Below are 143,635 nucleotides of genomic sequence, written 5' to 3'. Positions count from 1 at the left end.
GGGCTCCTCGACGGACGGAGATCGCGGAGAAATCGCGGTCTGCTGAACGAGATCGGCGGGAGCAGCGAGCTCGCCAGCCAGGTGGAGAAGCTGCTCTATCGGCGCTCAGCGGACTTCTCAACGGTGACCGAGGGAATCTCTGCGGCCTGCTGAGCGGCGGAGAAGCAACTTGACCAGCGGTAAGTGGAGGCATCAGCAGACCACTGAACGAGGAGCGGCAGGAGCAGCGAGCTGTCGGCAGGCGACAAGTCAGCGGGCGATTGTTTGGTGGACGCCCCGGCGGAAGGAGCCGCGCATAAATGGATACGTATCGCCACCTCGACGGATCCAGCCCCTCACCACAAGCACCGAACTATGCAGGTCAGTGCCTCCCTTGATCCTGGATGCGTGGTTCACCATGACATGTAGGGGGTGCTACATGAGTAGCCCTGAGATAATGGGGGGCGGTTGGCTAGGTATGGTGAGATGGAGCTGACTGTGAGGGCTGACGAGGCAGCGAGCGTCAGAATTAGGTCAGCCATGTCTTTCGCTGACGAGATGGCCCTACTGCAGGCGAAATTAAAGGTCGCTGAGGCGGAGTTAGCAGCGGAACGCCTAAGGAGTGAGCGTTTGAGAAGCGCTAACAATGCCACCGCCTCACCGATCGGGCAGCAAGCACGAGGGTGCGGCGAGATGGATGGGAGATTGGATTGCATGAGCATGCTGGAAGGGGTGCTCGTAGTTATGCCCTCCCAGGAAGCGCTTGTGCTTGATTGGTTCGCGGATGCCGAGGCCAGGCTAGACTCCTACTGTGTGCCGCCAAAATGGCGAGCAGGGGTAATTCTTCCCTACTTGAGCGTGAGGGCTAGACGGTGCCTAGCTGGACTCTCAGGGGAGCAGCGGAAGAGCTACGCAGTTCTTAAAGCAGCAGTACTGAAGGGGCTGAGGCTGGCTTCAGTTGCGCGTGAGCCTGTCGTCGCATCGTGCGGAGGCGCAGAACATTCCGGGAGCATGGCCGAGCGGCCAAGAGCTTTGCAGGATGCAGCAGCCCGGGAATCACGGGAGGAATCGGATGCAGTTGATGTCGCGCACACTGCATCTTTTGTTTCTGGAGATCCCCAAATGTCATGTTGCGAAAATGTGATCGCCATGGGGAGCTCCTACGAATTGGAGGAGGAAAGTGTAACTCAGTGTACGGCTGCTTATGTAATGCAGCCCCAGGCAGTTACAGGTAGGACTGCAGGCGTAGCTGAACCGACAGTCAGTGTCAGGGGTAATGTGACCGCTAAGCTGCCTTCTCCTGATTACGCTGACCAGCAGTGCGTAGTGGAGCACGGCGCTCCGAGCGCAGAAGCGGCCGAACCAGAGGGTTCGCCTAGAAAGGGGAGGAAGCGTCAGCCAGCTTCACCGCAGTGCAGCGTGGCTGCAACGCAGGCCGACGAGCCAGCAGCGGTCCCATCTCGAGCGAGAAGACGAGGAGGAGAGGGGTTCCCGATACTGTTGCGTCACTCAGCTTCACCTGAGTGCAGCTTGGCTGCGGCGTATGCTGACGAGCCGGCAGTGGTCCCTTCCCGAGCGAGGAAGCGAGGAGGAGAGGGGCCCCTAATACTGTTGGGCGACGAGGTGCGCCGCATGGCAAGGGGGTTTTCAGACGACGACGGCCGGTGCGTACCAACTGCTAAAGGCCGCTCGCTCTGATTGAGCTAGATGAGGATTGTGCCTATTTTGTCATGGTGACCTGCAGCCAGGGTCAAGGGGCACTGGCCGTGCTGATTGTTGTGTCGTCAAACTGAAGGAACGATGGTGCACGTGCCAAAAGTGTGTGTGGTGTGTGTTTCGTGTGTGAAACATTCCTGAAGTTATGTTTCACAGTGGTGGTGGAGGTGTCGGGCGCTTCGACGCACGAACTGGCGGGGGCCCTGGGGCGAGCAGCGCACAAATGAAATGCACGTGTCGCGCGGCGCCTTGAGACGCCGCGCATTTCGAACGCCTGCGCGCACCGGATCTCTTAACCACCACCACATGCGATGGCCACCGACGGAGACAACTGGCTTTTCCTTCTTCCCCGGCCGTCAGCGTCAGGAGGAAGGGAAGATGAAGACAGGGAGACGCGGTCCGGGCGCGGGAGAGCTCGGTCCGTCGTCTTCGAGCTCCGCGCGAGTCCTGTTTTTTTAGTCGCCCGCCGGGCTGTAAATAAATGTACAGTTTTGTATCGGAGGCTGAGTCTGTCGGTTGAGGATACCCGGGGTCAGATCCTCAGCGCTGCTGCGGCTTGGAGGAGAAGCCCCGGAGAAAAGAACATCACGAAGATAACTCCATTCTTTTATGAAAGCGGAATCTTCCGCAAGGGGTACAGGAAGGGCTCATCAAGCTTGCCCATGTGCACTACTCCGCCACTACGATCCACCTCAGCTCCTATTTCCCTGGCTTGCTGCTACCTTTCCAAAGTTCCCAACAGAGGCCTTAGAATTTATTCGCTAGTCCGTGCAGCACCCGTTTTGTCCTTGTTTTTGTTTGTTTATCGCGTGCCCTCGGTTGAAACATGTTCATTTTTTTTTCTTTTTTACACGCTCCCTTCGCATGTTATCCTTAGCTTGAAGTGGCTACCAACCTCAGAGCTTCAACAATAAAGGTTCATTTTCCTTTAACTCCATAAAGATTCAGCAGCTTAATTACGTGTTATACTTGCCCGGTAATGAATATAGTAAATGTCAACGATTAGCTAGAAGGGATTGGAATGCTTTATAAGAGCCTACCGAATGTTCCTCGGGAAACATCTCAGTGTGGCTGACGAGGTATATGTCGGCGCTCGGGTGGCGTGCACGACTCAATCCGGCACGGTGGCACAGATGGAGAGCACGTCCATGGACCTCTAGTTCTGGTCTCCCACACGGCCGTGCATCCAGAGCGGCAGGAACGGGCTGTTCGTCATCAAGGACACCACCAGCGGGTACGGGAGGCGCACACTCCACTGGATGTTCCCCGGCAGGACTGCGGGAAGCCGTGCGTTCGGTGAGGGGTGTCTATCATAAGTGCTAGGTTGTCATTCAGATAACTGGTACATACGACGGCGTAATACTAAATCACTTAGGGTTTCTTTGTGGCGAGGGTGAATGTGATGCGTCCCTAAATAGCATTGTGCGTGTGCACCTACTATGCAAGGGCGGTAGCTTCAACGGTCATTTAAGGTGTCCATGTTACAAGGGCATACATTCATTTAGCTATGTGTGGAAGTCAGCATATTTTAAGTTGAGTCGTCATCACCGTCAGCGGCGCCGTGAACACGATGGGTACCAAACTGGCGCCGCTGTAATGAAAACATAAATAAAACCACTTAAAGGCAAACTCCACTCAAATTTTTATTTGTCCAAATTTCATCCAAATAACCTGTCTATGCTCTTAAAATCACCATGGCGACATCCTTAGCTTCGTAATCATAGCGCACGCCAGGTACCGTCGTTCAAAGTACCTCCGAGCAGACGACGTTTGCACATGGCGGAGAGTCGCCGAAACAAGTTCCGAGCGGCCTGTGACGGGGGTTGGAGAACCTGTCTCGTGAAGCTCGCGCTTCTTTGGCGACTTGCAGGGCGCTCCGCCGGGCGCAGGGACCCGTTCGCCCGGCGTACCAGCGCGCTGTACCGCCGTAGTCATCACATGTTTAAAACTAACCGCATAGGTAGCAATATCCGCCTTTTTTTTTCAATGCAATAGAGATCAGAAGCGTACAAACTATTCAAGCGCTTGCGAACGTTTTGGAGTTAGCAAAACTCTTTTTACATGAAAATAATTTTACCCAAAGAAAAAAATAGAGCGAAACGAGCACTTGCCTTACATTTGTCGTTCCTATTGCATCTACCAAACAAAAAAGAAGATATTTTATAAATTCGTCACCACTTACACTTCCGCTTCCAATATTGGCCATATTCGGGCTGGCCCAACGCCACCTCCATCCTTATACCTTTCCAAAAGTTATCTACCAAACAAAAAAGAAGATATTTTATAAATTCGTCACCACTTACACTTCCTCTTCCAATATTGGCCATATTCGGGCTGGCCCAACGCCAAGTCCATCCTTATACCTTTCCAAAAGTTTGACGACCTAACTAGAGTTGTTGTACAGGCAGGTATAAACATCTGTGCGACTTTTGCCTCACTCGCCAAGTGAACCAAAATCAGCCTTTCTGGTAGTAACAAACACATCCGCACAAATATCCGCCGTCGTCTTCGCGAAGTGCGAAGGCTAACGAAATTGCTCCCCTCCTGAATAATAAACGAGATTTTTGTTGAATTCTCAAGTGAAGTACTTACTTTGGTAGAGCGTTAGATTTAGTTTACTCAAAAGCAAAATGTTTTCACCAGCACAGGTCTCCGGTGAAAGTAGAAAACAGCGTTAGATAGGAAACGTTTTCGTGTTATAGTGCATCATTTAGCTGTGGAAGCTGGCTTATAGTTTCAGACCGCTTTTATAATTCGATTCTCGATGAGCAGCAAGGCGAAAAATGCTGGGCTGATATTCACGAAGCTGTTTGTACGTAATGTATAGTAGAAATAGTGATTGCTCTCCGCCCGAGGGCTGTTCGTTCACTTCAAACTGAGCGATATGATAGCCGAGGCGCCGGCTAACGAAAGTTACTTTTCGATATCGTACGAGCAAGTAGCTTTTAAATCAGGGTCCGCTTTTTTACTCGCAATGCCAAGAATTGCTACTCCGCCAGTTATTCTGATGGAAAAAAAATACTGTCGGGCGGTCTACTTCATCCCGATTGATAGGAACGCGGTGCCGGAATTGGGCATAACTCCGTTATTACGGGCAAACATTAGTGGAAGTTCTTCTGCTGAAATAACAGTGCGAAACGCGACGCTACCACGCGCATTTGAAGGCGGCTCTGAGCGGCCGCTGCTGCTAGCGCGGCCGCTTCCGTTCCACCACGTACGTCACGTCCAGCCGCCGGCAATGGCCGCCTTTTCTATTCAGTTTCGGTTCCGAAAACGCCAATTTCGCAAGCCGTTTGCGTCGCGCGCGTTGATGTTTGAAACGCAGTATTTCGCATTTCGCACCCTTTTTACGTGTACTATTAGGTGACATTTTTACGTTGTCGAAAATTTGAGTGCAGCTGGCCTTCAAGGATCTTGTGGGATTGGAGCCCGGGTCTCCTTGTTCAATCCTCAACATCCCAATCATCATCATCTTGTAGATAGCACTGTTATTAAAGCTGAGAACCCCGTTTCGGTGAGCCATGACACCGAACCCTGCTGCCTGTCTTCTCTTGCCTTAACACCCCTGATCAGGAAGCAGGTGTGTTACCACTGTCCTAACTCGACACCCTGCCCGAAAAGAAACAAGGATTAGCCTGCAGGTGCGTGCCGCGTGACAGGTGAACGTCACGTCGCTGCAGTGAACAGGTGAACGCGGGGAGATCTAACTGCTACGGGAATTGCGACGAGTCTGCTTTTCGAAGCAATTCGTGTCAAAACATCAAGTGAAAGTGCAGAAAGAGGCGTGAACACGATATAGCAGTACAGAGGTCGGACAATCGCCAAGCTTTTGCCTTCAGAGCAGTTGACCAGACTTCAGTGCTCGAGGAATTTTAACAAGAAAGCTGGTTAAGCTTGAGCTTGGTCCGTCGACGTTAGCAAAAAAATACAAAAAAAACCTTCCCGGCTGGAGGAGGAGGAGTGAAATTTTGATAAGAATAAAAGAGAGTTAGGGCCTGCGGCCCTCCGCACAGATGCAGTCCCTATCCCTATTAATTAAGGACTACACGGAGAGGGGCTGTAGACACTTTCGAGTTCAAGACAGGGGCTCGGGTTTTGTTAACGGGTGCTCAAAGACCTCCCATAAAACTCACTTAAGGTTTCCTCCTGCACAAGAAAGCCGCCAGCCATGGCAGCCTGAGCCAATAACATTATGCGTAGATGCATAGGCCCCTGGAAACGACAAACTGGTGTTTCGACGTGCATAGTTTCTAATTAAGGCAAGCAGATACGAATGCTCCGTGCACACTCACATCTGATGGCGAGAAATCCGAATAGCGCCGGGTGATGGATGGTCGGCTTGTCCCTCTTGGGAGTACCGTCTGGTAGAGAACCGTTCGTGCCGGGGGAGCGGCATGCTCGCTCTGGGCATTGGCTGGCGTGGCTACGAAAAAAGAAGACAAAACAGCATGAGCCAGTTCATCCTGTGCAAGTGGGCGATAAGCAAAGCTAAGTGGACATATAACTTCGAAGAAACATAAGCTCTTGTCGGAAGTCCCGATGTAACAAGCCGGTCCTCAACGTCATTCAATCTCAGAAGATGGCCCAGTAACAAGAGGTAGACGTTTCGTGGCGGGCAATCGGGAAGCACCACTTTTAAGTAGAGCTTCTGTTCGCACACCACATTTGAAAGGTTTGATATTCACGGCGTGCGGGAGTACGAACTGTTTATGCGCCATCCTCGTTACGATTCCGGAAGAGAAGTGAAATTCAAAATGGACAACGAGAACTTGCCGACTTAAACCGTATTCGAAGCCAAATAAAAGCAAACACAGTACTGACGAACCAACTAGAAAACAAACGCCCGGACACGAACCCCTTGCGCTATCGAACGCGTCACGCTACGAAGACAAACGTACACAACCGAACGCCTCGCACTATGGAACTCATAAGACTTATTCTTGAAATTCGGGCGCTGACGTTTTGCACACCTAGGTTTCATAACGGACACAAGAACTCCACGGGCACTAGCAGCACCCTCGCAAAGATTGCTGCATTTTTATGCGCTTCGTCACAATGGACGGAATGACCAGAAAGGTATGTTCGCATACCCCTCGCAACTCCAAAGAATTCGCGATGGCTGTCCTCCTTTCCTTCCGTCCCCCTAAGGGTCCAAATGACGAGAAGTTGGAGGAAGCGTTCGTAGTAGGGCCCTTCGCAGTGAAAAGAACCGAGCGAGTGCACGCGCCGGTGCAAGGCTGCAGGAGAATTATTTCTCTGCCGGGGATGCGGGGCTGCATACGTACCGCGAGGGCCACTGGCGCGTAAATGAGTTGCTGCGCTGCAGTGGTTCCCAGGGCACCGCTAGACAAGGTTCCAAGGCGTCTTCCTGAGGCAGGTCCGAATGTGGGACTGAAGGCGGGGCACCGGGTTCGCCACATCTGCCAGTGGAACGCGCGTGTGGCGGGTGGGCACGCGGTTTTCTGCCTCTACTTCTTCGGCCGACCATTCCTATAGAGCCTTTGATGAACAGCAAAAGGATGATGATGAAGATGAAGACGAAGATGAAGGTGGCGATAGCGATAGTGATTATACAGATCTCTAATAATGGCAAATACCCGTGCAGAGCTTTCAACCCTTGAACTGACCTGCCCTTATAACTATGCAGTGTTTAGGGCGTCATCCCACGGCGCTCCAGCCCAGTGCTGGATTCACGGTGGTAAAGTCTTAAAATGCAAAAGCCATTCTGCGATAAAAGGTTGTTGTTTTGTCAATAAAATGGCCGCCGCTGTAAACAGTGAGTAAAAATTCAGAGCCCTTTCACTACTGTGAAGATGGAAGACGAGCGAATCTGTATTGGTTGCCAACTGTACTGTGTTGTGTGTGGTGGCTTACTATATTGACTGAATACAGACACCTCCAAATAAATTCTGAAGAATTGCTTTTGAATTATTTCTCATTTAATTTGTCTCTGAATACGTTGAATTAAACATGAGTTACAGCCGTTTTCTGTAACCATATACTACCCCCGTTGACGGTCATGTATTGACAGCACACGGGAATCCTGTCACGTTTACAACTTCCGTGTGAACAAGAAAACGAAACTCGGGGTAATTATATAGAGTGGTCTAAGCTGCCCATTTGAGGACGATTTTTTTATAAGACACGTGCATTATATTGACGGCTAAAAATAACTTTACATTCGCTGGGGAGCGAGCCCATGGCCCTGGAGAGTGCCCGTGTAAATGTTTGTCAACGCGGCCACATCGACGCACGCAGCTTTGGTCAGAACGTAGCGCACGACAGCTTCTCTGTATTGATTGATTGTGGGGTTTAACGCGCCGACGCAAAGCAGGCGATGAGGCGCGCCGTAGTGGAGGGCTCCGGATTAATTTTGACCACCTGGGGATCTTTATCGTGCGCCGAAATCTCGTACACACGGGCGTTTTTGCTTTCCGCCTCCATCAGAAAAGCGGCCGCCGCGGCCGGGAATCGAACCCGCGACCTCGTGCTCAGTAGCGCAACGCCTTAGCCACTGAGCCACCGCGGCGGGTACAGCTTCTCTGTAAAACCACATGCGTGATCCGACGGCGTTTGCACCAGGGTCTCCACAGAAGCAGCCCATTACGCTACGACTTCACTATCACCGCACGTTGCCAGCGTGAAAAAAAGTTGCTGTGGTTGTTGTTCTTTTCTTCGTAGCACATACCCACTTGGGAGATTGCTTAGGAATCAGGAACTTTGCTGGGCTTATGTGCACCCTTCATAAACTTGACAAAACTATGTATTCGCAACATAAATAATTTCGAATCATCCGTACCAAGTGGCACCTGAACGTGATGGCTCGTGAGTAGAAAAGGTGCACACCAGCAGCGCAGAAACCTGCTTCTCGGGAACCTGTGGCGTGTGCCAGTCTTTTTTTTTTTTTTTCATTACTGGCTTAGTACAGCGAACAAAAAAGACAGTCGCACATGCTTCAACACAACACAATGATAAAAAAAAACCTCCCGCTACTACAGGTGGTGCGTGTTGAAAAAATGGCACTCTGTGGATGATGGCGAGGGTGCGGAGTGCGGGACTCGAAATGACATCCAAGTTGCGCCCCGAGGGACATCCGATTTGCGCCCCGACCGTCATTTGGTTTGAGCCGTGAGTTGCACCTTGATTATTCCCTAAATGAAACTGCAACTCACGGCTCAAATAGAATATCGCTTTATTTTTACTTGACGGTGGTGTGCGCACGGACGGACGCGGACGGACATTGGGAGGTCCTGAGGTACTCCGCACCGTTACAGGCGAGGGAGTAAGCCGTTTAATGCTCGGGTACTAACTCACCGTCGTAGCCCAGTGGGTAAGACGACTGACACTGACTCTGTCTGGTCTGCCAGGCACAGGCTCTAATCCTGCCGGTGCCTGTGTGATTTTTTTGCGATTACAAATGCTATGCGCACTGACGCAGATGGACATTGTGTTGTCCTAAGGTACTCCGCACCTAAAACTTTTCAGGTTAACTAATTCATCCAAGATGTTAGCCCAGTCAGGTTGCTTGTCTTGCAATTTCTTTACCTCTCTGATATAAGCAATGCTTTCAATAAAGTATTCCCTTGCCGGTCATGCATCCGGTTCTACTTGTGGCATGGTCATACGAGGTTTCCAGAGGCTGCGCAGGCTCAAGGCCATAAACATGTCATGTGGCATGCCTCCATCATTGCGTGTTGGAAGGAAACATATTCCGTACGAAGTGTTTGCTGACGAAACTCGTGCCGTAAGACGAAGAAAAGAAAGCGAAGAAAGATACGCAAACGCGTTGAAGCAGAAAAGAAACCGTTCAAAATAATCAGCGCCAAAAGACAACGAGACGAAAGCGAAGACAGAGAATAGAGAGTTTTAGCGGTCCATCTGTTCCGTCGTGCACGTAGTTAGCGTGTTGACCGGGACCCGTATGGGCACTTGTGCATTCGTCGCGGTAGGGGGATTAGTTCCGCGGGCCGGCCTTCGCCATGTCCCCGCATTCTTCACGGAGGGGTGAAGAATGCGGGGCTTCCGCCCTTCCGCGCCCTTCCGCGCGCGCAGGCCGACTAAGTACACGACGGAACAGACGGACTGCTAAAACTCTCTAATTGTGCAAAAGTAAGAATAATTTTATTAAGTAGCGCCCAGCTCCCGCCTTGCTAGCACGTAAAGGGGTATTCACACGACGGAGCGTTTCAGCGGAGAAATCCGAGGGAGGTCGTGACGTCACCGCAGGCGGACCTCCGCTCGGCTAGCTCCTTCGCTCACACGGAGGATGCGACTTTCGGACGGACATCACTGTTTGCAGCCGCCTATCTCGAAAGCATAGCTGCCGTAGCACCGCCGATTCCGCGACGGCGGCAATTTCTGTTAAGCGCATACGTGCTGATCTTGTCAACCGACCAAAAATTGGTCGTCGACGCGATGCAGGTGCTGCCGCGCGGAGAACGGCGCGCGACGTAGTAGCAGCCGACCGGCCCACCTACAGGCCCGCATACTGATGTTAGGCTTAACACTGCGGCGAATATTCGATCGCCGCTCTGGCAAGCGGCTCAGGTGACGATTTTTAAAGCAACTTTCCATCACATCATTACCCCATTTCTCGTATACGCAGCTTTGTTTGCGCCTTGGGGAGCAATAACAAGCTGTCGCTCGAGCTACCGGCGCCGGCCTGCGCCACTTCGCAGCCGCGGCCGCCGCTCGCCAAGCGCCCGTGCTGGTGGTATACGCGGCTCCATCAGTGCGCCTGTCATGTGCGCCACGCATTTTCGCGTCCAATGTATTAAGAAGCGATAAAAATAAAGTGCCTGCAACCGCTCTAGAACTTCAGTCGCGGCCAGCTGCCCGACGAGCAGACGAAATCCCTCCGCCTCCGCCGCGGAGCGTCGGAGGGTTTGTAGCTCGCGAGCAGAAGCTCCGATCTCCCATCGGAGGCGGTGCGCCGGAGAGAAACCGTGACGTAGGGGTCACGTGGTGCGCACTCCTAGGAGCGAAACGGCGGATTTCTCTCTCGTGTGAATACCCCTTAAAGGGGCACTGACACAAAAACTTTGCATCTTGTTTTTTTTGTTGCGATAAGTAGCTAGTGACCTACTTATAACCTGTAGAAACTTCATTTGCTTCAGCGTGCGACGGTTGTTTAATTAGAGGCATTTTCAATGCGGCCAGTCGCAGTTTCGGTTTCAGCGAGTGCCGGGAAACGATGGATTTTGTGGATTTTGTGTGAACAAAGCTGACCACGTGACCGTCGGAGGGATATCAGAGAGCAGAGCCACCGTAGCACTGTCGAATCCGCATCGACGTATCCGCATCGACGAATCCCCACGTACTGATCTCGTGAGGCGCTTAATTAAAAAGCGACAGTGAATGTGACGCAGGCGCTGCGAGTGCCAATGCTACCGCGGCTAAAGAACGACGCGCGACGCTCGAGACGGTGGGTTGCAAGACGCGCGCTGGGAGCAGCCGGCCGGTCTACCTACAGGTCTGCCTACAGATGTGTTCGGCTCAGCACTGCGGCGGATGTTCGAGTGCCGCTCTCCTAAGCGGTGCAGATGACAATTTTTAATGCAACCCGCCATCGCATCATTAACTCCTTTCTCATGTGCGCCACCATGGTCGGGACTTGGGGACAATTTCGTGCAGCGGTAACAAGCTATCACTCGAGCTACCTGCGCCGGCCTAGGCCACTTCGCGGCCGTGGCCGCCGCCTGCACAGCGACCGTGCGGCTAGCTCAGTGAGCTTTTCGTGCCTCCGGCGCGTTTTCGCATCCAATGGTAATAAACAGTAGTAGAAACAGAGTGCCTGGAATCGCTGTAGAACTTTTGTCGCGGCCAGCTGCCCGATTAGCTGACGAAATCACGGCGCCTCCGCCGCCAACGATCGGGTCGTTCGTTCTCGAGAGCAGAAGCTCCGCCCTCCGGCCCTCCGATTGGAACGGCGAGCCGGCGTAAAACGCCGGTAGTGGGGAAGCGGCAAACACAAACTCGTGACGTGTTTGGATGTTGTTTATTTACAATTGCGCGTGGTCCTCTGCTGGCTGCTCGGTTGTGTTTCGCACACTTCAAAATTGATTTTAAATATGTTCTAGGCTGTATTCGCCGCTGATATTTTGCAGATGATGTATATGTGTTCCCACCAATCTATATCGGAAGTTATCTCGCCTTCAAAATTTTATGTCAGTGCCCCTTTAAGCAGACCTATATACCCCCAATGAATACTTTTCAGACTGAGCTGGCACGGTGTGGCATATATGTGACATAATGGTGCAGCGGTTACCTAGTGGCTTCGTGACACAAAGAGCGAAAGTTCGAGCTCAGTACTTCTGTGTTTTTTTGTTTTTTTTTGTTTTTAGAGATTTTGTTGTTGTGATCACGATTTGCTTGAGTTATGTTGATACTGAGCTTTAAAATATTTACAAACTGGTTCTGTTTCTTACGTTAGGTCATATCGAATCAGGTTATTTAAGACTAGGTAACGTTAAAAAAACGAACTTTTTTTTTAGGATACCCAACATAAAAACGTTTGCGAGAGCGAAGTAGTGCGAGACGAGGTGTTACGCAAGATAACGCAAACGGACGTCACTTTCGTGGAGCACCTAAATTTACATAAGACGTACTCTACCCAGAATGTAAAACTGTGCCCGTGTTGGCTTAGCGTCTAAAGGCACTGTGGTAATGATCCCAAGGACACAGCTTCGACCACGGCGCGCAGATATTCATTGCCTGCATGATTGATTACGCGATTGCGCTAAAGCCTGCCTTTGCGCTGTTTGGGGCTTCTTACCACATTTCTTAAATCCCGGTTTCAGTTTTTTTTTTCGTAAGTTCCAGAAGGAGTTGGAGGCAAGTTGGAGGCAAGAAAACATAATACATGTAGAAGCGTCAGCCTATATTGGTCTGAACTGAAAAAAACGCGGAAGAAAGTAATGTGTACGCGTTATTTTAATTGTTATTACAATACATGCGTTTTAAGAGAGTGTGCACTGTGATTAAAGGCAGTAATACACACCATGGTGTCATGTAGAGAACGTAACTTCATATGGCTTCCCGCCTTCAATGCGGACTTAGCCGCTTGGCTTTCAGCAGGCCAATTTTTCGACCATGCACCCGTTCCTTTCCGCGCGACGTACATTGTGCCGGCAAGTATTTTCTAAGGGTGTTCTTATTTGCGCGTCTATGGGCGTAGGTTATACATATCGTTCTCAGTAAGAATTTTCCCCTGATTAGAGAGCTATTCGTTCCGCCATTTCCCTCCGCGCTGCTGCGGTGGTCAGTATTACAGAAGGCCAACAGGAGGCCAACAGGAGAGCTGCTTGCGGGGCTTGGAGGAGAATCCCCGGGGAAAAGAACACCGCGAAGATAACTGGCGCAGTCGGCACGATCTTCAACAGCGACGACTGAGCCAGCCGGCGGGCGAGCCCCTCGACGGGCGGAGCAGGCGGAGAAATCGCGGTCTGCTGAACGAGATCGGCAGGAACAGCCAGCTCGCCACCCAGGTGGAGAAGCGGCTCGACCGGCGCTCAACGGACTTCCCAACGGAGAACGAGGCAATCTCTACGGCCTGCTGAGCGGCGGAGAAGCAGCTTGACCAGCGGTCAGTGGTGGCATCAGCAGCCCACTGAACGTCAAGCGGGAAGAGCAGCGAGCTGTCGGCAGGCGAGAAGTCAGCTGGTCATTGTTTGGCGGACACCTCGGCGGAAGGAACCGCGCATAAATGAATACGCCATCTGCACCGGTGCGGCATCTCTAAGGCACAGGGCTATATGCAGGTCAATGTCTCGTTTGATGCTGGGTCTGCGGTTCACCATGACATCTAGCGGGTATCTAGGCGTAGCCGCGAGATAATAATGAAGATTAGGAAGCGTTCGATATGAACGTTGCAGGGACAGCAAGCATTGCAATGTCGTTCGCTGAGCAGATGGCGCTATTGTAGGCGAAATTGAGAATCGCTGAGGCAGAGTTAGCAGCGGAACGTTCGAAGAGTGAACGTTTCAAGAGAGCTAACAATGTTCCTGCCTCACCGATTTCTCAAACAGTAATTTCAGCACTGAGGAAGAGAGTGGACTGGGGTGCGCCGGTACGCCAAAATATGTGGAGGGTGGAGCCCATCCATTGGGCGTGCGTGAGCGTCCCGTTTCGCTGGATTCGGCACGATCAGAGTCACGCGGGAAAGGCGAAGAAAGGATAGTGGCGCACGTTCTTTCGTGGGCGTTCATACTTCATGCAACCGTGGAGCCGGGTAGTGAAGCATCCCGCGTAGAAAACTTCACCGAAATGAAGATGGAGGTGAAGTAAGGTGTTAAGCTCGAGGCTGCATTGGGAAATGAGAGGCAGTCAAAGGGGAATGAGAGTGTGCGCATACCCGTGAAGAAGCTGATAGGAAGAGAGACAGGCTCCGCTGCGTCGCATGTTCGAGTTCATGTAGCCGATGAGCCCCTCGATACTCCTCGCGTCCCAAAAGTGTGGTAGAGTAAGGCGCTTCGTGCGCGAACGGTGGATCAGGAGCGACCGAACGCGAAGGTTCGCACAGAAAGGAGCGGAAGAACTACGCAGTTGTTAAATCAACCGTTCTGAAATTAGGTAGAACTTACAAACGAGACGAACGAGCAATTTGCGCTTAAATTTAGGGCACATTCTTTACAAAGCAATAAGAATGATGGGACAAACAGTGTAAGTTACGAAAGCACATGTCAACATAGAAGTACTGATGCGTTCTGCTGTTCGTACTGCGCACAGCATGCTTGGTGTTTTGCTGCACAGCACTACGGGGCTTGGGGTTGTCTCAGACGACACTGGAAGATTGACGCAAGCAACGGTGTCTTACATGACCCCATTTGTCGAGCGAGCACTGTTTCAAGGAACGAATATTTTGTCCCAGAACAAAAACAAGCCAGGTTTAAATGCGGGCAAAAACAAACCAAACGCTTGCCACGGTATGGTGGCGCCATCTAGGTTACAGGAGCCATGAAGAGAAAATGCAAGTTGGCTTTATTCGAAAGATTTCGTGTTTTATAGTGCCCCCAGCGCTTGTCCGGATACAAACGGTGCTTTATTCACTGAGAAATTAAACAATTTAGGTTAAAATTTTGATTTTCCCGCTCAATCGTGCGTTTTCGTGGTCCCAAGTGACATCACGGGAACCGACCGCTCTGCAGCCTAGAGTACCTTCATTCACGCATCCGCCGTACAGGGTAGAGACACGTAACGCTGGCGCCGCCATGTTCGGTTGCTCGCTCGCCGCCGAAGCAAGTCATTGTGTCAAAACCGCGCTAAAATTATCGCCGCAACGCGGTTTACTGAAGAAGTTTGAATCATATTGTCTGTTTCGCGTTGCTAGGTCTTGTGGGAAACGAAAAGAATAACGCGTTGAACCCGTTGGCCCAATTGCGGCGGCACGGGACCGTTCAAAGGTTGTCTCCACCCTGTAGCGGTGTTGGTTTGTTCCCGCGTTTCTTTACGTTCCGTAACCTAGATGGCGCCACCATACCGTGGCAAGCGTTTGGTTTGTTTTTGCCCGCATTTAAACCTGGCTTGTTTTTGTTCTGGGAGAAAATATTCGTTCCCTGAAACAGTGCTCGCTCGACAAATGGGGTCACGTAAGACACAGTTGCTTGCGTCAATCGGCCAGTGTCGTCTGAGACAACCCCAAGCCCCATAGTGCTGTGCAGCTAAACCAAAGCATGCTGTGCGCAGTACGAACAGCAGAACGCATCAGTACTTCTATGTTTACATGTGCTTTCGTAACTTCCACTGTTTGTCCCATCATTCCTATTGCTTTGTAAAGAATGTGCCCTAAAATTAAGCGCAAATCGCTCGTTCGTCTAGTTTGTAAGCTCTACCTAATTTGCGTCTGCTTCTGCCAGCCTCCGCCAATCGCAGAGCTTAACCCATGTGACATCACAGGTTCTGTTGCGGGAAATGAACTGGTGGGTCGCATGACCATTCCCGTTTTTCCTAATTATGTAGCTTATTTGAGCGAAGTTTACGTTAAAAGTGGTGTCAGTATGATTCTAACGAGACAATCTTTTGAATGAACCAAACTTGTGTTTTCTCTTCATGGCTCCTTTACGGAACGTAAAGAAACGCGGGAACAAACCAACACCGCTGTACAGCGTGGAGACCACCGTTGAACGGTCCCGTGCCGCCGCAATTGGGCCAACGGGCTCAACGCGTTATTCTTTTCGTTTCCCATGAGACCTAGCAACGCGAAACAGACAATAGAGAGTTTTAGCTGACCGTTTCTGACGGTCCGCTCCGCTCCGATAGCAAGCGGGAGCGCCATTGCGCATGCGTGGCACGCTAGCGCGCTACCGGCGATACCGGAGCGGCGCCCCGCTCCGCTAACCGGGGCCTCTTAGCGGACCGTCGCGGCAGCTTACGCTACCGTGCGGAACAACAACATGGCTGCCCCCGCGATCCGAGCGCGCTAGGGCGAACTTCGTTTCTTCAGTTGGAACACGACCAACGAAGCCGCGAAAGCGCTTCCGAATAGGCAAAAGTGCCACACACCTCAAAGATCTTTAGAACGGAAGCGAAAAACATCGACCGAAGCGCGGGGCTGCTTCTACGCAGCGCCGAGAAAGACAGCCTTGGCTTGGCTATTCTAAGGTTTATCGGCTTGTTTATTGATATTTAGAAAAATTATACCGTGTCAGCGACTACATAATACAAAAAAAGGTTAAATGAGGCCAAGAAACACAGTATTTTGGTGTGCTTGAACGACCAAATACAAATTCTTATGTTTCCTGTAGGATGAAGTTTCGGTTTACACGCGCGCGCGAAACGACCAGTCACGCGAATCATTCCCCATCGAGGGAGATACGGTTATCGCTTAGCTAAAAGCCTTTCGGCTGCTGACGCTCCGTTTGCGCTGAGCGGTACGTCGGGAGCATAGCGGAGCGTCAAAAACGGTCAGCTAAAACTCCCTAATATGATTCAAACTTCTTCAGTAAACCGCGTTGCGGCGATAATTTTAGCGCGGTTTTGACACAATGACTTGCTTCGGCGGCGAGCGAGCAACCGAAAATGGCGGCGCCAGCGTATACGTGTCTCTACCCTGTACGGCGGATGCGTAAATGAAGGTATTCTAGGCTGCAGAGCGGTCGGTTCCAGGACCATAGTTCCCGTGATGTCACTTGGGACCACGAAAACGCACGATTGAGCGGGAAAATTAAAATTTTAACCTAAATTGTTTAATTTCTCAGTGAATAAAGCACCGTTTGTATCCGGACAAGCGCTGGGGGCACTATAAAACACGAAATCTTTCGAATAAAACCAACTTGCATTTTCTCTTCATGGCTCCTTTAAGCGTGAGTCCGTTGTCGCCGCGTTCGGAGACGGACAACATTCAGGGAGCGTGGGCGAGCGGCCAGTTGCTTTGCAGGATGCAGCAGCACGTGAATCGCGCGAGGAATCGGATGCAGTTGGTGTCGCGCACACTGCATCGTGTGTTTCTGGAGATCCCCAAATGTCGAGTCACGAAAATGTGATTGCCATGGGGAGCTCCAGAGAACTGAGAGAGGAAAGTGTAAATCAGGGTATACGGCCACGCATGTAATGCCGCCCAAGGCAGTTTCGGGTAGGTCTGTAGGAGTGGCTGAAGAGATAGCCTCTCCAGGATGGCATGTCAGCGTTAATGTGCCCGCTAAGCAGCCCTCTGCTGCTTACGCTGACCAACGCTTCGTCGTGGAGAACGGCGTTCCGAGCGCAGACACGGCCGAACCCGGGGGTTCGCCTAGAAAGAGGCGCAAGCGTCATTGGCGGCAACGCATGCTTACAAGCATGGAGGAAACAAGCCAGCAGCGGTCCATTCTCGAGCGAGAAAGCGAGGAGGAGAGGGGCCCCGGATACTGTTGTGCGACGAGGTGCGCCGCGTGGCAAGGCTGTCTTGGGACGACGACGGCCATTGTGTACCGCCTTCTAAAGGCCGCTCGCTCTGATTGAGTGAGCTAGATGGGGAGTGTGCCTATTTTTGTCATGAGCCCCGTTTACATTGACCCGACGAGGGCGCGTTGAGTCGAAATAAACAGGTTTTTTGGACTCGACCCCTCCATGTATAACCGGACGGGGTGGGTCAGAGAGCCGTCGCGGCGAGTCCAGTCAACTCGGAGGCAGGGGGTGGGTTAGCTCTCTCGTCGGGCTGAGTCGGCAGGCCGCGGGGAGCAGAATACCGTATCTGCGCGGTTCTAACGCACCCCCAATCGTAACGCGTGGGTAACTTCGCGCAGGAAAATTCGAAAAAAAATGTGACACTGACGGTACTGCGCAGATGGAAAAGACATGACACCACGTACCTGGAAGAGGAAGATTTTATTTGGCGTATGCAGCTCTGGAAGTCAATAATGAATTGTGCTTCACAGGGTTGCTTATCCAGCTGCTGCCGGAAATAAAGTTATAGCTGGGAACACTGAAGCTGCCTGCTATTTCAAGTTCCTTGATCTTCATAATTCTAAACGTTAGGGGCTAAGCAGAAGCACAAAAAAATGTGCAACAGCTGACCAGGGTATGCGGCATGCCATTGAGGTATCAGTGCGCCGAAATTCACTCACGCGGTGTTGACGGATTGTTTTTATTGGATTGAGTTGGATTTTGCGGATACTTAGTGTCCGTTGCGAATGAGCTTTAAAGCCTATTTTTGTTTTGAGCCCGATTGTAACGCGCACACAAATATTAAGCTAGTTTTTAGCAAGAGAGGGTGCGGGTTAGAATCGTGAAAATACGGTAGCCCCTCCTCCGGGAACCCCGCCGCTCCCCTCACCTCGATTCTTTGGACGGGGTTCATATAAACTCGGACGCGTCGAGGTAAGCTGAACCCGCCACTCAACTCACCCCGCCCCCGTCGTGTCCATGTACACGGGGCTATGGTGACCTGCAGCCAGTGTCAAGAGGCTCTGGCCATGCTGATTGTTGTGTCGTCAAGTGAAGGAACGATGGTGCACGTGCTAAAAGTGTATGTGGTGTGTCTGTGTGGTGTGTGAAACATTCCTGAAGTTATGTTTCACAGTGGCGGTGGAGGTGTCGGGCGCTTCGACGCACTAACTGGCGCGGGCCCTGGGAAGCAACGTTGCTGGGAAGAGCAGCGCGGAAATGGAAAGAACGTGTTGCGCGGCGCTTTCAAGGCGCCGCGGATTCCGAGAAAGGCCACGCCTGCTTGCACCGGATGTCCTAACGGCCACCACGTGCGGATGGACCCCGACGAAGCTACTCGCTTTCCCCCCTTCTCCTGGTCCTCGGTGGCAAGAGGAGGGGAAGATGAACAGAGAGACGCGGTCCGGGTGCCGGAGAGCTCGGCCCGTCGTCTTGGGGCTCCGCCCGAGCCCTGTTTCTTAGCCGCCCGCCGGGCTGTAAGTAAATGTACAGTTTTTGTATCGGAAGCTGAGTCTGTCGGTTGAGGATACCCGGGGTCAGATCCTCAGCGCTACTGCGGCTTGGAGGAGAAGCCCTGGGGAAAAGAACACCGCGAAGATAACTCTTTCTTTCTTTATTTATTTATTTTTCTTTCTTTCTTTTCTTCCGTTCTTTCTTTCTTCCGCGATTTTGCTTTCGTTCTTTCTTTCTCCCTCCCCTTCTTTTCTTTCTTTCTTTCCTTCCTTTCGTTCTTTCTTCATTTCTTCCCTTCTTTTTTTCTTTCTTTGTTTCCTGCTTTCTTTTATTATTTTTTTTCGTTGCCTGCTTGTCTGTCTGCCCACCCGCCCGTCTGCCTGTTTGCCTCTCGAGTTCGAATTTAACCTCTCTGTTATCGTAATGGGGAGGCCGCGTATACTCCGGAGACGTCGAAAATTTCCAATCGTGTGCAACGCGCAGACTGTATACGTGCGAGTGCGGGTTTCGCTACCCTACCCAAACGCAGACGTCTACCTCCCGATTTCACTAAATCGACCCAAATGCAATAACACCACGGAACGGCTGCGCGCTGTCTGACTTCCACGAAGGGTTCGTATCTTTATTCGAAATTCTGTGTCAGCTCATCTTCACTCGTCATGCACCTTCACAGTGGGGAATGGATCAGGATTTGTTTGCGTCGTACCGGTTGCGAAAGTTGCGTCGTACCGTCGATCACGGACGGATCTCTTCGCGCAAGACTAGGCTTGGCTCCTAAGCCTATCACTGCAGCTTGCAGAACATTTACTAGGACACATAAGCACAAAATAATTTGAATTGTTTGCGGAAGCACAATTATGTGTACAATTGCCAAGCATGGTTACTCATTATTGTCATCTTTTTTTTTTTTTTTCCTTTGCGTCAGTTTCTTGTTCCCGCCGTTACTAAATGACTTGTTCCCCAGAACCTCGTGGCCGCATTCCAAGTCCAACTTTGAACGCGGGAAAACTGAATTGACTTTACGAAACCCTCCCGCGCCTATCGTGGGAGGAGCTAGACGGGACCAGGAGAACGTCAAATGTGGGTGGTGGAAAGAAGAGAGGCATATACGTGGCAAGAGCGGAAGAAGGCTAGCGTCTTTCGACGATATTTGCAGCGGAGTGAGCAGATGTATGGCCCCCATTTATCTTTTAGCGTGGCAGTTCTCACCTATAAGCCTAATAGTTTTTTCCAAAGGAGCTGTTATACCTTAACTCCCCCGGGTTTTTTTTTTTTTTTTTGCCTGTGCAGAGCGAGAAAAGCCGCTCGCCTCTATCTGACTTCGGCCCGCCCTGTCCGTTGTTCCACCTGTGCACCTCCCACGCTTCATATTTTGATGCACATAAGAAGGTGTATATTGGCCCTGGAAAAATTTCTTCACAGCAATGCACCCCTATTTAGAAGTGAAGCCGACTTTAGGTGGATCGATGTCGACTGTAACTTGTCAGCTGCCTTTCCGAGATTGTATGCTTCACAGTGAAGCCAGCTCTCACAAGAAAAATGCGGCAATGGGCGCGAACGCCGCAGAAAAAGACCGCCGACGACGATGGAGCCGCGGACGCCAAGAGTAATACGCGCGATGCCCGTCGGGACCCTGAATCTAGCGAGGCGGAAACGCAAGATGTCGGCGTGGCTATAATCCCGCTGTCAGAAGACAAGCGCTTGTGCTATGTGCTTCTGTCGTTTCGTTCTGTCGTGTGCTTACACCTTATATACCCCAATCTTAACCACAAACTAGCCTACATTGACACTTTTGTCCTGTGGACCTCGGGACGCGAGTCTGCGAACGATATTCCGCAGCCCGATGCCACTCTCGTGAGGCATTTGAATTTCTGAATTGATTGAATTGAATTTTACTTCCATGAAACGTGAATGGGTACAAAAGCACTCGGAGGTACCAAGGCAAAAAAAAAAAAAAAAAACCACAGGGCGGACATTCTATGATGATACTTGAAGAATGAATAAATAGCAAGCAACATTATAACACAAATGTTAAAAACAGCAAATGAATAATCAGCGTGAAAAGAGAAACATGGATACAAAAATTTTAAAAATATAAAAAATATAACACTGAGAAATAAGTTGCCCTATGAACAAACACATCGCTGCCTCGTTATGCCCAAAAACCAGCTTATAGTTAAAAAGTTTGGGACTGCAGCCGAAGGTTTATTTTATAAAGGTCCTTTAGCTTCCGTAAACTCTCTTTTCCGATAAACTTTGGTCGTGCCCCCTGAGTCATTTTTTCATTAGGGACCGTTTACCTGACCAGACGAGATTTCGGCAAACCTGGAATTTTAAAAGCCAGCCCGTTCCCCAACAAAGCTTCAGGAAAGCTAATATAACACCATGAAACAGAACAATTTTTCCACGTAACGCCCTTCGCTTGCTCTCGAAGCTTGCTGACTTTTGTGAGCCTTTACTGTTACGTTAGTTTCGATTCATTGTGATATCCCAATTCCGCGTTGAGGGTCACTTTCGTTTTAAAAAGTGTTATATCTTTCATTCGAAGCGTTTGATGCTGGATTCTTATGGGTTTCTGTAACGTTCGTCTCACCTCATTGCGCCGATGTGTCTGCTACGACTTTAAATTCGTAGTGATATGTTTACGTTAATTACTACCCACCTAAAGCCACGGATGTCTTGGACGTTTGGAGGATCGAAGGTATCATCATCAGCACGTCCTCGCCTCGCGTAATCTGTGGCTACTTCAACGCACAAAATGAAATTTGGTGCAGCGCTTATACAAATTCTAGCGGACCAAGACTCGCCTAACTCATGGTGAAATGTGCTGCCTAACCACTTAGTGATGACAGTGTTATAATACTTCAAAAATTCAATGCTGGTCTACCATGTGAAGGTGGATGGCCTGCGGAGATATATGCGCAGTCGAAGGAATGCCTAAAACAAACACTTTGTAATTTCAGATCTGGTATACTTCCTAGTTAATCCGCTGAATGAAACTTGGAAGGACTAGAGTTTCAGTTTAGCGGAAAAATATTGGGTTGTCCGTTTCCCTCACACTAAAAGCTTATATTGCTGCCACTGCTACTAATACTGCAACTATACCTCGAAAGAAAACAAAACCTGACGCCATTACAACACACGAGGCAACACTCGATCAGCATTGGGACTACGGACATACGCTGGCTAAGGTAAAACCACGTTGACCTGAAGCGCCAAAGAGAAATTATTGTTCGTCCCAGCTCGAAAGCCACCAACATGCTTTACATCCTTATAATGAGGCATGACATAAGCTGCGTTCAACCGCAAAACGTGCAAACCATGTCGGAGAAACTACTGCCACACCAATCGGAAGCATAGCAGACGACAACCTCAGCAGCCTCCCGCCCGCGGAACGCTGGTCTAGAGCCTCGACCCTCGCGCAACTTCGAATGGGCGCCTTCTTCATCTTCCTTTTTTGATGTTCCCGACGGGGTCCCGATCTAAATCAGAAAAGACCATGAAGTCTTTTACGCCGATTGTGTGATTTTAAACACTTTTATTCAGTTTCCTAGCATAAGCAACATTTTCGCGAAACGCACAGCAGGGGCACACAGGCATACTTTATAACGTCAATAGCGCCTGTCGCGCGGTTGCCACCCCACGTGACAGCTGACGACATGCCACGCTGTGCGAGTAGATTGGAAGCCTGAGGAGGGGTAGGCAGAGGCAGCAGCGGAGAAGACGGAGCAGCAGTCGCGAGAACAACGACTGGCCCCCGGGTGCCCACCGCACCACTTCTCGGGGGAGGGATGCACCGGCCCAACGCTGAGTGATTGCCGAGACTCCGCCCTGCTGCAGCGGAAAAAGCCCCACAGTAAGCGTTCACCGCACGGCAAGGCTATTCCAAAACGCCGTCAGCGGGACCCGTGCTCTAATGGGGACCCCACCGGGCTTCGCTGGAGTCGCCTGCTACTGGTCGGAAAGACGGGATCGAACGGGGAGCGGGCTTGAGTGACCCTGCACCCAGAGCGACAACCTGGGCGCTGCGCTTCCCGCCCTGCGTCAACACAAGGACCCAGTATCAGCAGCGATGCCGAATACCATGGCTGAGCCTCGCGGTCACTCCTGGTTCCTCCTGGTGCTGCACACCACGCACCAGATTGCTGGGGATGTACCGATGGTAACTTCCAACAACAGCGCGACAACGGTGCACGAGATCGTGCTTGATGATGGACGCACTGAACTATGCCAACATCTAGTTCTTCAAACTACCGGGGCCAACAATGCGCTATAAGACGAACGCTCACGGCCAGTCTTGTCATCGGAGTCGTGTACATCGTTTTGGGTTTTTTTTATTTGTACATCCTCCCTGTTTTTATTGTTTTCCATTAGCTCAATAAGCTGCAGTTGATACAACTCGATACAGCAGTTAGTAGTGATATATATACTATATATCACACATTAGTCGTTACTAGCTCATACGATGTGTGTACTGCAGTATTTTTTGTAATTAAAATGCCTTGCCTCCATTGTTTGGCTTTACTGCGCCCATTTCAACTGATTTGCTTCAGAACGATGTGACTATATATTCAGTTGTAGACTTTACTTATTTGGGTACTTCGTGCTAGGGAATGACCACAAAGTACTGACACGAAAATTTCGTGTTAACGTTTTATTGTGCTGCGATGGGTGACTACCACCCCAGTAATCATAGAATGGCATATTAAATGGTCGACGGCAGCGTAAATAATTAGTTACAGCCTTGCCTATACGTGTCAGCTTCGGTTTCAGAAACTCTATGCCAACCACCAACGAGACGGCCGCCATGACAGGACAATAAACTTGACGTCACTATTCTGGTCGCCGGCACCCAGGGCACATGACGTCAGTACAAAAACTGCGACGTGTTTTGTTTCGCAGTGCGCGCTGGCGGCGCTCATTCGCCGGCATGTCGTCTTCCGCCACGGACGACCTGTGGTCGTTGGACGATGTGGACATTGAAGGTGCACGCGCAGCCGACCGTTTTAACACGGCCGGGCTAGAGCTGCGGCGGGCGCTGTGTTGATACCACTGGCCTCCACCAGTAGAGGTCAGTGGTTGATACGGCCAGAGTCCTTCAATGTTTCTCTGGTCATGAAACTCCCGGCCAAGTTTCGTACGGGGACAAAGGCTACCGCGAGTGGCGTCACCGCAGATCGGAGGGCATCGGGCGGCCGCCGCTGTTCTGTAGCCAGACCAGCAGGCAGGAACGCAGTAGCAGCATGCCCGTTCGCAGCAAATTTTTTCGCCACTCACAAAATGACAAGTCCATTTAAGCGGCCCACGACACGTAAAGCGAGAGCGCACTGCTGATAAGGCGGCGAGCGTCTGTTTTATCTTACTCCACGCACGGCCGGGCTGGAGGAGCGGCGGGCGCGCAGTTTCATACGGCCTGCGCTTCGGGTATAGTTCCCACCTTTCACCGCCGCTAGTTTGTGGCGCTTCGGACCAATCCTCGCCAGTTGAACTTGACCCACAGCACGGGCGGGGTAGAGGAGCGGTGCGCGCGGATTTGCCGCTGCCCTAGCCCTGCCGTGGCTACAGGTGATACCTGCCAGTGTTAATTTACATGGGCGTTCTTAAAATAGTTGATTCCTTACCCCCTTCTGAATTTTCGGTCTATTAGGGTCAAACAGCCTAACATTATCATTCGGAAGCGCCGAATCAAACATTTGAAAGAAACATTTCAACGCGGGGCGCATGACGAAAAATATGCGAGGTCTTCATATCTTATCAGCGACTGTATTATATGAAAATGGTGAGACAGCCAAATAAACACGGCACTTTCCGTGACTGAAATATCATTTCTTATTTTTTTATTTTTCCTTTCGGATGATGTAATGGTTTGCACACGCACAGGGCACGACCAGTGACGCGAATGATTTCCCGTCGAGGGAGATAGGGTTATCGCTTAGCTAAACGTGATTCTGCTATTCACGCTCCGGTCGGGCTGAGCGGCCCGCCGGCAGCGAAGCGCGCTGTCAAAAACACACAGCTGCTCGGCCAGAAGCGATGCGTCGACTAACAGAAAGGCGGGTTGGAAGGGCAGAGGGTTGGTTCGAAGCGCCCCCACTGTAAAGAATCTGCTGTATTGGTTCCTTCTTGGGTGCGCAGGCCGTATGAAAGTGCGCGCTCGCCGCTGCTCCAGTCCGGCCGTGCTCCACGGTCCGTTCCCTGCCAAACGCGCTCTGACCACGCCCCCGGCTGCCCTCCTATCAACACCAGCGCTGCGGCGCGGCAGCGTACGAAGCTCTCCCATAGCGTGACGGCGAAGTTTCATGACCAGAAAGGCATTGAAGGACTCTGATACGGCCTTCGCAGAGGCGGTGCGAACAGTGCAGACCAGTCTTGGCGTAAAGTTCCGCCGCTCTCCGCGTAGGGGCTGCGGGAGCCTACCCTTGCCTGGTCCAATTGCGCGCTTGCATTTGAAGGCTGTTTTACGCCCGCGCGGGCTGTTTTCGCAGTGTTCGTGCTTATGTGATTTATCAGAGATCATATCGGAGCAGAATTTCGTAGCTCCGTTATATTATTGCGCGGAACCAGCTGACGCCGGACTTCGACGAAATTTTTGTCAGGGCCAGACAACGCCGGGCAGGGGTGGATTTGTGGGTGCGCCCTGAAAGGTGGGAGGTTTTTGTAGGGATTACGATGATATTCCGCTAGACAGCTGATATAAATACTGATATAAATATTAATAACAATATTGTATTACTCAATCGTGTTTTCATATATGCTCCCTGGTTCGAAAGGCCAATGGGCCTTGCCGCCGCCGAAAGATGGTTAATACATAATTATCACTATTATGCACATTATTGTATTATTATAATGTAATAAATAGGGCTGGGCGTCGATTAGAAATTTTAATTCGATTGGTTCAACACCCTATTAATTAACAAATATAGTCGGACGTGTTCATTTAAAAAATGGCTTAGAAATGGGGCCATTTTTAATGGTTGTTTCATTGGATTGTCAATGCTACTGAATAATGCGATCAATGGTAACAAGTCCATGCAGTTGCGGAGGCCGAGAAATTCGTTGACAATTCAATCCTACAGCACGGAGTTTCTTTTCTTGTTGACAATCATCCCGGCTATGCTGGTCAGCACAGCACGCGAGCGTGTGTTCAACCAACACACACTCGCATTGAGGACAGGAAGTAAATGGGATTAAAAATGGCATTGAGGTCAGCGGGGCGCACAGCAGCCTTTTTTACAACGGGTGCTAGTTAGTTCCAGAAAGGAGGGATTTCTGCGCATGGCACCCTTCCAAGGGATCCAGATCGTCGTTGGCACTTGGCTCACCTGGACTTGGACTTCAACCAATAAACTGATTTCAAAAAATAATAGCGACTAGCACATTAATCGATTAATCGGAAGGTTAATCGACCAATCGCCTACCTCTAGCAATAAAAAAAGCCTTTAGTACTACTTATAATGTACAAAAGTACGCAGTAGCAACATTCGGGGACATGTAACGAAAACAAAGAGTGAATGCGCGTAGCCACTGCTTGTTTGTCGAACGAGCAGTGCAAAATTATATAAATATATGCGCAATTCACGGTAGCACGTATACAACAAATTAGACACATGAATAATCAAACGGCTCTCATACCAAACGATCATAGTTTGAGACAACCTATCAAATTGATGTAATTTTCATGTGTTGCTGCCACTGGACCTGAATTGGTGGTCAGAATTAATACACTTGACGGAGCATAGCTTCAAGCAGTCGGCGCCGCGTGGTACCAGAATGCCTCCACGCCAGAGGATGACAATGCACCCGCCTCTTTGTGCATCCCCAAGGCTATGCCTATATGGCTTTTACATAGTTCCTATCACGGAACCCTTTGTTTTGTGGCTTTCGTTTGGGATCCTGAACTCGCGCAAGGACATTTTCTCACTTCAGAGAGCGAGGGAAATTATCAAGTCGCCTAGAAAAAGCGCCCCCCCCCCCCCCCCCCCTTCTAATCAGCTAGGTACATTTAGAGAAGACGAAAGAATGTTCTGCCGCTACAGTGCTGCTCATACTTGACTTAAAGTCAGGGTTAAATCGCGAAGCCAGTAGCTGGCTTAGGTTGTGAATCTTACGCCCCAAATAAACCGTCCAAATAAACTCAATCGTTTCCAGTCTGCCTCGTGCCCTTCAGTTCGCAGGTTGTAATCCACCGATGTTTTTTCTCCAGCATGGCATCTTAACAGCAGCTGTGCTACTTTTAATAAGTAACCTATGACAATTACAGTATTCTTAAAGCAATGTACTCCAAACCTGCATACGAACCCGAAACATTGAAACTAGCAAACAAGAATCAGTTAAGAGTTGAGAGCAAGATTAGTAAAATTTTGCTGCGATTAACCTGTTGCACTCAGTGGCGGGTGCCCACAACAGCTGAGTATTCAGGATATCAGTTTGGGGGGAGGGGGGGACCTGAAGGACCACAAAAGTAAACAAAACAAAACAAGAGAAGGAAAATTTGATTGCTGCATTGAGGTGAATGTCAAATTTTCCTTCCCAGAAACTTACTCCGCCTTGGGGTTTTCCCCTAAATCTGGCTAAAATAAAACAAGACAACAGGACAAACCAAACCTAGTAATATATAGGGATGATTCCGTGCTCTGTCTTATTTTCCAATTATTTCTTTAATGTCTTTAGAGAAATTGCAAACATACATCGAAGCCACGTATGGCTGGTGCGTAGCGTGACACAAAAATAACTATTGGAAGTCATTATTCGTTGATGAGCATAGAGTTGTCTTCGCTGGTTGCTTCCTACCCCGCCCCCCTTCCCATTCTTTTGCGTAGGCCCGTAGCCAGGATTGTAGCGAAAAAGAAAAAGAAAACAAGAGCAACAGCGCCTGCGGAGTGGGAGACGTGCGCATCAGCAGAGTGGGTTCGCAGTGCTGGCGGCTGCAGGCAGGAACTAGGCCCCTTGCGAAGGCCGTACCTAGAGCGAGCTATATAAAGGAACTCTGGCCGTACGAACGCGCGCACGCCACCGTTCTAGCCCGGCCGTGGTTTTAAGTTCGACCCGCTGGCACGCGATAAATCAGACTGCAACGAAGCCGCCAAGCACGATGACCCCCCGGAGCGTGGCGGCTCAGGAGCATTGACTGATAAGATTACGTTATGCACTGGCAGTACGCAAATGCGAAGCGTGCGCAAGTTTTGCAGGAATTTTGTGCTGAACGAAAAAAATAACGCTTAGCGCAGACAATTACGTGATGCCGTCGAACAAGCTGTGACGCGGTGTGCAGAGCCCTTGTTTACATGCCTGCATGCTGATCCACGACTCTGCTGCTCGCGGCTATACCAAACCTGTAGCCCGATTTATTTCATGCAATAAGCACAGCCGGCAACAATAATAAAAAAAAAAAAGCAAAACACCGCTTTCCTGTAGGCCATATAACTTTTATGTGAATTTCAGGGGTTACCAACTAGTCGCGCAAAAGATTCTAGGTGTCTTTAGCATTCACTGAACCATTCGCTACCTTTGTAGGTGTTCGTTGAGGCGTTTTTGCCTTCTGGTAGCGTCCCACGGCTTCCTTTTGATGCACAGCAACTTTGTTAACATTCTTAGAAACGATCACGAGGCCTAATTTTTTCAAGCAGGAATCTCTGTGTCATAACTTTATGAAATGGGATATGCAATGGAAGGGCGCGCGTGCCGCATGCAAAACGAGTGCGCTTTGCTTTTGTTTATTTCGCGATTTGCCACGGAGGTCTAGACATCGTATACGATGCGAACAAGCTGACGGAAAAAAAAAAATAATCGCACGTTGACATATTGGTACAGCTGTAGCACGTGTATGCCGTGTTCATTCGCGCCATGGAGGGTTCGCGCGCTTGCATTGAACTTCATTCGATCCAATCATATACGGCAAGTTACAAATGCCATCTGATGCCGTGAAATCCCGCGCGTGGATGACCGGGTGCCGGAGAATGAGAGGTGCATTACTTCCCTCCTAACTTTCCGGCACGGCTGCCTCAATATCAACACGCTGGAAATCGCATACTATGCGTTGATGCATAGGCATCCACAGGTAATATTACGCTGTTGCAACTTTTGTTTTTTGCTTTAGTTTCGCCTATTCACTTCCATGTGGGCACGAAGCTCTTTACAGTGTTATTTCCTGTTATTTGGACGCCCAATTTATTTGTGCGCATAATTTTAATCAGGCGAAAGGTTGTGTTTCATGGTTGGGTTAATTTGCAAAGTCCTTGATGTCCGCACATATCGTCTATCATTTAAAAAAACCATTCATTGGCTTCCTGGGGGAGCACTTGGTTCTGCTTGGGAGTGGCCTGCATTGGAAAAAAACAAAACGCAACAGAACTTTGCACATGTAATTGTGCCTTTTCTTCAAGTATGTGTGCCTCGTAGTTGTAATAAATAATAAAAAATAAAAAAATCAAATGACATCTAGGATCAATGCGTGAAAAATAATAAACATTTGGGAAGACCATGCATTGAGCATGCAGCTTCGCCAGCTGTTCATCAAAGTACAGAGCAGAATTGCTATACCGGCCCAGAAAAAGTGCATTTCTACAGAAGCTACAGCTCGTGGCTAACTAACTGACAGACTGTCGCCTTAGAGACTTATTAGGGGTAAAATAAAAAGACTAATTTTCGCTAGCCTTCGCAAATGAAAACTTGCAATTTTTACGTGGAAATGCAGCCTATGTGTAGGATCCATTCAAAAGAGCTTTTCAAAAAGCAAAGAAAATACATGACATACACTTGGTGTGTGGGGAACAGAACCAATGTGCTTTTTCTGGCCTTTGGGGAACATTTTCCTGGCCTTGCTTAACCAATGTGCTTTTCCTGGCCTTGCTGCAACTGCTGCAACACGTGTTGTTCAATTTCAACCGCTACAGGTACACTGCGTACCACCAGTTTGCAGTGAATCTGGCTCATCCTGGTGCGGGCTGCCGGGGGCCTCTGCCCAGCTGTGTTGTGAACAGCATCAGGGATGCTTTCCCCATCAGAAGAGTACACTGGGTTTAAGTACCAGTTTTGAAGACGAATAAATTAAGTTTATTCAAAGTTTTGATATGACTATTTATAACAAAATTGTACATTAGTATCAAGGTGACAACAGGAACCTGATAACACAAACAGTGATGAAAGCAATAGTAGATATTTTGGAGCAGGTGCTGGTGTCTTCTTGCCACTCATTAATTTGTTTATTTCTAGTTTCGCAAGAAAAGCACCCACGCCCATCATTCACTTTACAACATTCGGCAGAATTAAAAAAAGTGGTAGTCTCCTCTGTTTTTCGTAAAATATGCCATGGCTGTTGCAGTGGCATCCTGGCATCAATATGGAATGTCAAGTCGATGGCTCGGGGAGAACAAACCCACATTTATACGGGGTCACTCATGCAAATTGAATAAGTCCTAAAAAGGACAAACTGAAAGGCGGCAATAACAGCCAAACACGGAAGAGAAAGCAAAATAAGCTGAATTCAGCAGTGGCATGATAGAGCACTGCACTAACTTCCTTCCCCGAAAATGTTGTAAGCTTATGCATACCCCCACCCCCTCATTATGGATGGCAAACTTCCCATATTTTGACTATTTCATACTGTTAATACAAGAATCTTCCTGAAAACACATTTGAGCCACATACTCAGCAGCAACAAAATGTTTGCCGAGGCGAGCCCTTGATGCTGCTGAGGTCGTGTAAATATGCTAACCAGTTATCAAGTGAATTTACTTTCGCTACAAATAATACTTCCCCCCCCCCCCCCCCCTCACACAAACTCACACAAAACCTCCCCAATTTTATTTATGCTTGCTTCAGCAAAAGAAACGTGCATGTTTCCAGGAAATCATCTTAACAAATTAGCCAGCCGAGATGACTTAGCTCCTCAGTCGGAAATAGTGGCTGCTGTATTCGTTCTTCGTCTTCCGTGTGCACTTTGCACCAAAAGTGAAATCTTCTTCACCGCCGTTACTGTATTTGTTCAGGTGTGTGCATGACAACTGTGGTTGCTGTTCTGCTTCGTGCCTTGCCCGTGGGCAAGACAAAATGTGATAAACACATGCCAAGACAGGTGACAAGCGCTGTAAAGGAGCGTTTTTTACCTTTTTATGTGAATCATTTCCAGCAGTGACTCCATTATAGTAAGTTGCCTATATGGCTGATCAACTATTTTCATCCTGTTCAGTTCAAAAGCTGCAGCGAGCAATAAAAAAAAAGCGACAGACCCGAAAGTGCCCGCAGTGCTGATCCAGTCGTTATAATTAGAGCAAAAAGAGGAGGAGAGAACAGGTGAGGCAGCAGTTTGCAATTCTCAACAAAATATGCACACATCAACACACAGGTGTTGATCATGCAGCAAGTCAGCTGCAAGAGCTGCAATGGCTGGAAAAAAAAAAAAAAAATGACAGGAGGCCGTTGAGAAAGTGGGAGATAAGGTGTGGACGCACAAAAACTGCCAACACTTGATGGTACCTCATGCAGGCCAAGAGTTAACCGAAAAGATGACTCGGGCCTTCAATTCTTGTAATTCTTTCTTCGATGTTGTACCCCCCTTGGAAGAATAAACTGGGGAACACCAACTCCAGGAGCTCTCATCGGGCAGCACACATTTCCCAGCCAGCACATCATCAGGTGGTGGAGTTCCAGAGATGTGGATGCCGTCAACAGCATTCTGAAGGCGTGCCACTTAGCCTGCACAGAATACCAGTAGATGCTTTTGTAAAAGAAAGACAATAGCGCCAACAGCCAATGTAAGTACCCTTCTGTAAACTGAATCCAGTGTTACATTACAGCTGAGCTATATTGCAGCACTCAATGACACCTTTCCAGAGTTTTGTAGATTGATAGGCTTGAATGAACCGCGAACCTTCAAACAATGGTTACTACTAGTTGCCGTTCTAGGAGCAGATATGCAGGCTTTGAAGGAGTAGCAACATCAATATATGTCCCCATGCAGAGTGGCAAACATTATTATAGCCAGGTAGTGGCTGCACTTCACTGCAGTCCCCCTCAAAACTTGAGTGCCAATGTATACGCACCGTAAGTGGGTGCCGCCTTGATTGGGGCAACAGTGCGCTCCCCAGTTTTGGCCCGAGGCTGGTTCCCTTGCCACCACAGATCCTCAGCCGTGGTTACCGCCTGGTCTCTACCCGCATTCTCATTGTAGTGGAGGGCCGCCAGTGCACACCTGAGGCAAATTTTCATGCAAAACAGCACATTGCATGCCAACCAAGTCTCCGAAAGTTTTAGTAAAATGTTCAAATTCAGATTTGTCTTAAAATTTCAAAAATTCTGCCAGAGATTTCGCAAAAAATAATGTCCTGCAAAAATGTTGGAATCCAAATGAATCTCGATTGAGACTGTGGCTGGTATGAATTTCGGGTGGTATAAATCCAAGTTTTCTGCCTAAGTGTATTTACTGCATACAATCGGCACAATCTGGGATCTTATTGTGTGGCTAACAAGACAAGTCCTCGTCTTGTCAGCCCTAAGATCGTTGCCCCTAAACTTGGCCACAGGAGTTTTAGAAATTTTAAAATCCACAGGTTGGCAGGTATGAGGTATGACAGCAGGTAGGAAAAAAAAAGTTGCACTTTCAAGCTACATCGTTCCCTAAAGGTGAGTGCCTGTACATGATGGGTCAACTTCCCAAGCGTTGTAGTCCCACACAGGGGCTGAGCGCCAGGCCGGGGAGTCACTTGTACCTATTTTACCGTTAGGTGCCCAGTGCCACCATGGCACACGAATGCCCATGTTGGCTCCCACAGCCACGGCACACACTCAACTCGGTAACCGCCTGTGGCAGGACATGCTGCCAGACTCTTTCACCTCCCCCGTAAATGCGGCGTTGTAGAAGGCTGCGGGGCACTGCCCGATGGGGAAGAGGCAGGGGCCCCGTGCAAGGGTAAAGGCAGCTTTCCAATCATAAATTTCCTTTTCAACTGTACGCACTGGATTAGGGTCCACACTGGACCAGGGTCTGCATTCAACCATTAAAAGAACCTGCGGGCTTTTGGCAGCACATGGATTTGAACCTGGAACATCCGGAATACAAGGCGAGTGTTGTTCCTCTGATCCATCCCTCTTTTTTTTTTTTTTCATAGCCAGGCAGGTATGACACTGCAATGTAATTTTACATTGCATGCTTGTACACTTACTTTGCCACCACAGTCATGCCTACCGTTAAAGAGCTTAACCGCCTTCTTCGTGCAAAAAAACGGTGATTTTTGTTTCACTTTTGTTTCGGCAGCGTCAACTAGCACAGCATTCTCTACACAACACATCATTTGCACCAGTTCGGGTCCATGTCCTTCGGTATCGAAGCAATATTTGCGGAGCACATTAACAGCCGAAAGCGCTTCATTAAGCGTCAGACGGCTTTCCCTTGCAACATCCTCTGCCTCTTCAGTGCTTCCAGCAGCACCAGCTGACATGACATCGACGACGGTGTCTGGGGGCTCACAGTGACAGCAACATCGTCGTTGGGGCTCAGGAAATCCTCGAAAGGCACTCCTTTCAGCACCGCATCGGGGACGTTGGCGAGCTCTTCCCACAATTCGCCAATGCTGCCGACTTGTTCTAGACTCACTGAGTGGGCGTGTTTCATTGCGAGTCCCGCGTGTCGGAAACAGTTACGGGAAGTGCCAGGCGTCCCGTCACTCCATGTGAGGCTCAACATCTCAATCGCGGCCAACCAACATCTTAACCGCCGCTCTGAGACCATGCATTTTGGCAGCAATTCCAGGCGCGCCGAGTTCGATATATCAGATGTGAACTTTGTATAAGGGATACGTTTAAACGATATAAGGGATATGTTTCGCATGTATTTTCATAACTGCTTTTGTTCGTAACTGATATGTTACAAAATCAAAACTGATTTTGCAACATATTGTTCTGAGTTACTCAAATAATCCCCAATCAAATTTACAGAAAGGGTTGGAAGGCCAATGTGTTGAAGTTTTTATACAGTCGAACCCCGCTACAACGAACGCCGCTTCAACGAAATTTCCGCTTCAACGAAATATTTCCAATTCCCCGTCAGCTAGCCATAGAAGTCAATGCAACAAAGTCCTCGCCTCAACGAACCATTTGTCAGGCTTGCTTTCGCTTCAACGAAATTTTCGATGATTTGGGCTGGGTTTGAACAATTATTTGACAATAAAATAAGCATAGCGCCAGCTATCTGTAACTTTTTATACATTCAGGACGCTTAGTTTCACCGAAAATGCGCGTTGCGACCACACCGCCGCCCAAAACAAAACAAAAAATAACTCATAGGCGCACGCCATTGCTTGATGGTGATAACGATGTGGCTGGCCGTCTTTACACGAGGCGCAGGCCCGCTTCGCCAAGGCGGAGCCCCAGAGCTACAGCCAATCCGTATCCAGTTGAAATTGCATGAATGTGCTCCGCTGCTGGCGCGGTGCCGTCATGTATGCGTTGTGAGCAGCTGTCCTTGCGTTTTCCTTCTACCATTCTTCATAGCCAAGAGCGAAAATCATGTTTGCGCGTTTGGTCTTGAAGCCTAGTCATCCTATCTTAGTCGCGAGCGCGCGGTCCTGTTAAATGCAAGCGCGCGCGTCTTGCCTGCCAAGGTCAGCTGCCGTGCCCTGTCAGAGGATAAGATAACGGCACTGCTCCTGCCACAAGCGAGAGGGGGGCTTCCCACGGCCTAGCAGCTATCTGCAAGTAATCAGCTCGGTGGACACGCCTTGTTGTACAGCGATACGTTTTGCGCCTGCATATCTTCACCCCCCTCCGTAACGCGTTCTTTGGGTGCAATGAAAAAACAGATAACCATTGGTATGTTTGTTATCCGAATAAACATGAGTTATTGCGCGTCACTCCTTTTTCTAAACATTGTATTATGCTGCCAATGTTGCGGAAACGCACGGGGCTATTTTTCTGGCCTTTCCGTGGTGTGTTGGGGCAGATTTCGCCTCAACGAATTTTCGCTTCAACGAAATTTTTCGCACGTCCCGTCAATTTCGTTGTAGCGGGATTCGACTGTATTAGTTTATCATGCGGGACCCTATCGAAAGCCTTAATAAAGTCGCAAAGTATTGCATCAATTTGACCATTGTCATCAAAGTTTAAGGCAAAAGTGTGAATGACCGTAACTAATTGCATAACTGCAGAATACCCCTTTCTAAAGCCGAGTTGTGTATCACATAGGATTGAGTGTTCACTTAAAAAATTGAAGAGTTGGTTTGCTATTAGTGTTCTAATAGCTTATGTTATAGAAATCGGACGATAATTCTGAGGTGACAAGTGGTCACCAACTTTAAATACGGGAGTGACGCGGGCGTCTTACTTGGGCTCAGGCGAAAGTTCGATTGCCCTGTAGCCCTCTCAGCGTTCATTCGGCAGCAAAAAGTGCCAAATTGCCAATGCTGAATTGCCAAGAAATTAGCAATTGAAAATGCATTTACACTATCATGAAGCTTTGCATGACGTAAACGGAGTCCGGAAGCGAGTGAGACAGCGGTGTGGGCTAGCAGGAAAACTAAAACCTACCAAGCGAATCATCGCGGCCGAAAGAGCCATGGTGGTTAAAGGAGCCATGAAGACAACACACGACTTTGGTTCATTCGAAAGATTGCCTTGTTAGAATCATACTGACACCACTTTTAACGTAAACTTCGCTCAAATAAGCTTCATAATTATGAAGAACGGCAATGGCCATGCAACTCACTAGCTCATTTCCCGCAACAGAACCTATGATGTCATACCAGACAGCTTTGCGATTGGCGGAGGCCAGCAAAAGCAAATGCAAGTTATGCAGGGCTTATAATCTTCCTTTAAGAGATATTTTTGCATAAATTTAAAGCATATATTCATTTTATAGAAGTAAGAATGATGGCGTAAGCATGACGAAAGTACACGTAAACATTGAAGTACCAGAGCGTACAGTTGTTGGTACTGCGCACACTTGGCTTGTCATAGCTGCACAGCAGTATGGCGCTTTCGGGTTGTCTGAAACGACACAGGAAGATTAGCGTAAGCGACATTGTCTTACGTGACCCTGTTTAGTCGAGTATACCCCATGTTTCACAACATGAGTACTTTCTACCATAATAAAAACAAGCCAGGTGCAAATACGGTCAAAAACAAAGCAAAGACGGGCAAATGTCAACCACGGTATGGTAGTGCCATCTGGGAAGACTGACGGTACAGAAGGCTCTGTAGTTCACTGGATGCCTAGTGCCGCGTTCGCGTTCACTTCAAGGCCTGCTTTTCTGATGTCATCGCAGATGACCTCACGAAACACAGGATTTGGTGGGAGAATCAAAATTTTAACATAAATTGATCAATTTCTTAGTGAATAAACTATGGTTTGCTGCCGGACAAGCGCTGGGGGCAATATAAAACACCAAATATTTCGAATAAAACAAACTTGTACTTTGTCTTCATGGCTCAATGTGAATGTGCCGCGCGGCCTTTTACTTTACCTACAAAATGTCTAGCAGACAGTGCAACCATAGCCAGATTGACGTCAGGGGCACTCTCAAGCTTTGCAGTCTCAAGCTTTGCAGTCGCTCTTATGCACTCGGCTTGATACGTGGCGCCATCTGTTAGTTCTACTTGTAACCGAGCCCAATGTGTGGAGTGTAAATGGGCCCAGGTACTCCGGTGTACCTGAATGGCAGTACATGTGCACTTGTGTGCTATTACTATGCAGGTGCGCGTGAGCACTTTCATTTAAAACTAAAAAAAGACATTCAAATTCATGGCTCGAAAGATGGGCTTGCATAGCGCAGAAGTAACAGGCACGTGGCTATGCTGAACCTGCAATAACCATCACAATCGCCACCAGTGCCGCGGCTTGGCAGCTTGCGAATGTCGGCACGGCTTGAATTATACCACTACATTTCCAATAGTTTACGACTTATAATCGTTCTGTTGTTCCTCCCGTGACTCTTGGTGCATCCGCTCAGTCGCCGTTTACATCTCTAATGGGCGACTGATAGCTTCATTTTTTTTATTATTTATGAGATCACATTAAAGGTACTGTCCCAGAGGCGGTATATTCGCTTTCTGGAAATGCCAATCTACCTATGTAGACCAACTTCGATTTTGTCTTAATTGTCCCTTTAAGAGCTTATTCTTGCACAACAAAGCGACAGTAACATGTCTCGTTACAAAGAAGAAAAAAAAACACAAATCTGCTACATGGCTCATTACAAAGAAAAAAACAACCCACAAATCTTAATTCACATCACATCTCGCATGTTTTGAACAAGCACTGTGCAAGATTGAAAGGATGCCTGGAAATTAGGCAAACTTCCCCTCCTGCTCAAAAGCGCAACGATTTCTTCTGACACGTCCTGTGGTGCTCCAAACATTCTCGATTCCAAGGCAGGAAATCAATACTGCGCTAACTTGTTAACATGAGCAACAGTGTTAGTAAGCACTGTTAAAACCGGGCTGACAGGTCACACTCATCGAGAAGGTCACAAACCTCTTGGCCATCGACTGAGAAGGAGCGGGCAGAGTACGACGTCTTGGGCTCGGGGAATCTCGGAAGAGCCTGTCCTGGGGCCGCTGCAATGATTATCAGCCTGCAGGCGGAAAGAGGAGACCGCAGAATGCACCACAAAAGCGTACAGAGAGAGAAGAGGAAATGTCATCAGATATTTTAACTACGTCTGAGGTTAGAAATGCAATTAGGACATGCCAAACGCCACAAACATGACATTCAACCCTCGCCAACCTTCTTTCTAAACATTTGCAAGGCTTCACTCAATGTTTGAAAATGTGTCCTGATACTGTTTCTGCAAGCAATAAATCCTTAATTCAAGCAGCACTATTCCAGGTTCTTTCAGGATAAAAAAACTGGCGCAGCTTGCACTAGTGGTGCAAGGCTGGAGAAACAGCAGAGTTGGCCAACCCTCTCCCTTCATCGCAGACCCACCCGTTGCACCTCCCATGGATTTCCTAACTTGCTGCTGAAAGTTCTCTATGACTGGCAGGCCCGGATTGTTTTGTCCGAACCTTTTCACATCTCTCCCAAAGTGGACCACGTTAGCATGTGCTAGAACCTGTGGCAATCGGCTTTGCGAACTCGGCGTCTGTAGCACGAACTCGATGTTTGAGCTCCCCACTTAAGGTGCAAACGCATGTGAACTGGCGAGGAGAACAGCAAGCGAGAGACCACACCTCAAACGCTGGGAAGAGTGTTCTGGAAGGTTGAGCTGGATGACACTGGACGCTCCTCACGAGGCGCACGCTCACGTGCGCTCGGTATTTTTTTCTGCTAATTCTGGACGGCAGAACTGAACACTTAAACAGCTCTGCTTTTAAAAATTGGCAGCGTGTTTGCTTGCTTCACTGCAAATTTCGTCGAAAGACGACAGTCACCTGCTGCCTCTGCCACAGAACTTTTCTCCCCTTTCAGCTCACACCCTTCCCCTCCTCTCTTGCTCCACTCACGATAAATTGAATAATAGACGATTTGCTTACACAGTGCTCTGGACAACAACTTCGAAGTAGAAGCATCTACGCAACTAATCCCAATAAGTCCCCCCCCCCCCCCCCCTTGAGTATACCCGATTTGCAACGCACCCAGACAATCGCAACACATTGCAATAGTCTGCCCAGAGGCCCCGCAAATGCTTGCCCAGAGGCCCCCGCAAGGGCAAGCATTTAGGAGTAGGCAACTGATTTGGATGTCTAAAATGTCATCTACACCTTATCAGTTGGCAACTTAGCTTACAAAAAACAATAAACATGTCTCTCATTAATCACTTAAATTAAATAGCACTCTTAAGTCCATTCCCACGTTTTGTTTGCACTCACGTGATAACAGCAACTGCCCTTCCACTTGGCGCACTTCTGAAAATAGCAAGCTCCCTCGCAAACGGTAAGTTCTTTCTATTCGAACTTTGTGCAGATAAGCAACCACCTTTTGCCTTTTGGAACAACTGGAGATAGCGAGACACTACGCCCCAGGTTTCCACTACGAGTACGTTGGGCTAATTGATAAGCAACCACCTGAGGCATGGCAAAAGCAAAGCAGTGCAAAAAAAAAAAAAAATCTGGCTTGCGTTTTTTTCACATTGTCTCACCAGCATAAGCCGGGCTTTCTGCCTCCCTGCGGCATCCCTTCTTCTAGACAGTAAAAAACCAGACGGGCTCCCTCAAAGCACAAACACAAAACTATAGCCGCCCTTATGGTTTGTAAGGCTGTGCAGCAGTGGCTGATTTGATTTATGATAAACAAAGAATGACTGAAAGGTAAGATGCAATGTCGTTGGATTCATGCATGCTTTGTTTATAGTGCAGTACCGCTTATAGTGTGGATTATAGAGTGGCTCCCCCGACATACATTATAAGTAGGGGTGTGCAAATAGTGAAATTTGATCTCGAATCGACCTCGAATCAAATGGTGTGGAATAGTGGCCAAAAATATCGAATACCAAAATTTTTATTTTGAAGAACAAGTACATTCGACATTAACAAACACATGCTCATGTCCTTGAGCTCTAAATAGTAAATACACTAAAGGGAATTAAAATTACAAATTGTCATGTTAAAGGTATTACAAATTGTCATGAAGAAACACAAGCTGCTCCACATGAGCTGGCTTCAGGCTCTCTCGCCGTGAGGTCACAGTGTTCCCCGCAGTGGAAAACATGCATTTACTAGGCACCTCTGTAGCGGGGATAGGAAGATACCACAACACAATTTTGGCAATACCAGGGTAGAGTGCAGCTCCATGTTCTCTCCAGCATATCAAAGGGTCGTGCTTCTGGGGATTAGGGGCTCATTCAGGTACTTCTGTATTTCCTGACTGTTGGGTCTGGGGTTATTTCTCGGGATTTTTTGCGACGCCAGCAGTTCAACAGTTTCACAGACTGTTTGCAGGCTTTTTTTAGGACTGGTTGGTGGTTCGGACAGTTCCTGCCTTTTAAACTGCTCTGAAGGAGAGTCCACGCAAGCACATCGGACACTAACTTCTGCTACAAGCAGCTCAACAGCCCGTGTCTGGTCAAAAGAATCGATGCAGAAAATAGACTTAAACCTTGGGTCGCGCAGCATTGCGAGCATCGGTTCCTTTTGCTCCATAAAAAGAGGGAACCGGGATTAAGCAAGTTTTTGCTAAACAGACCTGCTTCATTTTCAATGTCACAGTGACTCCTTAGAATTTGCTCTGTTCCACAGAGAAAAGAAACAACCGTTGAAATCGCACCATACCTTTGGCTACTGAAATCTGCAGTCGCATCTACAATGGGCTGCAGGACCTGCACCAGGCTTGCCGCAACATTCCACTCGCTTGGCGAAAGGCAGCTCACACTAGTTTCTGATGCTGCCATTTCAAGGGACACGGCATCTATCAGCTCTACCAGATAGCTCAACATGGCATGTTCACTGTTCCAGCGTGTGTCGACATCTTGAATGAGACTTACAGCTTGCAGCTCCATGCCCTTCTGGCAATCTTTGAGTCTTCGAGTTGCCTGAGCACTATGTTTATAGTGTCCCGCTATGGCTCGTGCCTTCTTGCACATCAGAGACACAGCAAGTGTCTCTTCTTTGGTGTCCCTCACTGCCAGCTGAAAAGTATGTTCCAAGCACTGCAGAGGGGTCCAATCTATTCGGTATGCGCTTGCGCGAATATTGCGGCCACTGTCTGTGACAACGTACACAGGCACGTTGCTGAGGTCGAGAGACCAGTTCTCGGTGATTTTGGTCAAGCAGGTCTTGATGTTGGCTGCAGTGTGGATTTCTGGCAAGTGAGTGCACGTTAGAGTAAGTGCCTTGACCGTGAAATTCTGCATCATGCAGTGGCATGTCAAAGCGATGTAACTTTGATTGGCCCTAGAAGTCTACATGTCAGTGGTGAATGCGATCGACTCCACCGAGTTTGCCATGTCCGAAGCAATTTCAACCTTGAGTGAGTCAATTGTGCTTCGGTACAGCCTGGGATTAATGTTCTTGAAAATGTAGTCCTGTGTGGGATCTTGTACTGGGGCTGCAGGTGACGCATCAAGTCTTGAAATCCTTTGTTCTCAACGAACTCGTACGGCTGCAGATGCTTCACAATCATGCGTGCGATGAACATGGTGGTCTGTTTTTTAGCACTCTCTGACAAGAGGCCTTTTTTCTTAGTCATACCTAGCAAGGTTTGTTGGTCTATGCCTTTAGGCCGCTGGTTTGCCTTGGCTGAATCTTGAATTTCCAAGTAGTGAGCGTGGTGTTTGCTCACCCAGTGATTCAAGAGCGGGCTTGTCGTGCTTGCCAGCATCTTGAGCCTGGAGCCGCATTTCTTGCAAATAGCAGAGCACGGACTTGCCTTCTCAAAAAATTTCAAAATTACACTTTTTTTCGCCATGGCTATCCATGCTGAATAGCCCACCACGTGGATGTTACACCGGAGAAGAATCACGTGCGTATGACAACCATGGCGATGACCGTCAGATTTGCTATGGATAGGCGTCAACAAAGGGTCTAGGACGGGTGATGATAGTGTTACAACAAGGCCACAATCACAGAAGTTTAACGAGGCCATAATTTTACGCTATTTTTCGGCTACACAGTCATGTGATAAAATTTATTTCAATCGTAGCAAAAAAAAATAATAATAAACTTACCCCCGCTGTGGTGGCTCAGTGGCTAAGGCGCTGCAGTGCTGAGCACGAGGTCGCGGGTTCGATCCCCGGCCGCCGCCGCCGCTTCCCTGATGGAGGCGAAAAGAAAAACGCCCGTGTGTACGAGATTTCGGCGCACGTTAAAGATCCCCAGGTGGCCAAAATTAATCAAGAGCCCTCCACTACAGCGCACCTCATCGCCTGCATTGGGTCAGCACGTTAAACCCTACAATCAATCCATCAAACAAAAAACTTGATATCTTACGGCCGACCATCAGGGGGAAGACGCAGTGTCATCACCATCACAAAAATGGCGTCATCGTAGTACCAGCGATTTGCGCCCGCAAATTTGTTAATATTGTGCCGACGACGACGCATCATATTTGTTTCCAATGATGTGAAAACGGCAACGCACCCCATCATTACAAAGACCCCTATGTGAGGAAAGTTTTCTGCACGCTGGAGACAGCTGTATCGCTCCTTCTTTTATGCGATTGACGCAAAAAAAGCAAGGAACTATTCAATTACATGTCGGCAATGAAAAGTCTACGGGCGAAAAGGAGGAATATGTCCAAACCTCAAAGACAACTTTCCTGGTCGAAAACGGGTCGCTGACAATTTTTCGATTACAGTTGAACCTCGTTATAAGAGACACTGATGTAAGAGACAAATGGGTATAAGAGACACTATTCACCCACATGGTTGGCTGCCCTATCTTTCCCATTAAATCAACCTCTTTTATAACAGACATTGGATGTAGAAGATTGGTTATAAGAGACAAGTCATCCTTGAACTTCAATCAACAATCTCGCTTGTAACAGACATTTTAACTTCAGATGCGGTGCCACCAGTCACTAATTGCAGTTGCTTCCATTGTGGAAACACAGGTGGACGACAGACACCTGCAGTCGCTATTTATTATAACTTCAGCAAACACAAAGTGGTTCAGTCAGCTATGAAATGACAATGAGAAGCCCTGCCAATGGAAATGCAACTGACAGAAGTGGTTGAAGCTTACTGCCATCTTTGGATGGAGCGCGATCGCACATGCGGGCTCTCCCACTCGCGTAGCTCCCAATCAAGAAGCATCGCAGATGTTGAGTCCTGCAAGCGTAATGAATAGCCTGAGCACACAGCAGAAGAAGCTGTGCGCTCTGGCTATTCATCAGGCTTGTGAACTCAACATCTACGATTCATCTTCCACAAACAAGGAAAGGAAAAAAAGCTTGTAGAATTGGTTGTAAAAAACAGTGTAAATACAGTCATGAAGCAAACAACTTTTCATAAATTCTGGGGCCAAACATTAATTAGAATGAATCTTTTGCAACATGCTGTAGAGTTCTTTTGAGCTTATTTTAGTCATACGGTGCCCACATTTAACTAGGGTCTGAATAGTAGGTGAAAACTTGGTACCCTGCTTATAAGAGACATCTCGTATAAGAGACAGAAACTGCTCCCCGGTACGTGTCTCTTATAAAGGGGTTCAACTGTAAAAACTTTCGGCGTTAGGGTCAGTAAGGGCCACACTAATCTAGCTGCAACTTTGGCAGCGTTCTGAATATTCGTCATGTCCAATTATTCGAAAGTACGAATGCTGGATATTCGAAAGTCGAATCGAATTATTCAGGCAAGAAATATTCGATTTGAATTTGAAAATCGTATATTCGCACACCCCTAATTATAAGCGGTCTGCACTGTATAGGTGGTATTCGTTGAAAAGTTTAGCTGTCAATTTCTTCGCTCGGCAACACTGGAAACGGCCACAGACATGGCCGATGCGCCATGGACATGGCGAGGCTTGGGCCACTGCGCCCGCAAGCCAAAGAAGAAAAAAAAGCACCCGCGTGCGTCATCGGCTCCGTTTCAATCCGATTCTCAATGGTGGCGTCCACAGAGATGTTATTAATCCACTCACATTGGACTCGAGGCAATACTTTGCGGTCGAACGTGCAACACGATCATGTGCTTAGCACGGACAAGTACTGCCATCCCGCGGAGCCCGACGTAACGAGAGACGGCGCACTCGCATGGTTGTCTGCATGCGTGCCTCGCCAGTGAATACAAGCAATATTGTTTCTGTATAAAAGCTGGCACACCCTGTATATGACCTTAACTTGCATGGAACTAAGCTCGGGCATCAACTTTTTAACCAGCACTCCAATTTTTACACAAAATTTTCAAGGGCAAACCCCCCCTCACTTTCAATAGATAACAGCCAGTAAGATAATAGTTCTAATAAATAACAGCATAAATTTTATATCTGTAGTGCAAGTGGGAATAAAATTATACAGTTAAACCTCGTTATAACGAGACGGGCTATAACGAAATAATGGATATAACGAGCAAATCGTAATTCCCCTTGATATCTCCATAGAAACCAATGTATTTAAAACCTCGTTTTAACGAGGTAAAATTTCCCTGTTACGGGATATAACGAACAAATTTCGTTGAGAAATCAAATTTTGAGCTAATTTTACAACAGTGCGCAACGCGGATTTGAGACAGTGCGTGACGCGGCAACTGTATTAGCTGTTCAAAACTCCCGCCACGCGCGCGAAGCTGGCTGGCGCGCCATGCGGACGCTGTGCCCGCGAAGCCCCCACCCTCCTCTCGCTGCGCACGGCATGCAGACAATGGGGCCCTTCGATTTACAGTGTCGGACTCACCGCGGGCTCCCCGAGAAGCAGTCCGACGTTCGATTTTACCACGTATCCCTATGGCTTGGGGGAATCCGCGGACTACCCGCGGTGAGCCCGATGCACACGGCGCGCGCGGTTGCGTCGCCTTCCTTTCCCCCTCCCTCCTCCCCTGTTCGTATCGCCGACGTCGCTCCGTAGTTGTGCGTGCGTGGGTTTTGGCAGTCTTCAGCCTTATCTTTTATCGTACTGCCGGCGTGATTCCAACAACGCGAGTACTAGCGACAGGCGGGAAGCGAAAGGGAAAGACTATCACGCTTGAACAGAAGACGGCTATGATAGACGCCGTCGCATCGGGCGCGAAGGAAGGTAAGGTGCACTCCGTGGTAAGGTGGCAAGAGACTGACGTGTGGACGAGTACGCTGTCTGCCATCGCGAGCAACCAAGAGTCCATCGTCAGCGCTGTTGCACATGGCTTGAAAAGAAGCGCTAAGGACGGCGTCGTAGGCGTGCTGCGCCGCTTCATTGGCGCGCACAGGGGCGGCGAAGATGGCGTGAACGTAGCGGCCGCAGCTGAGGGGGCCATCGCTCGCATCAGGAAGGTGCATCTATGTCCAATTACGGATTTCTTCATAGCCAAGTCTGTTTGAAATACGAGTTTTCAACTGCAATAAAGTATGTTCGTGACTTTTCCTTTTTACCTCCGGAATGTGTTTATTTTACTATCGCCGTGCAGCAAGACGCTATTTCGCCCGCTTTTTGTTTTAGGTAACTACAATGCATAATATTTGCAGTAAATGTCGGCTACGGCTATAACGAAATATTGGGTATAACGAGCAAATCGTGGTTCCCCTTCAATTTCGTTATAACGAGGTTTAACTGTATGTGTCGCAATGAGTTAACGAGTGCATCAGCTTAGAACGGTTTAGGTCAACTATCATTTTTAATCTAATGAAGATGTGTTCACCTTTTTGACATGACCTTCTGTTTAAACTTGAGGACGTCCTGTAGTACAGATTAAGGGCAACCGCTCGTAACAGTGCACACCTCTTTTGAAGGAGACGCATAGCTTCAAATCTGATTTTGATTTCTTTTTGTCACTATACTGAAAAGAAATCTGACTGTCTTTGTCCTTCACAAATGCTGGAATCACAAAGATGAATTACCACAGGTTCTTCACAAAACTTTACTTCAGAAAACATACCCATTGGAAGCTTTGGCACTCCATACGGTTCTCCCAGAGGGCTAGTTAAACTTAGTTGTAGACAAAAAATTATAGCCAGGTAGTGGCTGCAGTTCGCTGCAGTCTCTCTCAAAACTTGAGTGGCAATGTGTACGCACCGTAGGTGGGTGCCGCCTTGATGGGGGCAAGAGTCCCCAGTTTTGGCCCGAGGCTCGTTCACTTGCCACCGCGGCTCCCCAGGCTTAGTTACCGCCTGGTCTCTACCCGCACTCTCATTGTAGTGGAGGGCCGCCAGTGCACACCTGTGGCAAATTGTCATGCAAAATAGTACACTGCACGCCAACCAAGTCTCCGAAATATTTAGTAAAATGTCCGAAACTTTGAGTAAGGGCTAGTTAAACTCAGTTTTAGACAACAAATGACTGCACGCAAGCCAGTTTACTTTGAATGCAGGAGGAATAACAACATTGCATTAATTTTATTTTCCTCGTGATCACGTTCTTACATAGCAAAAGTAGGGGCGTGAGAGCGCAGGCATTACACATTTCAGTCGTAAGATGTTACGCTGAACCATAACCTGTTTTCAAGACCTATCGCTGTTGATGATTGCTTCTCTGCTATGCACATCGTGTGTTGTGGATGCATTTTCAGATAATATGGGCTGATATTAACAAAGCTGTTTGCACGTACGACACTGTGAGGGCAGTTTGTGATTTGGGGACGCCTTGGTCATCACCTCACAACAGGCTTGCCCAGGCGTGCTAGTTTGGAACCAGCATTACAATTAATGTTTTATGTGCAAAGAGCCTTGTGTTTCTTCCTTGCCTTTCCTTGTTTCAGGGAGACATTGCTAGCAATGCAAAAAACTATAGGTGTTGGTAAGACAGAAGCTCAAGCTGGTTAGCAGGTTAACATTCTGCATAGAAGTTTCAAGCTTTTAATCAGCTTTAATCTGAAGCCACAAAATTGTTTTGGCAGGTTTCTGCAACCACACTTGGCTTTTAATTTATATGACAGTGCGCGATGCAAATTTTATTCGAAAATACTACACGCGCATTATGCATTGCTTGCGTTTCCTCGAAGAAACAGCAAATTTACTAAATACAATCCTTTGGGTTAAGGAATTGAAACACATATGGCCTGGAATGCATAAAATCATTTCCTGCTTTTTACACCAGCCATATAAAACTGCAAGTCAGTGCACGTTTTTTCTAGTATTCATGTGTTTTTGTTTCTTTATGAGCAGCATCCAACGCTCCACTAATAGTATATTATCAAAATATTGGTTTTAGTAGGGGGAAATGCAACTACGACTGCTGCGGCGTTGATAGCTCGGTATTGTTGTTATAAACAAAACAAAAAAAGTCTCACTAAGAATACTGTCAATCTTCAAGAGACCACGCTTAGGTAGTTTGATTGGAAATGCTTACATTGTTGCCTTTGCTGGTGGTAAGAGAGACCTAGTGGAAAACTATCACTAATCACGCTGACCAGGCCATTGACCTGCATGTCCTGCACAGAGCAACACTGTACTAACGAGTGGTATACTATGAAAATGCCTTATACAGGCAGGATTGGTCAAGTAAGCTGGCGTTAATGAAGCGTCTAGCAAGCTCGTGTACTCTGATAAGTCTGTACTGCTAATGAGCGAACTCCAATAATTGTGGTGGCTTGTGAACCAGTGATATCGGCAAGCAGAAACTTTGTAGTGTTACAGATCCAGCGCTGGCAGCCTTACCGCTGCAACAAATGACGTGAGCGGCTTTTGCCATATCTATTCACCTTCGTTTGTGTGCCAAAATGTTCACCTTAAGTTCTAATGTGGCGCGTAACATCTCTTAGGACAGTGTTCCGTTAAAATCTGGCGTCACCACCCCCTAACAACGTTAAAAAGTAGAGCTACCTCCCTTTGTTTTAAGCGGTACTGCATGAACGGAACCTCCGTATACTTCTTAGGACAGCCATCTTGGATCGCTTTGTGCACCTCCTATAGGACGCGCCCCTTGCGAATGCCACACAACAGATGAAAAGCTTGGTAATTGTGGCACAAGTTACCAGACGTCCTTTGTGTACTTCTGCCCTGCCACACTAGTGCTAACTATCTAGTATAAACCTCGAAGTAAAGGGTAAAAAAATAATGGAAGAGGAAGAAAGCAGGGGAAAAAGTGTTTTCATGCATTCCAGCAGTGTTGGATGTGCCAGTGGCATGAGCGTGCAGAAGCGTGCTGAATAACTTCAACCTTATAATATCTAGTTATTTAAAATGATAACCATATTGAAAAAATTACAATGAAAGGCGCATTACATTGCAGTCTACTAGCTTGTGCTGTACACCAGAAGGAGAACGAGGGAGCCACCAACACACCTTGGCCATGGAAGGCTCAGAGCTCTGAAAGTGGTTGAGCCCACTGAAGCCCTGGCAGGGTGGTCCCCCACACAGCAGCTCCACATCGCCCTTCTGAGGCAGGGCCTGACCTGCAGAGTTGGTCTTCTTGCCCTGCACCAGTGTCACATCGGGGCACCAACAGGGCAGTGCTTAGTAAGTGCAATCAGATGTCGAACACCCAGGGATATTAGAGACCGAGAACAAAAACAATGGCAGAGGTGGATTGAATGAGAGAATCGGCAAGAAAGCACTTCATACTCATTCATTCATTTATTAATATTTTCAGCCCTGTTTGGGCTTTTACAGGAGTGGAAATAAAAATAACAACAAAAAACGAGAAAACATGGATTCAACTCAGTTGTATACAAGCCTTAAAGGGGCCATGCAGACAAAACACAAGTTTGGTCCATTTGAAAGACTGCCTCGTTAGAATCATACTAACACCACTTTTAATGTAATAGAAAAAAATGGAACGGCCATGCGACCCACTAACTCATTTCCCATTACAGAACCCATGATGTCATACGAGCCAGCTCTCGGATTGCCCGAGGCCGGCAAAAGCAAACGCAAATTAGGCAAGACTTATAAGCTTGCCGAACGGGCTATTTGCGCTTAAATTTAGGGTGCATTCTTTTTATAGCACTAATAATGATGGGGAAACAATGGAAGCTACAAAAGTACATGCAACCATAGAAGTACTGATGCATACTGCTGTTGGTACTGCGCGCACTATGCTTGTTTTAGCTGCACAGCACTGCAGCGGTTTGTGGTTGTCGCAGACGACTCTGGCCGACTGGCATAAGTGGGGTGTCTTACGTGGCCGTATTTGTTGTGCGAGCACAATGTTTCACGAAACGATTATTTTCTACCTTAACCAAAAACAAGGCAGGTACAAATACAGCCAAAATTAAAGCAAAGACAGAAAACGGCCAGCTGTGTTATGGTCGGGCCATCTAGGTTGACTAACGGTAAACAAGGCTCCCCAGCAGCTTAAACACCTGCTCTTGTGATGTCATTGCAGACATCCTGAAAACACGCAATTTGGCAGGAGAATCAAAATGTTAACCTAAGTTGACTAGTTTCTCACTGAATAAAGTATCATTTGCTTCCAGACAAGCGCTGGGAGCACTATAAAACACGAAATCTTTCGAATAAAACAAACTTGTATTTTGTCTGCATGGCCCCTTTAAATCACAAAAACATACAACAATGAATTATACCAGTGAAAGTAATAGAGGGTCAACTCACAAATTTACTCTACGCCACCACAGACACAATAGAGACCCAGCATATATTATACATATATATACACACACACATAAACATAAATACACACATATTAAACAATTTACACAGGGTTATTACAAAAAAGTGGCTTTAAGACCTTCAATAAAGGCAGTTGATGACGTTAAGGTTACAAGAGAGTCAGGTAGTGAATTCCATTCCATTATTGTCCTGGGAAAGAAACTGAATTTGAAGCAATCATTGCGGGGCAGGGGAGGAAATATGCCTACTGTGGGAGAGCCTTGTTGGTGCGTTCAAGGAAACTCAAAGTAGTCGTCTTTGTCAACATATATTTGATTATGGATAACTTCAAATGGTAATTTTAATCATTCACATTTAATTCTGAGATCGAGTGGCGGGAGACCAGCTAATTGACACAAGTCTTAGCAACGTGAAAACTTGTGCAAGTTGGTGGCGCATGTTGAACCACAGCGCAAAGGACAAGACACAGGACGATAGCAAGAGGACACACGAAGCGCTGACTCAACTGTCTGCTCGACCAATGAAGAGTACTCCCGCCATTTTTTCTTCCTGCCACTGACATTCCTAATGTCCTGGAAAATCCCCGTGTGCAAGGCATCGCAGTAAATGCGCGCCTGCCTCATCCATTCTGAGTGGAGGATTTTGCATATCCTAGTTCCATGTCCGAAGGAAGGTGCAACACCTCCAAAGAGTGCTTGAACCTGAGGTTCAAGTCGGCCGCGCAATCCGTGGTGCGCGATTCAGGATGCTCGACATACGCATTCTTTTTCTTGTTTTTCTTCTATTTTGTTCGGAAATTTGAGAATACAGCCTGTGGAAAATGGAGAAGACTGCCGCCACCGCAGGTTTGGGGCCGATCACACATGGCGGGCCGCGCTACGCCGCGCTCCCGTGTAGGACGGACACAAACAGGGCGGACTTTTCGCACCTTTTGGCTATTTCCCATGCCACCGCTGTCCACTTACGAACATTTTTAAAGGAGCCATGAAGAGAAAACACAAGTTTGGTTCATTCAAAAGATTGTCTCGTTAGAATCATACTGACACCACTTTTAACGTAAACTTCGCTCAAATAAGCTACATAATTAGGAAAAACGGGAATGGTCATGCGACCCACCAGCTCATTTCCCGCAACAGAACCTATGTGGTCACATGAGCTAAGCTCTGCGATTGGCGGAGGCTGGCAGAAGCAGACGCAAATTAGGTAGAGCTTACAAACTAGACGAACGAGTGATTTGCGCTTAAATTTAGGGCACATTCTTTACAAAGCAATAAGAATGATGGGACAAACAGTGGAAGTTACGAAAGCACATGTAAACATAGAAGTACTGATGCGTTCTGCTGTTTGTACTGCGCACAGCATGCTTGGTTTAGCTGCACAGCACTACGGGGCTTGGGGTTGTCTCAGACGACACTGGCCGATTGACGCAAGCAACGGTGTCTTACTTGACCCCATTTGTCGAGCGAGCACTGTTTCAGGGAACGAATATTTTCTCCCAGAACAAAAACAAGCCAGGTTTAAATGCGGGCAAAAACAAACCAAACGCTTGCCACAGTATGGTGGCGCCATCTAGGTTACGGAACGTAAAGAAACGCGGGAACAAACCAACACCGCTGTACAGGGTGGAGTCAACCTTTGAACGGTCCCGTGCCGCCGCAATTGGGCCAACGGGCTCAATGCGTTATTCTTTTCGTTTCCCACGAGACCTAGCAACGCGAAACAGACAATATGATTCAAACTTCTTCAGTAAACCGCGTTGCGGCGATAATTTTAGCGCGTTTTTGACACAATGACTTGCTTCAGCGGCGAGCGAGCAACCGAAAATGGCGGCGCCAGCGTATACGTGTCTCTTCCCTGTACGGCGGATGTGTGAATGAAGGTACTCTAGGCTGCAGAGCGGTCGGTTCCTGTGATGTCATTTGGGACCACAAAAACGCACGATTGAGCGGGAAAATCAAAATTTTAACCTGAATTGTTTAATTTCTCGGTGAATAAAGCACCGTTTGTATCCGGACAAGCGCTGGGGGCACTATAAAACACGAAATCTTTCGAATAAAACCAACTTGCATTTTCTCTTCATGGCTCCTTTAACTAGTTCCTCGTGCGAATTTCGACGTAAACATTTTAGAAATAATTTATAGTCCAACCATTAAAACGCAACACAAAACAAAAAATTCCCCCGCATTTCCCCGAGGGGGAGAATGTGAAAGTGCGAATGCACGGTTGTCGGCCCGCTTGCGGCGCTTGCGCTCGGCCCCCGCAGCCCACCGCCTCGCCGCCTTCTCTTCCATCTCTTCCATCGGGTTTGTAGTATCACGTGTACACCACGCAGTTATCAAGCCGCTATAACGCCGCTGAGTCGGCAACGCACGCCGCTGACGACGTAGTTTGAATGCGTTAAAGATATAAGGCGCGTCACTAACACTGATATCACCGTCGCGTCCGTGGCTTGGTCGGTAGAGCGTCGCGCTGCGGCCGCAAAGTCCTCGGATCGAAACCTGGCGCCGGATGCTGTTTCTTTTTTAAATATAGAGGAGCACTGCGGACGCCGCCGCCGCCGCCGCCGGCGGTGGATGGTTTGGGGTCGCTTATAAAGTGCATTCGCACTTAAAAAAACATTTTTTTCAGAAAAAACCATGACTTTTCGACCCGCATCTCCCCTTAAGTTTGCATATTCATGTCCAAACCTTGTGTGTGTCTGTGTACGAGTTAATGGATGACAGGAAGGTGCGCCAACTCTCTCGTTTCACCTCACAGTGCACATGCTAGCCAAGTGCCTTCGCCCTTTTACATGACACAAGGTTATTGGACGTGGGGTACCGACGAAGGATAAGGATACCTCACGCCTTGTTCTCAGCCTCTCACGCCCACCCGGAGTCCTCATTCCACCAGGGCCTCCTTGGGTTGGCGTCGAGGATGTGCGCCGTGAGGAGTTGGGCGGCTTCATCTACGTGTCGGTGTGTTATGAAATGTACTGTAGTTGAGATGTTTCTGTATATGTACTCTAAATTGCTCTAGCTTCATTGAACCTTTTATGGGAAGGTGAACTGTTAAGGCCTTTATCTATGTATGTTAGTGAGGTAGGGAAGTGGTCATTGCCACATGGGTTAGTGCCAACATCCCACTCAAGCGATGGAAAGAGAACTACAGACCCACTGGCCAAGTCAAGTTGTATGTGTTGTGTCCTAAGTTATGGTATGTGCCCTGTTTCTTGTTGAAAAGGCATGCTCCAGAGCATGTCAGAAACTCCTCAATCAGGCGACCTTGGGCATCCATGCAAGAAGAGCCCTAGAGAGAATTGTGAGCATTAAGGTCGCCTGTGAGGATGTATGGTTCGAGCAGCTGGTCAACCAGCACCTCGAAATGAGTGCTCGAAAGTGTAAAATCAGGAGGAATGTAAATGGAGCATACCGTTACAAACTTATTAAATATTATTGTGCGAATTGTTACAGCCTCAAGGACAGTGTACAAGTTGATAGGGTGGCATGCTAACGATTTCCGGGCGATTATGGCCACACTGCCAAAATAGAGTGTGCAGCCATTCCTGTCCTTTCTGAATACCATACAATTATTCAACAAGTTCGTGTGTTTCGAATTTAACTGAGTTTCTTTGACACACATTACGCTTGGCTGATTAGAGTGCAGTATCTCGTACACATCGTCAAGATTACTAAGAACGCCTCAGTTCCATTGAACAATATTTTCTTTTCTCATTATTTGAAGTTCAGGACTACTGAAATGTGTTTCTTTATGTAAGGTCTTTCAAGGCTTAGACTCTTGAAGGGTTTTTTTTTTTTTTTGCCTTGCCTGGAGGTTTGGAACAATAATCAGAGTTTTTACCTGGTATTTTCTTTCCCAACCTGTGAATTCGCTCGATCGAGTCTAGTTTTTGTTTGAGTATATTTCCGAAGATTTCCTCGTTCACCTTTTTCATCAAAATCTCTTCTGTTTCTAGTTCCTCCTCCTTAAGACCTCTTATGATGAGATTATTTCGCCTAGAGCGGCTCCCCAAATCCTCAGCTGGTATTCTCAAGGTCGCCACATCAACATCTAGGGTTGTAGCACAATTCCCCACTTTGGAAAGCCTGTTCTCAATTGTGTCTATGTCCAGCAGTTTCTTTTCAATATCAACAAGTTTAGTTTGGATATGAGCTGTGTTTGATTCTGGTGATGCCTGTTCCTGTTGAATTTTGATAATTTAGGCAAAATTTCTCTTTGGTTCTGAAGCACTGCTTTTACCATATCCTCCGACACCGAGCCAGGGTTTTCTTCAACATCCCTGGAAAGCATAAATAACAGGCTTGCCATTGAAAAGGCGTCATTCAAACCCTCCAGCAGTAATCTTTGTGGACAGGGCAACACAATAAGACATAGGGAATTGCTACAAAAGCCAGATTTCCGACCACCAACCTGCACACAGAGTGGCACATTAGGGGTCATCGTCACGACAGGGTTGCCGTGTCCATTGAAGAGGGGAGACACCAGCACCGTCCGTCACCCATTGCAATCGTTGTTCCCAAGGCCAAGGCGAGAATAAGGCAACCAGCGGCAATCTGCAGACTGGCACATTAGGGATCATCGTCACTACACTGTTGCAGTGTCCACCATACTTGTGGAATTCTATTATAACCTAAGAGTGGCGCAAAGCATGCACAATTTATTTCCTTTGTGGTGAGACTTTGTGATGAGACTTCAGCAAAAAACAATTTTTAGTAAAATTTCAGCTTGAATGCAATAGCTTCAAAAAAAAAAAAAAAACTAACATCAGAGCAGAATTTTTATTCCGAGAAAAAGCAGCTCGAGAAGAAAATTTCATGAAATTTTTCTTATTTGTGTTTACCATCACCAAGTAATAAAAAATGTGGTGTTTTATGTCTTAAAACAATTTTGGATGGTCTCAAATAGAGTGTGGTTGAAGTGGGTATATAAAAAAAAAACACTTTTGTTGTTTTGTTGCAGTACAGCCCTCGCAACCAAACCCTGCAAACTAAAAAGTGCTAATGCCAGCAGCATACTTATTTATCCCCAAGCCACTGCTGTTTTCCCTTCTCCTTTCCAGATGTTGCCAATGTATGCAAACTCACACACAACTAAAAGATTGATTGATTGATTGTAGGGTTTAACGCACCGACGCAGCGCAGGCGATGAGGCGCGCCGTAGTGGAGGGCTCCGGATTAATTTTTGACCACCTGGGGATCTTTAACGTGCGCCGAAATCTCGTACACACGGGCGTTTTTGCTTTTCGCCTCCATCAGAAAAGCGGCCGCCGCGGCCGGGAATCGAACCCGCGACCTCGTGCTCAGCAGCGCAACGCCTTAGCCACTGAGCCACCGCGGCGGGTACACACAACTAAAAGAAGCAAAAGGATATTACTTTTCCATTCGAGACAAATTGAAGCAGCCATATCACTCTTAACCCCTTAACTCCAAGCAGGCTTAAAATCCGCTGGTCTTCCTATCAAAGGTAGGGAGACACACTCTGTGTACATAATCTTCGTATCGATCGGAGGTTGTAAAACTTGCGGAGGATAACAAGCGGCAGCTCAGTGTCTCAGCTTTACAGAGAGCACCTGCCTTACTTTCAAATGGCCGTGCTTTTCTCGCTTGTAACCCTTGAGGCTGCACTAGCAAACCTAACAATAAGTTTGTCCAGTAGCATTTTGTGTGACTGCTAGATTTATAAACAAGTCTTAAAATTTGGTAGATTTTAGAAAGAGAGTTACTGTGAATCAATCTGAATTACACGTAGCAGAGTAGGCTTGCAGGCCTGTGGTGAAGGCAGCAAACTTATGGACCTGAAAAGAAGCGTTAAATATGTTCAAATATTTCAAGTAAAAACGAAAACCTCTGAATATTCATCATTTGTGAATTTAGAAATTACAGTTGGATTGAAACTGCACTCAGTCACTATTCCGTCGAGATTTGAAACTCAAATATTCACGCATTGATTTTTTTTTTTTTAATGCTCCCAGCACCACTGGGGAGCACCACTGGGGAGCCACTGGGACCTCAGTGGTAATCATAGCGGTATCAGTGCCTAGATTTCCATACCAACCCTCCCCTCCTCTCAGCCGCACATTCTCATACTTTCTCTACTGTCGTGCCTTCTTTGCCGAAACTCCTGGGCATTACTTTGAGCACTCCACAGCCATGTTGCTTGGGACAGGCAACAGGCGTGGCATATTTTTCAAAGCCGCAGCCAGTGTTTTACGCAGGGGTTCAGTTTGGGTAGCTTCCCCGACAAAGGGGAAGGGAAAGTACCAAAGAAGAAGAAAAAAAAAGAAATAACAAAACCAGAAGTAATGAAGAGCAAAAGCAAGGAATTTATGCAAATTAAAAATACAACAAAGACTCCAAGATGACGTCGCATAATTTGCCAATCGTTTTGTTCATTCTCAATCCCTGCTGCAGTCTGTCAACATTCTGAATACACTCTGAAACTCCCCCGGTTAAGAATCTGGTGCATTTAAAGCAGTTCTTCAGTCTGTTTTTCTCGAGGTCCTTTCCTAGCCAACTCTGAACGCCCTTCTTTGCACAGGGCCTTAGTGAATAGTTTTGAGGATCAATAACAATGGTTCATTTTAGCCAGACTTGGTGAGTGAGTGAAAGAGAGAGAGAGAGAGGTCACACTTGCTAACACAACTCAAAACTGGCCCAGCCTTGGTTTTACGCCACAGTCGTTGTTACCATGCATGTCCATATCTGCATTGCAGTTTCTCAATCCTCATCATCATTATCAGGGCCTGCTGCTCATTTGACCAATGCCACTCACTACGAGAATGTCGCTGAGGAACTGGTTGCAGTCCTGGACGAAGACGGTGGTGTTGGGGAAGCTGCGCTGGTGGGCCCTTGACGCCAGCTGGCAGTTCTCGACCGCCCACAGTGGGCTGCTGGCGCCAACAGCCTCCAGGCCACAGGACAACCCTGCAACCAAGGGGCGCAAGGCAGTACCAATAAATGATTGCGGGCCCATATCATGGGGGTTTTTGTCTTTGTTTTAGTCATAAAAACAAGCACAGCAGCAGTGGTGGTGCCACTGCAGCAGGTTCAACTGATCTTGAAGTTAGCCCAGTGAACTCATCAGCAACATTATTCCAATCATCTACTGGATGGTTACTGCGGGACGAAAGTCCCCCGTACTAAGTCACATCCCCTCCTATCTTGCTTAAGGGCCAACTGCAACGAAATTTTCGACCCCTTAATGTGTGAAACCAAGTCAAAACTGCAAAATGACAATTTTTCGTTTTCCCCTTTGTTAGATGTACCATTTATTGGGCATCATTTTGCTGAAAAGAGTTCCTTCCTACACAGTTTCTTACAAAAGATACATAAAAAAATATAAACCCAATAGGCGTCTACGAAACCGAAACTGCTAGTTTTGCGTGCAACACAAAAATGGACTGGTTTGGAGTTCTTAGCTTGTTACTTAACAATCGTGTCACGTACAAAAATGTAATAATGCCCAAATAGTGTTTTCAACACTTTATTTATCAATTAAAATCAAACTTCTCACCAGGCAGATGCACGATGTTTCGCATGTGTTGTTTACATTCTGGAGACTTCATGCGCCCGTCAAAGGAGCATCGGATCGTGTACAGCTTGCACTTACAGCTTGACATGGACTTACAACTACTTGGACTTGCAGCTTGATACAGTCTACAAACTAACAAACTAAAAGCGCATTCCTCCAGGCAGAAATTGTGTCGTGGCTTAGTTTCAACTGAGCGAATTAATTGCGATGACCCGCTGGCGGCGGCCGACTGAACGCTGGACCGACTGATTCTGTCTGAGGCTTCGCGAGCCGGACAGTAGCGCAGTCAAGCCAAGCCACCTTTTTCTGACGTCATGCGAAACATCATAGAAATCGACAAGGAGGATGCAGAGAAGAGGACAGCATTTTTTAATTGATTTTTCTACTGAATAAAGTCGCATAAACGCAACGAGAGTGGTCAAAACATGGCCTAGAGACTCTGGACTACCATTTTCGCTAGTAATCCCACAATGTTTACAAATCCCTTCAGTGTCCCTTTAAGTACCCCTGACCAAGCAGCGTGATGAGGACGGGACAAAGGTTAATAAATGACAACAAACGATCGGTGACTTTCAACTACCCTTAAAATTCTTGATTACACAAGCTATTCAAGAATGCTAACATATTTACGCATGAGCTTTACGAACCGTTTAACACGTCTATTTGCGGACCAAAAGTTCGCCTTAATTGGTTGCAATCATTAAACAAGGGCACAACGTCTGCGTGCAGAATTTGTCTGTTTGTTCGCATTTTCCTTCTCTGTTCTGAGCTTGCCAGACATGTTCACTACGTTATGTTGGAAGCGTATCTGTGCATGCACGTTTCCATCAGGTTTTTGTTCTCACAAAAAGAAAATCCTTGCGCTTGGAAAAGTAATCTCATCCTGAAACTGGAACATTCAACTAACCTGCAACCCACAGATGAAAAAGTTTGGCTGTGTCAAGCATTTTGCAGTTTTTGTCAGTTCCGAAAATAGAACCCCCTGCCGCGCGACTGGCATTGCAACTCCTAATTCGCAGGTGAAGTTGTCGCATGTAGCATCGTCATTTGTGCTTTCAAGCATGCTCTGCGGGTAATGAATTGATAACAACCCGCCCTGCTTGTTCGGTTGCAGAACATTTCCACTCGCCATAGCACTAGCATGCGTTCGACGGTGGGTTCAAAGACAAAAATATTTCCGACCGCTTTTTTCAAACACGCCGCCGCATATTACCTAGACTGCCAAAGGCGTGCAAACAAAACCACGATGAAAACTAAACTGGCTGCATGATACAATTTACAGTGCTTTTCATAAGCTACCGAGTGTGCTAGTCTGAGTCCACTTGTGACTTATACCCATGATGCCCATCGTGGCACACGGTTGCAGCACCAGCAGATTCCTCCTTTTGTTATGACTGCATGAAGCTATGGCATTCCAGGCTGTTTGTTCTCTCTCCTCCCCACCCTTACCGGAAGCAAGTCAGGCAGCAGTGATGTATAGCACACTATAATGCTACCACGTACCGAGCGGTTTGGCCAGTTTTGGTCAAATCAGCCATGCATTCCCCGACTGCACCATCCTTTGCTGCTCTGGACCTTCATGGGACCGGTGATCAGTAGTGATGCTTTATTGAACGAAAACATACTGTCCTTCTAGGGCACGCGATTGTTGGCGTCACTGTCTCCTCACATAGTGGTACCACCGCAAGTGTAAACATGTAGTGGCATCAAGCGGCAGCCAGGGAAGCCGTTGCACATGCTTGAAAATACTGTATTTAGCCTAAAGAAGCATTCCCATTCTTTTTAGCAGCACAGCAAAAGCACACAGAGGGTCACAATAAAGGTGGCAATGCACAGAGTACTGTACAACAGTCGCACACTTATCTGGCCGAGTGTTGCACCAAAACTGAAATGAACTTTTTGGCATTTAGGGTTGCCACGTGATCTATCAGCTGGGCTCTATGACAGTGGTTTTAGCTTTTTTTTTTCTTCGACAATTAAACATGAACCTACAAAAACTTTGTTAGAATATCTGTCAAAAAAGTTTTAACAACTTCCAGTGGAAGTGGTGGGGATACCTGCCTTCACTTTTCCACTACTTTCTATATTATTTTAGAAAACCTACGCATAAGATCGATATATCAGTGTTCTTGAATTGTATTTCGTCTTCAGTGTCCCTTCAAGTATTCACTCACCTGGCTGAGCTGTCTGAAGCAGGTGGTTCAAAACTAGATTTCCATGGGTCATCTGCAAATGCAAGGGACGGTTCCGATGGCATCGGTGATGAGCCCTGTTCCCGCAGTTCCTTCATGAGGACAAGCTCCGGAATTCCCATTTCGGTCTGGCATGCTGAAAATACCACGAAGTTAAGATAACACATTAACATAATGCACATTTCTGCGTGATGTCAGGTTTTTAGCACTAATTTTGACGGTTATTCCACATACTTTACTTCAGGAAATCTGATGGTCACACAATATTCGAGAGAGCAGTGGTTCACAAGTGATGAACTCTCATTACCACAATGGATGCAATGGTAATCTCGCAATCTATTGTACAGCCATAGGAATGCAACATAAGTGCAGCCTTTGCAGGTGGGCTCAAACAAAAACAGCAAACATCAAAAGAGTGCAACACACAGTGTTTTCATAGAATAGCAGAATTAGGCACTTACGCAGTCAGATAAGGTGTCTACAACCTGCATTACTTTTATAGCTGAAATGAAATTCCAGCATTCAGATCTCTTGAGTTGCTATTCGTAAGGATGGGCCACTGGCATTAACGAACCAACCGCTCGTGTCAAAACCTGCTTGCTATTTGTCAGATGGTACGTACCGACTTCCCTCGTTGCGCATGCTGCCTGAACACAAATGCTCCTCGTGTGGAGTTTCAGTGTTGCCTGAGTCACCGTGGACCGAGTTTGGGCACCTAAATTTGGCCTTCCTGATGCTATGCGCACACGCGTGCAAGTGCCAACCCCCAGTGAAACATCTGGACCTGAAAAAAAAAAAAGGAAAAAAAAAAAAACAGAATTACTGAGCTCGGATACCTGGATTATCTGATCTCAGGTCCCATATGTACTCTTAGGGCCAACACCACAATTACATAAAAGTGAAATACTTAATTGCCTTTTGATATTCACATAACAGTTCATTTTTAGCACCCTCTTAGATTTGCTATAAAGCAGACTGCATTTCGCATGTGAATGCTGCCAAGTTCACTTCACAGCCCTCGTACTCACAGGTAATACGGGTATGCAGTTGGCATGAACATCTGCGTATGTGCTGCCAATTGGTAAACGCGTGAAGCAGTTGTTGCAGTGGCCGCTTTATTGTGGCCAGGCTGCAGAACTATTACTATACTGTTAGCACAGTTTCCTAGGACCCAAAACCAACGAAGCATTGAAGTAAATGACAAAGTGGCAACGCAAATTTGAATGACTGCATGTCGAACCGTGGTACAAAAAAACAGTTATTTACTTTTGCTCACCGCAGCGTAAGAAGCAACACCTCCTGCACAGCCGACGCTGCCTCGTATGCTGCATAAGCAATTGACCAAGCCCAGACAAACAGCGCCGAGAGAGCGCACACACCTGAGCTCGTAGAACCGGACGCCTTAGGTACTTTGTAGGCTGCACCGCACTGCCAGTCTTCCAAGGTCTCCGAATGAGCAGGCGCAGAATCTGTGCTGGTGGATGCCTGCGAAGTTTCAAGTGAGGAAAGGTTTAGCAAAAGTTTAGCAAAAATATGCTTCAGCTGGAGTACAGTCGAAAGCTATAATTATTACGGTAAACATGGGAGTGCATGCCGCTCAGTACATGCCGAGCGGTCTAGCGATGGGGTGGCACACTTTTATAGTTTCTTATTTTTGGCGGATCCACTCCTTGCAGGTCTAGGACATTTCGGTGCGGACATTTCGGTGCATGGATGTTTCGGTGCACGGATGTTTCGGTGCACGGACTTTCCGGCAAATGAATTATCTGGTGCTTACTTGTTTTAAACAGCCATTCTATGTTTCTGCGTAACGTGGGTTACGGAGCACAACAATATACTGCAGTGCTTGCACATTTACAATGATGCCATGTTTCATTTTTGCCAGTTATTTGTTTAAATTGAGCACTGCTATATTTCTGTTTAATACCTTGTTCAGAAACACCTATTGTGCAGCCAACTAATTAAATCCTTTTGCAGACCTTTTTATTTACGACAAGACTTTATAATGTAGATTCGCTCTTTTTTGCCACATGCACATCTGCTAAAGAAATGAGCAGGTGTTTACGATGCACTTTGCAAGTAATTTTCTCTAAATAAAAGTCACACTCCGACTATCACAACAAAGCAGCTTTACAAACATACTGTTGCCCCTGAAAATGCAGAAAATCTTGCGAAGTGTTTCCTGTGGGCAGCGCTGTGACGCTAAAACGAATTAACAGATAGTGCTGTCGGCAGCTTTTTCTAACGGAAAAGTCTAGAATATCGTCGTAGAAGAAGAATGGGCCTTTTTGAAGACAGCTGCAGCTGCTATCTCTCTTAAGTCCTACTAAAGTGTGTATGGATTGTGCGCACAAACACCAGTCACTCCCGTGTTCAGGCAAAAGCGCGATGCCACTTGCCTTTAACCCCAAGCACAGAAAACGTCAAGGAAAGGGTCTGCAGTTTTCCAATCTATGTCAGTTTTTTATTTTTGCTTTGCTCTTTTGTGCGCCGCGGATGAGGGGCCTTACATTATCTGTAAAAGTGCATATGCACACGTCCTTGTAGCGTCGCAAATTAGTGTGAACGTCATTCAGAGGAACCAATGGATAACTGGGTTGGCCAAATTTATTATAAGTAGGACCCACACAACATATAATGAAGGTAAACATCTGGCTGTGATCTCTGGTTGGGAGGTTACAAATGAAAAGCTATAATTACATTGCTAACAATGGTACAATTAAAGGAGAACCCGACGTTTCACAACCAGATTTCTTTCTCAGGGGTGACTGGGGTCAGGCTGCTGCGGCGTCTGATAGCCTTTCAACACAAAGGTGAGGGTTCCAAGGTAGCGATTAAGGTATTAAGAAGTTCGCTGAATGTGCCACCACTTATGTAGAAGCCTCTTCCTCCAGTTTTGTTTCGTTCTCAACTATGGCCGTCCCGACAAAGTCGATTCTGTGGCCAGATGCCTGGCAGTGCTATAGATATACATGCACCATGAGCTGGGACAATCTCTTTCATGCACAACAAAAAGCCACTGAAGAAGCCCTGGAGGACTCAATGACCAGTCTCGTTGGCCACAGTGTCGCCCACCTCGAGGAACAAGCTTGCTCGCTGCGCCCTTCCGCGCGTCGCTGTCATACCGACCGCACCCCTCTCCAGGAATCGTTCCTTCTTCGCCCCGGTGGCCCCATATGCACTTGACTCTTCAATCCCCGAATATTAACACCCCAGACATTGTCGGTTGCAGATGTTTCCTCACCTTCTTCCTTTATTAGCAAGAAAATTTTAATCGGCTGGTGTGCCGAGGGCTGCAACAGTCGTCTATCAGCTTTCGGCGCCCACTTTGCACATTGGAAAGGCGCAAATGGCACCCTCCGACCTAGAATCCCCTTAGCAATGCCACTGTAAGTGCGATCGCTGATTATTTTTAAGTAGAACCTACGCCTAATGCAACGACGACGGGGGTGACAGAGAAAATTACGAAAGGTGAATGCACACGTGCTTTTATTAAAAGCCAGCTTGGTTTCTTCCCTGTTCATTTTTTCGTGATGGTTACGGGGTCGGGGGCGGAGAGTTCAAAATGGGCATCAATGAAATCAAAGCACTTCAGGAACACTGAGAATACTGGATTGGGATCGTTCATATAATTTTAAAAAGTTGAACGAAAGTAAAATTTGAACGGCACACAAATCTCGAACGTTAAAGTGATATCGTCTGACAAAATTAAAATAATAATTAGCTAAAATGTTAAAACAATTTCCTGGGACATTCCGGCAACCGAATGGTACGCATCGAGACGGCCTGCACCGGAATACTCGTGCACCGAAAAGTCCGCGCACCGACCGAGCACCGAAATATCCTACACTGAAACGTCCGGATCCCACTCCTTGTGACGGTTGATTGCGCTTTTGTCTACACCAGACATCTGGAAACGATTCCAAAGACACGTGCAGATGCGGGCTTTTTGTCCAGCGGAAAAACACAGCGTTTGTTTTTGCCTGCCCGATTAAGTGATAAAAAGTCCCACGTTGTCATATCTGCAGATGCCGTGGCTTAACTACTGCTGCAGGCAACCGTGCGATAAAGCGCTTTCAGGGGTGCGCCCTAACCGCACAAGCTGTCAGAGCGCGCTGTGCGGCACGCGGTCCCATGTTTACTGTCCGTCACGCATGCGCCAGACAAAAAAATAAAAAAGAAAAATCAACAAACCTCGAGTGGACGCTGTTTTGGCGATGTTGCTTCACTCTGCGCCGCGGTGCCACACGGCGATGCGGTGATAGTCGGCAAAGCCCCATGGTCGAGTATGCGCAACGCCTGCGGGCTGTACTGGCTCAGGCATGTCGGGTTATGAACGTAGCAGCCCGGCGCAAAATGCAGCGAGCACAGCAGACTTTGCGGATTCGGCGTCCAGCTGTTCCCGCGTCCGCTCCTGCGGACGAACTCAGTCCACCCCAGTAGCTGTTGCGGGTCGCGAGGAAAGCGGTGCAGAGCTATGCCTTGCTTCGATTTCGTTTGGCAGAAGCTCGCCGCGCAGTATTTCGGCATTACAGAGGCACAACTGGGCGTCAGAGCAGACTGCAGCATCAGCTTCGTCACGACGCACGAAGCGCAACGTCCAAGAGAGTGTCGCGCGTGCCGACAGCAAACCATGCAGCAAACACAGCGAAGCTGATGATGATGATGCTGATCAAAGGCCTCCCCTTTGCATCGGGGTGATGGCGTGCGCCATCTAGCCTATCTTAGTAGTTTGAACTTAAATTTAGTCCCTCAACTCGGATCTCTTTTTAATTCTGCCCTGCCGCTACCCCTGGCTGGGATGTTATTTTATCGACTTCCCTGCTTTTTTTCCACCAATACTCTAGCCGCTGCTTAGTAATACCGGTAATACCTACTGCTGCCCAGTTAATGCTTCCATTGCCTCAGGAAGTAGGACTTTCCCCCCAATTCTATCCGGCTGAATCTTTTGGCATCCTATTACTATGTGGTCGATTGTTTCTTTATCCCTGCCACATACAACACATGTCTCATCCTGGGACGAATATTTGCTCATGTAAGTTCGAGTTCTCAAGCAGCCAGCCCGCGCCTCAAAGAGCAACGCACTACCTTTACTGTTGTCATAAAAGTTCTCTTTCCGGATCTCTTTTTTGCTTGCTTTGTAGATTCCCAGCGATCCCTTCTTTTCCATCCTCTCTTTCCACATGAGCGTCTCTGTTTCCTTCACTTGCTTTTTAACTGCCCCCCCCCCCCCCCCCCCTTGTTTATATTTGCCACGGTCAAGGTATATCAAGTCGCCAGCTTTCGCGTCCTCTTCCGCCATTGGGTGTCCACACTTTTAAGGTACACGTACCTGTGCACTCTGGCTGCCCAGTTCTTCTCATCTAAATGTCTAAGCCGCTCCTCAAAACGTATCTTACTTTGCGCTTCCCTCGCCTCAAATGAAGCCCAACCCATACCGCCTTGTACCGCCTCATTTGTAGTCTTACTGTGAGCTCCCAGTGCTAATCTGCCGACTGCCTTTTGGTTAACCTCCAGTCCTGACAGGATATCGGACTTTAAGCATAATACGGCATTAGAGAACGTGAGCGCCGGCACCATTACCCCTTTCCAGATGCCTCGCACTACCTCGTACTTATTGTATCCCCAAAGTGCTCTATGTTTCATTACTGCTGCATTTCGTCTCCCTTTCAGTTTGAGGTGTTCTTCATGGGCATTCAGGTAGCCTTTTCCTTCATTAAGCCAGATCCCCAAGTATTTGTACTTATTTACTAATGGTATGGCTTCCTGTTGAATTCTTATTGGTGCTGTATGAGCTTCCTCGTTGAACACCATGACTCCAGATTTCTGTGGGTTAAAATGTAGGCCTAGGTACGTTGCCTCATCACCACAAATGTCGGCCAGTTTTTGAAGGTCTTCCGCATTATCAGCCAGCAACACTATATCGTCCGCGTACATCAATCCCGGAATCCGTTGCTCCACCAACTCTCCATTGCTTCGGTACGACAAGTCAAAGCCTAATCCACTCTCCTCCAATCGTCTTTCCATTCCTCTAATGTACAGTGTGAACAGCAATGGCGAAAGGGGGCACCCCTGTTTTAAACCTCTTCAAATGTACACGGGCTCTGTGCCTGTACGCCCTTTTCATGTAATATGCGCCTTGTTATCCTCATATATTGCCCTTAGCAGCTCCACAAATTCTGACCCAATCCCCTCTTCTTCCAGTATATGCCACGGCAATCCCATAATGTCCAGAAACAGTTTGGTCTGCCCTGTGCTGCCGAAATTTCGATGGCCTGGGTTATTACGAAAATATTGTCTTCTAAGCGTCGACCCGGCCTAAATCCATTTTGCAGGTCCCCTAAAATACCGTTACTTTCTTACACCGTGCTTTCCACCCACTTCAACAACTCGACTTTGATGGCTTGTATAGCTAATGTATAGAGCACTGACGTGACTGTAATCGGCCTGGAAGAGCTCGCCTTGTCCTTCTCTCCCTTGCCTTTATAAATCAAACTCATTCTGCTTTCGCGCCATTGCGTGGGAATCCTCTCGGATTTTATAGCGCGCTCGATGGCTCTATACAAGTGCGTCTTTCCCGCTGGTCCCAAATGGTTGAGAGAGAGTAAATGTTTATTGAAAAAGGAGAAGAGGTCGGCCTGAGAAATTGATCTTGGGCCTGCTACTTCCCTCTGGGGGGAGGGTACTGGGGACAGAAAGAGAAAGGAATGAATATGGAAGGTATGGGGAATGAAAATGAAAGCGACAAATGAACTATGTACAAGCAGTAAACCAATAAACGTCTCACGTACAACGGGGCGCTGAATGAGATGACAACAGTTCACTTTTAAGCACATGACTATCATCCATGGAAAAAAAAAAATAATCTCTATTGGGATACCATCCGGTCCTGTTGCCGTACTTTTGGGAACAGTGTGTTCTGCCTTTTTCCAATCCAAAAATTCGATATTAAATTTTTTATCTGTCGCTCTTCTATTGGCCACGTGTGTCCGGGTAGCCGATATCTCGCGTGTTTGGCCGAAAGTATGACTCCATGTAGGTATTTTAATGCGCTGTCCCTTAGGAGAACGTTACCGTCCCCGTCCTGTATCTGAGTCTGCACCTCTTTAGTCGTCGTTCCCAATGCTTTTAAATGATTCCAGAATTTTTGGGGGGCGCTCTTATCCTTCTTACGTATACCTGATACCCATTTCTCACTCGCAGTTTTAATCTTTGCTTGTACTAGTTTTTGCACCTCAAATTTCTTTTCTCGGTACCAGCTCCACCGTAACTGCACCTCTTCATCCTGATATCCCATTTGTTTTGCCTTTCTGTGCAATCTAGAAGCCCGTTGTCGCTCTTCAATAGCCAGTTTAATTTCCTTGTCCCACCAGCTTCGTGGTTTCCTTTTACCCCTCCAGCGGTTTTGTTTCCTTACTTTGTATATTTCCTTCTGTATATAACCAGAGTCCTTCAATGCTTTACTGGTCACGAAACTTCGGCGCTCGTTTCATATAGGGACCGCGGGCGCCACTACAGGTGCCACCGCCGCACGAAGGGCATCCAGCCGCCGCGTGTGCGGCATATTGGCCACCTCTTGGCGTGCAAACACTCGCTGCTTTTGGTGTCTGCGCGCTGATTAAGAGTGCTTTTTTCGTAGTAGTTAGCGATGAATAGTCCAGTCATTGGGTATATCACCTGCCTTCAATGGGGTTTTATTTTTCCAAGTAAATTACCGTAGACTTCGGCCGGCAACGGCAACGGCTTATGCGTCCTCTGGCACAAATGCTGCGCCGTCGTGTTTAAGGATTTTTAAATATCTATTGCTTCTTTTCTTAAAGCGAAAGTTGTAAATACCACACATACGGTAGCTCCGTAGTCACGGACAGCTGCGGGCCTATCGATAATACAATAAAAAAAACTGAAAGAAACCAAGTACGCGTCGTTCAGTCTACGCTATTAATGAACTCGTTGGTTGCTCTGGAATGCACAGAACGCTAAAAGAGATAGTCGTTTCGATGAGTTGGTACATAACTGAGAACATCTAAAAACGCTGCAGAAACGCGAAGGATCAAAACACGAAGGGATATATGTTGCACCGTGTGTCTTTCCGCTTCCATGCTTTGCAATCCTCTCAAAAAAAGGAAGCGAAAAAATAACAATAAAACTGATTTTATCACACGCAACAAAAAAATTTTTTTCAATATTACGACGGGAGACAAAAGAGCGTGGTCCAGAGTACAATTTTTTTTTTTTTGCTCTGCGATTTGCAGCACACGGAGGAAAAAGAATATTGCCACGTAGCCAAGAACTACACAAACCCGCCGCGGTGGCTCAGTGGCTAAGGCGTTGCGCTGCTGAGCACAAGGTCGCGGGTTCGATTCCCGGCCGCGGCGGCCGCTTTTCTGATGGAGTCGAAAAGCAAAAACGCCCGTGTGTACGAGATTTCGGCGCACGATAAAGATCCCCAGGTGGTCAAAATTAATCCGGAGCCCTCCACTACGGCGCGCCTCATCGCCTGCGTTGCGTCGGCGCGTTAAACCCCACAATCAATCAAGAACTACACAAAGCTTTTCTGAACGAAGTTTATTAAAGCGACTTCCTGCTCACAAAAGACTAGAATGAAACACAAACGTCGAAGAAGCAGTCCGCAGTGTGACGTGCACAGATGAACGTCGATAAAGTGAGTTGCGCGGCGTTTGCTATGCATGCATTACTCTCGGAACGAAAATTTGAGATCCATGGAAATAGGATCGATAACATTGTCGAAGAAACAAAAAATCTAGTTAGCGACAAGGAGACACCCTTTACATATCAAACAATATTGCCCGACGGGACGTACGACAACAAGAGCAAACGGGTGCTCCGGTTGAAACGCCAGATAAGAAAACCGGAAGCGGCCACGCGCGGTTACAAAACAAACAAAACGAACCCTAAGGGATAATTCGCGGAAATATGAAACGTGAAAGCACAAAGACGTCCCAAAGTTTTTTTTTTTTACATGCGAGCCTCAGCGCAAGGTAATACAAGTTTGCAAACAGGTAATGAAGCACCGTTACTACCTGACTGATCTGACAAAAATCCGGCTTTAAGTTAGATTGTACAATTCTAGTTCCAGGATGCTCTCAAAAGGATACATTGCTTTTTTCCATTCCCACACAGTCACAGACTTAAAATCGAAGCTGAAATCTCCCGTTTCTTGCCCTGGAATGGCGCGCCTCCATTTCTCACGCAGCTCCCCGTCGCTCGGTAAACTGAACAAGGAAACATTTACTGTTGTATCGTTGTACAATAAACGACATCCCGGGACGCAACAGGTGTTCGGCATCGTCGTTGCACTACTTAAGTCGCATCACAACAGCGCAAGATGCACGTTACATCTTTTTCCCGCACAAAACAAACACAACTCGCCGCGTCTCCGCCGTTCGAGCCAGCGCAACGCCGCCCGAGGAGTGACCTCAGTGAGATGGTGGCGCCACGGCGCGGCGGTCAAACGCAGCATAGAGTTACGGAGCAGTTTCGTGACCAGTAAAGTATTGAAGGACTCTGATACAACTCACAACCTCGTGGTAAAGCTGGTAAAGCGCCCCTCTGGCCCCTCTAGCACCTCTAGGGCATTGGCTACGTCTATGGCTACGTCACGGCCTCCGTGACGTCGGCAGTTTTCGGGTTGGTTATTATCTCCTCTATTGCCTGTGTCATGGAGGGGAAAAAAGCGCAGTGCCTATTGCCTGTGTGGTTGCTCCTCCTGTATCTGTGCGCTAAGGAGCCTAGAGGCCACAGAGTTAATACTACCAGAGTCCTTCAATGCTTTACTGGCCACGAAACTTCGGCGCTCGTTTCATATTGGCGGTGAGATGTTTGAGTGGCGCCCCCTGGCTCTGACGTCAGTTTAGGGACTCGCGCCGCTGTCGTCTGCTACACTCCGCTTGCGAGGGGCAGCAGTGCGTGTGCTCGAAATCGCCCGCTTTGATGCTTTAGTTCATTAAAAACCGTATTTTTAGTAATTCAGTCATTTTTGCAAGCTTCTGACAGATGTGAATAATTTCAAGCTGTATCCCCCACAAGTTTGTAACACACGAGGAGAGAGAGAGAGAGAGAATAAACTTTATTTGGGCCTGCAGACGGTGGCAGGTGCCGTGACGCGGCCGCGACGTCGTTACGATAGCACCTCTTGAGCCGCACCCGGGCGCGCTCTACGAGGTCGGGAGGATCGTACCCCCTTCCCCGCGTCGCACTCCGGCCGCTGCCGTTCGAGGGCCGCCGCAACCTGCTGGACGGCCTGTAGCTGGGTGTTATAGTCCTTGCTCTTCTTCGCCGCATTGTACTGCGGTGGGAGCGTAGTGGTCTCGCTGGCCTCACACTCTTAAAAAAAAAGGTCGGCGCACTTACTAACAGAGCACTAACCAGTTACTTGTCCCAGTATTGACTAGGTACTTAGTTGCTTTTACTAACTGGTCATGCATGACCTAGTAAAAAGGTACGCGTAACATTGTGGATCTGCTGAGGGCGCAGCGCGACATAGACACATTTATCACGCACATATCACACGTGGACAATCAACAAATGAATTGAGCAAGAAAGCCAACGGGATGCACGAGCAGAGCGAGTATTAAGTTACCGTAGAAATAAATCTGCTCTTCTTGCTTTTATAGCCAGCAGATGAAAGTCCTCTAAGAGAGTCGGTGGGCATGTCGTCAAAATGAAATATTTTAGCGATAATTTTAAAATTGTGCATTTTAATGTGAGAATATACAAGACAGCATGTGGATTTGCAAAAACTTTTAATTGTGATTTGGTGTGGAAAACGTCCTGTAGTTATTATGTTAAAAAATCCATAGCATTTGTTACTTCAGTGAATGTATCAAACCAGCAGCAGTTACTAAGTGCACTGTCTCGGTTCCAGACTTAGTGGTAGGACCTACCTACCGTTCTGGGGGGTAGTAAACTCCGTAAGGAGTTAGTAAATACAGCCGTTACTACCCTTTTACGAGCTTTTTTGTTAAGAGTGCACGCGGTCGTAGTTGACAGTTCCAGAGGAGATGAGCCGTAGTGGCTCGCTCCCGCTCGCACAGTCTACAAATGTCACTTTCATATACCTCCGGGCACACATATCTGGCTAGCACTGGAGTCAGTGTTGAATCAGTTTGCAGCTGTCTATATATAGCACCGCCTCCGCTCGGGTAAGTCCCGGATGCGGGGGCGGCATAGTCCTCCTGTTGAATCGGTACCACTGCAGCACTTCGTTGTAGGTGGTCAGGGGGTCCTTGTTACCTTCTGGGGGTTGCCACTCCGAGATTTCGACACCGCTAGCCTCCGCGCGGTCGGCCAGTCCTCGCACGGCGGCATGGGTCGTCTCGTTGTGGTTGTCATTGCCCCGGCGGGATACACTGGGGCCCATATGTGCCGGGAACCACTTCACACACACCGCACTGTCACGCACTCCTGCTGTACGGAGGACACGCGCCGCGACACTGCACACGCTGTTCTGAGCGTAGTTTAGCACTGCTGTTCTTGAATCACTGAGCACCGTAGTCCACTGGGGATTCACTATGGCCAGGGCAATGGCCACCTCCTCGGCGTGTGAGGCCTTGCTAGCCCGGAAGCATGCGGAAGACCTGATTTCGCCCGTTGTAGCCGTCACCACTGCGGCCGCAAAGGTGGCGTGCTGACTCTGATGTTCGGCCGCGTCGACGAAGACTGCGCCGGTGTCTTGTGCATGTAAGTCCACCAGAGCTCGCGCTCTAGCCATTCTGCGGTCGTGGTTGTGCTCGGGGTTCATGTTCCTGGGGATAGGACATACGATGAGACGGTTGCGTACGTCTGCCGGTATCTGCTCCTTGGACTCCTGCAGGCCGCCTTGGGGGAGGAGGCCCACTTGGTGGAGGATGTAACGGCCCGTCCGTGTTCCAGATAGGCGTTCTATTTGAGCGGTGCGCTGGGCTTCGGCAGTCTCACCCAGGGTATTATGGACACCTACAGCGAGCAACTTTGCAGTGCTGGTGCTCTGGAGAAGTCCCAAAGCTGTCTTGTAGGTCTTGCAGATAGTGGCGTTTACCTTTTTTCGCTCGCACTGCCGCCAGTTGTGGAAGGTGGCCACATATGCGATGTGGCTGACGGCAAACGATTGTACCAGTCGAGTGAGGCTGGATTCTTTCATGCCCGCATGTCGCGTGGAGATTCGCCGGATGAGATGGACCGCCGCTGCCGCCTTCGTTGCTATCTTGCTGACCGTGGATCCGTTGGTTCGGTTCCGCTCGATCAGGAGGCCCAAAACCCGTATCTGTGCGACTTCGGGAATCGCCTGGCCCCCTGTCGTACACACCGTAATGGGGGTTGGTGATTGCGGCTTGCGCCTGCCCCTCGGGGGGAGAATGAGCAGCTTTGATTTAGAGGGGGAGCATATGAGGCCCGTGCAATCAAGCTGGTCTTCGATAGCGTCGACTGCTGCTTGGAGAGTATCTTCGATGTGGCCGTCGCTTCCTCCCGTGACCCACAGTGTAATGTCGTCGGCATAGATGGTGTGCCGAACGTCCGGCACCTGCCCGAGGCGGTTGGCGACGCCAGTCATGACCAGGTTGAAAAGCAGCGGCGATATAACGGATCCCTGGGGGGTACCTCTGCTGCCAAGTTGCTTCTCGGGTAATTGGAGCTCACCGGCGCACATTTGCGTGTAGCAGCCTGTGAGGAAGTCCCGTATGTATGCGTACGTCCGCCGCCCCATGTTCAAGTGAGAGACTTGCGCCAGAATCGCAGAGTGCCGCACCCTATCGAAGACACTTTGGAGGTCGAGGCCCAACACCGCCTTGTTGTCCCGGGCGTTGACCGTGTCGTCGATGACCTCGTGCTTAAGGAGGAGCATGGCATGTTGAGTGCTCAGGTGACTCACCCTATGAGTGAGTCGGGGTAGAGTTCGTTGTCTTCGATATAGCGCTGCCATCGGTTGAGGAGGACATGTTTTAAGACTTTGCCCACACACGAAGTGAGCGAAATCGGCCGGAGATGGTCGATACTGGGCGGTTTGTCGGCTTCGGAATTAGCACTGTTCAGGCCGTCTTCCACTGTCTCGGGAGGCGACCCGCATACCAGCACTTGTTATAATAGCGCGTTAGCGCAGCGATAGCCTGATCACTGAGGTTCCTAAGGGCCTTGTTCGTCACTCGGTCGGGGCCCGCCGCCGATTTGCAGTTGAGAGTTTGCAGGGCTACCCGCACTTCTCAGACTTCGATGTCCCGGTCTAGGACGTCGTTGGCAGCGCCGCCATATTCTGGGTGCTGATCAATAGGGTAATCGGGGAGATATTTGTCCTCTAGGTCTTTGCTCACCTCGGACTCGCCCCGCTCTGCGATGGCTTTGTGAAGGATGCGAGCGAGGGTGTTCTGTCGGTAGCCTTTTGTCTTAGTCTCATCGAGCAAGTGCCGGAGCAGTCACCATGTCCTACCCTTATGTATCTGGCCATCGGCTTCACTGCATACCTCGTGCCACTGTTGAGCGCTGAGCGATTTGCAATGCGCCTGGATCTCTGGTTGAGAATGGCGACTTTCTTGCGGAGGCGCCTGTTGGTGCGTTGCTTCCTCCAGCGCGCTTGTATGGAACGCTTGGCCTCGAGCAAGTGGGCGAGTCGGCTGTCCATTTGGCTAACGCTTTCGTCAGTCTCGATCGTTTGGGTCGCCTCGGCCGTGGCCTGCATGACTGCTGCCGTCCACGCCTCGATGTCTTCGATTTCCGTACTTTCCTCAGGTAGACATCGCCTGAACTTATTCCAGTCCGTGAGCTCGTGTGTGCGGGTGCTCTGCGCACTCTTGGGGTTCAGGAGTGGAACGCGCACTTCGAGAACGTAGTGGTCGCTCCCGAGTTCCTCGCCCGTGTTCTGCCACCGCGCCCCCGGGGTGGGAGCTGCCGTCTTAATGAAGGTGAGATCCGTGGTAGTACCACGAGTGACTGATGTACCGATACGCGTGGGGTACGCCGGGTCCGTGAGCAGCTGTAACCCGGCCTCAGTTGCGTCCTCCAGCAAGTTACGGCCTTTGACGGTCGTTTTCGGGTAACCCCAATCTTCGTGTGGCGCGTTGAAGTCGCCCCCGATCAGAAGTGTGCTACCCGCGGCAAGTCGGTTCGCTCGATGGAGGAGCGCCCGAAACCGCTGCTTGCGATGGGTCGGATTGCTGCACACCGTCACGAGAAGGATGCGTTCTTTGTGTTTCTTGCCAACAATCACTTCCAGCGCGCAGTGTTCGATCGCACTGCTTCCGATGAGACTGTGTTCTACGAACATGAGGTCTTTGCGCACGAGAATGCACACCCCTCGGCCGGCCCCCGTGGACGTCGCACGCGCGCTGGGTGGACGCGCGTGCGCCCGATACCCAGAGAGCTGCGGCGGGGACTCGCTGAGCGTTTCCTGTAGCATAATAACATCGGGCTTACGGTTGAGATATCGGAGGTATTGCTGTTGTATGGCTTTTTTGCCCACGTATCCATTGCAGTTCCAGTGACATACCAACAAGTCTCGTGCGGGTGAGCTCATTGCGAAAAGTGCCCGTGCGTTGGTTGCTGATTAACCGGCTGGAACTGCAGGGGGTGCCCACCTAAGCCTAGGTGCGACATTAGCATTTGGAGTTGGGTTTGCATTTGCATGATCATGCATGGTCTGCATGTTACAGCACGTTTGTTCTAACTGCGCGCTGCGCTCGTTTGACATTTTAATGAAGGCGTCGGTGCGTTCCTCCAAGTTCTCAAGCCGTACTAGTAGCTTCCGTTCCTTGGCGGCCTCGAGTGCCCTGCGCTTAGGTGTCGGCTCCGCTTCCCGCTGTTGACTTCGTGGGTCCTGTTCTGGTCGTGCCTCCAAGGTGGCTGCCTCTGCGGGCGGCGGGTTGCCTGATTGCGATGAGTGCCGTTCGGAGGGCGCTTGCTGCCGTAGGGCGAGGAGTCGGTCCAGCTTCGTGTTGATGTCCCCGTTCATGCGTTCAAGTTCAGTGATCTTCTGGCGTAGTTGGGCGTTTTCGTTCTGGAGGGCCTTCATTGCGGTGCCCTCCGTTTGGGATGGTCGTACAGGCGTCTTGGGTGTTTTGAGGGTATCGGCCCAGGCGACTCGTTCACGGGTTACCGACGGCTGTCGGGCGCGGCTTGTGCTGCGCTTGCTGGTAGAGCGGTGTCCACTGTTGCCGCGCGTTTGCGACCGCGATCTTCGTGTGTTCTCGGGCGATGCGGGGCGCAATGGCGGGAAATCGGCAGCTGTGTTGTATTCCGGGAAGCGTTGGCTACCTAGAGCATCCATCTTGCGGTTCCACTGCCGACGCTTGACAACATAGGGCATCTTGAACTTGTTTGTGCCGGTCACGTGACGGCCGCCGCACAGCTTGCATTTAGGCGTGCGATGGCGGTCGTGGTCCGCGTTAGGGGTAGCCTCGCCACATGCAATGCATACTCGTTGTCAGGGAAGGGGCATACGTCGCTTCGATGGCCGACTTTTCCGCATTGCCTGCATACATCGAAGTGCTTCCTATATAGGCCGCACCGCAGGAGAATCGGGCCGTATTTCACATAGTTGGGGACCTTGGGCCCCTCAAACAGGACGATTACCGCTGTCGTGTTGCCGATTCTGTGTGCTTGTAATGCCAGAGGGTTCGCCTCATTTACGATATTGGCATTGATCTCGGCGGGGGAGTCCTCGATCGCGATTCCTCTGATCACACCCTTCACGGTGTCTTCGTGTGCCGCTTGATACGCGCTGACCTCGTAATTCCTGCCTCCTATGAAGAGGTCTTGCATGCTGACATATAGCCCCGCTCGGCGGGGATCGGGGGTGCTCACCACGATGATATTTTGGGCCACGTTAGTGCAGATTGTGTCCGCGTTTGCTTCTTGTTTCGGGATTCCTGCCGCTGCGACTACGGCGGACATGCTAATCGTCGCCTCGGTCCTCGCTATGTTCAGGCCTCCACGTGGCCGCACTATTATCTTGATATCGTCCTTTGGCAGTATCGGTGGCATGCGTGCTGCTTTCGTGGCCGCTGCCGTGGCTCTCCTGGCGTAACTAGCTCGCTCTCGCGCTCTCGACGTATGTTCAATCGATGGGGACTCACCGGCTTTCGAAGCGTCGGCGGCGGCAGCGGCGGGCTTGGTGCGCTTGGTGGATGGACGACAGTGCACTGTCGTCCATCCCGCCGTATCTCTGGGAGTTATGTCGCTGCCATGAACTCCGATGCTCGTGCGGCCATCGTGGCTGCCCAGCTGCAGATCCGAGCTCCTATCTTCCTTCGGTGCCGTGCTAATATCCATCGCCGTGTCCGCGTGGGCCATACCGAGCGGCAGTTAGGCCTAACGGCCGGTGCCGGCGCTCCCGGGGGCCGTACTCGCGCTAGGCCTCGGCTAGGCTTAGCGGGGCGGCCACGCTGTGCACAGGAAAATCGTTCGTAAAGAGAAAGAATAACTTTCTTCAGAGCATCTGTCGGAATCTCGTGTTCAACCCGTGCTTTCTAGCTTATTCGCGATGTTCAGTGCACAGGTAAATATTCAAAATGCGTTGGCTTCCCTACAGGATTTTTGAGACGCTCTTATGACGACTCAACAATCTAGTGCTACGTACACGCGAATCCCACAGCAGGAAATAAAGCGGCTGTCTTCTATTTTTTTCTTTGTTGTTGACTTGTGTCAGATGAACGGTCTTTTTGTGCCCAACGTATTATTTTAACATTAATTAATTAATTACTATTTAATAACCGTCACAAACGTCTTATTAGTAGGTTTGGGGATGTTTGGGAGGCTCACAAAGATTGTGAGGATAGTTTCGTCAGGCTGTATGCATGGCATACATTCCCTTCTTCACAAATTGGCTTCCGTTATGGCTACTTGCAAGAAAGTGCGTATCCGCAGCGTGCGTTGTTTATTCACATGCAAATACAATGAGAAGGTTTCTGCTACGCCAGCGCGATCGCGCCCCAGGCAATGTTGTCCAGAGTACTCGAAGGTGGCTTTCATGCTCCGAATTTCTATCGTAACCATTGTTATCACAACGAACTGACTCTCTACCCGAAGAATTATGACACGATTACGGTGTTTAAGGCTTGATATACTCGCTAACGAACGCAATAACTAGTATACATGCATATATAACAAGAATCGAAACCGATGAATATTTCCAAGGACCTCTGTTCAACTCTTTTCAACTCTTCCAGGCGTAAAGAACAAACCCGGTATAGCGATCTATGAATTGGAAAAAAAATGCTCTTCCTCATTTTTCCTGGACTGAGGACCCGAACCACTAATCAGCTTGATTTTACTGTTAGAGTTTTCTCCTCCCTCCGCTCCTCCTTCTCCTCCTCTTGAGTGCAGTTCTCCCGCAAATCTGAACACTGGGAAGACGTGGCTGTGGAGAATGTAATGAAATATCCCTCCAGGTCTGAACAAACATAGTGTTACTGTATCTTTACTGTAGACGTGACTAGTTTTGCTCAATAAACCTCCATACTGGTTCGTGGTATAAAACCAGCACGCGCCTATACGCACAGTGGGTTATTCGGAACTCAACCTACAGTACTCCCAGCACCCTAAATGCATGCCGGCATACTTTCATGCCATGACAATGTAAAGGGATGTGATACAATACTTTCGAGCGTTCGGCAAGGTTGCAAAAACTCTCACCTTACATACGATTACCGGGAATCGTAATACCTTCTGCCAAGGCCGACAGCCCTTAAGGCCTGGTATTTGTTTTGGTCTTGCAATTTCGCTGTTATCGGTTATTAGCAGCTAACTGTTCCCTTTGTTCGAAATATTGGTTAATACAGAAGATGACTCCTAGCTCCGACTCTTTGCACTACGCACAGGACCGGCTTCGCAAGGAATGGGGCGACGCCGGCAATGTTTCTTCCGTAGCGGTACCCAAAACTGCACTTTAAAGGAGCCATGAAGAGAAAATGCAAGTTGGTTTTATTCGAAAGATTTAGTGTTTTATAGTGTCCCACGCGCTTGCCCGGATACAAACGATGCTTTATTCACTGTGAAATTAAACAATTTAAGTTAAAATTTTGATTTTCCCGCAAAATCGTCTGTTTTCGTGGTCTGCAATGACATCACAGGAACCGACCGCTCTGCAGCCTAGAATACCTTCATTCACGCATCCGTCGTACAGGGTAGAGACACGTATACGCTGGCGCCGCCATTTTGGGTCGCTCGCTCAACGCCGAAGCAAGTCATTGTGTCAAAACCGCGCTAAAATTATCGCCGCAACGTGGTTTACTGAAGAAGTTTGAATCATATTGTCTGTTTCGCGTTGCTAGGTCTCGTGGGAAACGAAAAGAACAACGCGTTGAGCTCGTTGGCCCAATTGCGGCGGCACGGGACCGTTCAAAGGTTGTCTCCACCTTGTACAGCGGTGTTGGTTTGTTCCTGCGTTTCTTTACGTTACCCGAACCTAGATGGCGCCACCATACCGTGGAAAGCGTTTGGTTTGTTTTTGCCCGTATTTAAACCTGGCTTGTTTTTGTTCTGGGAGAAAATATTCGTTCCCTGAAACACTGCTGGCTCGACAAATGTGGTCACGTAAGACACCGTTGCTTGCGTCAATCGGCCAGTGCCGTCTGAGACAACCCCAAGCCCCGTAGTGCTGTGAAGCTAAACCAAGCATGCTGTGCTCAGTACGAACAGCAGTACGCATCAGTACTTCTATGCTTACATGTGCTTTCGTAACTTCCACTATTTGTCCCATCATTCTTATTGCTTTGTAAAGAATGTGCCCTAAATTTAAGCGCAAATCGCTCGTTCGGCTAGTTTGTAAGCTCTACCTAATTTGCGTCTGCTTCTGCCAGCCTCCGCCAATCGCAGAGCATTCTCGTGTGACATCATAGGTTCTGTTGCGGGAAATGAGCTGGTGGGTCGCATGGCCATTCCCGTTTTTCCTAATTATGTAGCTTATTTGAGTGAAGTTTACGTTAAAAGTGGTGTCAGTATGACTCTAACGAGGCAATCTTTTGAATGAACCAAACTTGTGTTTTCTCTTCATGGCTCCTTTAACTCACGCCTTGAGCTAGTGTATGCGATTTTATGTCTATTATTATGATAAAAAGTTCCCCACATGCCAAATCTGGTAAGGACAAGCATCAGACGTCAACCGATCGCAAAGAAACAGCAGGGAGAGCGAGCCCGAGTGAAGCAGACGACAAATGCGAGAATCCCTAAGCCGACGTCACGGAGGCGTAAGGTCCCTAAAATTACTAAGGTAGCGCCAACTGCTCCCTCCTTCTCCGCTGCCCTCCTCTTTTTTTCTTTCCCCTCACCCGCGGCGCCGCGGTCCCTTTAACTCTGTGCCGGTGCCGCCATATTTGTTGGCCACTTGACAGCAGACGCCCTCGCTACGCTTCAGGGCGCTCGCTGCAGTTTGCTCTTGTTTTCGCGCCGAAATCGCTCTTTGGTAGCATTTATAGGATTTCTAGAGCCCCGTTTTACCAACACGCACTGAGTGATAGTGTTTTGTTTTATATTTTTGTCTACAAGGGGATATTTGCGGGGCGGATGCCGCTGGCGCATACGCACAGCGCGGTTTTTGGTTACGTGTGCGGCATTCTGTATACACCTCAGGATAGCTCGTGAATGCGAAAGGATCGAGCGTGGACATTTCAAACTGCTCTGTTACGGTAGTTCCATTCTTGCATTCGCGTGACTGTGGTCGTGCAATCACTGCACAGAGGTCTTGCGCACGGTTCGCGGCAGTATACAGAACGAAGTTAGTACAAATGGCAAGATTTCACAATTAACCTGTTACAAAAAAAAAAAAAAAAAAAACTGCGCCATCAATTCGTCGATGTTGCTGGCCACTTTAAACTAAACCCGTAAATTCACGTTTCCTGCAAGGAAGCGTACTTTGTCCGCTGATTTTTTTTTAAATCTACGTAATGATCTACCTCCATTGATGAGAGTGTTACTACACGATTGCTTGCCGGCGATTGCGTAATCTTGAAGGAAATTAAAGCTGAAGGTGACCCGGTTAACAGTGTAAATGACAGTGTTAACGCTATTTATAACTGACCCGATAAGCGAGACATGCAACTTAACCTAAAAAACAGTATTCATGCGTGTTAATTTCTGCAATCATTATTTACGACTGTACAGCGGTGGGGGAGTATACCAATATTCTGGCGTAACTGCTTTGGAGAGCAAGCTTACCTGAATTGGAGGACGCGTAGAAAATCCCCAAGGCTATATGATAATAAACACATGTTTGCAGTGAGAAGTGCTGCAGTAAGTATTAGTTTCACGAAGAAATGTTGGCGGACTTGAAATAATGTGGAGTAAGCGATAGTTAAAAAAACAAAACTGGTCAATGCGAGGAGACAGCTTTATTGATTCATACATATAGTTTTTCCCACGTGTTTCGCAACCTCATGGAGTTCAACAGTTCCTATTCACAAACTGCACAATTCCAGCCCGTAAAAACTGACATTTTTTTTATGATCACTCGTCTTTTTGTTCTCTCTATGAGTGTGCAGAAGTTAGCGGGACGTAGTATGTAGATTCGTTGATGATTGAAGATATAGTTAACATAGTTAACGAATCTTGTAAATACGATTCGGCATAGTACATTTTTCGGCCGAATACGTTCTTTCTTTTCAAGCCCGGGCGACGTCCCTAAGAAATAATGCATTTCCCTACGTTTAATACGACCACATGTTTGCCGAAAATTGGACAATAGGACGGGGAGGTGGGTCTTGACCGATATTTCTTGAAATCTTACGTTTATTATTCGAAATACTAGCTTAAACCGCATCCAAGAAAACCACTATCTCCACGTTGCAGAGTCGCGGAGGCCGTGGCAGCGCCGGTTTTGCGGAGGAAACATCGCTGCCAGGCGTTGCCGCTCCGCTCCGTCAAAGATGGCGAAACGTCAGGCATTATATTCAAGGAATGCGACGTTAGGGTGGCATCATATTCACGGAATGCGACGTTAGCGACGTCCCTTCCCGACTTCTCGCCATGCTTCGTGCTTCCCTCGCTGTTCTTTGTTCTCTTTGTGCCTTGTTGCTCTGTTCAGTGGGGCTGCTGTGGTTGTGGCAGGTTGTGGGGCTATTGTATTTGTTCTCCGCCGGCTTCCATTCCGTTCGTTACGTTGGTACCGAGTTTACCGGGACCGGTCTGCGCCTGCGCGCGCGGAAGGGCGAGGAGGCGCGGACATGGCGAAGTCAGGCCCGTAGAACTAATCCCCCTACCGTGACGACCGCCCAGACGGGTCCCGGAAACACGCTAGCTACGCACGCGACGGAACGGCCGGACTGCTAAAACTCTAATGTCAAGGACACGCAAGGCACTCTTTTGAAAGAAAAAGTGGAAATTGTACGCAAATTCAAAGAGAACTCGAAGTGGAAGCGAGTGGACTAGGCAGAGCTCGCTTATGGTCACTAGATCCAACGAGTCAGGAGATCCACTAGGTCACGTGATGCCCGAGTCAGAAGATCCAATGAATCAGGAGATCCAACCGAGTCACTGACCCAACGCGTCAATTGTTCCAACGAGTCAAGAAATCCATCCAAGTCCCTAGATCCAACGCGTCACTAGATCCAACGAGCCATTACATCCAAAGGGAGGAACCGCGCGGGGGAGCAGTTAAAAAGCAAGCGTAGGAAACGGAGACGCTCATGTGGATAGAGAGGATGGAAAAGAAGAGATCACTGAGAATCTATAAAGCAAGCAAACAAGAGATCCGAAAAGAGAACTTCTATGACAACAATAAAGGTAGCGCGTTGCTCTTTGAGGCGCGGGCTGGCTGCTTGAGAACTCGAACTTACATGAGCAAATATTCGTCCCAGGATGAGACATGTGTGGGATGTGGCAGGGATAAAGAAACAATCGACCACATAGTAATAGAATGCCAAATGATTCAGCCGGCTAGAATTGGGGGGAAAGTCCTACTTCCTGAGGCACTGGGCTTCGCAGTTGATGGAAGCGTTGACTGGTCAGCAGTAGGTATTACTAAGCAGCGGCTGGAGTATTGGTGGTGGTGGTGGCCCATAAAGTGACGCATACCCACTCAGGGGGATTGGCCAAGAAGAGTTTTTTTTAATTATTATTATTAAAAAGAACCAGATAGGCAAAAAGGTGCAGTCGAAGAAAGAATTTAGTATATAGGTTGAAGACAGAAATAGAACAAGAAAGACGAGCGAGAGAGCCTGATCAGAATCATTTTAGCAAGGCAGACGAGCCGTCTCTGAAATGAAGGAATGAATGGCTTGGCAGACATCCCCATGGCAGTGGCCTACCTGCGTGCCTCCAAAAGACAGAAGCACTGGCAAGGTTAGTGGCATTCCAAGACGCCGCAGGGGAGCCTCCAGCAGCCTTCTTCGGTGATGCGAGAATCGGCGGCAAAAAAGGAAGAAATGTTCATCCGATTCAATTTCATGGCAGAAGTGGCATAAGGGTGAGGTTGTTAGATCTGCCCGGTATAGCTACCTGTTAAGTGGGGGAACACCACAGCGAAACGTGAAAAAAGATGGCGCCACGGGTCCCGCGACCGAGAGAAGACGCAGTGAAACATCCCCCTCGCTAGGGGCACGATCAAATGCAGAGCATTTCCGGGGGCGCACGACGTTAAGTAGTTTGCGTTACGTTAATGTTGTTGCACTTGTGGCAACTGCTGACGAGAGAGCGCTCGTCAGCAGTAATTTGAATGAGTCAACGATATAAGGCGCGTTCGTAGCGTCCCATTCTGTGTTGGCTTTGTGGCGCAGTGGGTAGAGCACCGTGTACATTGCGTTCCGCCCACAGGGTCGAGGGATCGAAACCGGGCGCCGGATAGTATATTTTTTTATATAGTAGGGACAACGACGGTGCGGACTACGGACGTCAACGCGGGTGACATCGTGAGTTACTGAAATGCTCTGCATTTAAAAAAAACAGGGAAGTCGATAAAGTGTCATCCCAGGCAGGGGTAGCGGCAGGGCAGAGCTAAAAAGAAATCCGAGTTGAGGGCTAACTGAATTTAAATTACTAAGATAGGCTAGATGGCGCATGCCGCCCCCCCGATTCAAAGGGGAGGCCTTTAATCGTCATCATCATCATCATCGCAGGCCACGCGCTCGCAGTGTCGCGTTTCAATCCGTGAGCACTGTACGTGTCTTCCACTGGTGCTACCGATCCTTCTGGAACACCTCGCGCTGTTGCGTGGTGAGCCCTGATTTGTTCATAACGCCGGACGCAGCGGGTCAGGTGGCTATTCGCCAGCGCGCAGTAGGGGCATTTCCCTTCGCCTCCAGCCCCGCCATGGTCGTCGTACGAGATGGTCCGCGAGAGCCACGTGACCTCGTCTCGCCTGAAGCTTCTTTTCTTCCCTCTTTGTGCTGCAAAAACGGTCTCTACGAACGGGTCTCGTTTTTGCAACACGGAGAGGGAAGAAAACAGGCTTGAGCCGATTCCAGCGGCACCAGGAGCTGCCTGCAGCGGCCTCCTGCAAGGCCCTCCGCCGTGGTTCGGACAAAAGGTGAGCGAGAGCTTCTACTGCGCTCGAACACTCAGCTGCCTCTCCTATGGCGCCCTAGTGTCACTAGATGAACTTGAGTGGCACTAAGGCGTTTCACTCGGGCTTTGTCGAGAAAGCCATGAAGCCATAGCGACTGTCGTGTGCATTGCACCTTGCTTTTATTTCATTGGGGCTCGTCGGACTTCACTTATTTGTCACGTTAGAGCGTATTTTCAGCCATTTGACTCGTCGGCATCCCCCGGCGTTTACTTGCGTCAGCGAGCCTCGTTCAAGTACATGGAAACTGGCGCGTTCGCGCATGGGATACAGCGATTATCTGTTTTCGCGAGGGATTGGCGTCGACGCCGCAAGTGGTTGCGAGCAGGAAGCATCCGAAAGCGGACGGCAGCGTTTCCAGTCCGTCTCGACTGCTCGGGTAGTGATATTCCCCAGAAAACAATTTTTTCTCTTAATATCCGTCCCCGGCGCCGCTCAAAACTCGGCACAGCAAAGTGGACATGAAGAAAATGCTAGGCTAAGAAGTGTTAGGGGAAGTGGCGAGGTCTTAAGGAGCCGACGAGCTGGTGTGGGGAGTGCGCGGCGCAGATATTCGGGTGGTGACACGCGCGTCGGGGACGGGCAGTTGAGAGATGGCGTGGCCTCGGCGGCATCAGTTTCCTATCTGGTCCAGATAAAGACCACCAGCTCCACTGTTTTCTCAATCTGAATTGCGAAGGTGGCCGATTTTTCTTCTGATAAATGGCTGCATTGAAACAATTAATTAATGCAAGCTATTTCTGTTCGAATACTCCCATTTTATTTGTGGGTTCATTTGTGGATTTCATTTAGCATAGCGGTTAGTTGTCCGCTAACGCTACGGCGGCGGGTGGCGGGGCCCGACTGGGCAGGTGCTCATTCGTTCCGCAGGGGCGGTCGGTCGCCACGCGGAGCCCGCGCATTCGTTCTGGTGCGGGGCGACTTCATCGCCCTCTCCGGGCGCGCATGCGCAGCCTTGTCTCGGCAACCAGCCGTAGTGTTAGCGGACGCTAGCCGCTATGCTAAAACTGTTTCGCGCTCTATATTGCTTGTAGTTATTAACTCTTTCGTTACCACGGGAAATTGACCAATTTTGAAGGGTCTAACAAAACATTTTTTGTGCTATACATATTGGTTAGTCACACATTGCAGTCACACAAAATGCAGATTATTCCACGCGCTTTCCAACGACACCAGTTTTAATGATGTTTTCCTAAATAATGATTCCGAAAAAAATTATCGAATTCGAAATTTATGTCCACGCGTCGAAGAAAATAAGAAAAAAAGTAAGTTGTGTGTAAGAAACCACAAGTCGTAGAAAAAAATTAGAATATACATTTTGTAGGTAGACATTTCAAAAACCCGCCCTAGAAAAAAAATTGAGTTGCGCAGTACAATTTGTCAGATATAAAAGAAAATGTTAGCCCACGTGGTGCCCGTGCCATGTGGTGAAGCCCAACCTCTATTTCAAGTTTTGCTATTTTGGATAGTTCTCTAGAAGAAATCTGGTGGTTTGACATTACTAAAGGCCCAACTTAGCTTCCACGTGATGTAAAAACACTTTGCCAATGATTATGACCGGCACAATATTGAAGGCAAGCAAGCGATGTGAAAAAATCCGCTTGGAGTTGAGAACCAAACTCTTTGGTGGATGCTTGTTGACGTTCTGATGATCACTTATCAGTCAGAATTTTCATTTGCGATTTATTATCATGTTCTGACTCACTATGGTAGCCCTGCTTGCAGGAATAAGGTACGATGCGCTAGAATCATGCCCAGCAAGCTTTCACCAAGCCGCCGTCGGGCTGCGAAGCGAGTTCAGCACTACGAGCCTACTACATTGCAGCGCCACCTAACAATTTCGAAAAGAAACAAATACAAGGCTGTTGGAGACTTTGTAAGAATAGACAGTACTACTAAGAAGCGACACTAGACCTCCGGAAATACCCTCATATGAAACCAAAACTGGCCGGTGAACAGCTGGCGGTGTTCGAGGCCAATTGGAAGCGTTCTCCTCGTCTGAACTGATACCCGACGACTTGGTGTTATCGATTGACTTTCAGCGGAAGCTCTTATCGCAGAAGCAAGGCGTAGATAAAGTGGAAGCGCGAGCGGCATGCTTGTTTTGAGGAGCAGTAGCGGGCATAGAGTTTCTCACTAGCTAATATTGAGAAACTCTATGGTAGCGGGCAACGGAGGCGCCATGGCTAATGAGCTTGTAGTGGGATAACTGCATAGTAGCGCCAAATATGAATTTCGCAATGCGAAAACGAAACCGAAACTGCCGGAAACTGGTTGAAAATGTCAGGCACACTTGATAGACATGCGGGGGACCGTCAGAAATAAACTTTGAGAGAATAAAGCTGCCCTTTGTCCGAACCAAAGATCATTAGTGAATAGCTGGGGCCATTTTCAAGTAATTATCACCTCTCAACGCTGTTTGATTTCAAAGCTGACCCCATTATTTGGTATTTGACTTGCCAGGAGCCTTTTGACAAAAATTCCCCCGCATTTCCCCGAGGGGGAGAATGTGAAAGTGCGAATGCACGGTTGTCGGCCCGCTTGCGGCGCTTGCGCTCGGCCCCCGCAGCCCAACGCCTCGCCGCCTTCTCTGCCATCTCTTCCATCGGGTTTGTAGTATCACGTGTACACCACGCAGTTATCAAGCCGCTATAACGCCGCTGAGTCGCCAACGCACGCCGCTGACGACGTAGTTCGAATGCGTTAAAGATATAAGGCGCGTCTAACTCTGATATCACCGTCGCGTCTGTGGCTTGGTCTCCCGTCGGACACCGAAGGGAGCGGTCATGTCAGGAGCGAGCTCCTCGCGTTCGGCAGGCGCACCCGCGTCAAACCGGTCCTTCCCCGGCACATCGGCGACCGTCCCCGGCTCGTCGGAGTACAGGATGCTTCTCCCCACCCTGCCCACGGGAAAGGTGACGGAGAATTCGCTGTTTCTGCACTGTGATCCGGCAGCCCGTCCATACGGAATCCAAGATATCGCAGCGGGCCTCTCAGCTGTTATCGAGCTGAAAAGCATCGCCAGCCTTGGAGGCTTTCAGTTCAATCACGTATGGATGATCACTTTCAAGACGGGAGAAGACATGGCTCCCCTGGCATCCAAGTCCGAAATCACAGTCAAAGGGAGGAAGTGCGTCGTGATCGACCCGAACGTGCAGGAGAAAGAGATTAAGGTGCACTGGGTTCCACACCACGTCCCGGACGTCCTCATCGCCCAACAACTTGGCCGCTTCGGGAAAGTGAAGAGGGTCGTTCGTGAGAAATGGAGGATCCCGGGACTAGAGGAGGCTGAAACGAACACCAGAGTCGTGCAGCTGGCACCCCGCGACGTCGAGGCGCTCAACGAGGTGCCCCACCAAGCGAAGATCGACGGCGTGCCGATTCTGATCACCGTACCGGGACGGCCCCCCCTTTGCTTACGCTGCAGGCAACTAGGCCACATACGTAGGCAATGCAGAGCCACGTGGTGCCGGAAATGTCGTTCTTTCGGCCACATTGACGCGGACTGCGTACAAACCTACGCGTCTAAAACCAAGCAACGGTCGGCCCCGCAAACGATGGACGACTTTATGGACGCGGAGGATATCGAGGCGGCGAAATCGACAGCGGCTGCGCCCGGGGCCATTGCTGTAGCTGAGAGCAAGGCAGGCGGTGACCCCAAGGAACCGGTTACGGAGAGCGCGACCGAGACTTCCCCCCCACCCACCGCCAAGCCCAACGAGGACGAGCAGCAGAGCGGAGAGGAGAAGCCGGCCGAACCGGAGGGAGAGGAGGTGCCCGCCCCGAGCGACCAGCCAGGAGGGACCGACGGAGCCGACGCCGACGAGTATCCCCCGACAAAGGACGCAGCAGCACCGCGCCAACCCGCCACCGCGGGCGTGGAGACGCGGCGGAGGGCGCGCGGGAAACAAGGCGGCGCAGCCCCCAACCATCCAAGCCAGGGAGAGACCGGGTCAACGAACCCCGAGGGCAGCTCAACGAGCGGAAGGAGTTGAAGACCCAGTCGGTAAGCGCCTTTCACACCATGACACCACAACAGAGCGCAGTCACGCTTGCCACATTAAATGTGGTAAGTCTAACCTCGCAGAAACGGAAGCATTGGCTGGCCGACCTCCTTAATGAAAACAAGATAGACGTCGCTTTTTTACAAGAAACCAAAATTGCTTCTCGCGAGGACGCTCAAAATTTTGTACGTTTTTTTGGCCACCAATTTTGGTGTTTTTACACCCTTACAGCTACCCGTGCGGGCGGAACCGCTATTCTAATTCGCAAACATAATTCCTTAACCGTAATTGACTGCGAGCTGGCGAGGGACGGGCGTTATTGCACCGTCGATGTCCTGGTGGGAGGGGAGCTTACGCGCTTTGTTTGCGTTTATGCACCGAACGATCAGGCGGCGCGCGCCGATTTCTTCTCTTCCCTTCGTGACATCCTGGTGATTCCGGGTCGACTCGTCCTGGCAGGCGACTTCAATTGCGTTGTTAATGCCAGCGACAGAGCAGGTGCTAGGGGCGTGGCGGACGCTTCGGCGCGGGTTTTGAAAGCAGTCCTACGAGAGGGTGACCTGAACGATGTCGCCCTCCAGCGTGGGTGGTCAACTTCTCGCTACACCAGATGGCGTGGCACGTCACAGGCTCGCTTAGATCGGGTGTATTTGACGAGCGATGCGCTGCCGTTAGTGACTGACTACGCCGTCACCCCTGTTGCTTTCTCGGACCACGGTTTGGTAACATGTACCATCAGAATTGAGCGCGAAATCAAGGGAGGGGTTGGCAGCCGTTGGCTGATGAACACTACGGTCCTCGATAATGCGGCCTTCGCTGATCGCATAAGAGGCGAAATTGAAGCACTCAACGCTGCACCCATCGATGGGGTCGCCTGGGAGCGCTTCAAAAAACGGGTTAAAAATGCAGCAATCGCAATCGGACGACAGGAAGCGAGAGACAGAAAGGCGAAATTAAGTCGACTCACGGAGTGCCTACGCTCTCTTGTGGAAGCGGACGAGGAGAGGCCGGGGGAATTCTCGGAGGACATTCGCAGTGTTAAAGAGGAGATCCGTACTGAGCTGGAAAAGCGGTACTGGGGGGCTCTTGTGCGGAGTAGGGAGCAGCGAGTGGTAGCCGAGGCACAGCCGTCGAAACTTTTTGGTGCTTTCGAGCGGGCAAGGACTGCCACTAAAGCGATTTCCGAGGTCAACCACCCTAATGGGCTCGCTCGTGGGAGCAGGGAGGTGGCGGCTGCCTTCGGCGACTACTACGAAAACTTGTTCTCGCGCGCTGTTACCGATGTCCCTCCGCCGGATGTCCTCGATGAGCTGCCCAAGGTCCCGGAGGACGTTAAGGCCGTCATAAACAACCCCATCACGGTCGAAGAGGTCGAAAGCGCTATAAAGGAATTGCCAAAAAATAAGTCACCGGGGCCGGATGGGATCGTTTCGGAGTTCTACCAGGTATTCCGAGAGGAGATCAGCCCTGTTTTGGCGTCGGTATTCGAAAACGTCAAAAACACAAAGTTGCTGCCACCTTCGATGCGGAGCAGTAATTTGGTCCTTATACCGAAAAAAACGTCTCATGATACGGCACCCAGTGTTGAAGATTTCAGGCCTATCAGTCTGCTATCAACAGACTACAAAATCCTATCCCGAATCCTGTCCAGACGGCTCGAGAAGGCCCTCAGCAGTGTGGTGGGACCACATCAGACATGCGGATTCAGGGGCCGCTCAATAAACACCAACCTACACCGCATGAGGACTGTCTGTGAGGTGGCGGAGTCAGGGTTTTTTTCCCCTTGCTGTCTTGCAACTCGACCTCAGAAAGGCCTTCGACCAAGTAGACCACGCCTTTCTGTTGATGCTCCTCCATCGGTGCGGGATAGGGGACGAAATGGTGGAGTGGATCAAGATCTGCTATACTGAAATCACCACCAGCATCATTATGAATGGGGAGGTGGGGAGCCCCATCGCCGTGAGAAGGTCGGTCAGGCAGGGCTGTCCCATGTCCCCGATTCTGTTTGCATTATATATAGAGCCACTTTGCAGAATGGCAATGGCATCGAAGTCAGTCAAAGGCTTGGTTCTCGGCGATGAAGAACTAAGAGTCCTGGCTTACGCGGATGATGTCGCCTTCGTATGTTCATCGAAAGATCAGGTGAGGGAGATCGTCGCGCTCGCGCAATCATTCTGTCGGTTTTCGGGTGCTCAGCTGAATCTTTCTAAGTGTGAGGGAGCATGGCTAGGTGAATGGCCCACCAAACCATCACAGCTCTACGGAGTCCGATGGAGGGAGGCCATCACCCGCTACCTCGGAGTCAACCTGGACTGCGGCCGAGCCATTGCCCCCCGCTGGCAGTCAAAGCTGGCAGCCGCGGGTAGGAAGTTGGAGCCCTGGCGAGCGCGACACATCGCCTTTTTCTCAAGGGCACATGTTTGCAATGCCGTGTTATACCCGGCCGTCCTGTACGTGGCCAGAGTATCGACCATCGACGCAGGCTCAGTGGCCAAGCTACACCGGATGTTCGCAGTATTCCTCTGGCGATCCACCTACGAGCCTATGCGTCGCACGAACATTTTCTGGAGTCCGGAAGCGGGGGGCCTCGGGCTTGTTAACGTGGAGCTCAAGCTGACAGTGCAGCGTTTTTTGTTCTTCCGGGATCGTCGCGACGGTTTCCTTCGGGCTGCTCTGCAAAACGTAGGCTCCTCACATTTGGCCCCTTGGCTGCCAACAACAGCGGAGTTTACACATAGTAACCGGGCAACGGGCTTTTACAAAGAAGTGGCGGCAGCGGTGGCCCTTTTGCAGGGACTGTTCTCTTGGGAGTACCTGTGCGCAGTGGCCCCGAAGAAGTTGTACTGGGACCTGGTGGAACAGATCCTTCCACCCCCCATGTATCGCTCACCACCTCTTGGGCGCATGAAAAGTGACGTCCTCCGGCGAGTGCGGAAGCTCCCCATTCCTTCTGGTTCGAAGGATTTCTTCTTCCGCTTTCACACAGGGGTTCTACCCACTAAGGCAAGACAGGGGGAGAGGGGCTTCTTTCTTCCTGGAGGGACCAACTGCTTGTTGTGTGGAAGGAGGGAGACGGCAGAGCACGTCTTTTTGGAGTGCAACACGGCGTCGTATTTCTGGGACGAGCTGCAGTGCTCTTTCGACACGTACTGGCAGCTCACCTGGATGAACTTGAGGTTCTTGGAGGCGGCCTCGGAGCACCCGCTCCTCCGTGACTGCGTCCACGTCATAGGTCTCCACTCGCTATGGAGGGCGAGAGTCGACGTGGTTGAATGTGCCGAAAACCCGCGGCCAGCGTGGAGGCACTTTGTACAGAAGGCGCAGTGGGCAGTGGCCGCCCTCGACGGGCCCGATTCAGACACTGAACTTCGCGACTCACTGGCGCGGGGCTCACGAGCCCTAACGGAGTTTAAGGTAGAACAGCAAAGGAGATGGGACTTGATCTGAGGGTCGGAAGCGGGACAGCACCATGGGCCACTTCTGCCCACTAACGACTTCTACGCCCAACCCCTCGTCCCTATTACATTACTGTATACTGTAAACAAATGACACCATCGCCCATTTGTAAGTGTTTCTAATAGGAACCACGCCAGCACTGCGTGGCTTGGCTGGCACTGTCTACGAATAGTTTCCACTTCCCTGGCGAAACACGCTGAATCTTGTCTTGGCTTGTTCAGTCCCCGAACGCGATTATTTGTCTGTGTGAGCAAAGGATGTTGCACTGTTCTCTGAAACCTCTGTAACCACTTCATCTGGCCCTGTATGTATATTTGTAAATAAAGTTACTGTTACAAAAAAAAAAAAAAAAAGCGTCTGTGGCTTGGTCGGTAGCGCGTCGCGCTGCGGCCCGCAAAGTCCTCGGATCGAAACCTGGCGCCGGATGCTGTTTTTTCTTTAAAGAGCACTGCGGACGCCGCCGCCGACGCCGGCGGTGGATGGTTTGGGGTCGCTTATAAAGAGCATTCGCTCTTAAAAAAAATATTATGGTAATGCAGCTTAACCACGACCTGCATCCTTTTTTCTCAAGTGCAGCAGCCACGCCCCCTTTTTCAAAAACACACGCACCTCACCTCGCAAAAAACGCCGTCAAAAATCTCAATGCCGCCGGAGCGGGAAAATTTAAACTGATTCTAAAAGGGCAGTGCCTAGACTAACTACTGGCCGCATTAGGTGTACAACAAACGACTACAACATGTCGAAATAGGCAATATAAATCATCGATCACCGGTGAAAGAGTTAAGCACGGGAGGTGCAAGATGGTTTCGCGAGAAACACGCGTTATCACTGCCTGCATTTCTCAGGTACGGCAGTAATTACGCACCCAGTATACAGTAAAGTACCTTTATTACGAACTGGAAGGGATCATGAAAATTTGTTTATTATCAGACATTTGTGTTAAAGGAGTACCGACAGGAAATTTCGTTGTTACATTTTTTTCGCTGCTATGCGTGCCTACCTGCCCACTAATCATAGAATGACAGATTAGACGGTCGAGCGCAGCGTAAACATTCATTTACGGCGCGTTTATTCGTGTCAGTTTCGGTTTCGACAAAACGAACGCCGAGCGGCCGCCATGACAGGAGGTATCACGTGACGTCACCATTCTTGCCGTATAGCTACCGCTCTGGAAGCGCGCGCCCAGACCGGCCGAGGTCTTCGCCGTCTCCACAGGTCTGGGCAGCATGACGTCAGTCCCAAAACCATGACGTGTACACACGCCCCAGCAGCGCGCGCCAACCACAGCCAGCGCGTCGGCTTTGTCACGGGAGCTCCGACGTCGGCAGTTTGGGGCAACTAGCAGATGATGTCATGTCGGTCCGCTCTGGGCTTTCTCGTGCGGGCGAAGATTAAAATGGATTTTAAATATGTTTCGCTGAACGGTTGCTGTTGAAACTTTCTGGGAGATATCTCCCGATAAAAAGGAAGCGTTCTATATAGTTATCTCAGCTTTGAAATTTCGAGAGCGCAAAAGTGTTTTCTTATCAGAGTTCGTCTTAACGGGAGTCTGCTGAGTGCTGTATTCTTGAAAGATTTGCTGTTTGCCAAATTAGCCGCGCGGTTGGGTGCTTGCCTTCTGTTCTGAATTTTGGGATGGGTCACTCAACACAAGTTGGCACTTTTTCCTACATGCCTACGCTACCGGTGTTTGGCTGGCAAATTTGTTTCTTATTCATGAGCAACAATTTCGTAGAATCAGCCTGTAAGGTGTGTTCTTTTCAGCATTGTTTTTGCATTCGGTGCCATTAGCTGGCGTATTTTACATTAATCGGACAGGAAGCCCATCGTGCCGAATCTGCCGATGTCTGGGCGTAAATACCGCGCGAAATTAGCTTTCAAGCATGAATGCCAGTAGCACAGTTCCATGGCACTGTACGTCTTTCTAAGTAAACTTGTGCAAACCAACCCCCACCTGGGCCCAGGGTTGCTGCCTGCCTGTTTTTTGACCGGCCCGGCTGGTTTTTTAGACAGCGCACCGTTTGCCAGTCCATAGTTAAGACCGGCCATCATTGGCCGGTTTTTTGGCCATTGAGCCGTAATTTTTTTTTTGCATTTTATCAGCGTCAATTCAGCAACTACGATGATAAATGTGACGACAAGCTTTGCAGAGACACACAGGCAGAGAAAATACGCGGGCTTGCATGCTCCCTGAAATGGAGGGGAACCAAAGGGAGGAAAAACACAACGAAATGCCGCCGCCTTTGTCGGTCTGCGTTGTTGTTGTGTTGCACAGTATTGCAAGTGTATGTACATATATATATATATATATATATATATATATATATATATATATATATATATATATATATATGAGACATATATTATGCATTGCATACCTTTTAACGTCTGTTTGGTAAATTCAGAGGCAAGAAGAGCCTTTAATGGTTGAAGTAAGTGTGGTTACTTTTCAGTGCAGCATATTCAGAGCAATAACCAAATCACAGTCACTTTTAGTACAAACAATTTTGTTTTCTCTCTAGGAAAACGCTACAATAAATGGCATTTTATGTAAAAAAATTGCTTTTTTTAGCACAACTGCTTGTTGGGCAAGCTGCTTGTTGGGCACCTCTGTACTCGTTTAAGACTGAGAGATATGAAGCATGAGCTTCCAGGAGCTGTGAAGCTCCTTTATCCAACACCTTCCAATGTTATGACTGCCCAAAGGCAGACCCAGCCAGCTAACGTTGCTGCACTGGGTCTGTGTGATGTGGTGCATGTCAGGATGCATGTGGTGCCATCAGCGCACCACCAGGAGCAGTTTTCTTAGGAGCCAGTTCTAGTGCTGTGAAGTGGCCTTACGGTTTGAAGTGAGGCTGTTGGTTGCTGCTTACAACTTGATTTTCTCTTAGTCTGCACCTTCGGTCCGTACAGTAAGACATGCATAGATTGTGGAATGTGTGGCAGAGCGGTGTTTTAGCTGCCATGCAGTTTGGGCCATAGCCAAACTGAACAGGCGAGTCTTAGGGTAAGCCCCTGGCCACATAGTGTAGTCTAAGGCTCCATCCCAGATGTGTTTAGGCAGATGTGTTTAGGTTGCTAGAAAATAGTGGATTCATTTGTGGACTCGCTGGCTTGGAAATGCTTGTGCCAACACTGTAAGATATGTGGCATGCCTCATGGGATCAAACGCTTTAGACATCGACGTCAATGACCTAGTCATAGTTTCTCACCAGGCCTGGAATGACCGACTCACTGCAGCAGCCATAATCAGTTGTACGGGCTCAGGTGTGGGTGGAAGCCAGACTGTGATGGGTGAAGCCATGGTCAAATGCATCCCTCAATGTTTCATTCGATTATTGATCAGATGGTCAATGAGTTTGTGGAGTCAGATATGGGCTGAAGGCTAGGCAGGTTGAAGGCACCACGCATATTTCGATTGCAGCAACTTTTCATAACCCTGTTTATTTATTTCCTGCTTGGTGGTTTTCCCCTATTGTTTGCAACCTTGCTTAGTTTGTAGTGTCGGCTAAAAAACAGAAATCAATACTGTTGCCCACGGGGCAACTGTACGACAACTTAAGGTTAGATTTCAAAGCTGTGCCAGGTTACTGTCTTCTATAATACAGCCATGAACCAAGTCCAGTATTTTGCTACAAGCTGTTGCTTCAGCGTACTTTGCTGTATTGTGTCAAAGCTCAGTTACCAATTAAATGTTCAGAACTGTTTGTTTGAACGTGTCTACTTTTTCTGAATGTATGTTCAACCTGGCCCTACATGCACACACGTGTTATAAGTCTGTTACATATGTCTTGCATGCATGTGTGCATGTGTACGTGCATGCATAAGTTTGTGCTGTGCATATGGGGATTTGAGTGTACTGAAAAATGTTTACAGCCAATAAGCCTTGCCATACCTGTCAGTTCTTTCAAGTACATCTCAGCTTGATCACAGGGCTTAATTTTTCCTTTTTGTTGATGACTACTAGTGGAGGTAATGTTTTGAAGTGCTCCTGGTCCCCCAAGAACTACCGTATCCTATCTGGGCACGAGACACTTATCTCGTGCTTTGGGATCGACTCAACATTTATATTAAAGCATTTCACCAATATACCAGAATCTTTCTGGCTATGGAATGCACTTAATCATAAATATAGGATAACGAAGTTTTGCGTCCACAGATTCGCTGATGGTTAATTGCTACATCAATGTCTGGTCACTGCCTTGCCTCCTCGCTCGTATTTTGGAGCGTACAACCGGCCTTTTGAACATGATGTATTTATACGTCCTTCTGTCATCATCATTTTCGTGACACTGTATGCATGTATGCGCATGCAGGCCCCACTCCATGTTCTGGATTTGGAAGCGTCCACCAGCATGCCTGGTTCCATCCTGAAACGGAGCTTGGCGCTCTTGCAGCTGCATGGTAGCTGCGTCCGCCAAGAGTTGTTTCAGGGTAGAGTCGGGAAGCTTGTGCGGCCTCGCTAACAGCGGACACCAGCCCAACGCTGGTAAGTGCAACTGCCTGCCAGTGCTATGTCCACAAGAGTGTTTTTAAAAAACTCCAAAAGCTCACATTTCAACGTATCAGATATTGATTAAGCATTGTTGTGTGGGCTCAGTGTGAAAACTCGTCTGTCGGTAACGCTTAATTCATGTGTCCCACTTTCAACCACGTGTGAAAATGACATTAATAAAAGGTGCGGGGACCTTCATACATTGATATCGGACACCTTATATTTCCACTGAAAAAAAATTTCTACCCAGCAATGCGTTTGTGTATATTTGTGAAAATGATTTCTAAGGGGCTCAGTGTCTAGCGCTTCATGGAGATTCGTGGCATCTTATGGAGGTATACCTGTATCAAAAGGCCCTTGGGCCATCATACGTTCTTCTACCGACCGTGAAAGTGAGGCCGACAGGCATGTTCGCATGCTTTCTTGAATGCTCGAGTGAGTGTTTACGATCCGGGTTGTGGTGAACTTGAGACGGCTTGGTGTGAGGGGGGTGGATTGTGAGCATTAATGAAGGCTGGTTCTACGTCTCACCGGTGCATTTATCCCAACGCCGTGCGTGCATTCTACTCAATAGCAAGTGCATAAAGTGTGCTAGTTGGAACAGTGGCAAGAGCTTGTGTTCTGTTTTCTTGTTCATAAAAAAAGATTTCATGTAAATAGTTCTCTGTTGTGAGGAAACATCAGAATCGGTGTTTACGGTCGTGCTTCTTGACAGTGTGCATGTCTTGCCAGGTTTTACAATCACATCCGTTAAGCTGCCCAGGAATTTCTGGCTCATTTTTGCATCTACAGTGTAATAAAAAAAATTGCAGTGCCAGAATATTCTGAATGTCTTGATATGCACGCTGTCTTTAAATGGCTAACGTAGTTTATCTACGAGTTCTGGACACTTCTTTAAACTTAAATGATAGCGCCTCTGGCCTGCAAACTCTTACATAACAAGTCAAATTTGAGCTAAGTGTACAGAGCAGTGAGATTTATTTATTTCAAAATAACCCTAAAGGCCCTCCGGTGGAGGGCATTACATAGGGTGTACACCACATCGCAATGGTAACACGATAAATCATTTGTGTACACTATTGTGCCACCCATTTTCTTCAGGGCGGAAAAGCAAGTTCAGCATGGAAATGCTAAACAAGACAAATGCCAATATAAACTTTATTTCCGTGTGTGCAATGGTGCAGACCAGGTCCAAAAGAGGACAAAGTGACGTTCATTTTTTGCAGCAAAGTCGTTCATTGTTCTCATCACGGCGTTAGTGCAGTCAAGCGGCATGCAACACCAACAAGCAACATGTTGAAGCTACGAAGCGACACACGAATGAACTTGGGTCACTGAAAAAAACCAGCTGCGACGCAATTTATCTACAGTATGGCCAATAGTAATTTGTAACTTTGACGGTAGCTTTTCAGCTTTTTAACCCTCATAAGTGTATAGAAGCATATTTTGGCTCCTGGTCCAAAGTTGCTGGTGGCTGTTCCAAACTTGAATTTTGCTTGCTTCAACAGCTGCTCCACGAAGTAAAATGCTGCTTCTATCACTGGGTTAGACTCCATATCTGGCAAGTACTGCAGAAGTCAACTACATGCATTCTACAGAGACTAATAATACCCCTGCTACACTTGCGTCTGAATGTGATTTGACTGAAATGAGGGGCTTCGAATGTTATTTAGTCTGCTGTGTCACACACCTTTGCTGTTGAAATAATCCAGTTTTTAGTGCGCAGCACTTTGGCGCCTGGTACAGTGGTTCAGCGGTGGCGGCGGCCATTGCTGCGAACCTTGTGATGACTGAAAGGCTTGTAGTAGACGCATCTGCTGGTACGGCACCGGAGTCGAGCACAGCCTCACCGCCGGCAGGCATCTCGACCTCTGTAAACGAGCGCGGAGACAGAAGGATTGAAGGGTAGTGAAGGGGAGCTATGGGAAGGCGATGATGGTCTGTGCCGTCGCTCAACGGCTTCGCAGAGAGCTCCTAAAGCGTCGCTGCACCGTCAGGAACATGGAAAGCCGGCGGCAGTGAAGCCTACACCTCTTTCGAGCTGCCGTGCGACCGCGCCGATGCGACCACAGTGCACGCGTCATTGCCGAGCGTTAAGTGTCGTGCTTTTCAGGCCACTACGACGTCCCGCCTGCCAAGCCGGTGGAGCTTGGTGCAGACACCGTACGACTTCTGGCTGCAGCTCGAGCCATCCGCGGATTTGCTGGAGTCGTTGACAACGTCCCTTGCGTGAGTGATTCTAATTTCTTGTAAATTAGCTGCGCAACGCTTGTGGGTCTTGTCGCTTACATTTGTGTTGCCGTCTGTAGGAACGGACCGTGGACCTGTGAAGTGTATTGTGGCACCTTGTTAAGCCACACTTGGTGGTGAAGTTGGAGTAGATGTGGTAGAGCGGCATAGCTTAATGATTCACAATGATGTTTGAAATGTATACATTTGGGGATTGCCGTGACTAGGTTTTCACTAGACCCATAGTTCAAGCAGGTGGGCCTGATAATTAATAGGCAGAAAACTACCCGCCGCGGTGGCTCAGTGGCTAAGGCGTTGCGCTGCTGAGCACGAGGTCGCGGGTTCGATTCCCGGCCGCGGCGGCCGCTTTTCTGATGGAGGCGAAAAGCAAAAACGCCCGTGTGTACGAGATTTCGGCGCACGTTAAAGATCCCCAGGTGGTCAAAATAAATCCGGAGCCCTCCACTACGGCGCGCCTCATCGCCTGCGCTGCGTTGGCGCGTTAAAATCCTACAATCAATCACTACGCAGAAAACTAAAGTAATGATCAATAACCTCGGTACAGCACAGCGGTTTGAGATAGGTGGCGAGGCAGTGGAACTGGTAAACTTAGACCAAGTTGTGACCCCGCACCCGCATCCCAACCATGAGGCAGAGATAATTAGAAGGATAAGAATGGGGTGGAATGCATACGGCAGGCATTCTCAGATAATGAATGGCAGCCTACCACTGTCTCTAAAGAAAAAAAGTGTATGACAGCTGCATCTTACCGGTACCCATTTACGGGGCAGAAACTTGGAGGCTTACTAAAAGGGTTTAACTTATATACAAGACGGCTCACCGAACAATGGAACGGAAGATGATAGGTGTAACATTAACGGACAAGAAGAGAGCGGAGTGGGTAAGGGAACAAACGCGTATTAAGGACATATTCGTAGAAATTAAGAAGAAATGGACGTGGACAGGGCATGTAATGCGAAGGCAAGATAACCGTTGGTCATTAAGGGTAACATAGTGGATCCCTAGATAAGGCATGTGTTGCAGGGGGCGGCAGAAAGTTAGATGGGCAGATGAGATCAAGAAGTTTGCAGGGATAAATTGGTCGCAGTTAGCACAGGACCGGGATAATTGGAGATGAATGGGAGAGGCCTTTGCCCTGCAGTGGGCGTAGATAGGCTGGTGGTGATGATGATGATGATGCTACACTACAATTTCGATGGAATTTTTAAGTTTCACTCGCTATGCTGCGTGGCACTGCTGCTGTCGAGTTCTGTTTTACAACAGTAATGCAACAGATCGAACAGCAGCCCTTGGCATTAAAATATCACATCATAACGCATGCTTTGACGCGGTTATTGCTTAATTCTAAGTCGTAATCTGTTTTTTGTGGTGCTTTGGGCTGTCTGGCCACACTAGTTTGCAACTTGCTCGCACTGGTGCAGAGAGTATGGAATTATTACATCGTGATATCATGATTTAAAGGGACACTGAAGTGATTTGTAAACAATGCGCGCGATTACGAGCGCAAACTGTAGTCCGGAGTCCCTGGGCCCTGTTTCGACCACTCTGTGCACGTTTACGCGAATTTATTTAGTAGAAAAATCAATTCGAAAATGCTGTCCTCCTCTCTTTACGCTCGCCCATTTTCTGTGGCGTTTTCGTGTGACGTCAGCAGGAGAGGAGCTGACAATTGGCTGCGCTACCGCACGGCTCGCCGACCTTCCGCGACCGAGTCAGTCGGCCCACCGTTTAGTCCGCCGGCCGCCGACGGGTCGTCGCAATTCGTTCGATCAGTTGAAACTAAGCCACAACATGTTTGGGAATGGAAGAATGCGCCTTTCTTTACTTCGTTAGTTTGTACACTGTATCTAGCTCCAAGTCAAGGTCGCTTCACACAAGCGCTGCACAAGCGCACATGCGACGCTTCGCTGACTGGTACGTCAGTAGGAAAATGTAAGGCCTCTTGAAGGGGGAGAAGAGTGAGCGAAGTCAATATAGGTACTAAGGAAATATAATCAACTGATATTTTTACCGTACAGCGTAAAACTAGGGTGCGGGAAGCACGTTTTTGCGCTGGGCGAACAAGCAGAGCGGTCAGGAGCACGACTACGCATCTGCGAACGCTTTCCCGTCTACGAAATGCAATTGCTAGACGTGAGCTATTGTGGAAACTCGGGGGACGCTTACTGCACGAGCGCAATACAACAAATAGTCACCTAAGCTTGAAATACTAAAACTAAATAAAAGTGTAAACTGGTTATACATTATATACCTGATATTTTCCATTGTCGCCAGCGGCCCTCTGTGGCCTAGTCGTCTGGTGCGCTAGGTATGTCACCACAAGTGTTTTGCCAGTCACAAGTTCCCATCGCCGCGGGTACATACTTTTTTTTATGAGTTAACTTTTTCGTTTTTCGCCGATGTTTTCTATACTGAGTTCACCTTTTTTTGGGTCGCAACGTTCATTGCTCCACGAACTAGTCCACAGAACTCGCGCAGGCTGGCACTGCCGCGCTAGCGAGTTCTCGTTGGCGTGCTGTTGCCATAAGCACCGACTGCTTGCGGGCAGTGGGCACAGGCCAGAATCAACAGACCCTTGGCCTGGTGCGAACACATTTTTTACGATACAGGTATGAGCGAGGCAAGCTCCAAATATGGGGGAAAAGCGCATGCATTTGAGCGTCTGCGGGGACGCGGAGGGCGTTCATGCACTGCGTAGGCCTCAGATAGTGAATGCTACGATTCCAAGCCGTCCTGGGAGGCTTATCTTATGCATTTTACAGCCGACAACATGGCGGAAGCGCGGTACTACGATAACTGGGATATTGAGAATGCCCATCAGTAGAAACCCCTCCTTCAGGGTTTGTGGTTCGTTGACGGCGGCGAAAGAGCCCTTCGCTGCGGGTGCTCGGCGGCGGTGGTGGCCAGGGATGAGACAAGGGGACGGCGGCGGCAGATTCGATGAGCAAAACGAAGAAAACTATTTACGGTTATTTACAGAAGTTGGTTACAAAATAGTTGGTTACAAAATAGTTAAACATGGCTGTCTTAGCGATCGACCCTTCGAGTTGCGCCCTAGGTATCAGACCTTAGCGGTCGACTCTGGGTTACGCCCTAGACGGCAAGGTTCTGACGTGCACTAAGCACGGAGGCTCGCTGGTCCTTGATGACCTCAAAGATTACAGTCAAGTCTCCCGCTGACCGTTATGCCCGGCACCTCGAATTCCACCAATCGCCGGGCCAAACTCCGCCTTCCCAACTTCGTGCACTTCGATCCCTCCTCTCCCAGGACGGAGGACGCGTACACGTGTACGGGGCAGCTTTGACACGGCCAGGGTGGCTATTACGCGCCGCGGCACTTTCAAAAGCCGCTGCCCGGGCTTACGCGCTCCAAGCGTAACACGGTGGCCCCGAGGCACGCAACCCCAAAGCGGCGTTTTACTGCCCTAATTGGCCGCGCCCTTTCGGCGCATCTGAAGACGGGAGCGGGGCTCTTCAGAACTAGGCCGGCGGCCACAAAGAGCGGCAGGGGTGGCGCTTACAAAAGACGTAGTCCCGGGATTCCGAGTCAAGAGATCCAGAGTCAAAAGATCCAAAGAGTCAAAAGGTCCAATATTGGATCTTTTGACGCGTTGGATCTTTTGACTCGTTGGATCTTTTGACTCACTGTGGATCTTTCGACCCGTTGGATCTTTTGACTCGTTGGATATTTTGACTCGTATTGGACCTTTTGACGCGGCTAAGGCGAGTCAAAAGGTCCAACGAGTCAAGAGGTCCAATATTAGACATTCTGACTTCTATCTTTTGACGGGGCTATGACCAATCAAGTGATCTAGTCTCTTTATGAGCCTCACCTTGGCGTACTTTTGTTTGCTAAGGGCCAAGATTATAACTTCGTTGCCTCTTCGTTTTCCCTACAAGGAGCGTGTTCATTCGTTCTAAGCACCAATTTCCGAGCCATATATGCTAGTTTTTCTTTCAAGTATATGCATGTTGCTCTCATACAAAAATACGTTTGCGTCACGGGCATGGGAAATTATTTCAGTGGTTCATTTACCGGCTCCGGTCTTTTCAGTATAGGGCGTTTCGGTTTCGGGGCCTTTCGGTACACGGAGCTTTCGGTACAAAAACCAATTTAAGCGCGCGTTGTAGGCAGCAAGATGTGTGCGTCGTAGCAGTTGTAGACACAAAATCGTACTTATTTATTACTCGTGTTCTTGCTCGTAATTCTGCGTTATTTTAACGTAGTGAAAAGTTCATGCGGCCTTCCCAAATGAAGCACTATTTATCTGCGGACTTGTTGCCGTAATAACTGTAGCTTTGATATAATATTATTGTTGCGTATATCGCTTTCTTTTTAGCGACTTATTATCACCATATCTTTGTTTAAAAATCAGTGACGCTAACAATTTTTTTCCACTTTCGAGTACCTGTGATAAAGCTGCGTAATTGATCGCCTTCGCTAGGGGATAGGAACCAGTCGTTTTCTAACTCAATCACAAACAACTTGCAATTTTTTGGAATTTTGCATCCATGTGATCTTCTGTTTGCTGGTAACACAACGCGCATAATGCCTTATTACGGATGCGTTACCAAGGGCACCTTCTCTACCTCACCGGACGTTTCTGTCCCGGCGTCACCCCCCATTTCCAGGAAATCGGTGTGTTTAGTGTGTTTGTGGTTTGAAATGCCCAAAGGCATTGTTAATGCTTTCTGGCACATACATAGATTTAATTTGCAGAAAGAAGAGGTCATTTGTCATTTTCAGCGTTCTTCCTCAAAGCATACTGGCCATACTTTGGCCGTGGCTTTGTTCTTATCCGAGACCAATGTCAGCATCAGCTCCCCACCGCCTGTAGCTCTCTAGCTGCACAAAATGGAAAATGGAAGCGAAGCCACACAAGCAGGGGTTGGCACTACACTATCGAGAGTGTAAAAAAAGAGACACGCGGACTGCAACTAGCAGCTTCAGGTTATCATGAGGTACTTCAACTCAGGTCGCCTGGAAACCTAGTAACCAGCTTCCCAAAGTGTAGCAATGTAGCACTGATATTCGAACTCTTGATTTTTTGTGGCTGTATAATCATGAGCCATATAATGGTCATTTATTTGATGGATATTGACTTTGATAAACGAGATGCAATAGTTCGGAATATTTTCAGCAGCAATCATACAAGTCAGCGCAGCGTAGCCGCACATGAGAGACATGTGGTCGTGGCTCGTCGACATTGCTGACGCTCACATTCTACATAAGCAATAACTACCAAAATATTCTAATGTAATAGTATCAATTGACAGAGGAGCGAGAAACGAGAACAACCTGAGAAAATAATCAGAAATAAAAACAAGCTTGATGAATGGTGTTGTTCATAACGTTCAAATTAGCCACGGCTTCATTCGACGCGCCAAGTGCATATCTTCTACATTTAGAAGTGAAAGTTAAAGTATGGGAGCGAAAATAACACTAAAAATACAATAAAATGACGCAGTCTATAAGTTGCACACCCTAGCCATGGCTCCGAAGGTTCTCATAATTCGCCGGACCTTCTGACGCGGTTTGGGAATTATTGGACCTTTTGACCCCATGGATCTCCTGACTCGTTGGATCTTTTGACTCGCTTTGGACCTTTTGACTCATTGGATCTTCTGACTCTTTGGACCTTTTGACCCACATTGGACCTTTTGACCCGTTGGATCTTTTGACTCGGCTGTCACGTGATTATTGGATCTTTTGACTCTTTGGACCTTTTGACTCTTTGGATCTTTTGACCATAAGCGTAGTCCCGGCATAGGCACCGTGAAAGCGACACGGTGACCTCGGAAGCACTCAAGGGCGCGTCATTCAGAGGCGTCCAAAAAGGGAAGCCGATTTCCCCCCAAGAAAAAATTCCCCCGCATTTCCCCGAGGGGGAGAATGTGAAAGTGCGAATGCACGGTTGTCGGCCCGCTTGCGGCGCTTGCGCTCGGCCCCCGCAGCCCACCGCCTCGCCGCCTTCTCTTCCATCGGGTTTGTAGTATCACGTGTACACCACGCAGTTATCAAGCCGCTATAACGCCGCTGAGTCGCCAACGCACGCCGCTGACGACGTAGTTTGAATGCGTTAAAGATATAAGGCGCGTCACTAACGCTGATATCACGTCGCGTCCGTGGCTTGGTCGGTAGAGCGTCGCGCTGCGGCCGCAAAGTCCGCGGATCGAAACCTGGCGCCGGATGCTGTTTCTTTATAGAGGAGCACTGCGGACGCCGCCGCCGCCGCCGGCGGTGGATGGTTTGGGGTCGCTTATAAAGCGCATTCGCATTAAAAACCAATTATGGCGGCGGCCATTAAGAGAAGTGAGGGCGGCAATGCGCGCGGCCGCGCGGTCCGCGCATCTTATCTCTCAATCTCCCTTCCTCCGCTATGCCCAAAGGCGGCAGCAGTCCTACACCATCCAACGACGCCATCGAATGTCAAACATGTTGTTTTACAGACCGAAACCGAAACTTGTTTGATTGCTAACCTTGGGCATCGTCCAATCACGGCGCCCCCTCCTCCCAACGTCACAGCTTAGTTTGTGCGGCCGCCGCAAACCGAATAGGTAGTTTTTCTTCTTTCGCGCTTTGTAAATAATTACCGATTTGTCAACCGGATAAACGATGAAAAGTGTGCTAAGTTGAGCCAGTCTACGCAGTGCAAGCAAAAACGGGAGCTTGACAAATTCACTTCAGTGTCCTTTTAAGTGAACGAGAAGTAAACAGTCCCACAATTAAGAATATTTTGTTTGTTTTAAGTACGCCATTAATGTATTCGTTTATGCACACTTGGAACGCTGTGCGCGAGAGTGCTAGAAATGGCATTTGAAATCCCAAATGTCTCCCTCAGTGCTCATTTCGCTGGAATTTCATTTGAGCCGAATGGCATTTCAGCGCCCTGTGGAGCAGCACAACTTTGCATTTAAGTCAAATGACATTCGGACGCTAGTGTAGCAGGGGTATAATTTTTATGAATCCCTTGTTTTGATTGGTTTTAAACACAGAGATAAAACGGACCATAAGTTTATTGCTGCCATCACCTGTGACTCAAAGTGTGGGCTAATTCCAACAAGTGGACAGTTTTGGCTTTGCGTGCGCAATTATCTGCATAAGAGGTTTGGGGGGGGGGGGGGGTGGTAGTGTGTGCAGTTATTTTCGTAACATTGGGTTGTTCTGATAGGTGGTGTGAACTGGATGAAAGTGGGAAGTTAGTAGTTGGAATGAATTTTATGAAAATTAAAACCTGATTGGTCATACTTGATTGACTGGAGGGGTGCCAGCATCTCAGACCGGGCCTGCCCCTATGGTGGTTCTTGATTGATTGATTGTAGGGTTTAACGCGCCGACGCAATGCAGGCGATGAGGCGCGCCGTAGTGGAGGGCTCCGGATTAATTTTGACCACCTGGGGATCTTTAACGTGCGCCGAAATCTCGTACACACGGGCGTTTTTGCTTTTCGCCTCCATCAGAAAAGCGGCCGCCGCGGTCGGGAATCGAACCCGCGACCTCGTGCTCAGCAGCGCAACGCCTTAGCCACTGAGCCACCGCGGCGGGTCCTATGGTGGTTCTATCACTTGGCGGAATGTAGGCTGATAGAGGGACACTTCTGACGGTGCGTATGCAATAATTCGCGCAAGTTTTGATAGTTGATAGGAAATGTAATTGGGTGGTTACTAGGTAGTGTGAATCTACATTTATAGGTATTGGGAACTAAATAATAGGAAATAATACTAGAAACGTTTGTACTGATGGCCGTTGTATATCGATCCAAATATTTTATTTCCAGGATGCGTCAATAAAGTTGCCTTAAAAAAAAAAGAAAAGACTCGTGTAATGCGCGGTCACAGGTAGGTAATGTCGGAAGCCATGGACGTGTTGCGCAGAATTGAAACCAAAACTTGTTTCAATAACTCCAAAAATAACCCACAAGAACTATATTCCAATGCACACGCTTGCTGGGAAAGTACTAAAGTTTTTCCTAAAAAAATTGGCGCAGCTTGTACTAGTGGTGCAAGGCTGGAGAAACAGCGGAGCTGGTGCTCCACCACTCCGACCACTCCCCTGCGTGTGCAGCTGCTTGACCGTGGCAGCACTTACGAGGTCGACAGGCTGCGCAATGAAAAGGTGCAGCTTCAGGCCAAGGCAAGTAAGTCCTCCTCGTCTGGCTTGTACGTGCGTGGTTTAGAAAAAGCGTATTGCAAAACTATAGTCCTGAACACGACTGGCTTTATAGATACCGACCTGCCCATTGCAGCCGGCAACAATGGGAGCAAGCATGCAAAACATTGCCATGTACAGACGGAGTGCTCCGTCAGGTGGGGCGAAATTTAATCCTTAAACCCGCCAGCTTCGCTTCGCTCGCTGCAGGGCCTGCGACTGCTTGCATAAAATGTAGTGGTCGTACCAATAAATGCCGATTGTACCGATCACTAGCTACAGTAGCAGCCACCAACTATAATTCACGGTTAAATCTAGAGCCATCCCTTAGCTATGCAAGCGTCAGTCAACGCACATAGGTAAACCACAGTGCTACTATATGCGCCTGCTCGACTAACATTCTTTATAACACGCAAAAACTTTGTCAACTTTCGTTTTACGTCGAGGAGCTCCTTTTTTTTTATGTGACTAGTTCACAGGTAAAGCTCTAATTTGAATAAACACCCCAACAGGGCCATTCTGTGCTTGGAAGCGCCGTCATGCTTGTGAGAAAACGAAGTACTTCCAAAAAAGGGAGAGCTAATCGACGGCAACCTTTTCAGTGACTGCGCATTTTCACCATACTGGAGCGTCACATTTGTAGGAGCTCCATCGAAGTGGCTTACGAGCCCAACGAATGGCAAAGTTTGGTATAACAGCCGTCCGAGTTCAATGCTTGTGGTGAGAACCAGTTATCTTTGGCATATCTTTTTGAGCAACTGCTCCCGTACCGAAGCGATCGGAACCTGTTGAAAACAAATTCCATTTACCGTGCGCGTGCCAGGGTTGCTCAGCTGTATGCAACAAATACGATATCTTCATTGAAAATATGTTGCATGGCTAAGGCGTTGCGCTGCTGAGCACGAGGTCGCGGGTTCGATTCCCGGCCGCGGCGGCCGCTTTTCTGATGGAAGCGAAAAGCAAAAACGTCCGTGTGTATGAGATTTCGGTGCACGTTAAAGATCCCCAGGTGGTCAAAATTAATCCGGAGCCCTTCACTACGGCACGCCTCATCGCCTGCGTTGCGTCGGCGCGTTAAACCCTACAATCAGTCAATCGAAGTACGTTGCAAAAATATTGCGGGATCTTTCAGCATATGCAGGATCTTTCAGCATGTCTCTGCCGTGGCGTCTGCTTTTCAAATGGAGGCGAAAAGTGCACACTCGCGTGTGTCGAGGCTTTAGCACATGTTACAAATCCCCAGGTGGTTCAAAACTAATCCGGAGCCTTCCACTGCGGCGCGCCTCATAGCCCAGGTTTAGCTTCGGCACATTAAAAGTACACTGAACTGATTTGTAAACATCATGAGATTACTAGTGGAAATTGTAGTCCGGTGTCCCTAGGCCATGTTTCGACCACTCTGGGTGCATTTACGCAAATTTATTTACGTACTAGAAAAATCAATTCAAAAATGCTGTCCTCCTCTCAGCATCCTCGCCCATTTTCTGTGGCGTTTTTGTGTGATGTCAGGAAAAAATGACTTGGCTTGACTGCGCTACTGCATGGCTTGCCGACCTTCTGACAGAGTCAGCTGGGTCGTCGCTATTCATTCGCTCAGTTGAAACTAAGCCACAAAACGTTTGTGAATAGAAGAATGTGCCTTTCTTTAGTTTGTTAGTTTGTACACTGTATCAAGTTCAAGTTCAGGTCGCTCCAAACAAGCTCTGCACGAGCACACATGCGACGCTTCGCTGACTGGTACGCTACTAGGAAAATCTAAGGCCACTTGAAGGCGGGAGATGAGTCAGCAAAGTTAATCAACCAACTAAGGAAATAAATGAAAGCATATATCTAAGGTGCAGGACGCACTTCTTTGCGCTGGGTGAACCAGCACAGCGGTCAGCAGCAGGACCACACATCTGTGAACGCTTTTCCATCTAAGAAATGCAATTGCTAGACGTGAAATATTGTGGAAATTTGGAGGACGCTTACTGCACGAGTGCTATTCTACAAATATTCATCTAAGCTGCTGGAAAGCTAAAACTAAATAAAAATGTAAATTGGTTTTACATTATGTACCTCATATTTCCAACACTGGCAGTGCTGGCTCATGGCCTGGTGGTCTGGAGTGCTAGGTATGTTATTTCACAAGTCGCAAGTTCGAATCCTTGAGAGTACATATTTCTCTCTCTCTCTCTCTCTCTCTCTCTTTTTTTGTGAATTGATTTTATCGTTTTCAGCTGATGTTTTCTGTACTTAGTTCACCATTTTTGGGCCGTAACTTTCATTGCTCCACAGGCGACTTTGCAGAAAGCACGCAGGCTGACACTGACACGCTATCGAGTTCTTGTTGGCGTGCTGTTGCCATAAGCACTGACAGCTTGCGGGCAGTGGGCACAGGACAGAATCAGCCGACCCTTGGCCTGGTGCGAACACGCTTTTAAATATACAGGCATAAGTGAGGCAAGCTCTAAAGATCAAGGAAAAGCGCATGGCATTTGAGCGTCTGGGGTGACGCGGAGGGCGTTCATCCACTGCGTATACCTCAGCTAGTGATTGCTACGATTACAACCCGTCCTGGTAGGCTTATCTATAATACTTACCTCGTGCTGGGCTGTCCGGTGGTCATAATGGCCGGCGCCCCAGGCGGAAGTTGCCATTGCACTGCGGTCGGCTGAAGCATGCCACTTCCCCAAACAGGGGCAGATGCAGCATGCAATATCCGAGGCATTTTACAGCTGGCAACATGACAGAAGCGCGGTATGGTGATTATTGAGATATCGAGAATGCCCATCCAATCATAACGTCGGATCTCAAGCATATTGTTTCAAAGAACCGAAACCAACTTGTTTGAATGCTAATCTTGGGTCAATCACGTAGCACCTTTACCTGACATCACTGCGGTTAGTTAGTGCAGCCGCCGCAAACCGCGCATAGTAGTTTTTCTTCTTTCAGTCTACACAGTGAAAGCAAAAACGGGAGCTTGAAAAATTCACTTTGATGTCCCTTTAAAGGGACACTGAAGTGATTTGTAAACAATGCGGGATTACGAGCGCAAATCGTAGTCCGGAGTCCCTAGGCCCTGTTTCGACCACTCTGAGCGCATTTACGCGAATTTATTTAGTAGAAAAATCAATTCGAAAATGCTGTCCTCCTCTCTGCACTCTCGCCCATTTTCTTTGGCGTTTTCGTGTGACGTCAGCAGGAGAGGAGCTGGCAATTGGCTGCGCTACTGCACGGCTCGCCGACCTTCCGTGACCGAGTCAGTCGGCCCACCGTTTAGTCCGCCGGCCGCCGACGGGTCATGCCAATTCGCTCGATCAGTTTAAACTAAGCCACAACACGTTTGTGAATGGAAGAATGTGCCTTTCTTTACTTCGTTAGTTTATACTCTGTATCTAGCTCCAAGTCAAGGTCGCTTCACACAAGCGTTGCCCAAGCGCACATGCGACGCTTCGCTGACTGGTACGCCAGTAGGAAAATATAAGGCCTCTTGAAGGGGTAGAAGAGTCAGCGAAGTCAATATAGGTACTAAGGAAACAAAATCAACTGATATTTTTACCGTACAGCGTAAACTAGGGTGTGGGAAGCACTTTTTTGCGCTGGGCGAACAAGCACAGCGGTCAGCAGCACGACTACGCATCTGCGAACTCTTTTCCATCTAAGAAATGCAATTGCTGGACGTGAGCTATTGTGGAAACTCGGGGGATGCTTACTGCACGAGCGCAATACAACAGTCACCTAAGCTGTTTGTAATACTAATACTAAATAAAAGTGTAAACTGGTGATACATTATATACCTTATACAGTTGAACCCCTTTATAAGAGACACGTACCGGGGAGCAGTTTCTGTCTCTTATACGAGATGTCTCTTATAAGCAGGGTACCATGTTTTCACTTGCTAATCAGACCCTAGTTCAATGTGGGCACAGTATGACTAACATAAGCTCAAAAGAACGCTACAGCATGTTTCAAAAGATTCATTCTAATTATTGTTTGGTCCCAGAATTTATGAAACTTTGTTTGCTTCATGACTGTATTTACACTTTTTTACAACCGATTCTACAAGCTTTTTTTCCTTTCCTTGTTTGTGGAAGATGAATCGTAGATGTTGAGTTCACAAGCCTGATGAATAACCAGAGCGCACAGCTTCTTCCGCTGTGTGGTCAGGCTATTCATTACGCTTGCAGGACTCAACGTCTGCAGTGCTTCTTGATTGGGAGCTACGTGAGTAGGAGAGCCCGCATGTGTGATCGCGCTCCACCCAATGAATGGCAGTAAGCTTCAACTACTTCTGTCAGTTGCATTTCCATTGGCAGGGCTCCTAATTGTCATTTCATAGCTGACTGAACCACTTTGTGTTTGCTGAAGTTATAATAAATAGCGACTGCACCTGTCTGTCATCTACCTGTGTTTCCACAATGGAAGCAACTGCAATTAGTGACTGGTGACACTGCATCTGAAGTTAAAATGTCTGTTACAAGCGAGATTATTGATTAAACTTCAAGGATGACTTGTCCCTTATAACCAATCTTCTACATCCAATGTCTGTTATAAAAGAGGTCAATTTAATGGGAAAGATAGGGCAGCTTACCATGTGGGTGAATAGTGTCTTTTATACCCATTTGTCTCTTACATCAGTGTCTCTTATAACGAGGTTCAGCTGTATTTCCATTGTCGGCCGCGCTCTCGCCCGTGGCCGTGTGGTCTGGAGCGCTAGGAATATCATCAAAAGTGTTTTGCCCGTCACAAGTTCGAATCCCCGCGGGTAAAAGCTTTTTTTTTTTTATAAGGTAACTTTTTCGTTTGTCGCCGATGTTTTCTATACCGAGTTCACCTTTTTTTGGGCCGCAACGTTCACTGCTCCACGAACTAGTTCGCAGAACTCGCGCAGCCTGGCACTGGCGCGCTAGCGAGTTCTCGTTGGCGTGCTGTTGCCATAAGCACCAACTGCTTGCGGGCAGTGGGCACAGGCCAGAATCAACAGACCCTTGGCTTGGTGCGAACACGCTTTTTACGATACAGGCATGAGTGAAGCAAGCTCCAAATATGGGGGAAAAGCGCATGAATTTGTGCGTCTGCGGGGACGCGGAGGGCGTTCATGCACTGCGTAGGCCTCGGCTAGTGAATGCTATGATTCCAAGCCGTCCTGGGAGGTTTATCTTATGCATTTTACAGCTGACAACATGGCAGAAGCGCGGTACTACAATTACTGGGATATTGAGAATGCCCATCCAACGACGCCATCGGATGTCAAACATGTTGTTTTACAGAACCGAAACCGAAACCAAAACTTGTTTGATTGCTAACCTTGGGCATCGTCCAATCACGGTGCCCCCTCCTCCCAACGTCACAACTTAGTTGGTGCGGCCGCCGCAAACCGCGCATGGTAGTTTTTCTTCTTTCGCGCTTTGTAAAATAATTACCGATTTGTCAACCGGATAAACGATGAAAAGTGTGCTAATTTGAGCCAGTCTACGCAGTGCAAGCAAAAACGGGAGCTTGACAAATTCACTTCAGTGTCCCTTTTAAAGGAGCCATGAAGAGAAAACACTAGTTTGGTTCATTCAAAAGATTGCTTCGTTAGAATCGTACTCACACCACTTTTAACATAAACTTCGCTCAAATAAGCTACATAATTAGGAAAAAAGGGAATGGCCATGCGTCCCACTAGCTCATTTCCTGCAACAGAACCTATGATGTCATACCAGACAGCTCAGCGATTGGCAGAGGGCGGCAAAAGCGAATGCAAATTAGGCAGAGCTTATAAGCTTGCCGAACGAGCTATTTGTGCTTAAATTTAGAGCACATTCTTTTTAAAGCTCTAAGAATGGTGGGACAAGCAGTGGAAGTTAAGAAAGCACACGTAAACATAGAAGTACTGATGCATATGCTGCTGTTGGTACTGCGTGCACTATGCTTGGTTTAGCTGCACAGGACTGCAGGGATTTGGGGCTGTTTCAGACGACACTGGCCGACGTGACCGTATTTGTCGAGCGAGCACCATGTTTCACGCACCGATTGTCTCCATGAACAAAACAAGCCAGGTACAAATATGTTCACAAACAAACCAAAGGTAGAAAACAGCGTGCCACGGTGTGGTGGCGCCATCTAGGTTCACTAATGGTAAACAAGGCCCTGTGATGTCATTGCAGACCATGAAAACGCACGATGTAACGGGAAAATCAAAATTTTCAAATTAATGAATTCCTCAGTGAATAAAGCATCGTTTGCATTTGGACAAGTGCTGGGGGCACTGCAAAACACAAAACCTTTCGAATAGCACACTTGTTTTGTCTTCATCGCTCCTTTAAACCCCGAGGGTTTGACAATTTGAATTTTCCACACTAAGCAAACACGTTCACTAACAAAGTTTGCATTTCTAATGTCTGCCATCCCTTCTCCTCCTGCTTTTTCGTAGCTGGAAGAGGTTGAGCAGCACAGCCCCCCGATGAGCCAGCAGGTGAACTGCCAGCTGCACAACAGCGAAGCTGCTCGCAACGGACCTGGAGCAGCATTACCGAGAGAGGGAGCTTGTTCTGAAGCAAGACATCTGATTGCAGGCCCAGGGTTCGTGGTGATCACAACTTCTTCCCACTTGTTCCCAGCACTCAGTTTAATGGGCCTGAATGAAAGCCATCTTTCTGGGCCTCTCATAAGGGAAGGTTTTGCCATAAAGTGTGTCTGTAGCTGTATTCCCCCGTCCTGGCCCTGGATGTTGAGGTTGTGACAGTTGTACAGCACCTTCTAGAGAGAGAAGTAAACAATGCATCCTTATATTTCCTCAAGAAACAATTAAAGGGCAAGTGGTCTTTTTTCGTCAGCGATTGTAGCTCAATTTTTACTGGTTGCCCTTTGTTTTTTAGAATAAATAGTTCCCCCATGGAAGTTCATCTGAGGTAGCCACAACCACGGAGCAAGATAAACAGGAGCGCTGACTTCGCTCTCTCCTACGGGCTCATAATGTCCATCACTCGCGGAGCGCAAGGTAGATGGCGCAGCGAATGGTCCGGCGGCTAAGCGGCCGGCGTTCCCCGAGCGCCGGCGGGCGCGTTGGCGGAACGCATTCCGTCTGCTTTTGTCGTCTGCTTCGGCGACGGTAGTTTTGGGCACGGAGTGCTTTGGGCCTGCGTTGGCGCCGGTTCGCGTTCATTGCGCTCCTCCTTCGCACGGCTTGATTAACTTGTTCGACAGCACCTTCTGGGTAACCCGAACCCGAAGGAATTGAGTGGTCGTACGGCACGGCAAAGATGCGTTAAGGATTGGTTTGCATGGCGGGAAAACAAAATGTAGAGCGCACATATAGACGTATGGCTGCTACACAAACACTACCTTTTGCGCAGTGCTTGCCGAAAATGTGACTCCATTTTGTAAATTTGTGAACACCAATTCGGCTCTGTTTTAACAGGTTTTACAAAAGGCGAAAGGAGCAACTGGTTCTGATCACTAGCGATTATAAAAGTTGCCTCAGCTTTCTCGCCGTTCTCCAACTTACGTCCAAAACAAAGTGTGCCTAGAACACGGACCGGCACTCACACGCTCATCAGAAAATAACAAACGCGATAACATCACCCACGACTGCCCGCGACGTAGCAATCTGCTCAAGATCGAGGCCCTGACAGTGCGGTCTTTTCACAAGCCTTCATTTCGCGATATTTGAATTCGTCCGGACCCTACATCTATGGGGTGATGACTCGCCAAAAGAAAAGGTTTGACGAGCCGGTTGTTCTGCTCGTCAGCCGCTCAAAGAAAAAAAAAAGAAAAAAAAAAAAAAAAAAAAAAAAAAAAAAAAAAAAAAAAAAACGCCAGGAACCCTTGTAGGCCCAAAATTGCAGCCATACAAATCGCAGCATTTTATTTGGAGTCCACAGCGTTATCGACGAGATAACACGACCGTAGAGCGACAGTGAACATCGGGCGGTAAGTTGCGGTATGAGTTACAATGAAGGTTGCGTTTGATATTCTTGGGTGCGTTATCAATATGACAGTGTTTTTGTACACTTATTACAACAGGGCAGCCGTCCAATTCAGTCATTGGCACAGAAATGTGTGTCTCATTGCCGTTTGCCGATGGAGACTCCGGGCGACCCTTGTAAGCATTGTTCGTAGGCAGAAGCGGCAGGAATAATTAAGCAGGCGGCCGGAGAGCGGGCCAACAACAGAGGGTAATTTTTGCGGTGCATCGATTTGTCATAAGCAGAATCCCGCTAGACTGCATGTTGTGGCATTTCATATTACTCTTGCTCATTCTTTGGTGATTCTAAAGTCGTCGTCGTTCAGTTGCGTCTTACATAGTTAGTACAATATTTTTAGCGGGTCTGCATAATGTCAGAATAAACGCCCCCCGATAGGGAATAAGCGATCGCCATGTATGCGGTGGCATGCGATTATCTGCGCCGTCTATTTCGGCTGCGCACGGGTGTTTAAATTCCGCACGTGCAGGCATACCTCCTGCATAGTAGGACAGACATACGACAGACGTCGTTGCGAAAGAAATGACGCCTCTGGGGAGAGCGAAGAAGGGAAGAGCCATGTACAGAGGCACAGCGACGAGAGGGCAAACGAAGGAGGAAGAGAGCAAAGGGAAAGCCGGGCGGCCGGCGGCGCGTGGACATTATCGGCCCGAGCAAAATAATTTTTCTGGGCCACAGTCGGCGCTCCTCTTTATATCTTGCTCCGTGGCCACAACTCAAATGGAGAAGTCCAATGTGGCCTGAAATGCAGCAAGATGAAAAGTGGGACGTTGGTATTGTGACATGGTTTAGAAACAGCGCAGTAATACACAGGGGTGGAATGGCTGCGCCATTGAGCACCAAACTTGTTTACCTCTGCCACACTGCGCCGAAGTGCCCTTATTGTGCCAAACTCGTTTATCAGCGCCATCCTGCGGTGCAGAGCCCGCATTGAGCCACGAGGTACAACGGCCACAATGCCCGTGCCAGAACAATTGGGTGAAGCATCGTGCTTTCGGCTTAAATGCAGTTATGGTTTCGGTTTCATCGAGGCTATGAGCAGCTATGGAAGTTGGCTTTTGCTATGCGGTAATGCTGCAGGCACTACGCGCCTTCTCTGCCTGCCCTTTAGATTTATTTGTGCCGCATTTGCACGGTTTGTTTGCCGGTGCCAGCCGGGCATGCTGATCAATTGTAAATGACCAAAAGTGAGTGAAGTGTTTCTTTGTCACATCGCAAATTTATAGAAAACAGAATATTTGTACAAAAGGTTGTAGTTTATTGGAGGTGAACTTCAATTTAGTCGACCATTTTTGACGAGCGTAGCTGCATGTATTGAACAAACAGGGTCTTATATGATGTGCCCTCGCCTGTTCATTCGGTTCGCCTTTGTTGTGAGGTAATGACTCATTTTTGCCTGTGAACTTCGGGATTAGCTTTGCTTATGTGGAGGACGGTTCAGCATTAATGATGTCTTAACACGCTCTTGTTATGCAATCTCTTTGACTCTGCGAACCCTGCCGCAGGCGAAGACAAAGCTATGTTCTGCTCCACGCACTGAAACCGCTGTTCGATAGAAAAAAATTCAAGCAAACGTCTTGTTTAATGGAGTGCCGCCGTGAGTTTAGGGTGCTTCGATACCCGTGCGTCTGCCGTACAGCGGCGCTGCCATCGAGGCACCCTACGTGAGTTCGCTTAACACTGTTGTCTGCCGGACACGAAGTGAGGACTGTTATCAGACCCTGATAACGTGGTGCACTCACTGGGGCCGAAGGTAGATAAATATGCGTGTTGCAGCTCGGTCCAGAGCAGGATAACTCCGCTTATTCTAAATTTTCAGATATAGTACAACAACTGCTTCCCTGGTTCAGAGTAGCTTCAAGTGCGCGGTAGAAAACCAGATATAGTAAGTAGATAAATAGATAACTCAATTGGCAGAGGGTTCACACAGCAGCCTGTGCCGGCCCCCCTTGCCAAACAGCCTTTCTGGCTGCTCTGAAAGGCGTCTCTGGCTGCTCCAAGCTTTCTAAAAAAGGAAATTTTGCCTGCTCCCAGTACTGCTCCCAAACCCACGTCACCTGTTCCACCCTTGAGTATCTCTAATGCACAGTCACAGGTAATGACGGAAGCAATGGACGTGTTGCGGAGAATCGAAACCAAAACTTGTTTCAAGAACTGCAAAAATAACCACAAGTACATTCCAATGCGAATGCTTGTTCAGAAAGTAGTAAAGTTTTTCCTAAAAAAAAACAAAAACAAAAATTGGTGCAGCTTGGACTAGTGGTGCAAGGCTGGAGAAACAGTGGGGCTGGTGCTCCGCCACCCCGACCACTCCCCTGCGTGCGCAGCTGCTTGACCGTGGCGGCACTCACGAGGTCGACAGGCTGCGCAATGAAAAGGCATAGCTTCAGGCCAAGGCAAGTCTTCCTCGTCTTGCTTGCGTGGTTTAAAGAAAAAGAGCATTGAAAAACTATAAAGAGCCGAGAAATGCCCAGTCAGTGGATCTTAAATGAAAGGCACTGTGCTGAAGGGCTTTTCTCCTCTGTGAACACACCTGCCGCTGTGGCTGGGAGGGTAAGGCATTCAGGGTTCGTACAGGCTTCAAAAGCAAAAATTCAAGGGCTTTCAAGGACTTTCAAGGACCAGAAAACACATTTTCAAGGTCCCCATCTATGTTTTATCTGGGATTATTTATAACTTTTCCAACACAATGCAAAAGCTTTTTATTGCACAATACCTAAGCACATTAGTGCACATCTAGATAGGTGCTAACTGGTTCGTAAATGCTCCCCCAGCTTTATTTTTTTATTTCATGGGTGGTGTTTACAGGTTTTTCTTTTTTCTTTGTGTTTTTCTGAGGCTGTTTGATTTCAAAGCTTAGTTAATGTTGCCTGCATCTCCTGCTTTGACAGCAAGAGTATCAGCTAAAATTAAATCGAGCAAGTGTTGCTTGAAGGCAGGATGAACTATTTACACGTCCACCATTTGCACGTAAAAGCAAACGTAGATGGAGCGTATGAGGCACAGTGAACATGCAATGAGCAAGCGTCCACAGACTGGATGCAAGATAGAGAACAGAAGCTGGCTTTTACTGGATTGTATCGTGATATGGATTGGATCGACAAGTGCCTGCTCCCAATGTTGCCTTGTAATAATGAAAATCCACCAAACTTGTAATTTCACACAATAGACTGAAACTTGATTGTTACAATGTTTCTTTACATTTGTTAACACCTATAATCCATGACAAACACTTTAAATTCTTTTGAAAAGACAGGGCCATTGATTCTCTCCGGAAAAATCAAGGGTTTTCAAGGACCATGTAAAAATTCCAGGACTTTCCAGGCCTTGAAATTGACACTTCTAAATTCAAGGGTTTTCAAGGTTTTCAAGGACCTGTGCGAACCCTGGGCATTGTGCTGGTGATGGCGAGGCCAAGTACATGGGTTAGATCTCTGCTGCAGTGTCTGCTTTTCTAATGGTGGCAAAAAGTGCAAGTTCCCATCTGTCGAGGCTTTAGTGCATCTTACAGATCCCCAGTGAAACCGGCTAAGTGCTGCACTGAGTGCTTCGATGTTTATGTGTTCGTAACTTCAATTGTTCACCCCACCATTCTCACTGTTATAAAAAGAATGTGCCCTAAATTTAAGCAGAAATTGCTTGTTTTGCAAGCTTATCTCTGTTCAATATGCATTTGCCAGCCTCAGCCGATTGCACAGCTGTGCATAACACATCATAAGTTCTAGTTGCATAGACATTTTTTTTTTCCTAATTGCCATACTTACCCGATTCTAATGCGCCCTTTTTTTCCGGAAAAATAGGCCGAAAAATCGAATGCGCATTAGAATCGGATACGAAACCGCTACTGCCGAAACAGCGGAAATTTCGTCCCACCCATCGCCATCGCCCTCTCAAGATGGAGCCTCAGCTTTTAGCAACGATTTTTCAAACTCTGGAAGCCTAGGCTTTTCTATCGGTGTTCACACAAATTGTCAAATCGTTCCACTTGCGCCCTTGATAACAGCAATGGCAGTAGCTGCAACGAAGGTGCGCCGCTTCCACGAGTGGCTTTTGAGCGCCTTCCATGCATTCAAAACGAGCGGTCATCTGAAGCGTGCGCTTCTGGAGAAGCTCGCGGGATGGGCGTGCGAGGCGTGGGCCACGATCCCATCGACCATGGTTGAACGTTCGTTCAGAAGTGTGACCCGCCGCGGTGGCTCAGTGGCTAAGGCGTTGCGCTGCTGAGCACGAGGTCGCGGGTTCGATTCCCGGCCGCGGCGGCAGCTTTTCTGATGGAGGCGAAAAGCAAAAACGCCCGCGTACGAGATTTCGGCGCACGATAAAGATCCCCAGGTGGTCAAAATTAATCCGGAGTCCTCCACTACGGCGCGCCTCATCGCCTGCGTTGCGTCGGCGCGTTAAACCCCACAATCAATCAATCAATCATTCAGAAGTGTGGCATCGCGAACGCACTTGACGGCACAGAGGACGAGATGTTGTAGTCAGTGGAAAGTGACAAAGCGGTCTCATAGAGCGATGAGGAGTAAGATGAGCGAGATTACTTCGGGAAATAAATCGCCCGTTTCGCTCACATTCGTTTTTTTTTTTTGGTCACAAAGTTCCGGGCACATTACAATCGGAGGTGCAAGTTTTTCCAGTTTTTTTGCCTGGAAAATCGGGTGCACATTAGAATCGGGTAAGTACGGTATATAACTCGGTGGTATTCTAACGAGGTAATCTTTCAAATGAAAGAAACTTTCATTTTGTATGCATGTCCCGTTTTTGAGGACTTTATTGTACTGACTTATGGTTTGGTTTGGCTTCTCCTTGCAATGCTTCTTTAGGTGGTTAGGTTGCATGTTTTGGTTGTAGTGCAGTTTGAGGAAGAGAAGTAAATCAGCATGGAGTGTTGCAGCGCCAGCACATCATACTTTCACCTTTTCAAATCACTGGCTCATTCGCGCTCAAATTTCGCATAGGGAGATTAAAGAGCTTAGTCTGCTTTTTCCTAAAACAAGGTAGTAGGTGGTAGCACCCAGCTATCCGCTGGGTGCTCAGTGGCTAAAGCGGTGTGCTGCTGAGTCTAAGGATACGGGTTCGATTCCCGGCTGCGGCAACCACTTTTCTGATAAGGGAGAAGCAAAAACACCCGCATGTTCGAGATTTTGGCGCACATTAAAGACCCTCAGGTGGCCAAAATTAATCCGTAGCCTACCTCTACTGCGCTGCTTATCACCATGCAGCGTCGGCACATTAAACTTCATAATCAATAAAAGATAGCACCTAGCTGCTTTATTTCTCAATAAACTTTTCCCTCCTGTTGGGCAAAATTTTCCACATCGACTTTTGTTGCTATGGGTGAAGTGGCAAAAGTTACCCCGATGGACACAGTTTTTCCGATGGATGGTAATCGAGCGGAATTTGCACGGGCCGCCTTGGGTACTAAAGCCGCACGGGCGACTTCATATTTAAATTTGGAATTAAATACACCAAAGCCATCAAGGCAAGGCATGTGAATTTTTTTTTTTGTCAAGATCGCCCTTTTGGGTAATAATAATGTCCGTAAATGCGACCTCGCATATACAGCACTCTCGCAGAACCTTGCATGGTCAGTGACCACTGCATTGACCTGTTGACAACACCTGCATCCTGACCATTTGGAATAATGCCTTCAAAAGGCGTTTTGCAGTCTTGGCAAGAACACTTCCCGGCTCATTCTGTAACCCCTGAAGAAGCTGAACTGGCTGTGAAACTTTGGGGCCCTCTGTTTAGAGATTGAGTTGCTCGTACCACTTTGAACATCTTCCATTTAGCGATACTGCAACTTGTTGAGTGGTGCATTTATCTGCTGTGCGACTTATCTTGCAATCCATTCTCCTCCTTCCCTCCCACTTCCTCATTTCTCCAATGAAAAAGAGGCATCAGCTGCTGTTGTAATGATGTAAGAGAATCAAAGAAAGGTCTGCCTTTTTCACCACCGTCTATTCTCTTTTCCAGCAAGGTTTCATGAGGCCCTTTATGGAACCACCTAGTGTTGCTCTTCGATGTGTGCCCTTACAAGCACAAGTGGAAGCGGCACCAGGGGAGTTTGGCAGCTATCGAAGGGCCTATCACCCGACTTCGGGCCAGGAGGTGGACTGGCAAAGACCTGGATCACTACTGCTGTCCCAATGGAAACCTGTACACATGGCCAGTAGCTTGCGCGTGATTTCACGGCTGGCATGCGTCTTCATGTGGGGAAAAAAAAAAAAAAAAAAAATTACTTCCCTGTGGGTTTTTGATTTTGAAAAATGTGACCTTGAGGCTGCCGGTATACCAACGGGCACCCAGAGTGTGAGTTACTTGGAGAGTGCCCGAATTTTGTAATGCTCGATTGTGAGTGCTGTACCTCTCCACACTGCTCTTAAACATGCACACACTGACGACTTCAGACCTTCATTCTGGGGCCATTGCACATCGTCTGGGATCAGCATCAGCTCAGCATCTCCTCTTCGCCTGCCTTGCGGGCAACAGTCCTGTTCGTCCATGGAGGAGCGGGGCCACAGGAAAGGCTTTGGGCAATGCTGACTAGGCTGAGTAGTGCCAATGGGCCAGAATAAACGTTTTATTGATATTGAGAAAGGCATCATGGGAAATATCCTTATTCCAGGATGCATCGAGCTAAGAACACGTTGCCAACCCTTCCAACCAGGAATGGCCACGTTTCACCGGTGGTTTCCTTCAGAGCAGCAGCGCCATTGTACACATGGTGTGCTCGTCACTACCTCTGTGGATGCATCAAGCAGGGCAATGATGCCCATGCAGCCACATTTATCATGCATCATGCACCTGACCCCCGCACAAAGCAGGTTAACTGTGTTATGTGAAAATAATGGTTCGTCAAGCCAACTGCACTCAAATTTCACCTCGACCAAATTTATTTTTAATGCGTAGTAAGTACTCCCGAATCAGCTGGGACACAAGTGGTAGCCCCGTGAATGCCTCTTTAATCAGTCGGAAGCGTTTGAAAAAGCTCCGCCGCAGACCATGCTGTACCTGCCGGTGGATTGCGTTAACAGCCATGACTCGCCTGTGATGTTCCAGCCGACGGAGGCTTCTTCCCCTGGCCAGCCACGCCGCTGGAGAACCGGTGGAGCTCTGTTGCGCACGCTTCACCCATTAGCTGCCCCGTGCGTGCCATAGACTTTCTCCCGAGCTGGTGACCGTCCGGCTGCTCACTGGACAGCTGCAACGTCACTACAATGGCCGCGCTCTCCTCGATTTCGGTCTCAAAATCTCCGATTTTTTTCTGGCCACTTGCGGCGTCCACGCGTGTATTTCAGCTGTTGTATTTTGCATGCTGCTTTCTTTTTAAGCAGACTATACGACAATAGGGTTTTCAAGAGGTCGAAATTTTGAGTGCAGTTGGCCTGTAAATGGAAGACATCACAAGGCACTAGTGGCAGATTTTGTTGCTGGCTAATCGCGTTGTTGGTAAGGGAAGACACCGATGCACCCTTTAACAAGGTTTTCCGCGAGTGGCAAACCAGAGAAAATTGCATGTGGAGGGTGGGGGGGCGTAAGTGAAAAGGTGTGCACATACTCTACATGGCCTTCCTATTACCAATTGGTTTGGTCATTGGTTTCATGCCGGGGACTTCGCGATGTGCGTAGCTTGTGACAGAAAAATAATTGTATCTGGATGGTTGCCGAGCCCCCCCCCCCTGGGATGCCAGTGCTAATGGAGTGAGAGAAGGTGTTGCCTGCACAGCTTGGAATGTTCTGGCCTGATTCCAAGGTAGTGATTTCTGTGGGGGGAGCACATTCTGTGGGAGAGCCTTGAGGTTCACGACCTATTAAATTAGCAGTTGTGCCATTGAGGGTATCATTCTATGAAATTATTTCTTGTACATCTGTCAGTCAGCACACCAAAGCAGTGGATTTTTGAAGTTTAGTGATGCATTGGGCAAAAGAAGCGACAGTGGTTGTACTGACCAGAGTGGTCCATCAACATTTGGGTGTTGTGCAGCGACAGAATACGCGCTGTTCAGTTCAGAAACGATGGCAGATGTGTCCAAATCCCTTGAGGCACTAGAGGAAGACTCAACAGTGTATACTGGCAAACGTTAACATTGAAAGGCTGATATGAAAACCTCAGAGGAACCTTATTGCTGAGCTGGAACACATGCAACGCTTGCAGCACCTGGGACATGCATGTTGTCAACTAATTTTTAATCAAGGTAACACTGCAGTGGCTTATACTACAGCAATATCTCTGAAGACGGCGCTATAAGCTTCTGGTGTGCTTAAAAACTCTCGTAATTCTGTCATTGCAGCTGAAATAAATGCAGACAGAAATCACCCCGGGCATATAGTCTATTGTTAGCTAACCAATGAGCAACACATGTCTGTATATGGCCCGTTTTGATTATCTCATGTCAGCATTGTGGGCACGGGATCTGCCATAGCAGTGGTCGAATAGCTGCAGCGACCCATTGCCGTGCAGGCTGCCGCAGCAGACAAGGGTTGACTGCAGCGCCTCAAGTTCCCGCGGCCACTGCACAGGCCACCCTCCTCCACTGGCAGAGATGGGGAGCTGTGAAACTGAGTTTTATAACCCTGTTTCTGACGATGGACGTCATCCTCACTGGCCAGCCTCCGCCTCAGCAGGCATGCTGTCAGGCCTATATTCAGCCTTAATGTGTCACCATAAAGTTGAGCCTAGAGATGCGCCAACTCAGGCAGTATCAAATTCGCTGTTCATTGACCTGTGTGGTGGTTGTCACCTCTGTGCATTCACTTGGCCCACCTTCTGTCAGCTAGAGCCATGTAGCCGAAGTGGTGTCGAGGATGCATGCTTGAACTGCATCCCGCAGGCTCTGGGTTTGGCTCTCATTGAGCCCATAATTCTCCTAATTTGCTGTTAAACATAATTACTTTAGTTTCATTCTCCTTGCGCCGTCGGCAATTTTAAGAGCCATTTCGATGCTACATATGCCGGACGATGGCATTTCTGCTTGTGGGCCATTTATTGCTTTCATTCTATCAAACTCAATGAAACCAAAAAGCATTAATTTCTAATTCTGGTAAGAACTAGGGTTCGATTCCCGGTCTAGGTGGCCACTTTTCTGATGGAGGCGAAAAGCAAAAATTCCGGTGTGTTCGAGGTTTTGGTGCACTTAAAGATCCCCGAGTGGTCAAAATTACGCGCCTTTTCACCTGTGTAGTGTCGGCACGTTAAACCCCATAATAAAATCAATTTCTAATACTACTAAGTGGACACAACTGACTTGATAACCCAAGATTCGACGAATGGTTGTTGAAGGAAACGGGCGGGAGCCACATTTTTTGCATTTCCGCATGTAGTTTCATGCTTAACACACCACGCCGAACCGCATCAATGGATGCGTCCGACCATCGCCTTGATGGCCCAACACATATCTACTATTGGTTCTTCCCCAACTCTTTTGGTGCCACTGGACCGGTTACATGAAAAAAAAAAAAAAGCTTGAAAGAGGCTCCATTGATGGCCATTGGAGGCCAATACCAACAGTGTCACACCAACAACAGCTGGACCACTGAGGCCCTATATCATGGCACAGCCCAGCTGATATCCAAAGGTCGATAGATGACAGGAGAATTGATTGCAGGGTTTAACGCGCTGATGCAATGCAGGTGGTGAGGCCTGCTGGAGTGGAGGGCTCCAGATTAATTTTGACCACCTGGGGACCTTTAACATGCGCCGAAATCCATACACATGGGCGTTTTTGCTTTTCGCCTCCAGCATCAGGAGAACCCAGTCACAGTGGAGGAGGTGGTGCGTGTGAGCAAATAAATAAAAAAAGAGAGAGAGAGAGAGAGAGAGAGAGAGAGAGAGAGAGAGAGAGAGAGAGAGAGAGAGAGAGAGAGAGAGAGAGAGAGAGAGAGAGAGAGAGAGAGAGAGAGAGAGAGAGAGAGAGAGAGAGAGAGAGAGAGAGAGAGAGAGAGAGAGACCTCTAAATATTGTTTCCAGCTTCACGGCACAAGTAGTCAGGGCGAACGTCTGAAAAGCTCAAGGCACATTGGGCTACCCAACAGGCAAGCTAAAATAAACTGCTTGTCACTGTTGTTCAGGTCTTCTCAATTTCACTTTTCTAGAAGTTTTTGAGAAGAGCTCTGTACTTTTTTGGCCTGTTACTTATTGCTAGAGCAGTCCTCGAACTACCCGCAAACTATCCACAACTATTCCGGACTGGTAAATCAAAGGGACCATTAATGCCACTGCAATGACATTGGGAATTTAGTTTCGCATTTAAGCTAAAGCACTGGGTGGCCCCATGTGGGTTGTGATTTATTGTCATGTTGAGGCAAGGAAGGGGAAAATACTCTTGAACGGGTGTTCCCTAGCAGCGTCCCGAGGGCATATCAAGGGACTTCCATGTATCCCCTTCCCCTGTTAGCACAGAACGGGTGCGCAGGAACACATTAACTTCCCTCTTAAAACTGAAAAGGAAGTGTGAAAAGCACCCGCTTCCACCGTGTTGCACACGCTAGCTGACTTGCCTCCCCATGCTAAGCAGCCACCACAGCAGAATGTGCATGCATAAATTTTAACGTGTCCCACAGCTTTCATGAAAATGAAAAACAGACAACAAGGTCATGCCCATAAAAACAAAGCTAAAAGAGGGGGAGGTAAATCCCAAAAACACTAGCGGCAAAAGAAAAACATCCTCTGTAGTTCAGGTAAGCACGCATGATGGCAAAAACAAAAAAGGGTGTGCTTGCTTCCCCAGTGTATACCTTAGCCTGCTGCAGCATGGGGGCAGCACGCGTTTACAGCCCACCTCACTGAGTGCTGCTCACAGATTCATGCAAAGCCGCTTCACAATCCTCTCCACACCTGCTGCACAGAGGTCTTGGAGATCCAATGAGCAGGTGCAAGTGCGTTGCGTGCGTGTGCCCTATCCGTAATCTAGCCAAGGCGACTTCTGTGTATCTGTTGCGTGTGTTGGTAGTTTATGGTCCCAAATGTGGTTTTATTACGTGTAACTTGTTGTCTGTTTGTTCACTCCAGTGTGTTTGCCATGTTTTGCGAAGTTGTTGTCTGATGTGTGGCTTCACGTCGGTGTAGGGTAATGTGGTTATATCTACTGCAGTGATAGAAGTGACATTTTACTTCTCGGAGCAGCTGTTGCAGCAGGAAAAATTCCAGTTTGGAGCAGATGCCAAAATACTATGCTTCAATACAGGTATAATAAGGGTGGATATAATTCACAAGAAAACCGTTAAAGTTTCCAATATTTATTACGCACCATACTGCATGTAAAAACCAACGATCAAATGCAGTAGGCACATCATTTCAAAAACAAGATCGCTGTTGCCTTCAACTTTCGGATAAAAATACTTGAGGTACAGATACTAAACTGTCCTAGTTTTAAAACGTACATTTCCACTTGCAGCCAAAAACTAAAACAGGGTAAACACAATTAGACCAAAAGCCACAAAACCACAGTCATCCTGACGTCACGTTTTAAAGAATTGAACATTTTAACTTCCGGGTTTGTCTATATATGTAGTTCGGGTACACCACAACAACGTTGGAGTTGGACCGGTGCAGCATGCAATAGAAAATGATTGCAGAAAAACGTCTTGAAAAAGACAAAGCCGAATAAGACTAGCTCTACAATGTTAACAAGGCTAGTACACACCACAAAGAACCGTTCGTATGTTCTTTGTGACAAACATGGCACTGCCCCAGGGCAGCCGTAAAAGCCATAAAAAAAAGCCATGGACGATCACAGATAACGAAGGCCATATCTACAGATGCCCAGACACATCGCAGCAAACTCAGTTATTTAATAAGTTTCATGCAGCTTTTTGGCACCAGCACAAGAACCCATTGTGATGGTAGAAGACATGCAGTAACACTGATAGCGCGATTAATATAGACTGAAGTACTTTGAAGGCCACTTCAAATTCAAAACCTAATTGCTGAACTAACCTTACTAGCAGCCTTATCCACCACACTAACTGATAATGCTCTCATTAACTGCCCATTAGGCATAGCTGCTGGAGCTTACAACGACTCAAGTTCAAACCACCACTACCAATTTTCATCCCACGTAACAATTTACCGAGAGCGGTATGCAAACCTCCTTCCTTTGTCACCACATGAACAACAAAACTTTGGAACAGCAGTATGTAAATTCACTTTGGCATTTATCATGACAACAGTGTGGAATTCTCAATGCTCATGCATGCCCTAGGTTGTGCAATCTCAAAAGCCAGTCAGAATGTGTCTACGCAGTGGCGTAAATCATGGGGGGGTCAGGGGGGTCCTGACCCCCCTTGTGTTCGGGCTGGGGGGACACCCCTTGCAAGTGTCCCCCCTTGAGATTCATCGTTCATTTACCTTTGAAAGCTAAAACAACTGTTGTTTTTGTCACTAATAAGTACTGCACGAGCTGAAATAACCATCCCGTTCCCGCTAAATAAAAAGAAGGTTCGTTTTCCACAATCGGCGACGTGCACAAGGTGCAAGCGGAATCACTGAAAGCAGGTAAAACCTGTTTCCACTGTGGTTCGCCGAAATAAATTAAAATTATTTCTGCCAATTTGTTTTGAAATTGCTTGCGGTTACCGGGCTATATAAAACGCTGGCTTTCTAGAACATATACGCGACAAAAATCGGTTGTCTGTCCCTTTAAGAAAATACAGCTGCCAATAAATACTTTAAACACCCAGAATATGTTAAAGAAGCACTTGAAAATATTTAGCTACTTTTAGCTCCTTGCTGGATTTTTTAGCTACTTCTAGCTAATAAAGCACAAAACAAAATGGCCGCCTTGGCAAGATGTGTGTCCCCCCTTGTGATTTTTCTGGATTTACGCCACTGTGTCTACGTATATCTTGAGTACACCACTCTGTCCTTTCATGAACAAAGCTACCCTTGGGCTATTAAATAATGACTTTTGGCATCACAAAAAAAGATGCAACAGAGAATATCCATATGTATTCCTTAGATTTGAGCAATACAGAATAAATTTCTTGCCACACATGAGGCTCATGATGGAAATTGAAAACACAATGAATACAAGCTAAAAATGATTTTAAAAATTGAAACACAATAACAAACAAGTCGCACCAGGCCCATTCACACATATTTCACAGCTACGCATGCATCTGCATGTCATACAAGCTTATCGCAGCTTCTCTTAACTTCTATAGTCCATTACAGTAGGAAAACTTCACTATGCTGCAAATAAAATTAGTTTCTTAAGGCAATCTCGGCCCCTTGGGTGGCTATGAAGAAGCCATTTAAATCACTTGGTTAATAAATCAACATATCTGTCACGTTTAAAAACTGGAGAAGTCATGCCAATGTATAATGAAGGTGATCGATGCAACTTTCTAAATTTCACACCAATTTTAGAGTGAAAGCTCTACTAAGCCCTGTCCTGGAAGGCCATTCATCGTGTTGCAATGACCTTTGAGTCGCTGGAGCGCATGTGTCGCAGGTGTAACGTCACGCCACGTGATCCAATGAGGACAGGCGGCAAAGTTCCGCTCACTTAGAGCCTCCCCAACGTGGTGCCACGTGAGTAGGCGAGGGTTTAACATCTGCTTCACCAGCGCTTGGTCACTCTGTCGTGCCATGGATGGCACGCTGGCAGAGCCGTCTCTGTGTGCGCTTCAGCACAAGCGACAGGCTGAATCCAATCATCCGGTAACTTAATTTTTATAAAACACTGTACGTATGTATTTTGCAAAACCAAGCCAAACAGACCTCTCTCGATGAGGATACTACCTATGTTTACAAGTTGCAAACCTGACCCTTTTTTTTTTCTTGGTATGCTTTTTAAGAATACTTTTTTGGAGGAGCTCTTGCAAATACTGCAATAACCCTATGCATAACAATTTTTAATATTTGAGGTTTTACATGCCAAAGCAACACCTACATTATGAGGCCCAAGGCCTCATAGCCGAGGCATAGCTCCCTCATCTTATTTATGAATGGTCTTTCTCAGTGACCTCATAGCCCTTATTTTATGTATGGGACCGGCCATATTAAAGGGCTATGGATTAATAATGACCACCAGGGCATCTACAATGCATGCCCGAATCTTGACACTCAGTCCACTCGGCAATGCAGACATCACATCATACTTACTGCAGTCCTATCACTCACTGAGACAAACGATACGATGCTACAGAAAGGCCACTATCTAGATTAATAAAAAGCAGTGCAAACTGCGAATTAAGCGCCCATAAAAAATCATGCCACTACGGCTTTTGTAATGTTACCCCCAATTTTCTTATAAAATCATCATGACCATCATCCCAGAGTCATTATGAATAACAATGCATCTCCACCACAGTATCTATTAGGAAGACCAAGTGCAGTACAAGCTCATTAATTCAAACCACAAATGGAGGTCGTCTGGGCAAATTAAGGAAAGTTCAAACTAACAAAAGTGAAGAATAACAACATTACACTGTGATTGGGAATTAGTAGGAAGTGCTAACAATTTGATGCTTGAAAAAGTCCCATTGCAGTTTGCTTTTTGCCATTAAAGGCGACAGCCAGCACTTTTTGCTCTAACAAGCAAATGTGAAGGAAGGCCTTCCCTGTACTTTTTTCAACTTTGAAAACGACTTCGCAGCGGTGTGGCGGCCATGACTTCGCAGCGGAGGGCCGCCACACTGGTGCTTCGTCCTCTGCCTCCTTCCCGTCACTGGCAGCTACAGGTTCTGCGCTTCTGACCTGAGAAATGGTGGCCTATAGGCCAGCGCACTATACTCCACTGCAACTGCATGCACATCAGCGTAGTCTGCAAAGGAGACGTCTCCCAAAATGTCCGCTACGGGGGTGGTGACCCCACTTTCGACAAAGCTGACTGGTATCTTTGTGGTGGCAAATTTCCTTACAATTCCACGTTCTGCCTATTCTTTAGTGCTCTGTTTTCGAGGTGACCCAGCCTAGTATGTACGCAGTGGGTGCACATCTCTGGCTGTGTGCCCAGTGCCAAGCCGTCAGTGCGGTGGCACGTAGTTTGAATTATCCTTGGCGCTACATACTCACGTTCGATTTCATGGGCTATTTTATAATACATACACTTCCATGAAGTTTGGCGGGGCTGAATCGTGCTGTTCGAATTATCCATGAATCTGAGTTATTGAAGTTCAGATTAACGAGCGTTCACATAACTTGGGACAAATTTTTTTCCTTTTATGTTAACAACTTATTTATGCCTAATTGTTGGTAATGCGTGCTAATAAACCTCTTTCCAGTACCGGCCCCCATAGCGGCCATCAGGCAAACTGAAAATCACATGAAGGCATGTTCCCTAAAGATCTCCCAGAGAAAAAAAAATCTGTGCTTAATTGAAACACCCCCATTGTTCAATCTGTCCTCCCTCGTGGCACCTTCCATTCAGATGAAAGCCACAAAAGCCGGTGCACATCCAGACTAATCTGCCATAAATGAAGCGCCTTTTTCTCTACTTTATTATTCTTTTTTACTCCGCGACTGGTAGCCATGTACTTGCAGCCTGGCCAGCCTCACACGTGTTTGCCTCTTTCCTTCAAAGCTTCTTATTTGTGTGTGTGTGTGTGTGTGCACATAAGAACTTACCGCGAGCTGTCAGAAAAGCAGAGAACAAGAAAGGTGAGGCACTAAAAGCAGTAGCCGCTCTCCAAGCAGCAAGCTGAGAATGTGCCTGTTTGTTTACTTGCAAAAAGCACCTGCTGAAAATGACCGGCAGCACAAAAGTGCTTGGTATGAGATCAGTTCTTGCACAGATCACTACTGGGAAAAGGCCCATTACAAAATAGCATAACTACAGCTTGCCAACACAAAATAGAACTACAAGTGTAAAGTGGCTCATGTCTATGTTCTAACAATTAATGCTAACAAGACCCGTTTTATGTTTCGCTCACGGAGAAGAGCTTCCGCTGTCAACATTCAAATAACAATAGAGAACTTGCACAAAGGAAAGTGTCATCATTTCAATACCTACATATATGCATTTACACTGGCAAAGACCAGATTCATGATGCAGTGGGCTCGACACTCGCCTCTGCATGTCATAGTGAAAAACAGCACAAAATACAAATACTTTAGAAGAGGAAAAGGACAAAATAAGCACTTGTGTCATCCTTTTTTCTCTTCTAAAGTGTATGTGTCTTGCGCAGTAGAATACCAACCTGCTCAGTTTGGTGTCTTTCTAAGCTTGATTGATTGATTGATTGATTATGGGGTTTAACGCGCCGACGCAACGCAGGCGATGAGGCGCGCCGTAGTGGAGGGCTCCGGATTAATTTTGACCACCTGGGGATCTTTAATGTGCGCCGAAATCTCGTACATACGGGCGTTTTTGCTTTTCGCCTCCATCAGAAAAGCGGCCGCCGGTCTTTCTAAGCTGTGTTTCATCGTTCTGCATCAAGCTTGTGAGCTATCTGACATACCCACACTTCAAATTTTGTACTTTCTTTCCACGCAGCATTCCATTTTCCAGTGTATGTAGTAAATCTTGAGGAGAAACCTGCCTGCATTTGTATAAAGCGATCGCAAAATCCAGTAAGAAGAATTACAAGTCATTCTAACCGTCGTTATGTGAATAACTCACTGTTCAACAACTTTTAAATTCAGCCTTCATACCTCTACCGAATTCAAAATTATCAGTAAGGTCATCCATTTCCCGTCTGAAACCTGTTCCACACCATTGGAAGCTGCTCACCGGATGATTTGTATCTTCCCCAACTAACACTGTGCATGGTGCCCAACATATGGAAATTGAGCGCCATTAAAGTAGGGGACATTAAACCTCTTTTAATAAAACATGAGGTCAGTTGTCGTTGTAGATTAAGGTCAAACTGAAGCACACATGGTCTATATTTTGTACTATCATAATAAACTGAAATACGAACAACGGTGCGCGTGGTTTTCAGTACACGCTGCACCCCCTGGCGACGAGCCGTGTGTGTGCAGTAGGCATAAGGTTAGGAAAGCCCTCTGATAACTTATTCTTACTGTGCACGCACAGCCTCTCGCTTAGAGTGTGCATCATACACTAAAAACCACGCGCACCGTTGTTCGTATTTCAATTTATCATGATAGTATGTCTTGTCATTAGTAGCATAAACACTATTAAATAAATTAGGGTTTAGTGCAGTGTTGTGTTTAATTAGTATGTGCATTTTTATTGTGCAAAGGCAGCAAAAAAATTTCACATGTCAACTGTAGCGTTTAATTATGTGAACTGATAATATGCCATATGTTACTCGTACCTGTCTGATGCCCCAGCTGGTTTCATAACTTATACTTGTGCGCATTTGTGTGTGTACCAGGCTTTTTTTTCTTCCTCTCAACATACTGACAATCACGCATTTTGCATCAAGACAGGCCTACATGTATTTATACTGCCGGACTCACAACCAGCCTATAGGTATGGGTCTGCACATTGTTATGCAAATCTTAGTCTGCAATAGTGTGCGCACTAAATGATTTGAACTGCACTGACATTTCCCAGCTCTGTCTGCTCTTACCTTGGAGATCCAACCTACTCGGGGGAGTTGTCAGCTGCCGCCCCAGTAGTACATAGCACCAGGCGCTCCTCCAAAACCGGCAGAACCACTGGCTCTCTCCTCATGCAAACCCTGCAGCAGGAAGTGCACCAGGGAACGGGCAAATCAAGGGAGACGTAACACTGCATCAGGGCACACGTTCAATGCTCCTGAAAGGCAGCTTTTCTAGATTAGCCTAACATCACCAGAATCATTTAAGAAACAGCAGCTTACACGAATGCGGCATTACTTCGTAAATATAAAAAATTTTTGATGTTGACTCCTCATTTTTTTTTGCTAACGTGGGATGGTTGCTTGTTACAAGCTTGCTAAAAAAAGTGGTTCTGTCTAGAATGAGGACATACATATAAAGCATTCGGTTCAAACGTAGCTATCATGGCAGAGCAGAGACACAATAGAATAACCGCACAAGCAACAGCCATTCATTTCCATCGCTTTGTTATGGTAAACGACGAGACCACACTGTTTTAGACAGGTGAAAATACACGAGTTCGTCATTCCAAAATGCCTAATACTCTTTCTGCCAAAGTCAACCAAAACAAAGCTTCCTTAATACGATATCAGCTAGATTGCCACTCATCAACTATCCGTCCTTCGTGCTAGTCACAACAGTACGAACCAGAGTACATACACTGTTGGCCTCAGATGCCAGCTACAATAGCATGAACGTTCTAAACGCGCTTTCATTGTCTATCCTCCTGAGATGCCTATCTCCCACAGGTCAATACAGTGGTTCACAGAGAGCATCATGCACTTACCCAAACTTGGCACAACACACTCCTCTGCACATCCTCCCGGACCCATGGTGCACTGCATGCCCCTGGAGCATGGGCGCCACCACCTCCTTGCACCAACCCTGCACACATGGGCCCATGCTTGCAAAGTGCACATACCAAAGCCACACCTGGGCTGTGAGGTGTGCCATAGTGGATGGGCGCAAGATAATTATACCCTCCGGGTGTTGTTTTCAACACACACCAGTGGACAAACATCCATAATCAGCATCAAGTGACGTGCCCTCACAAGTGCCAGTTCAGGCGGAATGCAGCATCAACCTAGTACCAAATTTTGTCTCTCGCTGAATCATAAGAATATGTGCCACAAAAAATTACCCGTTGCGCTGGCAAATAACTGAATGTTAAAGTCTGGCAGCAATTTCATTTTGGAAAGTTAGCTACAAAACTATCGCCCAGGCCCGAAAATAAAATCACGGATTGCCGCCTACGCCGTTGCGCCAAAATTCTAGCGCCAGGCCTGCCAGTTTGTTACCGCATATGAATTTCATCCACCGCAGCCTAAAAATAATGTGCATCCCGCAATTAGGGTTTGCACGTAATGGCAATAAAACTGAGTAAACACACGGCTGGCAAGCCCGCCGTACGCTTTGCAACTGCTACTACAGCGTACAAAACACGACACTGTTGAACTGAGAAAAAGGACTGTGTTGTGGTTATTTGCTTGATCCAACGTTTTCTGCACTGGCGATGTGCTAGTACGCATATCTATTCATACTTTGGTAAAGCGCCAATGTAGAAACATTCCACGCACGCACGCACGCGAAGCGTGAAGCATGAAATTGCAGGAGGGAAAAACAGGTTAATGAAGACGCAGTCCTGAGCATCAGAAAGCCATGGTATCGTTTGCTTTGCCAGCTCACGCAACCCAAGACGCAACACGAAAGCGAAGGCTGCGTTTGAATGCGGCAACCACACCACATGCGTCCGCGAACACAACTCACGCCAGGATCCCTTCCAGAAAAACATTTGACAATGAATTCAGCTAGCTTTGGACCGTTCCGAACACTTCAAAGGCATGTGCCAACATACTGACGTAACTGTCCGGCGAAGTGACGGGCCAGTTCAGTCTCTGCGGGGATGTTGTGGGTAAAGACTTGAATTCTGGGACGAAATAAATTTCTCAGCACCTCCTGCACGTAGCCCGCTCTGAACAACTCGCATCCGCGCGCGGGCAGTGCGAGCAGGGAAACACAACAGGCTAGGGAAAATCTACGGCTACGGTGGCGGTCTACGGCTACGGTGGCAGTCGCCTTTTGTCGCTGTCCCGTCTTGTCAACGCATTCTCGCTCGTACGATGGGCGCGACAAGCTTTGGTGATCAAGCAAGATCAAGAGGGGACTGGACTGGAAAGGACTTGAGACGGCCGGTGCACCTTCGGGTTCCCTTTAGATGAAGCACACAATGGCTGAAACAGCTGGCCGACCCCTGATTCCTGAGGGAGAGGGGACATTAACTGAGGAAATGAGCCAAGGCTTTAATGAAGAAACACGCATGCAATATGTAGTGAATGTAACCTGCTGTAACTTCACAATGCCTACAATGACTGCATTGCATTATCTGCATATTTGAAACGTCGACTTTTGTGTTGCCAGATTTTTAGCAATCAAAACCATGCCATGGTGGCCGAACTTCTGTTGTTATAACAAAAAGTGCAACGTTGGGCTTCAGTTTAGTTAATCTGAACTTATAATTTTGTTAACATAATATGCACGTTATAAAATAAACGAACTAATACTTTGAGATATATATATTTGCATGTTGCCAAAACTTAATATAAGTATGTAGAACAATGTTGCCGGATTTATATGGTTAAACAAAACTAACTTTTGTTTGTGGTAAGATTAGGTTTACTTTTAATTTTATATTGCGGTTTAAATTGTGCGACTCATGTTATGGTTAAGTTATATACTAATTTTTTTTGGTCTAATTCGATAGCTCTTTGTTGCCAGTCGCCCAGACTAGAACCCAAATTGATAATATGCTATTTTCGGGGTAATTGGTGCGAGATTGATGGGGCGTTTAAACAGGGGGCGTTTAAACCTGTGCAGAAACAGTTGCTTGAAAGGAAAATTGCTCGAGGTCTGACCAATACCCCACTGGTCTGAGAAACTGTTCAGCCGCTTGACAGCAATCCCTGGGACCCTGCGCGCCTGCGCAGGCACGCAGGCGTCTGCTCCAAAGTGTTCAGTTAACATGGTGCTTTGCAGATCAAGTTCCTGAGCTGAGCTGACCGCTAAATAAAATCTGGTTTTATGAACCAAAACTACGCCGGGGCTCTTGCTGCATTGCGTAGCGTGGAGGCGCCATGCATTTTTTTTTTTTTATTGCGCGAGCAATAATGGAACACGCCTCGACAAAATCATAAAATCCTTGCGGGGTTCTGATAATTAACGCGTCGCTCTGTCAGCAGATCGAGCAATAGTGGAGCAGAAAGCGACAGAGCGGAGATCATCGCTAAGCGAGAGCGGCGCGCCAACTGCCTTGCGACTCCTGCGAGTCGCGACCACTAGAATCGAGTCTGCAGCCAATGTGGCGGTAAATGAGGGAGGGAAGAATGGGAATGGCGGGACGAAAAGGATCGTCGGGCAGTCAAGCCGCTGCTAAAAAGAGCTAGCGTGACAACTGATACCGGGTTCTGAAAACGGGGGACACATGTGCGGAGAGCAACGCGTCCCAGCGCGCGTTTTCCTCCTCTCCCAAACCGGTCCTGTAGCCTTCATGCGACCAAGGTGTCTGAGCCTCGATCATGTTCGCACGAGGTAGATCGAGGGACGATATGATCACGTATTCTTAAAGGGACACTGAAATGGTTTGTAAACAATGCCGCAGTGTTAGCGCAAATTGTAGTCTGGAGTCTAGGCCATGTTTCGACCACTCTCGCTATGTTGAAGCGACTTTATTCAGTAGAAAAATCAATTCGAAAATGCGGTTCTCCTTTCTGTATTCTTCTTGCCGATTTCCTATGGCGTTTCGTATGCCTTCAAAACAAGATGGCTTGGTTTGGCGCGCTAGGGCTCGCCCGCCGGCGGGTCATCGCATTTTGTTCGCTCCGTTGAAACTAAGCCGCGGCACGTTTGTGCCAGGAAGAATTTGCCTCTAGTTTGTTGTAGTTTGTAGACTGCATCAATTTCTAAGTTCAAGTCGCTCCACAAGCGCACATGCGACGCATCGCTGACTGGTTCGCTGGGAGTAAAAAGCACAAAGGCTTATGGGTACGTTTTCTGCTCCCAGCACTTCCTGTTCGAGATCTCTTCTGCCCTCCGGTACGCTGGCGGCTTTCACAGCGTGTGTGCGTTGTTTATTTGTCACAGAGTGCTTAACTTTCAGAGAAGCACCTTGTAGGATTTATCGTTGTTATTCATTGAATGCGCCATGCATGAGCTTTTTTTTTTTTGTGTGTGGAAATAGATAAACAACACGCACACACGTGCGCGTGAAAGCCGCTGGCGTACGGGAGGGCAGGAGAGATTCCGAACCGGATGTGGCGGATGAACCGGATGAGAGAGCAGACAATGTACATATGATTATTGGCGCTTTTTACCGGTCACCTATTGAATTCGGGATAAAAGTCAGCGAAGTTAATAGGTACTAAGCAATTAAAATCAACCAAAACTTTTATTGTATTGCGTAAACCAGGGTTCGCGACGCCCTTCTTGCGCTGGATGAACTAGAACAGCGGTCAGCAGCACGCATCACACGTCTGCGAACGCTTTTCCGTCTAAGGAATGCAGTCGCTAGACATGAGACATTGCGAGAATTTGGGGGACGCTTACTGCACGAGCGCTATACAAGAAATAGTCATCTAAGCTACTCGAAATGCTAAAACTAAATAAAAATTCAAACTGGCTATATATTATATATACTTTATATATCCGCCCTTAGCATCGCTGGCTTGTGGCCGAGTGGCCTGAAGAACTATTTGTTTTGCAAATCGCAAGTTTGAATCCACGATAGTGCGCGTTTTTTTTTTTTTTTTGGGGGGGGGGGGTTGATTATTTTTAGTTTTCTATGCTGAATTGACCATTTTTGCGCAGTAACGTTCACTGCTCCACGAGCGAGTTCGCAGAACGCGCGCAGACTGACATTGACGCGCTAGCGAGTTCTCGTTGGCGTGCAGTTCCCATAAGCACCGACTGCTTGCGGGAAGTGGGCACAGGCCAAAATCAGCAGACCAGGGCCTGGTGCGAACACGCTTTTTACGATACAGGCATCAGACAGGCAAGCTCCAAATATGGGGGAAAAGCGCACGGCATTTGAGCGCCTGCGAGGACGCGGAGGGCGTTCATCCACTGCGTAGGCCCCAGCTTGTGATTGCTACGATTCCAAGACGTCCTGGGAGGCTTATCTTGGGTATTTTACAGCCGACAACATGGCAGAAGCGCGGTATGGCGATTATTGAGATATCGAGAATGCCCATCCAACAATAACGTCGGATGTCAAACCGAAACCGAAACTTGTTTGAATGCTAATCTTGGACATCGTCCAATCACGGTGCACCTTCTCCCGACGTCACAGCCTTTAGTTGGTGCGGCCGCCGCAGACCGGGCATGGTAATTTTTCTTCATTTGGGCTATATAAAATTGATTTGATTGATTATAGGGTTTAACGCGCCGACGCAACGCAGGCGATGAGGCACGCCGTAGTGGAGGGCTCCTGATTAATTTTGACCACCTGGGGATCTTTAACGTGCGCCGAAATATCGTACACACGGGCGTTTTTGCTTTTCGCCTCCATCAGAAAAGGGCCACCGCGGCCGGGAATCGAACCCGCGTCCTCGTGCTCAGTAGCACAATGTCTTAGCCATAGTTTGTTCGCTCGCTGAAGCACATTGACTCCGTGCTGTCTTTCGGGGTTGTCCGTGAAGTTAGGCGAATGAATAAATGAATGAATTTAGGATTATACAGTCAAACCTCGATATATCGAACACGGGTATATCGAATTATTGCCTATATCGAACACTTTCTATATCACGTGGAAAATTACATGCATTTTTAATTTTTTATTTCGAACTGGGACGGACATGAAATGGGTATATCGAACTCCGCCACCCCAGACTGCCCAGAGCGCTCGCGCTCTGTTGACAGGCGGCGAGCTATTCCGCAGTACCCTCGAGGATAGCGGTGGCGCGATGGGCGTTTCCGACTGCTGCGCATCAGTTGCACCGAAGCAGAATTGGACGGTGCAAAAGAAGAATGCGAGCTTGAAGAAACCTGGGGCCAGCTGGAGCGCTTTGTTGGTGCTGAGCCACGAAGTATGGGCATTGATGACTTTGTTGGCGGTGACGACAGCACCGGAACGACGGCGGAGCTTACGGATGTGGAGATCCTAGCGGGGGTTACTACTGAGCGCACAAACGAAGACACTGCCGAGGTTGTACCCGCAAGCGCTGATAGTGCCCCGCTCCCGACTTCGACCGAGGCTTCAGCGATTTTGGCCCTACCGCACCGCTACTGCAGCTCCATAGAAGGCACCGGCCTGTCGCTTGTGGTACGTTTGGACTACGTTGAGGAAGTCGTGTATAACACGCCAGGCTATCTTGCTGCAGTACTTTAAGCCAAAAGAATAAATACTTTGAAGCACCAAGTGAGTATTGACTGCACAATTCGTTAATTTATTCATTTGTACCAGTTTATGACGCGTTTTTTACGTGATTTTATATATCGAATTCTGGTTATATCGAACTATTTCGCGGGCACCGCGCTGTTCGATATATCGAGGTTTCACGTATACCCGCCGCGGTTGCTCAGTGGCTATAAGGCGTCTGGGAGGACTGACGGTAAGGAAGGCTGCAGGGCCTAATGACGCACTGGAAGTTCGTTTGAATACCCGCCCTTGTTACTTCATGTTAGACGTCACGAAAACACACGATTTGGCGGGTGAATCAAAATGTTAACCTAAATTGGTTAATTTCTCAGTGAATACGACATCGTTTGCTGCCGGGAAAGCGCTGGGGGCACTATAAAACACGAGATCTTTCGAATAAAGCAAACTTGTATTTTGTATGGATGACCCCTTTGAGAGGCTGGGTCACTTTCCCGTTTGGGAGGGTCCCCGCAGAGTTTAGAGGAAAATAGTCACCCCTGGTATTCTGAGTAATTTCTCCACTCTATTTGCTCCCTCCACTCGGCTGAGGGGAGGATTCCGCAAGGCTTATGCATGGGCAAATCGATTTCAAGGACCTCCTTTACTGGAGGCTCGAGTGGAAGAAGGACTCAGTGAGAACGGAGGCGCGCGCGCGCGCCTAGTTTTAGCTTTCACGACCAGGCTAGCACGCAGGCGCGAAAACACAGCGCGCGCCTCTGCTCTAGCCTTCAGTTCGCGTCGAATTCGCCAGATTCGACGAACGCTGCTGCGACGCATCCCACGCCTCGGCTCCGCCTCTCCGAGGAGACTGCAACTGGGTGCGTAAGCGTTGTGAGAGTGGGCGGTCCTCTGGGATTTCTGCGCGTGATTGGTGTTGCCATGTGGTGCCTATGGTTTTCCCTACTAGGGACTTACTGGGTTCTCCAGGAGTACCTATGCAGTGTTGCCCGTGCCGGGTATATCCGGGTATTTTTTTTTTTTTGGTACTGACTACATTGACGGGGCCCCGTCACTTTAACATCTGCACTACAGTGACGGGGCCCCCTAAAGTTCCGTCCAGAGGAAACGCAACTCTCGTTGAGAGCAGTCTCTTGATTTTTACCCAACCGGCCAAACCGCTACCGCTCACTGACTAGCCAGAATCACTGATAAGCCACTCGAGACATCCCACCTTGTTGTCTTTTTGTGAGAAGTGTGATGGGTGTTGACCTGTATACCTACCGCGTGAGGATTGGCTCATTTGTTTCCTGCCGGCAGCCAAAAAACTCCCGCAATGCTCGCTTTGGATTTGCAGCCGCCTTTGTCCGATCCCAGACCCCTAGACCCACCATCCTGCTTCTAGTTTCTCTAATTTCACTCATCCTGCTTTGTTCTGGGGATGTGGAATCTAACCCCGGCCCAAAGATCGATGATGTTCTGGCTTTAATAAACCAACTTCATGAGGAAACCACGGCTACCCTAACCGAAATAAAACAGGACATCCATAGTATTAATTCAAAAATCTGTACAATCGAAGAAAATCTAAGCAAAATGCCGCAAATTGAAACAAAGTGTGAAAATGTAGGTGTTTCAGTGCGCGAAGTGAAAACCAGCATTGCCAAAGTAAACGAGGAATTATTTGACGTTGTGGATGATATGAACAACAGGATGCGAAGAAATAACTTGATTGTCAAAGGCATTGCCGAAACAGAAAAGGAGGGGTACGAACAGTCAGAAAAAATCGTTAAAGAATTATTTGCCACCCACCTCGGCATACAGGCTGGTGACATCGAACGTGCTCACAGGTTGGGTCAGCGGCGCTCGAACTTTGACCGCCCCATAATCGTAAAATTTCTGAATTTTAAATCAAAGATGGACGTTTTGCGAAATGCTCCTAAACTTAAAAAACTGGAATACCCGAAAGTTTGGCTTGACGAAGACTATTCTCCCAAAGTACAATTGGCGCGCAAAAAGCTCCGCGACTTCGCGAAATCCATTCGCATTGAAAATGAAAGCTATTTAATCCGATTTAACCACCTTTCCATGCGTGGTAGCACCTTCAGCATTGTCGAAGTGCCATCCAGGTTCGAAGATCTTGCGAATGAAACTTCAACGAATCAGAGTGATTGATTGATTGATTGTAGGGTTTAACGCGCCGACGCAACGCAGGCGATGAGGCGCGCCGTAGTGGAGGGCTCCGGATTAATTTTGACCACCTGGGGATCTTTAACGTGCGCCGAAATCTCGTGCACACGGGCGTTTTTGCTTTTCGCCTCCATCAGAAAAGCGGCCGCCGCGGCCGGGAATCGAACCCGCGACCTCGTGCTCAGCAGCGCAACGCCTTAGCCACTGAGTCACCGCGGCGGGTAACGAATCAGAGTGATGTGGACGTAACCGGTAACCACCAACCATTAACGACATGACACAACGTCTCAGTCGATCCACCAGGCATGCAGAAATCAACATCTAAAAATAAGCTTTCCGTAATCCTTGCAAACTTCCGCAGCATATTTGACAAACTGGACAACCTGAAAGCGCTAATGTACGCGTGTGATGCTGATATTGTCCTGGGCACAGAGACGTGGCTGTCGGTGGACACAGAAAACAGCGAACTTAACCTTCCTGCCGAGTACGCAATATTCCGTCAAGACAGAGCTAGCTCTCGGGGCGGCGGGGTAATTATTGCCATTAAGAAAAAGTTCTGCCCTTTAGCTCTAGTCTGCGATTCAACCCTCGAAATTTTGTGGGTCACTGCGCGCTTGGCGCATGTGACGTGTGTCATTGGCGTGTGCTACAGACCACCTGATAGCCGCCCGGAGTTCGTTGAACTTTTAAACGATTCCCTTCAGCATGTTCTAAACAAGTACCCCGACTCCGTTGTTATTCTTGGTGGGGACTTTAATTACCCTGGTATAGACTGGTCTGCCTCCACTGTTAGCTGCACGAGCCATCGCCAAGAAAGCCTGAATTTTATGCACCTAACGCACGAGCATCACATGTCACAGCTTGTGACGGAACCTACGCGCGGAAAGAACATATTAGACCTAATACTTACTAATCACCCTGATAATGCGGTTACCCATGTTCTGGAAGAAATCAGCGACCACCGCGTCGTACATTGCTCCCTATCTCTACCACGCTGCGATAAAATCATGTCAACCAAACCGTTACTGAATTACGCACGTGCAAATGTTGAAAAAATGAATCGTATGCTGGCAGACTTTGCACCCCGTTTCGAAGCCAATCTTGAAAATCGTGCAGCAAATGAAAACTGGATTGAATTTCGAGACTTCTTAAAACAAATCGAACATAGCTGTGTTCCAAGAATGACCATCAGATCAGAGACAAACGACCCATGGTTCACGCAGGATGTTAAAAGAAGTTTGAATAAAAAGAAGCGTGCGTTTAGAAAGGCGTCACGCACAAATGCATCAGAAGATTGGCATAACTATAAGAATCTATCTAGGGAAAGCGAAGCCATCATCAAAGATGCCAAACATAAATATTTTAACCACACATTACCTAACCTCCTGAAAACTGACCCTAAAAAATTCTGGCGCGTAGTTAACCCAAAAGACTCTAACGACCCGACTTTGCTGGACGACGACCTTGGCTATTCTTTGTCGCCAGAGGACACTGTAGAAATATTTAGCAATCAGTTTGCCTCCATATTTTCCGATGAGCTTCCAATAGACACACAAGCATTACCAGAGACTTTCATCCACGTTCCCTTTTCCCCTATTGTCATTACTGAACATGGTGTAACACGAGCGATTGAGCGACTTGAATACAAGACTACTCCAGGGCCTGATGAAATAAGTGCTAAACTACTGAAATTAACCTCTCAAAAATCAGCGTACTTATTGAAACTAATATTCCAGCAGTCTCTTGACACGGGTTGCGACCCAGATGATTGGAAATCGGCATTTAAATCTGGTCTAAAATCTTCAGCTAATAACTACCGACCTATCTCGCTCACTTCTATTCCATGCAAAATACTAGAGCATATTCTGTTTACGCACATAATTTCCCACCTGAATACAAACAACCTGCTAATAGACAACCAACATGGCTTCCGTACTAACCGTTCTTGTGACACCCAACTGTTTGAATTGCTAACGGACCTGCACGATTCTATGAATAACTCTCGCTACACCGACGCGATTTTTATCGACTTTTCCAAGGAATTCCATCGCGTGCAACACAAACGGTTAATGGCTAAAATCTGCAATCTACATCTAGATGATAAAACAACCCAGTGGATCAAGGGCTTCCTTAAAGGGGCACTGACACAAAAATTTTGCATCTTGTTTTTTTTTTGCGATAAGTAGCTAGTGACCTACTTATAACCTGTAGAAACCTCATTTGCTTGAGCGTGCGACGGTTCTTTAATTAGAGGCATTTTCAATGCGGCCAGTCGCAGTTTCGGTTTCAGCGAGTGCCGCGAAACGATGGATTTTGTGGATTTTGTGTGAACAAAGCTGACCACGTGACCGTCGGAGGGATATCACAGAGCAGAGCCGCCGTAGCACTGTCGAATCCGCATCGACGGCAGTTTCTGCGAATGCCCCCACGTACTGATCTCGTGAGGCGCTTAATTAAAACGCGACCGTGGATGTGACGCAGGCGCTGCGAGTGCAAATGCTACCGCGGCTAAAGAACGACGCACGACGCTCGAGACGGTGGGTGGCAAGACGCGCGCTGGGAGCAGCCGGCCGGTCTGCCTACAGGTCCGCCTACAGATGTGTTCGGCTCAGCACTGCGGCGGATATTCGAGTGCCGCTCTCGTAAGCGGCGCAGATGACAATTTTTAATGCAACCCGCCATCGCATCATTAACTCCTTTCTCACCTAAGCCACCATGGTCGGGACTTGGGGACAATTTCGTGCAGCGGTAACAAGCTATCACTCGAGCTACCTGCGCCGGCCTGGGCCACTTCGCGGCCGTGGCCGCCGCCTGCACAGCGACCGTGCGGCTAGCTCAGTGAGCTTTTCGTGCCTCCGGCGCGTTTTCGCATCCAATGGTAATAAACAGTAATAGAAACAGAGTGCCTGGAATCGCTGTAGAACTTTGGTCGCGGCCAGCTGCCCGATTAGCTGACGAAATCACGGCGCCTCCGCCGCCAACGATCGGGTCGTTCGTTCTCGAGAGCAGAAGCTCCGCCCTCCGGCCCTCCGATTGGAGCGGCGAGCCGCGCGAGCCGGCGCAAAACGCCGGTAGTGCGGAAGCGGCAAACACAAACTCGTGACGTGTTTGGATGTTGTTTATTTACAATTGCGCGTGGTCCTCTGCTGGCTGCTCGGTTGCGTTTCGCACACTTCAAAACTGATTTTAAATATGTTCTAGGCTGTATTCGCCGCTGATATTTTGCAGATGATGTATGTGTGTTCCCACCAATCTATCTCCGAAGTTATCTCGCCTTCAAAATTTTGTGTCAGTGCCCCTTTAATAACAGGATTCAGTCAGTCAAACTGAACAACGTTATCTCTAGTCCCAGACCCGTCAAGTCTGGAGTACCTCAGGGGTCCGTGCTCGGGCCTTTATTGTTCCTAGTGTGCATTAATGATATCGGGTCCAACATTAACTCTTCACTGCGTCTGTTTGCCGACGACGTCGTCATCTACAAACCCATCTCTAAACCTAACGACATAACCATCTTGCAGTCAGACCTGACAAAATTATCGGAATGGTGCCGTATATGGCAAATGGAAATTAATGTTAGCAAAACCAAGCATGTCCGTTTCTCATCTGTAGCAGATCCTTCGCCTAACGTGTATGCCATAAACAACATAGTAATTCAGACTGTTCCATCCATAAAGTATTTAGGCATTCTTTTTCATTTCGATTTATCTTGGACTACCCATGTAGAATATATAACCGGGAAAGCATTAAGAAAGCTCGGCCTTCTTAAACGTCGTTTGAAACTCGCGAACAAAGACACCAAACTTCACGCATATAACGCAGTAATCCGACCAACCCTAGAATATGCTGCAATAGTATGGCACCCGCACACAGCAGTCCTTACCGAGATGCTTGAATCGGCTCAAAACAAAGCCGCACGGTTCATCTCGTCATGTTATTCCCGTTATGAAAGTGTGTCAGCCATTAAGCAAACTTTGAATCTCTCCCCACTTGCCATGCGCAGAAAATTTTCCCGCTTATCTTTCTTCCACAGGTTATACCACACTGATTCGCCGTTTCGTCGCACTTTCATTCACCCGGCTTCGTACACTTCTATGCGTATCGACCATGATCATAAGATAGAACCAGTATTTTCTCGCACAAAGAAACACCAATTTTCCCCTCTTGCTTTGTCAATAAATGAGTGGAATTCACTACCTGCTAGCGTTGTCGCACACTCTAATCAACTTTCCAAACTGCGTTACTTGCTTTTCTTGAAACCGATAACCAATTTTAGTCATTGTAATCTCTTGCTTGTGTAAAAAGTACTGCTTTCGCAATGTGTTTGCTCTGTGAATATTTGTTGCGGTCTTTTCTGTATTTTTTGGAATTCTGACTGATTATATTTCTGTACCCTGCATTTTTGAAGCAATTTGTTGTTGTTATTACTGCTGTATGTCACCCCCCTTATGTAATGCCCTATTGGGCCCTTAAGGTATATAAATAAATAAATAAATAATTATTAATCATTATTAATAATTACAGATGGTCGGACTAACTCTACCTCTATCCGAACGGCATCTCCAAGCCGCCACCTGACGCCCGCTTCACAATATTTCAGCGAGAGCAGTCGGTCTTGATTTTTACCTAACCGGCCAAACCGCTTCCGCTCACTGACTAGCCAGAGTCACTGTTAATTATTAATCACTGGTAATACTTACAGGAGATCGGGCGTAACTGGCGATGGCTACGTCGGCCTTGGCTCCAGTGGGCGGGAGTGGTTCGGCCGCTTGAGTAAAAAATCAAGACCGACTGCTCTCACCGCGTGAATTGTTTTGCTGTTACAAAACGCTAACCACGCGGCCACACACACACACACACAAAATAAAGAAACACGATGCGAGAATCGAACCACGGACTACAACGTCTGTAGTCAGCGGCTGAACCACTACACCAAATCCCTTTTTTTTTTCTTTATTGCCATACTTTGACACACACAAACAAGAAACTACACTCTTAAAAACGCTAGCCAGCACTTGACTAACTGAGTAATGGCTAAA

General features: G+C 48.1%; 2 protein-coding genes and 2 long non-coding RNA genes across 18 annotated transcripts in view; 1 reads left to right on the top strand and 3 right to left on the bottom strand.

The window, feature by feature from the left end:
* The window catches only part of LOC144169626 (uncharacterized), a 10,609-nt gene extending 4,223 nt beyond the window's left edge, over nucleotides 1–6,386 (bottom strand). The window contains exons 1-2 of the long non-coding RNA XR_013322486.1: nucleotides 5,988–6,386; nucleotides 2,736–2,970 (exon numbers count right to left, since the gene is read on the bottom strand). This is a non-coding gene — a long non-coding RNA (uncharacterized LOC144169626). The remainder of the gene's footprint in view (nucleotides 1–2,735; nucleotides 2,971–5,987) is intronic.
* A 23,623-nt stretch (nucleotides 6,387–30,009) lies between these two features.
* On the bottom strand, nucleotides 30,010–63,446 carry LOC144145672 (DNA (cytosine-5)-methyltransferase PliMCI-like). 9 transcript variants are annotated; one of them, XM_077677362.1, is made up of 11 exons: nucleotides 62,982–63,446; nucleotides 60,167–60,272; nucleotides 59,410–59,571; nucleotides 58,770–58,923; nucleotides 55,837–55,988; nucleotides 53,476–53,625; nucleotides 47,779–47,910; nucleotides 37,469–37,568; nucleotides 35,908–35,982; nucleotides 32,046–32,194; nucleotides 30,010–31,698 (listed from the first exon to the last, which is right to left on the bottom strand). In XM_077677362.1, exons 6-10 carry the CDS (start codon nucleotides 53,503–53,505, stop codon nucleotides 32,139–32,141), a joined length of 393 nt encoding a protein of 130 aa, XP_077533488.1. In that variant the 5' UTR covers nucleotides 53,506–53,625; nucleotides 55,837–55,988; nucleotides 58,770–58,923; nucleotides 59,410–59,571; nucleotides 60,167–60,272; nucleotides 62,982–63,446; the 3' UTR covers nucleotides 30,010–31,698; nucleotides 32,046–32,138. The 9 variants fall into 9 exon arrangements, with proteins under 9 accessions (XP_077533488.1, XP_077533522.1, XP_077533505.1 ...); XM_077677396.1 differs by having other exon boundaries at nucleotides 30,011–31,698; nucleotides 35,918–35,982; XM_077677379.1 differs by lacking the exon at nucleotides 35,908–35,982 and adding an exon at nucleotides 41,598–41,683 and having other exon boundaries at nucleotides 30,013–31,698; nucleotides 62,982–63,445.
* An 18,403-nt stretch (nucleotides 63,447–81,849) lies between these two features.
* On the top strand, nucleotides 81,850–119,176 carry LOC144145626 (uncharacterized). 4 transcript variants are annotated; one of them, XR_013317545.1, is made up of 7 exons: nucleotides 81,864–82,230; nucleotides 94,043–94,215; nucleotides 96,335–96,450; nucleotides 104,460–104,609; nucleotides 111,021–111,169; nucleotides 114,823–114,968; nucleotides 118,549–119,176. XR_013317545.1 is itself a non-coding variant. In XM_077677300.1 (6 exons), exons 2-6 carry the CDS (start codon nucleotides 94,128–94,130, stop codon nucleotides 118,559–118,561), a joined length of 516 nt encoding a protein of 171 aa, XP_077533426.1. In that variant the 5' UTR covers nucleotides 81,850–82,230; nucleotides 94,043–94,127; the 3' UTR covers nucleotides 118,562–119,176. The 4 variants fall into 4 exon arrangements, 2 of the variants coding, with proteins under 2 accessions (XP_077533426.1, XP_077533436.1); XM_077677300.1 differs by lacking the exon at nucleotides 114,823–114,968 and having other exon boundaries at nucleotides 81,850–82,230; XM_077677310.1 differs by lacking the exons at nucleotides 104,460–104,609; nucleotides 114,823–114,968 and having other exon boundaries at nucleotides 81,866–82,230.
* Nucleotides 114,797–132,534, bottom strand: LOC144145647 (uncharacterized). Of its 4 annotated transcripts, none has more exons than XR_013317566.1 (5): nucleotides 132,407–132,534; nucleotides 131,922–132,324; nucleotides 130,854–130,999; nucleotides 130,057–130,167; nucleotides 114,797–114,935 (listed from the first exon to the last, which is right to left on the bottom strand). It is a non-coding gene; the product is annotated as an uncharacterized LOC144145647 (long non-coding RNA). The 4 variants fall into 4 exon arrangements; XR_013317562.1 differs by having other exon boundaries at nucleotides 130,854–130,971; nucleotides 132,265–132,324; nucleotides 132,407–132,499; XR_013317561.1 differs by lacking the exon at nucleotides 132,407–132,534 and having other exon boundaries at nucleotides 131,922–132,400.
* Between the last annotated feature and the right edge of the window lie 11,101 nt (nucleotides 132,535–143,635).

The sequence above is a fragment of the Haemaphysalis longicornis genome, unplaced genomic scaffold, assembly GCF_048455015.1.
Source record: "Haemaphysalis longicornis isolate Haplotype H1 unplaced genomic scaffold, Haemaphysalis longicornis Haplotype H1 scaffold_1, whole genome shotgun sequence".
NCBI lineage: Eukaryota > Metazoa > Arthropoda > Arachnida > Ixodida > Ixodidae > Haemaphysalis > Haemaphysalis longicornis.
The sequence above is the reverse complement of the archived record's forward strand: the minus strand, read 5'-3'. Positions and strand labels throughout refer to the sequence as shown.

What these genes read in the sequence shown, in the direction of transcription:
- LOC144145672 (XM_077677345.1), bottom strand. Translation starts at nt 53,495, where the DNA reads ATGTGCCACTCTGTGTGCAG. An exon ending in CTGAGCCTTCCATGGCCAAG is followed by an intron (nt 45,716 to 47,778) that starts GTGTGTTGGTGG and finishes AATTTGCCACAG; the next exon opens with GTGTGCACTGGCGGCCCTCC. An exon ending in CAAGGCGGCACCCACCTACG is followed by an intron (nt 37,569 to 45,571) that starts GTGCGTACACAT and finishes TTCCGCCTGCAG; the next exon opens with GCTGATAATCATTGCAGCGG.
- LOC144145626 (XM_077677300.1), top strand. Translation starts at nt 94,128, where the DNA reads ATGGTAGCTGCGTCCGCCAAGAGTTGTTTCAGGGTAGAGTCGGGAAGC. An exon ending in CGGACACCAGCCCAACGCTG is followed by an intron (nt 94,216 to 96,334) that starts GTAAGTGCAACT and finishes CGTGCTTTTCAG; the next exon opens with GCCACTACGACGTCCCGCCT. An exon ending in TCGTTGACAACGTCCCTTGC is followed by an intron (nt 96,451 to 104,459) that starts GTGAGTGATTCT and finishes AAATTGGCGCAG; the next exon opens with CTTGTACTAGTGGTGCAAGG.